The sequence below is a fragment of the Schistocerca piceifrons genome, chromosome X (genome assembly GCF_021461385.2).
Source record: "Schistocerca piceifrons isolate TAMUIC-IGC-003096 chromosome X, iqSchPice1.1, whole genome shotgun sequence".
Lineage (NCBI taxonomy): Eukaryota > Metazoa > Arthropoda > Insecta > Orthoptera > Acrididae > Schistocerca > Schistocerca piceifrons.
The window spans coordinates 289,015,277-289,159,455 of record NC_060149.1 but is presented as its reverse complement, the minus strand read 5'-3'; positions in this window follow the sequence as shown (position 1 = coordinate 289,159,455).

Below are 144,179 nucleotides of genomic sequence, written 5' to 3'. Positions count from 1 at the left end.
GTATCGAAACCCAATATATCGAGGAAATACATCAACATTATCAATATATGAATACCGATAGTATTTGTACAAAACGTAGACAACTGCTTTATATCTCTACTTCTGCAAGCAATTGGTACAAATGGTTCTGAACCCACTTTTCGGTTCCGTCAGTGGTTTGCGTTGTAATGCATACAGCGTAACAGGTAGACTTATAAGAAGGCTACCGTGGACTACCATAAATAAGCGTAGACTACGTTAATATTCCTAGTAGCTTTGGTCAGCTAGCGTCGTACTTGGATTACCTCTATGTTTGGTTTTCATAGCTATTGGGCGTTACTTCACAACGATAGCTTTCTTTACATGTGCGATCATTGTATTACTAGATTCCCCTAAAACCCGGAACTGGTGAAGCGTCTAAAAACTGAGTGGGGATGTATAAAGGGCCAGGTAACCTACGAAACATTTTTGTTCTACATAGTTATCCACCTGTCTCTTACTTAAGAACAAAATAGTTATTCATTTGTCTCTTACTTAAGAACAAACAGTATTTATAGAAATAGTGAAATTGTCAATGTTTAATTCAGGTCATATTCGAAAATTGTTGACTTGTAACGTGAAACAGAAATATGTTGTAGTAAAAATAAGTTCAACAAAAAAGTAAAATAAAACAAAAAACAAAACGAAAATATATCAAACATCGATTCAGTACTTTGTCTAACTAATACAAAACATGTTTCTGTCCGGTAGAATGCAAAATAACAACAATAATTATATACATATATTTTATGTTTGTGCATGTAAACTGTGCTTGCATCAAAAGTAATTGCTTTGGTTACATAAAGGCGTAGAAATTACGCGATCAACTAATTTTGTTTACTTATAAAATGCAATTTATATTCTGTAAGGATATACAGCTGGCGGAACAACGTAATAAAAATCCAACCGCAGGGGGCGGGGAAGAGAAAGAGGAGGGTAAGTGAGTAGGGGTGCGATGTTTGATGGTTGTTTTTTAGGTTTTTCTTGAATAATTAGAAAACCGCAGTCTAACAAAAACGTATCCCAGTGCAAAAGTAGACACACTACATAGAATTTCCTATAACAATAGGTCCTATATTTTTTCGCTAGGACTAATACACCGAGGTGACACAAGTCGTGGGCTAGGGATATGCATATATACAGATGGCGGTAGTATCGCGTACTCTAGGTATAAAAGAACAGTTCATTGGCGGCGCTGCCATTTGTATTCAGGTGATAAAGTTTCCGACCTGATTATGGCAGCACGGCGGGAATTAACACGCTTTGAATACGGAATAGCAGTTGAAGCTAGACGCATGGGACATTCCATTTCGGAAATTGTTATGGAATTCATTGTACCGAGACAAAAAAAAAATGTTCAAATGTGTGTGAAATCTTATGGGACTTAACTGCTAAGGTCATCAGTCCCTAAGCTTACACACTACTTAACCTAAATTATCCTAAGCACAAACACACACACCCATGCCCGAGGGAGGAGTCGAACCTCCGCCGGGACCAGCCCCCCAGACCGCTCGGCTAATCCCGCGCGGCGTACCGAGATCCACAGTGTCCAGAGTATGCCGAGATTACCAAATTTCAGGCATTACCTCTCATCACGGACAACGCAGCGGCCGACGGCTTTCACTTCACGATCGAGACCAGCAGCGTTGGGCTCGTGACCATAACGGTTGGACCCTAAAAGACTGGAAAACCATGGGCTGGTCAAGATGAGTCATAATTTCGGTTGGTAAGAGCTAATGGTAAGGTTCGATTTGGCGCAGACCCCACGACGCCATGGACCCAAGTTGTCTGGTGGTGTCTCCATAATGGGGTAGGCTGTGTTTACATTGGATGGACTGGACCCTCTGGTGCAACTGAACCTATCATTGACTGGAGATGGTTATGTTCGGCTACTTGGAGACCGTCTGCAGCCATTCGTGGACTTCGTGTCCCCAAACAACGATGGAATTTTTGTAGATGACAGTGCGCCATGTCATCGGGCTACAGTTGTACGCGATTGGATTGAAGAATATTCTGAACAGTTCGAGCGAACGATTTGGCCACCCAGATCGCTGACTTGAATCCAATAGAATATTTACGGGAGATAATCGAGGGTCAGTTCGTGTACAAAACCCTGTAGGGGTAGCACGGCTCAGTATTTCTGCGGGGTACTTCCAACGACTTGTTCAGTCCGAGCCATATCGAATTGCTACACTACGCCAGGCAACAGGAGGTTGGACAAGATGTTAGGAAGTTTCCAACAACTTTTACACTTCAGTGTAGTTTGCACGTAGAGGGCGAGAGTATATGAAAGACATGCGCGACGCGTACACGGTGTAACTTAGGTTATTTTTGCAGGCCATTTTAAGGTACTTTCCCGATGTGATAGACCACAAGTGTCCTGCATAAAATTGTTCTTCTCTGCTACCACTAGACAGCTGTGGCACGTTGTAAAAAGATTATCGTTTACACCCTGCACAGGTATAGAGCGTATTGTACTCGTATACTGCGACCTCCTAAAATACACTTTTGGCCATTAAAATTGCTACATCACTAAGATGACGTGCTACAGACGCGAAATTTAACCTACAGGAAGAAGATCCTGTGATATGCAAATGATTAGCTTTTCAGAGCATTCACACAAGGTTGGCGCCGGTGGCGACACCTAGAACGTGCTGACATGAGGAAAATTTCCAACCGATTTCTCATACACAAACAGCAATTGACCGGCGTTGCCTGGTGAAACGTTGTTGTGATGCCCCGTGTACGGAGGAGAAATGCGTACCATCACGTTTCCGACTTCGATAAAGGTCGGATTGTAGTCTATCGCGATTGTGGTTTATCGTGTCGCGACATTGCTGCTCGCGTTGGTCGAGATCCAATAACTGTTAGCAGAATATGGAATCGGTGGGTTCAGGAGTGTAATACGGACGCTGTGCTGGATCTCAACGGCCTCGTATCACTAGCAGTCGAGATGACATCCATCTTATCCGCATGGCTGCAACGGATCGTGCAGCCACGTCTCGATCCCTGAGTCAACACATGGGGACGTTTGCAAGACAACAACCATCTGCACGAACAGTTCGACGACGTTAGCAGCAGCACGGACTATCAGCTCGGAGAGCATGGCTGCGGTTACCCTTGACGCTGCATCACAGACAGGAGGGCCTGCGATGGCGTACTCAACGACGAACCTGGGTGCACGAATGGCAAAACGTCACTTTTTCTGACGAATCCAGGTTCTGTTTACAGCATCATGATGGTCGCATCCGTGTTTGGCGACATCGCGGTGAACGCACATTGGAAGCGTGTATTCGTCATCGCCATACTGGCGTATCACCCGGCGTGATGGTACGGGGTGCCATTGGTTACACGTCTCGGTCACCTCTTGTTCGCATTGACGGCACTTTGAACAGTGGGCGTTACATTTCAGATGTGTTACGACCCGTGGCTCTACCCTTCATTCGATCCCTGCGAATCCCTACATTTCAGCAGGATAATGCACGACCACATGTTGCAGGTCCTGTACTGGCCTTTCTGGATACAGAAAATGTTCGACTGCTGCCCTGGCCAGCACATTCTCCAGATGTCTCACCAATTGAAAACGTCTGGTCAATGGTGGCCGAGCACCGAGCAACTGGCTCTTCACAATACGCCAGTCACTACTCTTGATGAACTGTGGTATCGTGTTGAAGTTGCATGGGCAGCTGTACCTGTACATGCCATGCAAACTCTGTTTGACTGAATGCCCAAGCGTATCAAGGCCGTTATTTCGGCCAGAGGTGGTTGTTCTGGGTACTGATTTCTCAGGATCTATGCACCCAAATTGCGTAAAAATGTAATCACATGTCAGTTCTAGTATAATATATTTTTCCAATGGATACCCGTTTATCATCTGCATTTGTTTTTGGTGTAGCAATTTTAATGGGCAGTAGTGTATTTACTATTCTTGTTGAAACAGGCTGATGTGTACTGTGGTCTGCCGTCGCTGACGGCCGCGGCTGGCGGCCGCGGCTGGCGCAGCAGGCCGGCTGTGTCCCGTTGTGTCGCGGCGCGGCGCGTCTGCACGTAGCGCGGCGGAAGGCGCAGCGCGGGCTGCCAGATCCGCTGGCACACGTGACGCGCCTGCCTTCTCTGCTCGCGCCGGCCTCTGCAGCCATGCGTCCCTTTATTTTTCACACGCAATTCCGTCCGCAAAAACCACGCTCCACACACGATGCAAAGGCAGTCTGTACCACTTTTTATGAAAAACCACTGAAAATCTGTAGGCTCTTCAACAGATACCGATTAAAATGTACCGTTGATCCCCCGGCGCGAGTGCAAACGATGCTGTAAGAGATGGTCTCGGTCCTGGAGTATGCAAGATCCTGTGTCACTGTGAGAAATTGGCCAGAAGTTTCGCACAGTTTAAGACTAATACAAAAAAAAAAAAAAAAAAAACACTCACACACACGAGATTAGCTAGGCCACGCAGGAAGAAATGTGCTGTTCCTGACCAATGTCTGGATACAGGGCACAGCATGAACTTCGGAGACACTATAATCTTCCCTTCCGCCTTCTGTGATTTCGTCATTAAAGAACAGTCGTAGGATTTCAGCTTAGCTAAGCGTGGGACCCATCTTTGGTCGCACTAAGGCACCGTCGACTCCAGAGAAACGGATCCAGTGAGATCCACTGATGAGGGCGTGGAGCCAGGACAACCTGACCGGGTTCCAACTTCACGCCCACGCATCGACACAGCACATCCACCCGGCAGGAGGTTCTGGATGTCAACGTCTCCGCGATGACGTTATAGCCCCGTCTACTAGGGCCCGCGCTTTTCTAGCGAACCAGCATACAAACGTGCGAACCACTACAACTTCCCTCACCTCGGCTACCGAGCTAAAGAGCAAAAAACTGTTCACCAAAACAGGCAACATTCGCGTTACAGTCTGGCAGCTACGAACTGTACGGACAGTCAACCAAAGATAGTGGAATCGTTATAGGGTACCCAGATACCTAATCACCAACAATTTAGATACGTAATTTATTCTACCGAAAAAGAATTAAGTAAAGTACAAAAATACAACCATTAAGGAAAGACCTCCAAATCAACACAGGAGCAAATGAAAAATAAAGTGAAAGTTCCCCACAGACTTTCATACTAGAAGCGCAGACCGTCGTCAACAGAGGAAAAAAAAATTCCCACATTCGCACCTGAAAATAAAGAACAACTACTTCGATGAAATACTGTGCAGTTTCCACGCCACTATACGACGCTTCGCTCGAGAACCTTTTCAGTCAGTTAGTGCGTTGAATAAGCTTCAAAGAGATCACTACGGTCCGCGAGGCTCACCCCGTCGGAGGTTCGAGTCCTCCATCGGGCATGGGTTTGTGTGTCGTCCTTAGCCTAAGATAGTTTAAGTTCGATTAAATAGTGTGTATGTTTAGGGACCGATGACATTAGCAAATTGGTCCCATAAGACCTTACCACAAACAAAGAGGTCACTGTTAAGTGCTTAGCAGATAGTATTTCCCACTCTACTACATAGAGGAGTTGTTTCCGTTCCGTTCAAGTTTCGAGTGCAGGAAAAATTACTACTTTAGGCTATAACACATTACAGACAAAAACCATGCATGCACACAAACATCCAGATACATAAACACCGCCATTTTTCTTTAATTAAAAAGCCATACTGGGATTCAAACGGAGACAGCCCTGTGGTGCGCCGGCCGCGGTGGTCTAGCGGTTCAGGCGCTCAGTCCGGAACCGCGCGACTACTAGGGTCGCAGGTTCGAATCCTGCCTCGGGCATGGATGTGTGTGATGTCCTTAGGTTAGTTAGGTTTAAGTAGTTCTAAGTTCTAGGGGACTGATGACCACAGATGTTAAGTCCCATAGTGCTCAGAGCCATTTGAACCCTGTGGTGCTTCCAAGGGACAGGACAAAACATAGACACACAGGCGACGTTGAATGCTTCTGGGCACTGTAATTACGGTAATCTTGTTTTTGCGGTTCCTAAGTGATAATACGTAGGGGTCTCTATTATTATCCTAAACAATAAAGAGTGTGAGATAATCCGAGTATTAAAAGGAATCGATTAAAATTTGGTTACGCGACAAATTACACAAATTTGAAGGCTGTCATTTCAACTAAGTACCTAGGGATTACAATTACGAGCACCTTCAACTGAGATCATTGCATAGAAATTACTTTGGGGAAGACAAACTAAAGACTGTGTTTCACTGTCAGAACACTTAGAAGACGCAACAGATTTGTTAAAGAGTCCTTAACAGGTAAGACTGACGGAGGATATCCACAAAGTTCAAAGAAGGGCAGTTTGTTTTGTGTTATCACGAAAAGTAGAAGACAAAGTATCACGAATATATTCCGCGAATTTGGGTTGGTATCATTAGAACAAAAGCGTTTCTCGTTGCGGCGAGGTCTTTTCATGAAATTTTAGTTACAAGCTTTCTCCTCTGAAAGTGAAAATATTTTGTGACTTCGACCTGCAAAGGGAAAAATGATCATCGTAATCAAGTGCAAGACATCGGAGCACGCTCGGGAAGATTTAAGTATTCGTTTTTCCCACGTGCTATTCGAGAGTAGAATGGTAGAGAAAGAGTCTCAAAGTGCTTCTATGAGCCCTCTGTCAAGTGCTTAAGTATGAATTTGCAGAGTAGTCATGTAGATGTAGATCCCAGACGCCAACTGCTTTCGTGTCCTTAGAGCCGGCTGTTGATGCACCTTTCAGTAGTTCTTACATACACTTGACCGCATGTCCAATGAATTTTGTGTAATGCCTTAGTTGCCACGGCAGTTTATAGATTTTGTTAAAAAGTGTGCTAGCTGCTGCTGTTTGCTTAACCTAGCAAATATAAAAAAAACCGGACTCAGTTAACACATGCTCGGTAGTTAAACATGAAAAGACAAAAGGAATACCAAAGAAAAATGAACGCCCACTATAATGTAACCAGACAGAATGGTTTCTTCCTCTTTGCATTCATTTGCAATGGAACATTCAGTGCGTCAAGTGCAAATACTGTTCACGTTCTCCTGCGTTTCCCTAGTTTTATGTCTCGATGCTACTTTCATGCAGACATCGTCAGTGAACCCAGATGGTTGACCGGCGGTTGCTCTTTGACGGAAACTGACGGAGCGTCGAGAGGACGCAACCCCCGCAGTCATTCAACAAACTGTATTCACAGGAGTCAACAATTCGCACATAGACTTCCCCCAAACAGCAGCTTAAACGAGACGAGGTGATTTTAACGCACCTCCATCCTACGACGCATGCGTTCCTCCTCCAGCGAGGGGACCATTGTTTTTAATTCGGCACCACGCAGTGGTGTATTCTGTGCACACACAATTCAAAATCACCCACATCACAAAACACAGTCTGTAGGTCAGTAGCCAAATAACACTTTGCACCACTCACTTCCTACTAGGAAACATGTCCATAGCCAGGTTTCCTAAGTAGCACAATCACTGCGAATCCCAGTAGTGTGCGGGGGATAAGTCCTTGTTGCGGAGCAGTTGTCGTAGATGGCGACGTTCGGCGAGCACTGGAGGTGAGCAGCTTGCGACCACAAGTGACGGTGGGCTCGGCTGCAGCGGCCTTTATTAGCAGTGCGTCGCTACCGGACACGCCCACGTACCGAACATGCCCGCTGCAGAAGTGGACATGTGGCCGCGCTGCGCAGCGTTGCGATGTCCACAACTGCACGGACATCTCTGGAGGTTCCGCGTCGACAGCACTATTAGACGACAAATGTAGAGGTTCGTGGGGTTGGGTTGAGTTTTTTGAGGAAGGAGACCAGACAGCGAGGTCATCGGCCTCATCGGATTAGGGAAGGACGGGGAAGGAAGTCGGCCGTGCCCTTCCAAAGGAACCATCCCGGCATTTACCTGGAGCGATTTAGGGAAATCACGGAAAACCTAAATCAGGATGGCCGGACGCGGTATTGAACCGTCGTCCTCCCGAATGCGAGTCCAGTGCGTAACCACTGCGCCACCTCGCTCGGTAGGGGTTCGTGCATACAACATTTAACGGAATGTGTTTTATATCGTGACAAGACAGCTCATTTGCCCTCCATCTGAACAGACAATGAGACGAGTGCAGTAAGTGCTTCAAAATGTTTTGTTGCATCTGAACTTGTACGTATGTTGTTATTTCGAAGCTTGTGTTTGTGTGTGTGCAGGGTGGCTGCTCATTTGTTTCCCTTTTTTTCAGTCAGCAGTCTGCCACAGTACCTGTCGATGTATTATAGTTGCTGTACGGGAGAGGATGGTATACTGAGGAATAAATGCTCTCTGCTGGTCGGTATTTCAGTTTAGTGATCTATTTTATACTCACATAAAGGGATACGCACTAGTGTCCGGCATAAGAATTTTCGGCGTTTTCTACTGTGTCTGTTGTGAGACATGAGGTTGTGTCTTGTGCAGCGTTTGTAAATATTACGACGTATACACATTTAAGTGCAGAATAATGTAGTAGAGCTATTTGGAAGATATAGTTAATTCTTCAGTTGCAGAATTTTGTGATAAGAATTCTTGACATTTTAAAAATTAATTATGAAACCTGTGGACAGATAAGCTACGTTTTGTCAGTTGTGCGCCATGTTGTACCCTGAAACGGAAAAACGTCTTTTACCATGGACTAAGTGATATTTACAAATGAACGTAGTTTCTCTAATATCTCAACAGTTCCGTACTGAAACGGAAATTTTTTTATGCCCCAACAGCTCCTAATCAGACATAAATTAAACTTACAACTAGTTTTTTTATAATAGTTCTACTTACTTTGGTTTTACTTACTGATTACTGATGTGTGGTAAAGTAGTAATGTAACAGATACGCTATTAAATAAAGTACTGACAAGATTTTTTCGTTTGCAACATTTTTCAGTTTCAACAAAATATATGTTCCTAGGTACATGCCGTTATAGTACCTTCGAACTTTTTTTACGTTTGGAGAAGCTTTACTTTTGCACAGTATTTTCCTTAGAATAATAGAACATGTTCTGAGCTCAAACATAATGAGATCTTTCAAACAGAATGACTTCCTCTATGCTAACCAACGTAGATTTCGGAAACATAGAACATGTGAAGCCCGACCAGCGCTCTTCTCATATGACATGGATGAACGAAATAAAATAGGTGCAGTACTTCTTGACTTCCAAAAACCATTTCATCTGGTACCACATCAGCCACTTTTTAACCAAAGCACTATTATACAGGGTCTCGAACAAAATTTTTATCTGGGTTGAGGATTTCTTGGTAGGCACAACACGGCATGTTATCTTGGAAGCGGAAGTAACTTCAGACTTGTCTCAGCGAAGAGTTTTGTTCATGTTATACAGCATGGTGTTCCAAGAGGCGTTTCCAATATTCAGTAATAGGACAGGGACGACCATTCGAAGCAAGAAAGTCTAGTAAACATGGGCTCTAAAATGCATACCTCTAAAGCTATGAGCACTTCTTCATCTTCGGTACTGTACAAGAGATCTCTCCTTCTGCAAGCTCGTTGCCACCCATACTTTGAGAAGAGATAGTCTGGACAAACAAGAAAACATATCTGTTAAAATTGGGCTCCTACGTGCCTGCCTTAAGAGCCATGAGCACTTGTAGAGCAGATGCGCTTTACACAGAGAAGATGAATAAGTGCTCATGGCTCTTAAGGTATGCACTCTAGGCTTTTTTACATGTTTTGGTCTATACTATTTATAATCTCTCAAAATATGGAAAGCAAAGAGCTTGTTGTAGAAGGTACTTGCTTCACAGCATCGAAGTTGAAGTGGTCTCAGCTCTTAAGATATGCATTTTTGGTCCGAATGATCATTCCTTCCATATCCCAGAACATTGATTATTACTTCTGGATCGCGCTGTATATTAATGACCTTCCTGGGAACATTTATACGTAATGACTGGGTGTTGTGTGATGTCCTTAGGTTAGTTAGGTTTCAGTAGTTCTAAGTTCTAGGGGACTGATGACCATAGCTGTTAAGTCCCATAGTGCTCAGAGCCATTTGAACCATTTTGAACAATATTAATAGCAACCTCTCACTTTTTTCAAATGGTTCAAATGGCTCTGAGCACTATGGGAATTAACACCTGAGGTCATCATTCCCCTAGTTACTTAAAGGTTGGTAACTTACTTTAGATTTACAGGAATGCAAAATTATGCACCTCACAAAACGAAAAATCATAGTCCCCTATGACTACAGTACCAACGATTGACTATTGGAATTAGTCAGTTCATAGAAAACCTGGCTATAATAATTCGTAGGAATATGAAATGGAATGATTGCATAGGCTCGGTCGTAGGTAAAGCAGGCGGCAGACTTCGGTTCGTTACTAGGATACTGACAAAACTCAGTCAGCCTACAAAGGAACTTACTTCTAAAACACCCCTGCGATCCATCCTCAATATTGTTACATGTGTGGGAGTCACACCAAGTAGGCCTGACAGTCAGTATAATGAATGGTCATAGGTTCACTTAAGTCATGGGACGCATGATGCAAATGTTTAAAGAACTGATTAGCAGACTCTTGAAGATAGATACAAATTAGCCCGCGAAACTCTACTTACAGTATTTGAAGTATATATGTTAAGTGAAGAATCTGTAGGTAACACGTATAATAGCATGTATCATTTTTCCAATTTTTCCAAAGATGTGATTTTCATATGACGTTGCTTACGCCCTGTGTCTTAGTGATGTAAGAGATATATACGTCAAATTTCAAGAAGACTGAATAATATTTGGCGTTGGACACATTGATCACTTTTATCTAAAACTAGTTGAATTTATAATATTGATGTGCTTTGCACTAATGAGCTTCTCATGTATTTTTTTCTGTCTTGCAGGTAATTGAACTTTAAAGTGAGGAGCAAAAGAGGAATTTGGCTGCTGGAAAGGTTGCTTAGAGGTGAGTTTTTAGGAGCTCGGTTCCTTTCATAGGAATAGCTACTTTTATTTTTTATTTACAATATCAAGGAATTGAAAGAAACAATTTCGGACGCTGCAAAATCTACCAGTGCTAAACTATAGGAAGTGTGGAGGAACGCAAATACCCCTGTTAAGAGGGAGGAGAATATCCGTGCTGGTCATGCAGAAGCTGCACAAAGAATACCAAAATCTTGGTAAAGAGAAACCGCGAAAACTGTGAAAGTATTCGACACCTTTTTGTGAACACCTTGTGTACCTTTTACATCACCGGGACGCAGAGCGTATGCAAAGTCTGCACAAATTATAAATTTCATTTTTTGTCTTACGAAATGAAACACGTTAACGTACAATCTCGAGATATTCTTCATCCCCCACGTACCGCTCCCGCAGGGACCGTGAAGACAAAATTAGACCAAGCACAGCACCCACTGGGGTATTTCAGTAGTCATTCTTTCGGTGCCACTTACACGACTGGATAGGGAAGAAACCTTAAAATGTCGTACCATGCTGAGTACCCTCTTCCATGCATTTCACAGTGGTTTGCTGAGTAATTATTTAGATATTTTGTAATTTGAGGAAAGACAGCAGCACTCAAAAAATGAATGCTATCATTTAGAAATATAATAAGAAAATATACACTGGTGTGCAAAACTTAGCCGGCCGCAGTGGCTTAGCGGTTCTAGGCGCTTTAGTCCGGAACCGCGCTGCTGCTGCGGTCGTAGGTTCGAATCCTGCCTCGGGCATGGATGTGTGTGATGTCCGTAGGTTAGTTAGGTATAAGTAGTTCTAAGTGTAGGGGACTGATGACCTCAGATGTTAAGTCCCGTAGTGCTTAGAGCCATTTGAACCTTTTTTTTTTTTCAAATCTTAAGGACGAAAGTAGTTTTCGCATGGTGGGTCCTTGACAAGCAACACGATGAAACGTGGACCATGTACAGAAAGAACTGCTACTGTATGGCGCAGTAGGTAACTGAAATAAATACACAGTGAAACGAATAGAAATGGTACATTTATTCAGAGACAATAATTACGCGCAAGTCACCGTCGTTCTCGATGGGTCCCTGTAGTCGTACATTACAGGCGGCGGGACATGGTTCGTAACGAGTGTGTGATCACTAAAGACTACAGTGCATGCTCTGCAAAACGTTCCCATACTTTCCACGGTGTTGGCGGTTCTAGGCGCTTCAGTCTGGAACCGCGCAACCGCTACTGTCGCAGGTTCGAATCCTGCCTCGGGAATGGATGCGTGTGATATCCTTAGGTAAGTTAGGTTTAAGTAGATCTAAGTTCTATGGAACTGATGACCTCAGATGTGAAGTCCCATAGTGCTCAGAGCCATTTGAACCATTTGGTAAGGAGTGTTTGTGGTAAGACGTCTCATTCCTCCACGGGCGAAGCTGAGAAGTGCTGGATGGGCGTTGGTGCGTGTGGACGTGCTGAAATACATCTCCACAATGCGTTCCACACGTGCTCTTTGGGATTAAAGTCGGAGGAGTGGGAGAAAGGAATGTGCAGGCCAGTCCTTTCGCCGAAAGTCCTCTAGTCTCTCCTCCATCTGCACGCGCCTTGTCATCCATAAAAGAAGTCTGGGAGGAATGCACCACTGAAAAGACGCACATGGGGAAGCAGTACAGTGTTATAATAACAATGAATCGTGAGTGTACCATGTTCAAAGATTTGGAAGTCAGTCCACCCAGGCAACATTATGCCTCGCCACACCATAACACCTGGGCTACCAAAACAGTCACGTTCGACAATGCCCCGGATGTATTAACTGTTCCCACTTCTCGCCATATGAGGTTACGTCCAGCATTGTCGAACATGATCATTTTTGTAGTCCAGGTGCTAAGGTGTGGGGAGGCATAATGTTTTCTGGGCGTACTGGCCACCGAATCTTTGCATACGGTATACTTACCGGTCAACGTCATTGTGATACTGTACTCCTTCTCCATGTGTGCCTTTTGAGAGGGCATTCGGGTCTGGCTTCACCTTTATGGAAGACAGTTCACCGCCGCAGCGAACAGATCTGGCGCAGGAGCCTGAAACGAGACTTTACTCGGCGAATGGACTAGCCTACCCTTTCCCCCAATTCAATCACATCGAACGTGTGGAATGCGTTGGGAAGACGTGTTACAGCAGGCACACATTCACCTACGACCATCCACCAGTTGCCGACGGCGCTGGTGGAGGAATGGAGTGCACTACCGCAGGAACTACTCAGAAACATTGTGGCCAGTACGGAAGAGCTTTGCATAGCATGCATTGCCGTCAGTGGTGATCACACACACTATTACGAACAATGTTCCGCCTTTTGTATCGTCCGGGGGACCACCATGAATCGCTGTGTATTCAGTATTATTCTTGTCTTTGAACAGAACTGTGATTTCTGTTCGTCTCATTGCGTATTTCTTTTAGTTACCTTCTGTATTGTACTGTACTATAGCACTTATTACTATGTATGGTCCAAGTTTCGTCGAGGTATGATATTTGCCGGTGATATATCACGCAAGGTTGGGAAGGGAGTGAGACAGGGTTGTAGCCTATCACCGATGTTTTCAATCTGTATATTGAGCAAGCAGTAAAGGAAACAAAAGAAAAATTCGGAGTAGGAATTAAAATCCATGGAGAAGAAATAAAAACTTTGAGGTTTGCCAATGACATTGTAATTCTGTCAGAGACAGCAAAGGACCTGGAAGAGCAGCTGAACGGAATGGACAGTGTCTTGAAAGAAGGATATGAGATGAACACCAACAAAAGCAAAACGAGGATAATGGAATTTAGGCAATTAAATCGGGTGATGCTGCGGGAATTAGGTTAGGAAATGAGACGCTTAAAGTAGTAAATGAGTTTTGGTATTTGGGGAGCAAAATAACTGATGATGGTCGAAGTAGAGAAGATATAAAATGTAGACTGGCAATGGCAAGGAAAGCATTTCTGAAGAAGAGAAATTTGTTAACATCGACTATAAATTTAAGTGTCAGGATGTCGTTTCTGAAAGTATTTGTATGGAGTGTAGCCACGTATGGAAGTGAAATGTCGACGATAAATAGTTTAGACAAGACGAGAATAGAAGCTTTCGAATAGAAGCTTAGGTTAGGAAATGAGACGCTTAAAGTAGTAAATGAGTTTTGCTATTTGGGGAGCAAAATAACTGATGATGGTCGAAGTAGAGAAGATATAATATGTAGACTGGCAATGGCAAGGAAAGCATTTCTGAAGAAGAGAAATTTGTTAACATCGACTATAAATTTAAGTGTCAGGATGTCGTTTCTGAAAGTATTTGTATGGAGTGTAGCCACGTATGGAAGTGAAATGTCGACGATAAATAGTTTAGACAAGACGAGAATAGAAGCTTTCGAAATGTGGTGCTATAGAAGAATGCTGAGGAGGTATTGAATAGAATTGGAGAGAAGAAAAATTTGTGGCACAACTTGACTAGAAGAAGGGATCGGTTGGTAGGGCACATTCTGAGGCATCAAGGGATCACCGATTTAGTATTGGAGGGCAGCGTGGAGGGCAGCGAGAGGAAGACCAAGAGGTGAATACACTAAACAGATTCAGAAGGATGTAGGTTGCAGTAGGTACTGGGAGATGAAGAAGCTTGCACAGGATAGAGTAGCATGGAGAGCTGCATCAAACCAGTCTCTGGACTGAAGACCACAACAACAACAACAACAACAATATCACGCAAAGTTACTTTCGTCCTTACGTTTTGCACACGATTGTATTGAGGAGGGGGAGATTAGAGTTTAACTTCCCGTCGACAACGAGGTCATTAGAGACGGAGCACATGCTCAGATTAGGGAAGGATGGAGAAGGAAAGCGGCCGTATCCTTTCGAAGGAACCATCCCGGAATTTACCTTAAGCCATTTAGGAAAATCATAGAAAACCTACATCAAGATGGCCTGACGCGGGTTTCAACCGTCGTCCTCCCAAATGAGAGTCCAGTGTGCTAACAACTGTGCTACCCCGCTCGGTGCACACCATAGTATTACACACCTATTATAGGCTTATAGGCGAAAGTCTGCAAAGTATTCCAAAGGACAGCATTCTCCCCTACTCTTATTTTATTATCTGTGTATCAGAATAATGAGTTTTATTAAATGACTTTAACTGAATTTTTATGCTTTTGTCCGTATCTGTGAGCGGATGTAAGTAGTGCGAACAGGACAGAGTGGGTCACTCTCCATTTGGATATTTGCAAATATGTTGTTTTAAATATTTTAACCAAACCATTTGCAAGTTGTGTGTAAAAAGAAATGGATTACTCTCGTAAGCAGCGGTAGATGAACTGCGAACTTCTATTCTTTGAGGTAAACATGAATTTTTATGCCCCAGAAAATAATTTGGAAACGCAATCCGACCCATAACATTTAATAGAAATAGTCACACACACACACACAAACACACACACAACAAACACACACACACACGCTCTCTCTCTCTCTCTCTCTCTCTCTCTCTCTCTCTCTCTCTCTCTCTCTCTCGCACACACACACACACCTGCCTCGGGCATGGGTGTGTGTGATGTCCTTAGGTTAGTTTGGTTTAAGTAGTTCTAAGTTCTAGGGGACTTATGACCTAAGATGTTGAGTCCCATAGTGCTCAGAGCCATTTGAGCCACACATACCTACCATTTGAACGCTGAACAGTGATTAATGACACAAGAAAGTGATTAAAAACTGACTAAGTGTTTACTTTCTGCTTGTAGTGTCCTGCATTGCTCACGAGGGTGTTTCCCTACCTTCGCAGTAATTAACTTTAAGAACAAAAGAGTAATAGAAGCATCAAAATCAGCACATATATTGCAAACATCGTTTCCATGTAATATGACAGTAGCGTGCGAGACCACTGGGCAGCACGTTTAGCAAGCGGCGATCGTTTCATCAGCACTCGTCGACCTACCTTCCAGCATCTGTGATCCAATGGTATGCAAAGATAAATGACTTACTGCTAATGTTTTGCCACTGCAACTCAAAATACACTCCTGGAAATTGAAATAAGAACACCGTGAATTCATTGTCCCAGGAAGGGGAAACTTTATTGACACATTCCTGGGGTCAGATACATCACATGATCACACTGACAGAACCACAGGCACATAGACACAGGCAACAGAGCATGCACAATGTCGGCACTAGTACAGTGTATATGCACCTTTCTCAGCAATGCAGGCTGCTATTCTCCCATGGAGACGATCGTATAGATGCTAGATGTAGTCCTGTGGAACGGCTTGCCATGCCATTTCCACCTGGCGCCTCAGTTCGACCAGCGTTCGTGCTGGACGTGCAGACCGCGTGAGACGACGCTTCATCCAGTCCCAAACATGCTCAATGGGGGACAGATCCGGAGATCTTGCTGGCCAGGGTAGTTGACTTACACCTTCTAGAGCACGTTGGGTGGCACGGGATACATGCGGACGTGCATTGTCCTGTTGGAACAGCAAGTTCCCTTGCCGGTCTAGGAATGGTAGAACGATGGGTTCGATGACGGTTTGGATGTACCGTGCACTATTCAGTGTCCCCTCGACGATCACCAGTGGTGTACGGCCAGTGTAGGAGATCGCTCCCCACACCATGATGCCGGTTGTTGGCCCTGTGTGCCTCGGTCGTATGCAGTCCTGATTGTGGCGCTCACCTGCACGGCGCCAAACACGCGTACGACCATCATTGGCACCAAGGCAGAAGCGACTCTCATCGCTGAAGACGACACGTCTCCATTCGTCCCTCCATTCACGCCTGTCGCGACACCACTGGAGGCGGGCTGCACGATGTTGGGGCGTGAGCGGAAGACGGCCTAACGGTGTGCGGGACCGTAGCCCAGCTTCATGGAGACGGTTGCAAATGGTCCTCGCCGATACCCCAGGAGCAACAGTGTCCCTAATTTGCTGGGAAGTGGCGGTGCGGTCCCCTACGGCACTGCGTAGGATCCTACGGTCTTGGCGTGCATCCGTGCGTCGCTGCAGTCCGGTCCCAGGTCGACGGGCACGTGCACCTTCCGCCAACCACTGGCGACAACATCGATGTACTGTGGAGACCTCACGCCCCACGTGTTGAGCAATTCGGCGGTACGTCCACCCGGCCTCCCGCATGCCCACTATACGCCCTCGCTCAAAGTCCGTCAACTGCACATACGGTTCACGTCCACGCTGTCGCGGCATGCTACCAGTGTTAAAGACTGCGATGGAGCTCCGTATGCCACGGCAAGCTGGCTGACACTGACGGCGGCGGTGCACAAATGCTGCGCAGCTATCGCCATTCGACGGCCAACACCGCGGTTCCTGGTGTGTCCGCTGTGCCGTGCGTGTGATCATTGCTTGTACAGCCCTCTCGCAGTGTCCGGAGCAAGTATGGTGGGTCTGACACACCGGTGTCAATGTGTTCTTTTTTCCATTTCCAGGAGTGTAGTTCAAATGGCTCTGAGCACTATGGGACTCAACATCTATGGTCATCACTCCCCTAGAACTTAGAACTACTTAAACCTAACTAACCTAAGGACATCACACAACACCCAGTCATCGCGAGGCAGAGAAAATCCCTGACCCCGCCGGGAATCAAACCTGGGAACCCGGGCGCGGGAAGCGAGAACGCTACCGCACGACCACGAGCTGCGGACACACTGCAACTCAGTACATGGCCTCCGATACATCGAAGTATTCACTGTCTTGATTAGAGTCAACACGTTACAACAATATGGCGGCGATGCAACATAGCTCTGTATCATGCAAGTCAGAAACAGTATTAAAAGCTTGTAAGGCTGTTGCAGGGTAGGTTGTCCTGAGAAATAACTGTTGAAAAAAAATTCGATACGTTGCGCCGTTTCCGGGTTAATTAGCAACTGAGGTAACCGATCAGGCCGTCGCACACTCAAATCAAGCGCCCCGCCAGATAACGTTGAGTCAGTTGTTCTCATAGCGTAGATGATACTACAAGAGACTGCTCAATCTTTGGCTCGGGTTCGATCCTTCCTACTGTCCTATGTCCACTTTTTGTGTCGCTCTCTTATTCGGTTTTAGGAAATCAAACGAAGAACATGTTTGGTGACACCGTCTCTGGCGGCCGCTTGAATTTGCGCGCCCATCGGCGGATAGGTTAACTTCGATGCTAATTAACTTGGGAACGGCGCAACGTATTCAATTTTTTTTCTTAACAATTATTTCTTAGCACAACCTACCACTCAACACACTTGCAAACTTTTTAAACTATTTCTGACCACCCCGTGTATTGTTACCAAAAGAAATGAATTGGTTTACAAGCAGCAGATATAAACACAATTTCACAACCAACGATAGAAATATTATGTTCTCAGTACACGACTTTAAACAGAGCAATAATTCTTTCATAATCCAGGAGACGATGATAACTTCGAGTGTACAACAATGAGGACTGAAAATATACGGTTCGTCACTATAATCGGTTTCCATTAAATCAAATCCGAGCAACCTAGGAGTTTCCATTTCGCCACACGGAAGAATACTACTGCACGTCTTAACCCTTAGTAATAGCGAGTAAACTGCGCAGAAATTTGTTAAGCACTCCCGAGATAAACCAACCACTTGGCCTAAGCTTTACCACGCAAAATACTTAAAATTATCTCACCCAGTTCTTTCATCATTGTACAATCGCTATATCAGCACAGACCGCCACCAGACAAAAGCATTATTCCTTTCAAGTCAAGCCGAGAAATGAACTCCTCAAAACACGGCGCCAGGAACCACGTTTACAACCTTTACCTTGAAAACCGTTCTTCGAAACAGCCAAAATGAAATTTCGTGGAATAATAACGCAGATGTCAGTAGCGGTAACCTTGAATATGCAGCACTACAGAGCGAATGTAAAGATAAAGGAGCGATAAAATAGCTGAATTTGCTGTGAGCGTTGCAAAGAAACTGAGTGACAGGAAGCATTAAACTTCATGGATCCAAAGGCTCTTGGCAGGAGCAGGGAACGTTTCGCAGAAAGCTTACTTCTCTCTTCCTCATACGCACTTCTTCTCTCCTTTGTGAGGATTGATGCAATAATTTACGTGACTGAGGTAACAGGTTTCCTGGGTCCCAGTTTTCCTGAACACTCGATTAATAGGCCTACGTACTCACCGTGTACAGTCTTTCTGTCACTGAAACTGTTGCTTGGATGTCGACAACGAATTGATTGTTTAAGGAGCCCGTGTTTAGTATTCAATGCGAGTCAGCAGCCCCTTCAGTTTACGTATTTTAATAACTGCGTTTCTTCTCCCACAAACAATTTAAGGAACTCAAGAGATCTAACAAGTGGACCACATGACAATCGAGTTTTATTAATTTTTTATTTATGGTACGTGAAGTTCAGAGCTCATGTATGAATAGCCCAAAGCAGTTCAATGGTACTCAAAAACTCCCTCGAGAAAATCGACTTTGAAGTTGTCCGAGCGACTTTAATTTACTAAATGTAAGACAATTTTCAACATGTCACGCGGCTCAATTGGTAGCGCTTGAGATCACTAATCGCTACTCCAAGTCTCACTTCGGTCAGAACTTTTTTCTTTAAGCTCGAATACCTATGTTATTTAAATATAAAATACATAAAATATATGCCAGTTAACACATATTTGATACTAAATTTTATGCAAAATGCATATCTTATTATTTCTAATTACATATCGCAAACAAAATTCCACGTTTCATTGCAAACGAAAATACTTAGTAACTGATCCTTTATAAAGGATTGTCAATAAAGACTGCTTGGCTAAAAATTCATTATAAATTAAATTTTCAGGTCAAATATTAAAAAATTATTTATTTGGACAAGGTTCATCGTTTCATACCAAAGATATGGCCTCACAACAGCCACACTAAATATCGACGTAAAAACACGGAAAACAATAATTTACAAGGCATCGAGCACATCATAAAAAAGCTGCATCACAAGACTGTATTAACGGGTACATTTTGGTGGTATTATTTGCACAGTGCAAGTAGGCGGACGCCTGTAGTTTTGAAAAACGTATTTCTACAAAACGGGATCGGTTTTCCCACCTCAAGATGCAAATAAGAGAAATCTTTCCTTTTTTACATATCGTTTCAAAACTGTGATTAAAAAGGCTTTATACAACTTTGTAGTCAACTTTCATGACTTCTATGAAGTGACTGTGATGGTTCAGTATTTTTTGAGGTACTTGTCGACCGATTTTCAACCATAGGTCCAGACGAACCTGTTGACTGTTGTAGACATACGAAGACCAGAGGCAACAGTTTTCCTGATAGGGGGATAGAGAAAAAAAATGGTTCAAATGGCTCTGAGCACTATGAGACTCAACTGATGTGGTCATAAGTCCCCTAGAACTTAGAACTACTTAAACCTAACTAAGGACATCACACACATCCATGCCCGAGGCAGGATTCGAACCTGCGACCGTCGCGGTCGTGCAGGGGATAGAGCACTGTGCAATAACATCACCTTCAATGATTTAGTCGTCAGAGTTTTGGCACCCTAAAAAACAAATAAAAAATAAATGGATAAACAAAAAAACTACACACGAAGATCTCTACCTTAATTAATTATAATCAACAGAAAGACTGTTTTCAGTATCTGTTTAGTCCGTATTACTGACGAGGTCGGAATCAAAGTTCAGTATGGAATCACGAATATAGATTCAAAAATCTACTGCAGCATATAGGATATTGCATACTGTTGTGGTTTGTCTTCCCGTTACAAATTTTGTGATTTTCCTTTGGTGATTTTTGTACATCTGTCTGAATTTCTGAACCTGCCTATTGAAAAAGCTTTAAATCAAAAATTTTCAGATTGGCTTACAACAAATAAAGCTCACAGTGCAAGTTCCGGGTCGTAACTTGGTGGTTCTGTCGAGCTTTCCCAGAGAGATCGTAAGTCCACGAATCGATAATCGTGTATTTGTCAACAACTATTCCACCACTCCTAACGTGTTTTTCCAATTTCATCCATTTGGTTGTACGGTTTTACCTTTTCCTCCTCTGGCTCATCCGTAGAATCTCCACATGCAGATACAAGTCAGTCGAAAACATTTTCTTCATCCTGTTCATTGAACATAATTAACTCTCCATATCTCACAAATCTTTTTCGTGTAAAGTTTGTAATGTACAATACAACTGTGATGCACCACCGGCCATGAATATCAGGAATGAACAACGGCTGAGTAGATGTGTACGGGCGAATAAACGTGCAACTGTTGAGCACCTGGCCGCCCAGACGAACCAAGGGGCTATCAACTACATTATGTGATCAAAAGTATCCGGACACCTGGCTGCAAATGACTTAAAAGCTCATGGCGCCCTCAATCGGTAAGGCTGGAATTCAATATCGTGTTAGCTCACCCTTAGCCTTGATGAAAGCTTCCACTCTCGCAAGCATACGTTCAGTCAGGTCCTGAAAGGTTTCTTGGGGAATGGCAACCCATTCTTCACGGAGTGCTGCACTGAGGAGAGGTATCGATATCTGTCGGTGAGGCCTGGCACGAAGTCGGCGTTCCAAAGCATCCCAAAGGTGTTCTGTACGATTCAGGTCAGGACTTTGTGCAGGCCAGTCCATCACAGGGATGTTATTGTCGTGTAACCATTCCGCCACAGGCTGCGCGTTATGAACAGGTGCTCGATTGTGTTGAAAGATGCAATCACCATCCCCGAATTGTTCTTCAGCAGTGGGAAGCATGAAGGTGCTTAAAATAGAAATGAGGCCTGTGCTGTGATAGTGCCACGCAAAACAAGGGGTGCAAGACCCTTCCACGAAAAACACGACCACACCATAACACTACCGCCTCCGAATTTTACTGTCGGCACTACACACGCTGGCAGATGACGTTCACCGGGCATTCGCCATACCCACACCCTCACATCGGATCACCACATTGTGTACCTTGATTCGTCACTCCACACAACGTTTTTCCACTGTTCTACATCTACATCTACATGACTACTCTGCAATTCACATTTAAGTGCTTGGCAGAGGGTTCATCGAACCACAATCGTACTATCTCTCTACCATTCCACTCCCGAACAGCGCGCGGGAAAAACGAACACCTAAACCTTTCTGTTCGAGCTCTGATTTCTCTTATTTTATATTGAAGATCATTCCTACCTATGTAGCTTGGGCTCAACAAAATATTTTCGCAATCGGAAGAGAAGGTTGGTGACTGAAATTTCGTAAATAGATCTCGCCGCGACGAAAAACGTCTTTGCTTTAATGACTTCCATCCCAACTCGCGTATCATATCTGCCACACTCTCTCCCCTATTACGTGACAATACAAAACGAGCTGCCCTTTTTTGCACCCTTTCGATGTCCTCCGTCAATCCCACATGGTAAGGATCCCACACCGCGCAGCAATATTCTAACAGAGGACGAACGAGTGTGGTGTAAGCTGTCTATTTAGTGGACTTGTTGCATCTTCTAAGTGTCCTGCCAATGAAACGCAACCTTTGGCTCGCCTTCCCCACAATATTATCTATGTGGTCTTTCCAACTGAAGTTGTTCGTGATTTTAACACCTAGATACTTAGTTGAATTGACAGCCTTGAGAATTGTACTATTTACCGAGTAATCGAATTCCAACGGATTTCTTTTGGAACTCATGTGGATCACCGCACACTGTTCGTTATTTAGCGTCAACTGCCACCATATAGCAATCGTCCAATGTTTACGCTCCTTACACCAAGCGAGGCGTCGTTTGGCATTTACCGGCGTGATGTGTGGCTTATGAGCAGCCGTTAGACCATGTCTGCCTATTACACATTACGACCCTCTTGAACTGTCGGCGGTCTCTGTCAGTCAACAGACGAGGTCGGCCAGTACGCTTTTTTGCTGTATGTGTCCCTTCACGTTTCCACTTCACTACCACATCGGAAACAGTGGACCTAGGATTGTTTAGGAATGTTGAAATCTCGCGTACAGACGTATGACTCAAGTGGCACCCAATCACCTGACCATGTTGGAAGTCCGTAAGATCCGCGGAGAGCCCCATTCTGCTCTCTCACGATGTCTAATGACTACTGAGATCGCTGATATGGAGAACCTGGCAGTAGGTGGCAGCACAATGCACCTAATATGAAAAACGTATGTTTTTGGAGGTGTACAGATACTTTTGATCACATAGGGTATGTCTCCTCAATAACTGTTCAGCGAATGTAGCTGAGTATGGAACTCCTGGTTTATGCACCGTTGCTGGCTACGGTTCATCGGCGATGAAGGCTAGAATTTGCACGCCAGTATCGCAACTGGAAGTCCACTGAGTGGCGATAGGTAGACTTTTCACGAAAATCACGGTTTTTGCTCCATCAGACTGAAAGTAAACACCCGCAACAATCGTCGGAAGGGTCCGGGGCGGAGGAGGGAGCGTTATGGTGCATACAGCTCGCAGTGTACGCGACTGGTTCAAAGAGCACCGGTATGAGTTTACCGTATTTCCTTGGCCTCCAAACTCCCCGGATTTAAACCCACTCGAGAATCTGTGGGATAACTTCGGTAGGGTTGTAAGCGCCGCGATTTCTCAACCAAGAAACCTAGCGCAGGGGTCAAGACACTGGAGTCGACATGGCTCCGCATTCCTGTCGGTACCTACCACATCTCAACTGACTCTCTTCAAATGGTTCAAATGGCTCTGAGCACTATGGGACTCAACTGCTGAGGTCATAAGTCCCCTACAACTTAGAACTACTTAAACCTAACTAACCTAAGGACAACACACACATCCATGGCCGGGGCAGGATTCGAACCTGCGACCGTAGCGGTCGCGCGGTTCCAGACTATAGCGCCAGAACCGCTCGGCCACCAGCGGCCGGCAACTCTCTTGCTGTACGTCTCTCAGCTGTCTGCGATAGAGAAGGTTGATCTTCAGGCTTTTGACAAGTGGTCAAATTATTGCGACTAAGCAGTGCATATGTTCAATACGACGAAAGCAAACCATACGCATGCACACGATATTCTGCAAACTGCTCGTCTGTAGATCTACATTTACACAGTACAGTGCGTGCTGGAAGCTACACGGCGTTCGTGCCTGCGATTTCTGTCCTATCTCGTCCGCTTTCAGAGCGAGAGGAAAATGAAAGTTTATTTATTTCTCTATGTGCCCCCGTCTCTCTTATTTTAGTTTTATGATCCCTACGCGAGATAGTCGATGGTGACAGCAGAACTGTTGCACAAACTTCAACGTATACTCATTTTCTAATTTTACCCAATGTGGTTCAAAGTGGTTCAAATGGCTCTGAGCACTATCAGTCCCCTAGAACTTAGAACTACTTAAACCTAACTAACCTAACGACATCACAAACATCGATGCCCGAGGCAGGATTCGAACCTGCGACCGTAGCGATCGCGCGGCTCCAGACTGTAGCGCCTAGAACCGCTCGGCCACTCCGGCCCGCTACCCAATGTGACTTTTTTAGAACAACGTCGTCTTTTCCTGATCTCTACCAAAATTTCCACAGAAGATGCTTTGCAGTAATCGAGAACCTTTCCAAAAAAATCAAAGTCTTCTACTCGCCTTACCTACTACACGTATTCCGTGCTCCAGATGTTCTACACAAATCTTGTAGTCGGCTAATGTTAGAGTCTTTGTCTACCACATACGACGCGCCGCGCGTCGCTCACATCTCCGCGGAGGATGATTCGTTTAAACAGACCGCCGGCGCGCCACCGCAAGTCGCGATCCCTCCTCCAGGGCTCACCGTCTTCCTACGAGTGGTGCTACGTGCGCTACCATAAAACGCCGCCATAGCTTCGACACACTGCATGTAAATGCAGACGCCGTACACCGAGCTCAGCCCCAGATCTCGGACGACTCGCAGTGAGACTAGGACGACGCTGCACGACGCTACTAATCCTGTATCAGCTAGCAATTGAACGTATGTTTTAACATCCAGAAAGAGTTTGAAACAGAGACATTGCTGCAACAGAGAATCTCGTCATAAAAAGATATGTGTTAGGTTCCTTATCCTGTAAATAGTGTGAATATATGTGACATTTTATTCGATTCTTAATGTTTATTGTGTTCATCACCCTCTCGTGGAACTACGGAGACAACAGTTAGGTTATTTCTCTTTCTTATAGGCATCATCTCGCATTTACCCACATTTAAAGTAGATATATTAGGTGTTGCGAAACAACGCAAATCACTTAAGAAAGGCAAGTCTTCCGGTCCAGATGTTAATACCAATCAGGTACCTTTCAAAGTATGCAGACAGAATAGCGCCTTTCTTAGCAATCATATACAACCGCTCACTTGACGAAAGGTCTGTTCCTAAAGACTGGAAAGTATCACAGGTCACATCAATACTCAAGAAAGGAAATAGGAGTAACCCATTGAATTGCAGACCCACATCACCGACCTCAATTTGCAGTAGGATTTTGGAGCATATACTGTACTCGAACATTATGGTTCATCTTGAAGAAAATGACTTATTGATACATAACCTACATGAAGTAATGAGTGCTGTCGACAAGGGATCTCAGATCGATTCCATATTCCTAGATTTCCAGAAGGCTTTTGATCCCGTTCTTCACAAGTGACTATTAATCAAATTGTGTGCATATGGAGTATCGTCTCAGTTGTGTGACTGGATTCGTGATTTCCTCTCAGAGAGGTCACAGTTCGTAGTGATAGACGGTAATTCATCGAGTAGAACAGAAGTGATATCTGGCGTTCCGCAAGGTAGTGTCATAGGCCCTCTGCTATTCTTGATTTACATAATATAGGTGATAATCAGAGCAGCCCACTTAGATTATTTGCAAATGACGCCGTAATTTACCGTCTGGTAAAATCATCAGACGATAAATTCCAACTACAAATTGATCTAGAGAGAATTTTTGTATTGTGCGAAAAGTGGCAATTGGCACTAAACAAAAAAAAGTGCGAGGTCATCCACATGGGTACTAAAATTAATCCGATAAATTTTGGGTGTACGAGAAATCGCACAAATCTAAGTTCTGTCAATTCGACTAAATACCTTGGAATTACTATTACGAGCAACTTAAATTGGAAAGACCACAGAGATAATATTGTGGGGAAGGCGAAACAAAGACTGCGCTTTGTTGGCAAAGCACTTAGAAGATGCGACAAACCCACTAAAGAGAGAGCCTACATTATACTTGTCCGTCTTCTGCTGGAATATTGCTGCGCGGTGTGGTATCCTTACCGGGAAGGATTGACGGAGGATATCGAAAAAGTGCAAAGAAGGGTAGCTCGTTTCGTGTTATCGCACAATAGGGGTGAGAGTGTCACTGATATGATACACGAGTTGGGGTGGCAGTCAATGAAACAAAGGCGGTTTTCTTTGCGGCGAGATCTATTTACGAAATTTAAATCACCAACCTTCTCGTCCGAATGCGAAAATATTTTGTTGACACCCACCTTCGTAGGAAGAAATGATCATCATAATAAAATAAGAGGAATCAGAGCTCGAACGGAAAGATTTAGGTGTTTCTTTTTCCCACGCGCCATTCGAGAGTGGAATGGTAGAGAAGTAGTATGAAAATGGTTCGATAAACCCTCTGCCAGGCACTTAAGTGTAAATTGCAGAGTAACCATGTAGATGTTGAAGAAACCTGCCAGTTTATTTCAGAAAATCTAAATTTTCGTCAAGCCTCTCTCCATTTCCCAACGATCATCCCACAACGATACTTTCCTGTAGACAAGATCATCGTGAGCGAGGCATCTTATATTGCTACTGTTCCTATCTGACGAATCGTTTACGTATACTGTTTACATCAGAGGTCCTTTTGTGCGTCCTTAGGGCGTTCGTGATGTTTCTTAGGCCGGCCGGTGTGGCCGAGCGGTTCTAGTCGCTTCAGTCTGGAACCGCACGACTGCTACAGTCGCAGGTTCGAATCCTGCCTCGGGCATGGATGTGTGTGATGTCCTTAGGTTGGTTAGGTTTAAGTAGTTCCAAGTTCTAGGGGACTGATGACCTCAGATGTTAAGTCCATAGTGCTCAGAGCCATTTGAACCATTTTTTACGTTTCTGTGGAACATTCGCCATCCAGTATAGCGTACTGAGTTCAGTTACTCAAATAGTCTTCTAGCCAATAACTTATTCCCGAAGATACTCCGTATAGTACTATCTTGGTTATTAATCGACGATTTAGTACAGGGACTAACAGTTTTCTGAAACGAAGGAAGACGTAATTTATCTGCTGCTTTGCATCTACAACACATTGTGTATGAGTAGAACATCTGTGCTTTTCAAAAGTGGTCTCTAGTGAATATGTGCTAATTCTTCGAGATTAGTTTCTTTTCTTCCAAGAATATCGTAATACACTATCTGATCAAAAGTATCCGGACAGCACTTTGTAATGCAGAATTGACCACTAGATGTCATGAGAGGTGGATCCGACCATACAAAATGAAGTGGAGAATATTGTGTTTTCAGTACATAAGGGGTCGTTCAGAAGAGCTCAGTGACTTCGATCGTGGACCAGTCATTAGATGTCACCCGAGTAGCAAATCCATCACTGACGTTTACATCCACGTGTAGCTGCCCAAGTCAGCTGTCGGTAATGTGATTGTGAGCGAAGTAACAACAACAGTTGAACCAACACCGGACAGGTCTCATGAACTAACGCACAGGGATCGTCGACCATTGCAGAGGATGGTTGTAATAAATCGCATGAAATCAGTGGGAAGAGTGACTTGTGAGTTCCAAAGCGCTACCAGAAGTCCAGCTAGCACAATGATGGTGCATAGGGAATTAAACGAATGGGGTACAATGGTCGAGGCTACACACTTCTGTAGTTAGAGCTGAGCGACGCGTGAGGTGGTGTAAAGAGAGACTCCACTGGACAGTGGCTGACTGGGAACGTGTGGTTTGGAGTGATGAATCACGGTACACCCTGTGGAAATCGGGTAGAATCTTTGGGTTTAGCGAATGCATCGTGTCTGGTGCCAACTATGAGGTATGCAGGAGATTGTTGTCCGGTATGGGGATGGTTTTTATGGTTAGGATGTGGTCACCTTATTACACTTAAGAAATCGCTGGATGCGGAGGGATATGAACCCATTTCAAGCATTGTGTACAGCGTACAGCAGAGGAACAGTTCGGACACGATTGTTATTTGTATCAGCATGACCACGCACCCTATTATATTTCTCGACTTCCGAATGCGTTCGACTCAGTTCCGCACTGTCGCTTGCTCCAAAAAGTGTGCGCTTACGGTCTATCCCCTGACATATGCGGTTGGATAGAAAGTTTTCTAACAGGCAGAGAGCAGTATGTCGTCCTGAATGGGGTGACTTCAGCAGAAACAAGCGTAACTTCAGGTGTGCCCCAGGGCAACGTAAAGGGTCCACTGCTTTTTACGATTTACATAAACGATCTGGTTGATGGTATTGACAGCCGATGATGCTGTAGTCTACAGGAAAGTAGTATCACACGAAAGTTGTGAACGAATCAATGAGGATTTGCAGAAAATAAATGCGTAGTATAATGACTGACCGTTATCTCGCAATATTAGTAAGTGTAACCTACTGCGTACAACGAGACGAAAATCCCCATTAATGTAAGAGTACAAAATAAATGCCTAGTCTTTGGAAGCGATAACATCCGTCAAGTATCTGGGTGTGACTATTCTAAATGACCTCAAATGGAATGGTCAGATTACACAAGTAACGGGCAAGGTGAACTCTAAATTGCAGTTTATTGGTACAATCCTACAGCGATGCAGTCATTCAACAAAGGAAATGGCTTACAATACGTTAGTTCGTCCAGTCTTAGAATGTTGTTCGTCTGTATGGGTACCCTTACCAGTTGCGTCTGATTCAAGAGATTGAGAAGGTCCAAAGAAGAGCGGCAAGATTCGTGACTGGTACATTTAGCCATCGCGAGAGCGCTACAAATGTCGTAGAAAGTTTGAAGTGGGACACACTTGCAGACAGACGACGCGCTAAACGGAAGGGGCTGCTCACTAAATTCCGAAATCCGATCTTCGCCGAGGATGTAGAGCATATATTATTACCACCAACTTTCAAATCACGTAATGATCACCATTGAAAGATAAGGGAAATTAGAGCTCGTACTGAGGCGTGCAGACAATCGTTTTTCCCTCGAGATCCTCGAGTGGATCAGAGGAGGGGGAATATGACTTTGGCGCAAATTGTGCCCTCCGCCACACACCGCTCGGTGGCTAGCGGAGTATGTATGTAGATGTAGATGTAGATGGATAATAACATTCCTGAAATTGACTATCCTGTCGAGTCCGAAAGTAAACACAATGAAGCACCTTTGGGATGAATTAGAACTTGGACTCCACTGCCGAGCCCAGCATTCAAGGTCACTACCCTCTCTGGTTTCGGCTCTTGAGGAAGAACGGACTGCCGATTCTCCACAGACATTCAGACACCTCATTGGAAGTATCCACAACAGAGTTGAAGTAGTCATAAAGGCGAATGGTGGAAACACACTACATTAATATCCACTAATAGATGTCCAGATATTTTTATGAGGTGGTGTATGAGCTAAGAAAGGATCTAACTCCCGGGATATTTAGTGTAAAATTCAATAGGAGTTATATCAGCACCTGGTGCTTTTTCTCAGCGAGCAGTCTCTACTGCACTTTTATTACTGCTAAAAGTCATATCAGTAGTCCTCATTTGTGAATCTGTACGGTGATCAGCCTTGGGTGTGGTAGTATCCTTTTATGCGCGAATTGCGGTATTTAATATTTCTTCTGATCAGAACTTCATAAGATTATCTGATAGATCTTTCACCAGTTTAAGGTTGTGGAAATTATTTTAAGCTTCACACATAGCGCGACTTATGGTTACACGAACTACCATTAATTATTCACTGTCAGTTTGACTGGAGTATCTCTTGTAGCGAGGTAGTATATAGTTTCTTATTCGCAACGTTCTGCAGATGGTACCGTTAAAACAACGTGGGTCTACGACATATTTTATTAAATTACTCAGTACTTATTAATCTAGACCACGGTTTGCGACGTCTTTTTAGCTTTATCAAATCGTATCTGTGGATGTCTTTAAGTAGTAGCTCATGAATCTTCCTGATTCCATCGAAGCTCGATTCCGCCTTTTCTAATCGGTTTGATCTGGCAGTACTAGTGGTGCTGCATGTGTAAGAATGTATTCGTAATGTCTATATCTGTACTTACCTGAGTCAGGGCGCTAACCTCATGAGATCCACTACCCATAGACACGATGACAATAGAGATTGTAACCAAGAAGCTTTACAAGTTACGATTATTTTTGAAGCCATTTTATAGTAGAGAAATATAAACGCTTGCTTCAGGTTATTTATACCTGCTCTGTAATCCAGAATTTAAAATTAGTCTACAACAAAGCAACAGAATTTCCATCACAGTAGATAATGCGTTTTAAGAATATACTGAATACTATATGCAGAGCTTCGGCGATTTTAGTTCTCTGTGATGGGAAATCTGGAACTGGATGAACTCTGATTCATTAATCATTATTGTTCATAGAGATGTGATTCGATAGTCACACCTTTACGCTGGAGTCAACCAATCGAACTGGGCATAATGCCAAATTCTCGAAATGAAAGCAAACCTTATAACTGCTTAATTTTCTCCTTATCACTATATGTCAGTAAAAACTTCACTAAAATTGGAGATTAAATAACGGAACCGCTGTCATAAAGACTCACTTTCTTGCCGAGGCTCCTATGATTGCATCTTAATACGGTAGTGAGTCAGTATTCCGCTAATATGAGTCCTATAAACAACCCAGAATAGAGGACTGAACCAGTTAGTTTATTTCAACACCTGAAGGTGAGCAAATGCTGATTTGTTAATTGGCCACTGGAGTCCATAACACCTCTGGGGTGTTTCTGCAGCGCCCTGAATATGTAAGCGTCCGTACGGAATTAATCACACACTTTAAATGTCAGTACATTCTCTATTGCTAAGCAGGATATTTTACATCCGTTTTACAGAAGCTAATGATCACAGATGCAAACTGTCTCGTTTTCCACTTCTGCCTACCAAGAAAAGCGCGAACCTTTCATCAATGAAGCTAAGCCGGCCGCGGTGGTCTAGCGGTTCTAGGCGCTCAGTCCGGAACCGCGCGACTGCTACGGTCGCAGGTTCGAATCCTGCCTCGGGCATGGATGTGTGTGATGTCCCTAGGTTAGTTAGGTTTAAGTAGTTCTAAGTTCTAGGGGACTGATGACCACAGCAGCTAAGTCCCATAGTGCTCAGAGCCATTTGAACCATTTTTTGAATGAAACTAACTTCTCCCTCTTATCACCGACTTTAGACAGTTCCCCACATCCTACAATACCTATAAACTCGATACCAACCGTTGCATGATTTCTCCTATTTCTGGAACACAGTGGCATTTAGAAATGCAGATCCCCTCAGCCCAACTCTTCGCCTACACAGTTTCTGCAACCCCCCTGAAGAATCTTCATCCTACACCAACACGAGACCACCAAATCTGTGCTGGCAGCTGTCCATACTGTCGAATAAAACAAACACTCCATTTTTCTCTCCCCATCAGGGTTTTCTCTGCTCTCCTTACCACTGCTAAATCTCGATACAGAGCCCATCGCAATTCCATCATCCCCCCCCCCCCTCCACCAAGCCCCAGTATCCGATATATCAATCGTACCTCTGTATCATGACTTTCAAATATTAACAGCTGATATATACAAAAGCCTTTCCATTTCTTACTCAAACGCCCTTTCGCTCCAAGACTGAAACAACGTGGGTTCTAGTTAGTAATTTGGATGAACTACTCATCATCTTCAACATTGACTTGAATCGTAAAATAACACAATATTATTATTATTATTATTAAGCATTATACTACCAGTTTCTACAATGTCTTAAATTTTTCAAATCCCAACAAGATGTATTCAGGGGAAGCTGTTCCGTCATTCTCTTGATGGTCCTCTTTGGTGGTCTTCTAATGACGTCCCCACCCCATTGCGATCAATTTTTTACTTATGTGTCTGGTACTTTGCATAAATTACAAATTTCATTATAATGTTGCATTCTCCAAACATCATTAACGCTGTTACGGGTCTAGATATTCTCCTTGAGATTTCACTTTCAAATAGCCTTAATTTGCTTTCTTCCTTTTTTTGGAAAGTTCAAGATTAGATCCTTAGGTTAAAATTGATGCAATTAATTATTTTTATACGTCCAGTACAGATTTCCAACAAATGACTTGGTTTTGAAAATGCCCTTAGCAAATTCGAGGATATTAATCTTACGCTTCTGTTGTGGTCCATTTTGTAATAATGTTGCATCAAACAAAACTGGAGATTATGTAAAATTTCAAATTTGTTTATCATCCCCAAACCCACCTATGGAGGATGAAAGGTAAACACACAACGCAAAGGAGAAATGGACCGTAGAGAGCATTGAAAGTGCGCTGCAGATGTGGTGCAAGGAGTGTGTAAGACTTGTTGTGCGAGGTGCAGAGGTTGCGACATGATGCAGCCGCTGGCGCCGCCTTCCCACATTCATCACCAAATACGGAGAAATCGGAGCGGTGTTGCACCGGCGGGCGCCGCTTCCCGGTCTGCTGTAACAACAAAGTGCTTCCACAGGAGCCATATCAACTAAACTGCACAAATGTTCAGTAATTCGCGGAAAGGAGCTTATTCTTCCGTCTTTACATAAAATTCAGCACGTTTCTGTGAGTCCATTAACATCGCCTACGTATTTTGCCCCTTTCAGGTTTGAAATTGTCCACGGAATTCTGCAACATTTCATAGTTTTCATTTCCGCGGTACTACAATAAGGAACATAAAACATCTCCTCTGTTGTTTTCGTGCTTTGTGTATAAGGTGAACCTGTGTCTAATATTTTCTCTCCGTCTGAGCCACGTCACCTTTGAATTGAAACCCGAACTTTCGAAAATGTTTCCCATTTTCTTCGACAAGAGCTGTTTGACTGCTTGGAGCGATGAATGTCTCTTATAAAGTAATTTGTCGAGATTATCGGCGAGATTTGAATTTTTTCTTGGACGGGGTAGTGCCAGGAGAAAATTGTCCCAGGAGATCGGCTAGTTTTCACGGACTTCCATCTCCTTCTTTTCTGCAGCTTTCTGCCTCCTACGTATGTACCTGTGCGTCATCGTCGGAAATGAGGCACCGTGTAGGTTGAAACCCTGAAATTAGGCAAACTTTACTCGGAAGTGGAGTGGTCATGTGATAGCGCAGGTATATTCTAGGCTGTTACCCAATACCGCGGGGAATTGGCGTCAGCTCTATGGATCTGAGCTGCCTTTCAGATTTGTCCTAAGGAAGTGAATGAATTAACAAGATACTGGCGATCGAGCTCTACTCACAGTTCTAAAATGTGAAATGAACGGTATTGGAAACGTGCTTCCATTCCCTTTATTTGAACAAAAACACTAGTTAAGGTTCGATATAGGTTGAGAGTTTGGTGCACAACAAACTTGTGGCTGGTTGCGGTTACGCAAAGAATAAAATCCGCGAAAACTGAGATTCCGTAAATAAAGCCCATGTCCGTGGTACTGCAATAAAAAAAACAGACAGAGTCAAACACTAAAATAGTCCAAGATCACAGCGTATGTTACATGGTTGTAGACCGATACAACCCTGGTTCGATGTCGTGGTGAGGGCAGCTTTATCTCACTGCGGAGACCAAGGGATCACATCACGTGATGTGAAGTGTCAGAAGAGGGAATGTCTCCGTTTCCTGTGCTCGCTGATTGCTGTGCGTTGAAACTGAGCCAGTTTTATTTATTTATTTTTTTTGTTGTTGAGTGCTCTTAAATTCATTCTTCTGATTAAATGAATGGATCACTTTAGTTTGTTGAATGGTTTTGTAATATTTTGAGGAGACCCGTGTCTAACAGGCTATACAGGGCATTTTACTATGTTATACAAGAGTATCGTTGTAATAAGCATAATATGTAATGTCCGGAAACCAATGGTTTCCCTGATACGGCGTATTACGACTGAGGATACGAACACCTTATAACAGAGTCCCTGAGGATACAAACTGAAGATACGCACTTGAGGAGAAACACATCACAACAAGTGTTCCGCATATGAAGGAAGATTTCAACACATCTCCTCATCGATCCCCGTAACGTTCAAAAATCTCAGGCGTATTCCGATTGTATTGACAACCATCCACAATGCGCTACCGGAGTTCATCGACACTATAAACAGGGCTGAAATACACTAAACCTTTCAAAAATCATCGTACAAAAAAAAGGGTCGATGGGTTCTAGTCGGGGGACATGGGACGCCATGGTACTAACAAGCCACGACCGATAACTTTGCTGTCGAAAAGCATTTTTGCCAGTACTTAAATATCCGCAATGACGATAAATTCAAATTATGTTATTTTATCACTTTGTAATTTGCACCTCACTTGCTGTGCTTTCAAATAAACATAGTCTTAGAGATCAACAGTGTTGTAACATTGGCACGACTGCATATGTCCTTACGTCGTGTCGAGAACACGATTGGTTTCCAGACCTACTTTCTTTAGGATTAGTATTTGCTTGTTTCATTATCATCAAACCCTTAGTCTGTACCTATAATAGTGAAACAGTATATATATTTACCTATGTGACGATCCATTCATTTTAATTTGTGGTACGCGCGGCTTCTGTTGTTCAGTCTGGTACGACAGAATACACCTTCCATTGATATATGGGAGTTACTGCACGTTGACGTATTCGGCGCTGCTGTGTAGATCACGGTTTCCTGACAAATGGAAGCACATAATATAACGATGGTCTAATATTGCTTCATAATGTTCACGCACGCAAAATCAAACATTCTCTAATGAAATAAAGCGGTTTTTTTTATTTAAAAATTCCTGATGCAGGATAAAGATTCCCATCTAGATGTTTAGGATGTGGATTACTGACTACTACTTAATTAAATAGTTCCCAGCTTCTGACCGTAGTCTTCTTCGGTAGAGTCCGCTCCTGGTTCGTTCACGTGGTCAACGTAGACCGACGCACGAGGTGCACGCGTCCACACAGACCACGTCAGTCCTCCCGCACTTTATACGTTCATTAAATCAGTCTTTCGCTCACCTGTGCAGTTGCTAATATGATTCAGGAGGCTAATTCACTGTACTTCGCGTCGCGCAAGCTTTCCCTGACGTAAAAAGATTATTTAGTGTCATACTGAATGACTGGCCGTTCTAATTCTAATTGGCATCGAACTTCCGGAAGATAGGAATTTGTTTGTGACATCAGACTACTGTGACCTGCTTCCATCACCAACAACGTGCATTTTACTCCATTGCTAGTGGAACCTTCATATATTCTAAGAATATCACATCTTCTTCAAATTAACTACGGGTTTATTTCGTTTTCTGATACTCGTGACACAGTATTTAGTCACAAAAAATAACCTTAAACACCTCTACTGTGTGTGTCATTTAAAGATCGGCCTAAAAGACAGGACAAGGGACTTTATCCTGGGTGAAGAAACATCTACAGACAGTTAAGGAGTGCCTTGTGCACCGCTGGGGAGTGTAATAGGGCTACTGCAACTCATACGGTACTGAGTAAATGGATATTAAGCTCACTGGACAAAATATTAGCCACCCACTTAAAAGATCGAGCTGATGGCTTTGGATCTGTATAGTGGTGTAGAACTGGTACAAGGCGGTCATCTTACCCTCCACCGATGACGTCAGACATGACAGTGACGTTTTGTGTACGTCAGTCACTTGTATGGAATCAGCTCATCAAAATGGATCGGTGTGAGACGTGACAGAATGACAGCACGGAAGTATCTTATTTGGACGTGCCCGTGATCACACTGTGAATGAAGTGACGCTATTTGTTGGCGTATCAACGTGGAGTGTCCAACGTGTCGACAATCAGTGGTGTAGCGCTCACAGCCATGGAATGACAATATCTTTCAAACCGAACATGAGTTCCAACTGTGAGTGATTCAGATCCATCTCAACCAGTTTCCGAAAGAACATTGCCAAGGGAATAGCGTGTAATGGAAGTTTGGAATCGGGTACCCAGCGACACATACAGGGGGTAGACAAAAAAATGGAAACGCTACAAACGCGACACGTTGCCGTACTTAATACGGTGTAGGAAACCAGTTGGAATTCAAAATAGTTTCCAATCGTGGATAAATGCAAGTCTTTTATGGTTTTCAAGGGAATCTTCCTGCAAAATAATCGCAAGTTCAGGTAACTATGATTTAGGTGTAGAGCAGTCATGCACCCCTCTCTCCAAAAGAGACTACAAAGGCCCAATAATATTGAGACTTAACGGCTGTAGTGCCGATGGGAGATTTGGCAGTTCATCGTCGTGCTCGCAAAACCAGTCCTGGACGATGCGAGGCCGGCCTGTGTGGCCGATCGGTTCTTGGCGCTTCAGTCCGGAACTGCGCGACCGCTACGGTCGCAGGTTCGAATCCTGCCTCTGGCATGGATGTGTGTGATGTCCTTAGGTTGATTAAGTTTAAGTAGTTCTAAGTTCTAGGGGACTGATGACCTCCGATGATAAGTCCCATAGTGCGCAGAGCCATTTGAACCATTTCTTGACGATGCGAGCTGTGTGAACAGGCCCCTGTCGTCTTGGAATACAGCATCACGAATGCTGAACAAACGTGGTATCACTGTATGGACTTGATAAACCAAAACGGTCACAGACTTCTTGGCAGTAAAACGACCTTGAAGAGTATCCGTGGGGCCCATGGAGTACCACTATATGGCTGCCCAAGTCATCAACGAACTCCCGTCTAGTTTCACTCGTGGGACGTAAATTCGGTCATAAGTTGCAAACCACGTGCAACAAGGCTCATCCGAGCAAACGACTTTCTTCCATAGGTCCACTCCTTTCTACTTCCTAATTTTTTATCTTCTTAATACATAATTTATTAATTTTAAGTATCTCTGTTTTTGTTAAAATAAGATGAAATAAAATAAGCTTAATAATCTGTATACGTACAATTTCATTTTGTGAAAACACAACCTTTGTTAGTTACTAGGTCGCAGGTCATTTGTAAATGGTAGCAAATAAAATATCAAAAAATTCTCCGTACTCCACGTATTATGGCTTCAGCACCATGCTTTCCTGTTACGGCCATTTGCATCATTGATGAGTGGGAACGGAATTCCAGCTAGCCCTGCAACTATCGGCTTATACAGCTCCCTTCGTGTTGTTTTGGTGGTGGCAGGGTTCACGAAATCGACATTCAGTTGTGCAGTGACTTTTTCAGCTATCGTCCTACTGTTTTTCGTCACAGTCCTCTTCAGAGACCGTCTTTCACGATCACTCAACACACACTTTCGTCCAGCTTGTAATTCAGTGGATGATGTTTCCTCGATTTCCTGAAAGCGGTGTAAAACTTCGACCGGCGCCTCTTGAATCGGCACACACTTCTGCCAACTTCGTTACCACGGACACCAACAATTTGCCCAAGTTCGAATTCACTTAGCTCCGACATAACGCACTCAGAACTACACAGAACATTGTTCTGACCACGACTTACACTTGCAAAGTACTGAGGACATCGCATAGGTGTCATTCGTTGTGGACGTGCAACCCGCAAGATTGGCTAGCATCTGCATTTATGTTCAAGCACACATTTCTCGTGGTGTTTCCACATTTTTGTCCAACTTCTGCAATGCTGCGCGTCTTAAGTGGGCCAAATACTACAGGAACAGGTCAGAAGCTGACTGGAGACAGTTATTGTGGTCCGAGCAGTCGCGATTTCGCCTCTTTTCAAATGATGGAAGGGATCGAGTGCACCGACGAGCCGATGAAAAAATTAAACCCGTAGTGTATGGGACGTGTATATCGGACGGGAAGTAGTTCTGTGATGTATTGAGAGTGTTTTTCATATTAAGACTTCGAACCACTAATTCGGATTATCATGAACTTGAACCAGTATATTTACTTTGGCATAGCCTGTGATCAAGTATGTACCCTTTCTTCTAAATCATCACGACGAGTATATTGTTGAGAATCCCTTCGCCACGCGGAGTGGACGCGTGGTTAGAGGCGCCATGTCACTAATAGTGCGGCCCCTCCCACCGGAGGTTCGAGTCCTCCCTCGGGCGTGGGTGTGAATGTTGTCCATAGCGTTAAGTTAGTTTAAGTAGTGTATAAGTCTAGGGACCGATAAAATCGGCAGTTTGGTCCCTTAGGAATTCACGCACATTTTAACATTTGAGAATCCCCTCTTCCAAGATCACAACAGCCATATTGACAGGGCTGCATGCAGACATTCCTGATTTTATTAACACTCAGTTACCCTTTAACACGTTCACTGTCTCGCTAAGTCACTCGATCTTGATCCTACAGAAAGTATCTTGGGCTGTTTGGAACAGTGGGTGAAATGTAGCATTCAACACCGCCACTATTTAGTAACGCTATGGGCTTCAGCTGAATATGGCATAGCTGAATAAACTTTCGGACTCTCTTCGTCACAGAATTGAGGCCATTATCAGTGCTGGAAGTGGCGATAATGGCACTAGCATAATGTCTACTTGTTTTTCCAGTGTACTTACTAATTGCGATCTCAGAATTTGCAGAGGCTTTGCAGTTATTTATGAGGAAAAGAAACTATTGCCAGTAAGCAATAAACAATGATACGAAAAAAGCTGCTGATAAAAAATTGATGAGGAGAAGCATATTAGAAGCGACTTAATCTAACGGAATGCACGCAATGCCTCATTTTCTGCCTCTGGTAACCGCAGTTGTAAAAAGAAAAGGCGAAAGTTTGTGGCTGTTTGCTGTGACACGGGTAATGTGTGGCGTAGCAGGACGACAGCTCGGAGCCAGACAATGAGCGGACGACGAGGCGGACGCAAAAACCCGCCGCTGGCCGTAGCCCTACAAGGCAGCGCCCCATCACGTTCTTACTTCCAGTCTCAGGTTAGATGCCTCGCAGCTCGCCTGATCATTTCTAGAACTGCTCCTCATTGCAGAATTATGGGACACGAGACAGAAAATTTCCCCCATGGGCGTCATTATGGATTCAGCGGCCTGAGATCCTCTGAAATCGAGCTCGCTCTGTTCGCCCGTGATGTCCCGAGGTCAGTAGGTAACGGCATCCACGTCGATGCTGTCTTCATTTACTTCCGAACGGAACTGTGCACAGTTGTGAACTGTTACCTGTTGAGCAAAGTATGACGTTACACAGTATTCTACCATGTTTCGACTGGATTCGGGAGTTACTAACAGGTGGATCGCACATCGATCTTAACGTGATGAAGTCTTCAGCTGTAAAAGCAGCTTCGGAAGATCTCTAAGGGAATGATTTAGAGTTCTTACTACTCAATATATACAGATTTGCAATAATTAACACCGAAAACTGAGGCAAGTGAAAGTATACGATAGTAGAAGTGATAAAGTTCCAGTAAACATCGGTCCTCAAATGAGCCGCTTGTGAGATAACTGCGAATGTGTGGGTACGACCCACCACTGATTTCAGTGTGAAGTATTGTGCCAGTGACTACAAATTTATTTAAGCTTCAAAGTTTTCGATTAAGTAGTTACATAACTGGTCTTAAATGACATCAGTCACTTACCTTAGCAAGAAATACACTGCTGTGAAACTGGTGTCTCTCCCGGCCTATAAAAATGTTCAGGTAACTTACAGGAACGCAAGTGGGTGTCGTCTTCGAGGTGCACACCCTGTCGTTTTCAAGGCACGAATACGGTAAGGATGCGTTGGGCAAGGCAATTTATAACATCTACTTGCAGAGCAATTTCGGGAAGATAACACACACACACACACACACACACACACACACACACACACACACACACACACTGTAAACACTAGCGGCGCTACACAACCGAACAGACCGATATCAGAAGTTATCGACAGGGAAAATCACTAACCAACGAGTGAGGTAGCATTAACTCTGTCTCTCTGTTTTTTGACAAGGGAGAGACCAAGATTCCACGTAGAAGCAATTTACTAATTTAATCTGAACTGCTTTCTTAATAACTCTATCCCAATAGCTGGCCGGCCGCGGTGGTCTAGCGGTTCTAGGCGAGCAGTCCGGAACCGCGCGGCTGCTACGGTCGCAGGTTCGAATCCTGCCTCGGGCATGGATGTGTGTGATGTCTTTAGGTTAGTTAGGTTTAAGTAGTTCTAAGTTCTAGGGGACTGATGACCACAGATGTTAAGTCCCATAGTGCTCAGAGCCATTTGAACCATTTTTTGAAACCAATAGCTGGAAGTGGCCGCCAGAATCTCCCTGTTGTTATGTTCCTAGCATTACCGGTGCCAAGGCGTTGTTCTCTGCAATAGCTTATCTATTCAGCTGTTGTAAGCGTATTTGACGCTTATGCTCAATATACTGGTCCTTCATGGTCCTGATGATCTGATCAATATATGACATGCCTCGACTGTAAGGAATACCATAGACACCTTTCTTAAGCAAACCAAGATCATCCTTCACGAATGATCTTAGATGGTCGTCGAAAAATACGTCGAATCATAGTCCCGCAGAATATGGCCAGTCCTGTTGACATACTTTCAGAATCTGAGATGATGTGGGTTCCGTGAACCAAAGTCTAAGTACCCCATCACACTGAGCCGTACGGTGACAACTGTCAGCCTGTAGATACACATCTTCAAAAGACTCCAGACAGATAATGCACTTTTCACTCTCTTCTATTGACCCTTTATTTCCAGTAATATCCAGTTTTCTTCGCCACTTTGTAATTGTATTTCCGTAACCACCCTTTGCGTGTTTATTTTATTTCGGAACACACGTTTTAATTTCAGCTGTTTTTAACTCTCTTTCAAACTTTAATTTTTTTCTTTTAATCTATTCTCTTCGGTGGCGATCCTTTTCTTTTATAACTATTGAAAACGCATCAGCTGCCTCCCTCACGGTCATATTTGTTAGACATTTTCATGCACTCCGCGTTCCATTTTCCACTTACTTTTTCATATATTCCGCCATTTCTGTCTAAAAAGAAGTAAGAAGAAGAAAATATGATTTAAAAATTGAAATTACTTGCGGGCAGTACTGAAAGGCAACCGGGAGACCGGTACTGCATTACAAACACGCAGTAGGATCTAGTCATATCGTACGTACTTTTATAGAAATTATCATGAAATATTTGTTAGGTGTCATTCTTTACATAACATAGATCACCGAGGTACTGCCATGAAATGTATCATTTATCCTAAAAACGAGCACCACACGCCTCAAAATATCTACCGTGCTTAAGAGCTACAGCAACACCATCAACCACTCAGAGCACACAAAGCACCAAACTGAGGAAGAAGATATCGGACTCTAGTGCACACGGTTAGCTTTCTTGTGCTTCCTGTACACTTCTGCGCCGGCCGCGGTGGCCGTGCGGTTCTAAGCGCTTCAGTCCGGAACCGCAGGACTGCTACGGTCGCAGGTTCGAATCCTGCTTCGGGCATGGATGTGTGTAATGTCCTTAGGTAGTTAGGTTTAAGTAGTTCTAAGTTCTAGGGGACTGATGACCTAAGATGTTAAGTCCCATAGTGCTCAGAGCCATTTTTTTGTACACTTCTGCCATTTTGAGGCGGAAAGGGAAATCACAATAGTGGCCGGTACTGTAAGCCGTCCGATATTGCACGACTCTTCCCTACACCTAATATATGCATAACATGATGGAAAACGGCAGCAGTTTGATGCTGTTGTATACAGGTAAGTCGTGACACCATAAAACTGTAGCGAAATGAAGGAAGACTAGTACAGGATCGTCGCTTTGTGCAGGGAGTGACATTTCACCTTAAACAGACGTCGAGTTTTGTGCATACATGTTCTGACAGACTCCTTATTGTTAAGTTACACGATTGAAAAAATCACTGGGGTCAGTAACAAACGTAATATATATGAGAGTATCCCTCCGGAGCGATCTGAAGTGAAACGACCAGATGGCCCTAGTTTTAGGACAAACAGATGCCAGGCAGATTCATTTGAAGAATCTCAAGTAGGAATTAGGTTACAAAACTGTAGTTTGACCGATTACTGGGTAGTGCTCGTCAGCCTGAGACCGTTCCCAGAGAGGATAAATGCGGAAGTTATAAAATATCGAAAGAAGAGTGGCGCGTTTCGCCACGGGTCAGTTTAGGAAGCGCGATAACTTTGCGGAAAAGCGTATCCAACTGCGGCGGCAGGCGCAGCATGAGAGACGTTGTGAACCACGTAAATGTTTTATGTTAAAAATATGAGAACAAACGTTTCAAGAAAAGTTAGGCAACATATTATTTTCTGCCACATACAACTTGCGAAACGATCGCGATGTAAAAATCAGATAAGTTACAGCTCTCGCGGAAGCTTACCGACCGTTAATTTTCTTGCGTGCCATTCTCCATTGGGTCTGGAAAGGGGGAAATTATAGTTATACCGAAGATACCCTCCAGGCCACAATGTAACATGGCTTGCGGAGTATAGATGTACGGTCGATGCGGTTTAGTGCTTCTCATGAAATACTAATTCAACAGATTCGCATAGTGAATGGGCACTATCCGCCAACAATTCCTGTTGATAGAGAGAATCGTGTGATTTATCTCTCTGCTGCACTAAGATTTCCTCCTGCAAAATTCATCCCACGGAAATGTCGTGTCAGCAATGCTCTCACCAGATACTGGGCGCGCAAGATCGATTTTCGCTTCAGCCACCGCTCTTCGCGTTTAATGGGGTGTTAATGAAGTGAAGTGATCTCTGCAGTGCGTCCGTGACGGTTAAAAGTGAATTACGGCTTCTCATACCGCGTCCGCTCTTTAATGCTATGCTGAAAATGAGACGCAATTTCGTAGTACTTACTGCTTCTTGTATACCACAATTTTTTGTGCTGATGCCGTTAAACTAATCCAAAAACTTTGTCAATTCGTATTTTCTGAAATGTTTTCTGAAAATGTAAGAACAAATATAAACGCATTAGTGATACTAATACATCAAGTGTGTCCAAGGCTGCGGAAGAAAATACAAAAACATTTATATACTAACTGTGTAAATATGACTGTAAGTTCAGCGCAAGGGTCTAGGATAACATTTTAATGCAGAATTTAGACAGTACCGTGTTCACGGAAAGAATTGGCAACGAATACAGTGTATCATTTTATAATTATTTAAGTACGTTTAGCATCGTGGTGATAAAGAGGATCCTTTTAGGGAGAAAAAGAACCGAAAATATTTATTCAATTTCTGTCAGAAAAGGATGAATAACAGGTAAAATGCCAATCGACCAAAATTTATTTAATGTCAATGTTTCACTAAGGAATGTGGTCGTTGGAGGTCTGCTTCGCGAATAAGAATAAGCGTCAATCTGCATTCTCTTGTTCGCCTTCTTCCACAGGTGAACAGGTGTTCTTACGAAACGTTGATGGGCATTATCTGCGGTTAAGCCGCTTCACTCACCCTTGTTCTAAGACAGCATAGGGCTTTAGTTTTAAGTTTCGATTTCATACTATCTTCCACTGTCTCGCACAGGCTGACCTTTCACCAAGCGAAGCAGCGCAGTGGTTAGCACACTGGACTCGCATTCTGGAGGCTGACGGTTGAAATCCGCGTCCGACCATCCTTATTTAGGTTTCCCGTGAAATCCTTAAATCGGTTAAGGCAAATGCCGGGATGGTTACTTTGAAAGGGCATGGCCGATTTATTTTCCTAGCCTTGTATAATCCGAGATTGTGCTCCGTCTCTTATCACCTCGATGTCGACGGGACGTTAAACACAAAGTTTCCTTGCTTCAAGACTTCGCTACTATTGTCTCGTCGGTATTAAGGGTTACAAGTTGCCAGCAGTTCCGTAATGAGTTGCGTATTTTCTACAAATTTTATTAAATAAGATTTTTCTAGCGCGTATTTTTTAAACGTGAAATAAAGTTTCTATGCCTAGCCACAAAGCATCATAACGGTATACTGTTTCAAAAAAACGTATATATATCCATGCAAAATGCAGAAACAAATACTGGGTAACATTTCCGAGCCCCAAAATCGATTTGCAACAAACATGTGAAGAAGTCATACCAATTCGTTTTGTGTCTATTTCACCGTAGACAATAGGCACCTACAAAAGATATATTTATATTCGAGTAGATACACCAGTCATCATCAGCCATTAGACTTCCACTGCTTTTCCATACAGTCATGTCATTCCTGCATATTTCCTGATGTCTTCTACCCATCTCCCATTAGGTCTACGCACCGGTATTTTTTTATCGCTTGGATGGATGGAACGAAGGAAGGAAGGAAGGAAGGAGGGAAGAAAAGAGGATTATTGTTCAACTTAACGAAAAAAATGGCTCTGAGCACTATGGGACTTAACATCTGAGGTCATAAGTCCCCTAGAACTTTGAACTACTTAAACCTAACCATCCTAAAGACATCACACACATCCATGCCCGAGGCAGGATTCGAACTTGCGACCGTAGCAGCAGCGCGGTTCCGGACTGCAGCGCCTTGAACCGCTCAGTCACAACGGTCGGCTATATAGAGTTTCACCTGCTACATTCACTATACCGTGTGTCTCTCATTTTCTCTGCTGTTTCAGCAGATATTTACAATTTCTATTTTGCAATGTGTAGCTGGAGTCAGCCCAAGGAAATATTGCTCATGACGCTTTTTATGCGAAGTCTAGTGTCGACGAAAAATGTTGGAATGTTTCCCATTCCCAACAGAATGATTTTTTAGAGGAATTTTATATGGCCATTCGACATATAGGTCCCAAATTGACCTAGTGCGGTAATTGTTTCATCGATATGTATCAACAAGGATAGTAAAACACGAAGAAAAATCAGTACTCCAGTAGCGACTGAGCAGCTCCACTGCGTGGCCGTAGCAGTCAGGGGGAGCCAGAGCGGTGGTGTCGCTAATGGATTGCTGGTTATTCTACGTGTTGCACTGTTGCTGTTAATACATGGATAAACCAAATGTCACACTAGAGTTTGGAACTGCTCTATCGAGTGGACGTATTAAATACCTCTTTAAAAATCGTATTATTTGTAACGAGAAATAAACGGACGCTTTTTGTCGATACTGGACATAGCCTGGAAGACGTGAGGAGCAGTATTTGTTTGGCCTGACCACAGCTACATATTGTAAAACCTGAATTGAAAATATCTGATGAAACATCGCAGAAAAAGAGCCTGACGACCCTTAAGAGGGCACCCTGTGTACATAGAAGACGTTGTTTGACAGTAGAAACGGCAAATTAAATAGTGTGTCAGTACCAGGTCACATTCTCACAAATACTTTGCTCGTCACCTATGTCCATATAATTACACAGAAGACAGAAAACGTCTTCCAGTTTGCAATACATCGCCTAAATTATATATTGTAGAAATGAGGCCTGCCGGTGTGGCCGAGCGGTTCTAGACGCTTCAGTCTAGGCGCTACGGTCGTAGGTTCGAATCTTGCCTCGGACATGGATGTGTGTGACGTCCTTGGGTTAGTTAGGTTTAAGTAGTTCTAAGTTCTAGGGGCTGATGACCTCAGATGTTAAGTCCCATAGTGCTCAGAGCCATTTGAACCACTTTGTAGAAATGACATCATGTAAGCTGCTGTTAAAATTATATTTTATTGTGCGACCGGTTTAGGTCAGGTATCATTATCCAACTCAGATTTTTGTTAACAGCTATAGTTGCACCTATACATAAAAACACAGTAAAAATATAGTATTTATGAATAATGTTTGGTTGTGGTGAAGTAGATGTTTAAGGCGTCATTTCTACAGTTTATAACAGATGTGGCAAGGAACACCGAATGGGAATATGGCAGTTACTGCTGTGTTTTATGCAACATACAAAGAAAAAATTGTTTGTGCCACTCTGATAAATGCGGAAATTGGAACGTCAACAAGCAGACTAAAAAGGAAGCTGCAGCGTCGAAATTGCAGTCGACGCTTTTAACGATGTGCTAATTGAAGATTTAAGTAAGTATTTCGCCAACTGAAGATGGTCCGAAGCCCGATCTACGTGTTGGTATAAACAAAAGTACGTAAAAAAGTGACTGCTTGCTGTATTTCTTAAAACAATAAATCAGTTATGAACCAAAAGGAAACAGAAATGTAGGGCGACCGAGTTTGGCGTTTCGTTGTTTCCCAAAATTACTAAAGGAAGGGAACGGGTAGGTCCTCCAAAAGGATACGGCCGATTTCCGTCCCAAGCGGAGCTCGTGCTCTGTCTCTAATAACCTCGTCGTCGACGGGACGTAAAACCCTAATCTCCCTTTCTTTATCCATTGCTCGCTGGACAGTAAAAGAATGCTTTTCATATTTGGAGTTAATGTTCCACTACCCTGTATCAAAATGGACTATACATACAAATTGTAAACTTTTATTTTCAGACACTTTTAGCTTATTTTTGAAAGCCCCATTCGGGTAGCCGGCCGAAGTGGCCGTGCGGTTAAAGGCGCTGCAGTCTGGAACCGCAAGACCGCTACGGTCGCAGGTTCGAATCCTGCCTCGGGCATGGATGTTTGTGATGTCCTTAGGTTAGTTAGGTTTAACTAGTTCTAAGTTCTAGGGGACTAATGACCTCAGCAGTTGAGTCCCATAGTGCTCAGAGCCATTTGAACCCCATTCGGGTACCAAAAGCATTACAGGTTATTTTTATTCTTCTGTTTGTATCATTGTTTTCAACTACGCTACGTATGCAAGTCGGTTTGTGGGTTGAGTGGTTAGAGTCTGCCTGCCACGCAGAGGTCCCTGGCTGAATTCCCGGTAGCGCCAGGGAATTTTCGAGTGCTGGTATTCCTGGAACGAGGTGCTCTCAGTCCCATGAGGTCAGCTGAGCAGATACTTGAGAGAAAAGTAGCGGCTCCAAGGTCTGAAAAGCCGTCAGAGGCATGGAGAGGGTTGTGCCGTCCCCACGCCCTTCCATGCCGCATCCAAATGACGTCATGGGGCAGCCGATGATAAGGCGATCGGTTGGCATCGCGTGGTCCTCTGGGCATGATCGTGGAGCAACATTTTTATACCTAAATATGCAAACTCTTTGCCTGCCTCGCTTACCTCATTTCGAATTAGTGGTATTTTCTTCTCGATATGTTTGCTTATATGTTATTTTAATCTTTTTCCAATCGATTACCAGACCTACTTTCGTGTTTGATGCATAAAATTTATCCAAGCAGTGTTTATCTGCACTTGAGGCATGTGATGCAATTTCGTCAGATAAACGGAAACGATTAACATACGTTCCATTTACATGTATTCTTTCTTCGTTTCTCCATTCAATGATCAGATAAGTCTCTTAAGCACTGCTGAGTGAAGTTTCGGTGCTGTGGAATCTCTTTGTCTAAATCGTCTTTCACTTTTGAATTTCGCACTATTCTGTTGACCTCTAATAGAAGCTGTTGTATTGACATATTGTATATATTCAAGTTTACTGGTATGTGTTGATTCAGATCCTTGTTTCTCACGGTCTGTGAATAAAGACTGTGTTGAAAACGGATCAAAAAAATTTCAAAATATGTGAATCTCAAAGTGGTAGTTCACATTATTTGCTCCGGTCTAAAAATTTTGTTCATGAGTTGAAAATGTTTCGCTATGCTATGTTCATTTCTAAAGTAGGTTTTTTTCCTTTGCCTGACGAAACTCTAATTTTGTTTCTTCAATTAGGTTGGTCATAATTTTAATTTATGTAACATATACACGAGACATTCACAATAATGTGACCACCACCTATTTCGACGTTAACGGGCTATAACCACTCACAGCTCTTTATTCCTATGAATTAATGAGTGCTGTCGACAAGGGACCTCAGATCGATTCCATATTCCTAGATTTCCAGAAGGCTTTTGATCCCGTTCTTCACAAGCGACTATTAATCAAATTGCGTGCATATGGAGTATCGTCTCAGTTGTGTGATTGGATTCGTGATTTCCTCTCAGAAAGGTCACAGTTCGTAGTGATAGACGGTAATTCATCGAGTAGAACAGAAGTGATATCTGGCGTTCCGCAAGGTAGTGTCATAGGCCCTCTGCTGTTCCTGAATTACATAAATGATCTTGGTGATAATCTGAGCAGCCCCCTTAGACTGATTGCAGGCGACGCTGTAATTTACCGTCTAGTAAAATCATCAGACGATCAATTCCATTTACAAAATGATCTAGAGAGAATTTCTGTATTGTGCGAAAAGTGGCAATTGGCACTAAACAAAGAAAAGTGCGAGGTCATCCACATGGGTACTAAAAGAAATCCGATAAATTTTGGGTATACGATAAATCGCAAAACTCTAAGGGCTGTCAATTCGACTAAATACCTAGGAATTACAATTACGAGCAACTTAAATTGGAAAGACCACAGAGATAATATTGTGGGGAAGGCGAAACAAAGACTGCGCTTTGTTGGCAGAACACTTAGAAGATGCGACAAACCCACTAAAGAGAGAGCCTACATTATACTTGTCCGTCTTCTGCTGGAATATTGCTGCGCGGTGTGGTATCCTTGCCAGGAAGGATTGACGGAGGATATCGAAAAAGTGCAAAGAAGGGTAGCTCGTTTCGTGTTATCGTACAATAGGGGTGAGAGTGTCACTGATATGATACACGAGTTGGGGTGGCAGTCACTGAAACAAAGGCGGTTTTCTTTGCGGCGAGATCTATTTACTTCCGCAACTGGACGTCCTCCGAATGAGGATAGGTGACATTTTCGGATGAATCACGTTTTATGGTCCAACCGTCAATGGCCGTTGGCGTGTATGGCGTGAAACGTCTGAAAGCAAACACCCTGTAACCAGGAGGGAGTGTTATGGCCTGAGGAATGTTTTCGTGGCATACCTGGGCAATCTCGTCATTCTCGAAGACACAGTGGATCAACACAAGAATGGATCTATCTTTGGGGCCTATGTCTACCCTTGCATGCAGTTTGTTTTTCTTCGGCAGGATGGCGTCTACCAACAGCACAATGCAAGGTATCAAACAGCTCGCAGTGTATGTGTGTGGTTCGAAGGCTACCGGGATGAGTTTATCGCACTCCCTTGGCCACCAGAATCCCCAGATTTAAGCCCAGTCGAAAATGTGTGGACTGCTAGTCTGGCTATTCGGGCAGTGGATCCTCTGACGAGAAACCTAACGCAGCTGGTCACGGCGATGGAGTCGACATGGCCTCATGTCCGTGTCGGTACCTTCCAGAACATTACTGACTTTCTTCCTGCACGTCTCGCGCTGAAAGTAGTGGTTATTTAGACTTAAGGCAGATGGTCACATTAATGTGCGTGCATAGTGTATGACGGAGATCGCTTTATAGCCGTCCTTATATCCCGTCCATCTACATTCTTGTGAAGTATGCCAATAACAGCCATTGTAGGAGTTTTGAGAAATTATCTTTTTCCCCAAATTTTCTATAAACAGTTCTGCAACTTCCTTTAGCATTACATTTCCTCTCACATAAATAATTTCTATTGCAGCATTATTTCCCAATTCCTTCTCTTTCTTAATACCTCGAATGAATCTGTACACATCTTGCGGCCTTAGTTCCAGAATCTTTAAATGTTCATTATAAACTCTGTATTTGTTCTCAATTTCTTGAACTACAAAAATATTTTAAAAAATCTAGGGATTCTTGTACTATTTTCGCACTCCTTAACTGATCAACGATGATGTGTACCCAACATCTTCTTCAAGGTCTTCTTGTTTTCAATTTCCATGCCTAATAAATTTCTATTATATTACCTCACATCAGTACGAATACATTTCAAATAGTTTTCTTCAACTGAGTATGCTCTATCGAATTCCTATTAAGGTCTGTTTGAATCTCTCGCTCTCTCTTCAGTATCTGCTCGTTCCCTTTGAGATTTCATTTCCTTCTGCTTTCTTTGTACCTGTATTATATTTTGATGTTTACACAGATACAGGGTGTTTCAAAAATGACCGGTATATTTGAAACGGCAATAAAAACTAAACGAGCAGCGATAGAAATACACCGTTTGTTGCAATATGCTTGGGACAACAGTACATTTTCAGGCAGACAAACTTTCGAAATTACAGTAGTTACAATTTTCAACAACAGATGGCGCTGCGGTCTGGGAAACTCTATAGTACGATATTTTCCACATATCCACCATGCGTAGCAATAATATGGCGTAGTCTCTGAATGAAATTACCCCAAACCTTTGACAACGTGTCTGGCGGAATGGCTTCACATGCAGATGAGATGTACTGCTTCAGCTGTTCAATTGTTTCTGGATTCTGGCGGTACACCTGGTCTTTCAAGTGTCCCCACAGAAAGAAGTCACAGGGGTTCATGTCTGGCGAATAGGGAGGCCAATCCACGCCGCCTCCTGTATGTTTCGGATAGCCCAAAGCAATCACACAATCATCGAAATATTCATTCAGGAAATTAAAGACGTCGGCCGTGCGATGTGGCCGGGCACCATCTTGCATAAACCACGAGGAGTTCGCAGTGTCGTCTAAGACAGTGTGTACCGCCACAAATTCACGAAGAATGACCAGATAGCGTGATGCAGTAATCGTTTCGGATCTGAAAAATGGGCCAATGATTCCTTTGGAAGAAATGGCGGCTCAGACCAGAGGATGCAGGGACGATGGGACTGCAACATGGGGCTTTTCGGTTCCCCATATGCGCCAGTTCTGTTTATTGACGAAGCCGTCCAGGTAAAAATAAGCTTCGTCAATAAACCAAATGCTGCCCACATGCATATCGCCGTCATCAATCCTGTGCACTATATCGTTAGCGAATGTCTCTCGTGCAGCAATGGTAGTGGCGCTGAGGGGTTGCCGCGTTTGAATTTTTTATGGATAGAGGTGTAAACTCTGGCGCATGAGACGATACGTGGACGTTGGCGTCATTTGGACCGCAGCTGCAACACGGCGAACGGAAACCCGAGGCCGCTGTTGGATCACCTGCTGCACTAGCTGCGCGTTGCCCTCTGTGGTTGCCGTACGCGGTCGCCCTACCTTTCCAGCACGTTCATCCGTCACGTTCCCAGTCCGTTGAAATTTTTCAAACAGATCCTTTATTGTATCGCTTTTCGGTCCTTTGGTTACATTAAACCTCCGTTGAAAACTTCGTCATGTTGCAACAACACTGTGTTCTAGGCGGTGGAATTCCAACACCAGAAAAATCCTCTGTTCTAAGGAATAAACCATGTTGTCTACAGCACACTTGCACGTTGTGAACAGCACGCGCTTACAGCAGAAAGACGACGTACAGAATGGCGCACCCACAGACTGCGTTGTCTTCTATATCTTTCACATCACTTGCAGCGCCATCTGTTGTTGAAAATTGTAACTACTGTAATTTCGAAAGTTTGTCCGCCTGAAAATGTACTGTTGTCCCAAGCATATTGCAACAAACGGTGTATTTCTATCGCTACTCGTTTAGTTTTTATTGCCGTTTCAAATATACCGGTCATTTTTGAAACAACCTGTACCTTTGTTAGTTAATTTGAACTTTCGTCTGTATCTGTATAATCTTCACTTTCCAAGATACAGAACTGCGTAATTTTGTCAAGTGTATGTCCCTATTCTTACACAAATTCTCATAACCTACAGTTGTACCTTCTTGCTTGAGGAGTCTTTGTATCTATTTTTTACTCTGCATATTGTAATTCTATGATCAGTTGTAATTCGATAGTGATTTAGGGCCATTGCATCCTACGGCATTTCTTTTTTATTTGATGAAATGTGATCAAGTTCATTCTTACTTCCCTTTATTCCTTGCCAAGTTTATTTTCTAATACCTTCCTTGTGAAAAAAATACGTTAATAGTAAACATTTTGTCCTTTTCAGGAGTTTCTATCAATGTGTAAAAGCATGACCTCTGTCATTTGAGGAATCACATCCAAAGTTATCTTCTGAAGAATCACTACTTAGTTTTTGTTTTACTCTCGCATTAAAATTCCCCGTTACCATCTTGCAGAGAGTCTTGCAGCCATTTGCAGTTTCTACATCTCAGCCTACCCTTGTTCTGCCTCCTTATCAGCATATGAGCACGTGGTGCTCAAATGTGATTCATTTCCATGGAAATTCTGTTGGGTTTTTAAAACCGGTCTTTCTATTCTCTCTGAAATGCCTTCTATAGTCATAATATTATTATAATCCCGTTCCTCACATAAAACCTAAACTTCATTTTCTCCCTTCTCTGTTCCCTGTAACTAACTAAATAAATAAAGGAAGTAAAAACATATGACCTTATTTTAAGTCAGTTTGGCTTTCGTTTTTTCGCCACAAATCTGATTAACGTATTATACATCAGTTGATGTTATTCATCTCGTTCTACAACTCTATTAATCATCTTCTAAGCCTAGAGTTCTTCTACTTTGTTAATTGTAAATAAAATGTAGTAGAAGCAGTGGGATCTGCCGGCCGGTGTGGCCGTGCGGTTTTAAGCGCGTCAGTTTGGAACCGCGTGACCGCTACGGTCGCAGGTTCGAATCCTGCCTCGGTCATGGATGTGTGTGATGTCCTTAGGTTAGTTAGGTTTAAGTAGTTCTAAGTTCTAGGGGACTGATGACCTCAGTAGTTAAGTCCCATAGTGCTCAAAGCCATCTGAACCAGTGGGATCTACATTATTACCTATTGTATACACAAATAAGTTTGTTAATTGTCCTTTCTTTGCTTCGTGTGCATTAAATCTCCCAGTGTGCACTTGAAGTCTCTTCTTTGCACTAGTGGTAAGAAGTAACTTCATCAGCACATATGATTCAACATAGGGACTTTCATGTTATACTATACACAAGCATCCCTTTGTTGTAATGTCTTTTACGTAGTTCAGCATATTCACCTGATTCATTCATCATTTTCATACACAGTACCGTACTGTATTCTTTCCATTACACTGAGCTATTAGAAACTACAACAATTTCTCACTGTGATTGAAAAACTAATTTTTTCTCGATTAACTCCATCCTCACGCAGAGAAATATTCCCTTCTGCTTCAAGTTCTTATTTTTCTTGTGCCTCACATGAACAGATAGGCATTCGATGCTAAAACTGTTTAAGCTATATGTGTCTCAATTATAAAAGGAAAATATTACATTTTCCCCTTGAGTTAGATAGTCTGAGGCTGTGGTAATGTCTCTTTACATCTGCATTTGTCTGTCGAAAGCACTTTCTTCTTCCTTCAGCTTTTTCAAGACTATATAGAATGGTCATAAGCAGTCTGAGAACCTAGTGTAAGGGTGCTTCAGGGGAGGCTGCGCTGAGAAATAATTGTTAAGAAAAAAATTCGATATGTTGCACCGTTTCCGATTCTTTTAACATTAAAATTAGCCAATCAGGTAGTCGCACTCGCAAATTCAAGCATTCTACCACAGATGGTATCGCTAAACGTATCCTTCGCTTGTTTTCCTCAAACAGAGCAATCACAGGTTTTACTCACCCAGCTTAAATTTATCACTTCCGAGAACGGCACTTTTTAACTGGTAACGAGCTTTCCAACAATTGGTAGCTCACGGACCCACAGATGTCTGTGCATTATAGCATTTTATCGCGTGTGAGCGCTTCAGTTTGCGTGCGCAACGACCTGATTGGCTAACATCATTGCTAAATAACTCGGAAACGGCGCAAACTATCGAATTTTTTTCTTAACTGACATTTCCGAGCGCAACCTCCCCTGCAACAGCCTTGCTAGTTTTTCAGACTGTTTCTGACCACCCTGTGTAAGTCATAGATTGATGAGTATGACTTATCTGCATTTGGAATTATCGTCAACAGATTTACTTGTTCTACAGCAATGTTTGAGATTGATTTTTATCTATTCCGTGCTTAGTTTTTCTTCTCTTGTAGCTCCTAGGTACTTCTCAGGAATTAGCGTACTGCTCTAAACTTGTACCTTTTTACCTACTACACAAAATATACGAATAATGACGCTCCTTTCAACGCTTCCCTGCCCTATATTTATATCCTCAATCTTCCCTCCTGTATATTTCAAAGTCTACCGATGTCTTTCAGTGACTTTCATTAATAAACCGTTGCAGCTGTTCTTACGAAAGTTTCCGTCTGTAAAGATGTCAGTGTTGACTGATCTTCTTTCATTCCTTTTTGTTACTATGCTCTGTCCACCTTAACTCCTACCCCTAGTATTTCATCTATTTCCGTTAAATTATGGCGCGGCTCCTCGTGCGTCACTATTTTTTTATCTCTCTTGTTCAATCACCTCCAACACACCTCCACTGAAATAAAAACTCTGAATCCTAGGAAATGAAACGGGTTGTAAATTATTTTCCCAACAAGTCACGGCCTTTTCCTATCAAACAACACTGCTGTCAATCGAATATCAACATTAGAAGAAACATCATGATTGTAGCTACCTCTATGTATAGCTGTCACTGATAACTTCATTGTAGACATGCGTAACAATACGGACACATGTGCGTGAAGATATACTTTTTTGCATTGGAAACATTAAAGACAAATTGCTTCACTATTTAGCTTGTGTAATTTGGAGCCCGTATGAATAACGCCAATTTCGCATAAGTTTTTAGATCTGGGTTTGATTTACAGTTATATTTATGAAAAGCTAATATTGCTTCTGGAAACGACGACTTATGTCCAATAAGGTGACCCACTCACAACAAGAGAGGAAAGATCACGGCATCAAAGAAGTCTTGTTGGCCATACGAGCTTATCGTAAATTTATCAGTGAGTATAAGGTTATCACAATGGACGTGGTTGAGAGAGCACCAAGGTTAGAGGATGTAACAGTCGATCTCACAGAATCGCTAGAGGAAGCACTGGGGAAGTATTTCGTTCGGTGTCCTTCTTGGAATTGAAAGCAGGTGTGAGAGATAGAAACAACGTATTATTTATGATGGTTGTAGAAGTCCGCCAACGTTTCAACTATGGAATTACTACTAAATACATAAAATACAATTTATTAGCTTCAACAATTTAGTCTGATACAGTTTATTTGAAGACTAAGGCCACATTCAGACAGCTTTGTACGACTCGTTTCATGACCTAAACAAAATTATAATGGACCACCTTATGGTAGTCTGGAACATACGTTCGCCTTTTTGTTCTTAACTGGAGTGTAAACATGCATCTCGTACTGCAAGGCATTCAGAAGCTAGTAAATCGTCGGCGCCACACGGATTATAAATCGCAAATATTCTGAAACGACTACAGTGGTAAGCCACTGAACACGCATTCAGTTGGATAGTGGTTCAAAACCCCGTCCGGCCATCCAAATTCACTTTTCTGTAGTTTCCTTAAGTCAGTTATGGCAGGTACTGAGACGGTTCATTTGAAAATACTTATCATATTTCCCTAAACCGACATAACGACCCGGTCCCCGGCAAAACATTAAATCTTTACCTTTGTTCCGTCTCCTGAAATGGAAATCCGTTTACCGAAGCCACTTATTAGATAATTACATAATTAAATACGAGGTTCTTGTTCGTACTTAGGCCGGGAAGAATATGACAGAGTAGAACATCGTTAGCTCACGTTTTCACTGATATTCAAACAGAAGTGGCTGGAAATCTGTGCCACAAATTATTTTACTGAATATCAAATTATACTATCTTCGTTAGGCGGCTATATATATTTGAAATCAAAACTTAGAAATAAGAGATCCTACTGTTGACAAGAAACTGATGTTGTTAGATAGGAGACAGGCACCGTAATCCAACGGACTGTTGTATTCATCTGGAATGGATATGGTCCCTTTCCTAACCACTGCTTCTTTTCAGTTTCTCGGATAGCAACAAGTCACAAACGAATAGAAAAGATAACAGGTCCTTTCAACCATAATAAACGTAAAACAGATGCGGAATGTTGCAGATCTCCATCGACTACGCAAGTTATATAATCTATTTGGATGTTGAACTATATTTTTTAATTAAAACAGTCTTGGTCGCAATTTATTCTTTTATTAACAACACGTTTCGCCTTTCGGGGCACCTTCAAATTATCTATAGGAAAAAGTAAAATAAACCAAAATTAGGGAATTGTCCTAGCTCGCACAATTCTAAATAGGAATAAGAGATGATGCTGACCTTAAAATTTTTCCTTCACGACGTATTAAAAACCATAAAATGGCTCTGTGCTAGACTGAAGCATGCGTCGAATCAGGTGAACCAGCAGAGCCCTACTCAAAAACATTTATTATAATGTCGTGTAATCGCGGTATAGACTGCTAAATAAATAGTCAAATTGAACGAGACATACCTTAATAAAGTCGTACCAGCAGGCCAGAATGGTGCAATGATAGAACCACATCACAAAGAACTGTACACATTTAAACATAATATACAGAAATGCCGCTGGAACTTCTCAGCGGGTCCACCTCATTCGATGCGTGCTTTCTGATATAGAGCTGCTTTATTGTTTTTTATATGTTGTAATAGAAAAATGTTAAGGTCAGTAACAATTATTTATTCACGTTTAGAGTCGTGAAAGATAGGACCATATATTAATTTCTGCATAATTTGTTTTTACTATGGATTATCTGAAGATGCCCCCCAAAGGCGAAAAGCGTTGTTAAAAAAAGAATAAATAGCAGTCAAGATTTTTTTAATCCAAATGTTCTGCAAATGGTTTCTGTGCCAGATGGCCTAATGGAGATGAAGATATTTTACTATAAACTATAATTTTTCGTTACCCTTCATACAGAAAACATTCTGTGTTCGAATGTATTTTTTCCACGCGCAACATCCTGCAAGCTTCAATGGCAGAGGCTTAGACAGCCTTCGTATTTCAAGATTTTCATAAGGTGATCCACTCTGTCGGTTCGTAACGTATATAATACCTTTCTGTACACCTGACTGAACGAGAGTATTTTGCGGAATGATGATAGGACTGCATGAACTGCGTTTTTATACTCACCCAGTTGAGCCTCATCACCAGAAATCTGAGCGACAGACATCTCTAGATTGTTCGCGCAGCATCTTCTCCCTTATAGACGATTGCTGTGGTAGTAGAATTGCAAAGAAAATTTGAGCTATTTTCAGAGAATCGTCACTCACTTCCGTAAAAGATAGAGTATCTTAGATTTACGCAAATACGAGATAGCCCTCGCAGACATACAGGGAAGTTCCTTGAAGCCAACGAAACTGTAGAAGTCTTCCACTCTGCATAGTTTACAGCTTTCAGCTTCCGTTATACATCGCCACTTTCTCCAATTCACTTGATGCGAGGAATTTCTTCCTTGCTTTCAGGTCACCAGTTACTTCGTGGTGACGCTCCACATAGCTTGACAAGTAAAAGAGATTGTCAGCGTTTCCCTTACTAAAAGCCACATAACTTGACAAGTAAAAGAGATTGTCAGCATTTCCTTTACTAAAAAATATTGGATTTATAACATACTGTACGAGTTCTTATATCACTATTCGTTTCTTCAGTGGCGTCAATTTGCATGGAACTGTGACAGGCTCCACCAATGAATGTCGTTCATTTTCAGTGTGGATAATACTTGCCGCTTGTTTATAAGGATGGCACAATAGCAGCAACATAAACCCAATAGCATAATGCGACGTTTAGCATTTTTTTAAATATTCCACAGCTTCCTCTGCTTCCACAGGAGCTGTATTCTTTAACTGTTGATTTTCTTCTGAGTTATCTAGTCGGTAGTTGCCATCACGCTAACATCTTCAGGCAGCCCGTCTCTGATATTTACTAACAGACAGAACAACATCGTGTCCTAGGCTCCACATATGTCATGTATTAGACGTGGCAGGTGGGGAAAGATGTTCACGAAAAATACTGTTCAGAAGAGGTAACATTAATAGGATATTTAGAGACGCATGCAGGACTGGTTAATTTTCCACAATGGGGACAGTAGAGACTAAAGCTGGAGAGTAGGAAAATAGTTACAACACGTAACCTCAAAATATATGTATTTTCAACATGGAAATGTATTTATTTTCAAGAAAAAAATAATCTTCTCTAGCAACTAGAGCAGAATAATTTGGAACATTGTTAAAAACGTGATACGAAAGAAAAATCTGGATATGAAAAGAAATATTTAAATGTAAATAATGAACTCTTCAAAGACAGCCTCAAATTGCTGTCACTTTGAATAACCTTATTATGTTAATAAAAGATCACTTCCATCTGAAAATTTCATTATTAGCTAGCCTAAAGTTATGAAGAAAAGCCTATCAAAAGGATTTTAACAAAACTGTACACCACATCGCCAAGGGACGCTATTGATGTTACCAACTCTCTAAGAAATAAATTTTCCAGTGGTTACAACTGAATCAGTAGTAGAATATTTTCCTCCCTATCGCGATAGTGGCACGATTGTAGATCCGCTATAAACTGTTCTTTAACACCGCTAGTTTAATAAAAAACCGGCCTTTAGGACGAACAAAATATGAAATTTTAATTATTATATAAGTCCGAAGCAAATACCGTTTACAGTGAGCTACCTCTCAATGTCGTTTGTGCTGGTGCTGCTACGAACTTAATGAAACTTGATATTCCTCTCGCACGCCTTTGATTACCTCATTATTTACCATTTCTTCGTCTATTAAATTTATGCGTCAGTTCTTCCTGTATACTATGAGGATAAATGATTCCTAGCTGAGCGCAATCAACGGATGTTTTATGTTGATTTTTCAGCAGGTGTGCGTCAGGAAGCTTGTCCATACCTACACTTGTCGTTCATTTGTCGCTAGCTGACAGCTATGTTCGTGTAATCGTCTCGGCTCACTACAGAAGTGTATTGGTTTTATGTTACCGTAATACCATATTTCATTTTTTCTAACTAATTTATATTAACTTTTATGTCACATGATATCTATTAGACGATTTAATTACAGAATTTTAATAACAGTACCAAGCATCTGGTAAATCTTTTTTCTGTGTAGTAGTCGACAGACTACTGTAAGGGATGTAGTGTCAAGTTTATTTCACGATTGATTTTGACGTTTATGCCATTATCTAGTGTTTCTGCAATATCATTTTATATTAAAACATTAATATTTATCATACAGACTGTGAACGTTCTACAAACAGGCGTAATAGAGGCAAGAAAAACAATGTATAGGAGATGGAACTACGTATAATGATCAATACGAGTGAACATGTTCATGTTAACACATATGGTACATATGTCTGTGAAGGAAGGAAGGGAATACTGGTATCTAATGTCCCATCGACGACGAGTTCGTGAGAGACAGAGCATAAGCTCGGATTGGGGGAGGATAGGAAAGTAAACCATCCTTGTCTGAAAGGAAACTATCTGCGTCTTTTTCGGTAAATAAATCATTCCGAAATTTGTTTACGCTCTGGAAAACCTCAAACTGGATGGCTCTACAAGGACGTGACCCGCTGTCCTTCCGAATACGCATTCACTGTCTTACCACTGTACCACATAGCTCAGTCTACATCAGTGAGTAAGTATACGCAGCCTCAAGTATGAACTAAGTGTTGCCCAGGAGTCTTTATTCTGAACCGATTAGACAATGATAATATGCAAATAAATAATACGGTAATGAGTAACATACAATAGCGTAAAATTATCTCGGGAGCAAGCACATCAAAAGTGGGGGAAAGTTCTAGCTACTGTAGGGTCAATGTACAGGGAAGCATATGCACTACACAAATAGAAATCAATATAAGCTACAAAGAAAAGAAAATCAGTAATCTTTGAATATAGACGAGAAGTAGGAAGACGAGAAAACAGTGTTTCTTTTGAAAGCATCTATCATCTGTGCCTTCAACAGCAGCACTTAGTCTAGAAATTCTTGTAATGGAAATCTGTTTGTTCGTTCTACAGTATCTTGGCGCGCCTTCTAGGTTGATCTTCAGTAATATCTAGACCCTTGTATTTCTTTGCTTCATGTAGTACTTTTACCGACGATTCAGTCTTAACTGCAGCGTGACTCTCTTCTAGAAGGTGTTAGCCAAAGGATGATTTGTTATTTGTGATCGATGTTACACTGATATGCCAAAACATTATGACCATAATTACGTTCGGTGGTTTACAGGCGAAGATCTCGTATCGGATAGCTTCCCAGATATATTCTATCGGTTTCAGACAAGGCGAATTTGGTGGCCAAGACATCAACTTGAGTTTCCTATCTCGATTCTCAAACCACTGTAATCTCACTGTGGCCTTGTGACACTGGCAGTCATCCTGTTGGAAGATGTCATCGCCGTCGGAGAGACATCCATCATGAAGGGAAGCAGGTTATCCCCAGTAATGTTCGGGTAATCCACAAATATCATTGTACCTTCGATTACTACCACAGGTCTTCAGGTTCCAAGGAAGTCTAGGCGAATGACCCCACCCCCATACCATAATTGTAGTGTTGGCAGTAGAGCCAACACCGTGTTACTAGAGGAGGCCGAAGTGCACGCATTTTAGCTCACACAGGCTGGCGTGAAGAGGGAAGGACTATACTGACGTGAGGTCTGGAACATGACAAGGAATTAGAATTCAGAAAGCGGACGTAGCTTGTTTGACACTTAACTTTAATCCATTAATGATGAACGTCGCTCTTGACGGTAGATGATTCAGAATGCATTCAGTAACTCAATATGGTGCCTTGCTAGGTCGTAGCAAATGACGTAGCTGAAGGCTATGCTAAACGGTCGTCTCGGCAAATGAGAGCGTATGTAGACAGTGAACCCTCGCTAGCAAAGTCGGCTGCACAACTGGGGCGAGTGCTAGGGAGTCTCTCTAGACCTGCCGTTTGGCGGCGCTCGGTCTGCAATCACTGATAGTGGCGACACGCGGGTACGACGTATACTACGGACCGCGGCCGATTTAAAGGCTACCACCTAGCAAGTGTGGTGTCTGGCGGTGACACCACAATAATACTACCCCAATGGCCTGCGTAACCGGAAACGACCCTCTACTTGGTGTGACAAGAAGTATGATTCATGCTCCCAGACGACACGCTTCCGTTTGATCCACGATTCAACCTCGATGATATTGTGCCCAGTGCAGTCATAACGGACAATGTGGTTGGGTCAACTTACGAACACGCAGAGATCTTATTTTGCGCAGCCACGTGTTGGACCACTGAACTCAACGGTGTGCTTAAAAACAATTGCGCCTCCACCAGCTTTGTACTTTGTCGTCGGATATGTCACAGATCGTCAGCTACCCTACTTCACAGAGCGGGTAAGCCTCCGACCCCCACGCTCTGTAATGAGGAGTGGATGCCCAACACCTTGGTGGCTACTCGTGGTTTCACCGTCCTAGAAGCACTATACGTTGATGCTCACGATAGTAGTATACTATCAACCGACCAGCTTTGCCGTTTCAGAGATGCTCGTTCCCAGACGTCGGGCCATAATAATCTGTCAACTGTCAAAGCCACTTGTGTCAGTGGAATTCTCCGTTTGCGTCCGCATCGTCGCTTGTGTGTTTTCCCATTCGTCTCTGCGCCGTTTATACAGGATGGTGAGAAATAGTCTGAATGGCATGTAAGGGTGTTGCAAGTTAAGTTGTGCTGAGAAATAATTGTTAAGGAAAAAATTCGAATCGTTGCGCTGTTCCGAGTTAATTAGCATTTAAGTTATCCAGTCAGGGCGTTGCGCACGTAAATTCAAGTGGCCCGCAGATACAATTAGTGACAGTTGTTCTCATAGCGTTGATGACAGCGCACGAGACTGTCAGCCTTTGGCCCGGGTTCGATCTTTTCTACCGTCCCATGTCCAAGTTTTGTATCGCTCTCCTGTTAGGAAACCAAACGAAATACGTGTTTGGTGACACCGTCTCTAGCGGGCCTCTTGCATTTGTACGGGCAACGGCCTCATTGGTTAACATCAATGCTAATTAATTTGGAGACGGCGCAACGTATCGCATTTTTTTCTTAACAGTTATTACTTAGCACAATCTACTCTGCAACACTCTTGCAGGCCATACTTTCCACACCGTGCCACGTGCCCGCAATGCCAGTAGGCGGCATTCAGTCACATGATGGGCAGTGTTCAGAATATTTAGCTGATTAGTATACGTGTTTTTTAAATTTGATCCTAAATGTGCGTCTGTTTGTCTAATATAACATTTCTTTCGTATATTACAATTACACCCTAATCCTACACACGCCAGATTTAAATGACCGCTCATTGTAATTTGTAGTATGGCGAATTGCGAATATTTCATTTTAGTTTTTCTCTTGTTTTGGTTTTCTTAAATGTGCTTGAAAATGTATATATTCCTGTTCCGAGGTAAGTAAGGGATTGTATTAAGATTTCGTCATTTCCCTACTCTTACCTTCCAACGTAATGTCCTTTTCTTCTAATTGTCGGACCATATTTCCTTTGGCTTTCTTTCATCTTTCTGACCATTAAAATCAGCATTTGCTTTGAGTTTCTGGATTTAAAAAATTAACATCGTATGTTTGTCCAGTTGACCACACTGTTTTGAGATAAGGGTGTTAAATATAATATTTGCAACAGACCTACGATGCTGCTGTAATCGAGATGCCGAAGGGTGTGCTAAATAGGTTAAGTCTTAATTTGAAGAAGAAGTCTTGCAAACCATTTTTCGGATGCAAATACGCTTCTCGGGTTTGCCGCCGGATCGTATTGTGTAACTCGCACAGTATTTTATCGATGCAACTGCTCGACATCATCAGGTGGTGGTAGCTGCTGCTGTCACTGATGTAAGGCGCGACGCGCGATGATGCCGCTTTTTGGATGAGTGACACATTGTTAGTGTATGTATATTTCATCAACGGGTTTTACATTTACCATCATTAATCATTAATCCGTGTCCGTCTCGTCTCTGCATGCTCCCTTTACCAAATTCCCTCAATAGCTGTATTACATTTAAATTTCTGCTCCTGAATAGTGATTTCGCGATAATGATTCCTCAACAACTCCGTCTATCACATGATATGCGCGGAATTTGAAGAAGACGCCGATTTGAAAGATAGCACCTGCTTGACATAGGTTGATTTACAATTTTGGTGCGATGGTGATTGCGATCTATGTAGACAGAAGAAACAATTAATAGTTAAAGAATGCTGCCCAGATGTAGACAGTAGCATATACAAATACAATTTGTTTAAGTAAAAATCCCTATTATACGAGGGCGTGCTAGTAAGTAATGCTTCCAATTTCTTATGTGAAAACTCTTAAAACTTTTTAAATGTAACAAACGTTATTGACATTCTACATCTTTATACTTCATGTCTACGTATTTGAAGCATTCAGAGCTCCAAGTTGTAGTGTGTAACATGGTGGTGTGGAACATAACTACGTCGGTGCGTGACAAACAGCGTGCTGTAATATAGTTTAGAATACGAGGAGTTCGACCACACATGGAGCACCCTCCCCTTTAACATAACAATGCCAGACCGCACATCGCCATCAATTGGACGTCTTTGGTTCCCTGTCATCGACCATCTTCCACACAGTCCAGACTTATCCCTATCCGATTTTATTTGTTTCCAAAACTTAAAGCGACTTCGAAGAGTTCATTTTGATAGCGATGAAGTGGTGCAAGCAGAGGTCAGGTTGTGGCTCCACCAACAAAGTCAGACATTCTACAGTGGCCGCATCAACAAACTGGTCTTTCGTTCGGAGAATTGTGACTATGTTGAGAAAAAAAAATATGTAGACCTGTCGAGTAAAGATGTAGAATCTTAATAACGTCTGTTTCATTTAAAAAGTTTTAAGAGTTTTCCTATAAAAATTCAGAGTAATTAACTTTCAGCACACCCTCGTAACATACCACTACTTTTAATCAGACGAAAAAATGTAATATAATTCACCCTAGCCCCAGACAGATTCCTAAGCCCATGTTGATAGTCTTGCGAATTTGTATTGTGAATTTCTGAAAGCGGTTAGTGTCGCTGTCTCTATATCTACGAATCCCGTGTTCGATTCCCCGCCAGAGAGGATATTTTCTTCGTTCGGGGACTAGGTGTTTGTGTTGTTCTCATCATTTCATCTCATTTTCATCACAAAGACGCGCGAGACGCCGAAGTGGCGCCAAATAAAGGACTTGCAACAGGCGGCCGAACAACCCCAGATGTGTGCTCCTGGCCAATAATGCCATACGATAATTTCATTTCATTTTAATATCTATAAAATATTTGTAAGATTTGAAACGAAAATCGTGGGGTGGATACAATACATAAGTGATACATAAGTAGTTCAGCTCCTTACTATTATCTGTTGCATGCGCTCCAAGTTTTTCGATTTTATCTTACAGTTATTTTAATAACTAATCTTCAACATGGTACATGGTGTTGGGAATCTGTATAGGGTTAGGAGAAATAATTTTATACATTTTAGTACGTTTGAAAAGCGTGGTATATTAAAAATTGATTTTTATTTAAATAATTATTGCACTTTTTAGTTCTATTTAAAAACGTGCTATATTAAAAACAGATTTTTATTGAAATAATTATTTTCTGCCTTTTAGTCTTAAATGCACGAAATTTTTCAATAGACTGCAAACATTTTGACGAGATTGCAACAGAGACATATGGTAACATTCACGTTTTTTCAGCTTCTCTTTATCCGAGACAGTCAGTATATTTATTTCTCCTACGTATATCTCGCGAAAAGACCGTCATGATAAAAATTCGAAAGATTCGAACTCATACGGAGACCTACCATCAAACGTTCATCCCGCGAACCATTACCGACAGAAGCGTCCTTGTTGTAGCTGCAGTGTACGGCCAAGCATTGTTATGAAGGAGGACACTGCCTGATGACAACGTCCTTTCACGCTTGTTCTGAATTGCCCTTCGTAGACAATTTTATAGAATCGCATGATCCACTCACTGAAAAAGATTATCGGTTGTCACTCGCTTCCTCTCCTGACAGTCTGCAACATGAGCAGCAGTACGTCCTGCTTCAAAGTTCCTGACTTCGCAGTCAGTCATGACAGTTACGTTATGTGGGCTGCATAGAAATCAGGCGGAAGCCCTCAGCATGAGGAAATCTAATAACAGCACACGCTGTTGTTTGAGACATCTTCACGTGCTCACTGTGCGCCACAACTGAAACGTGGGTCGGTGACGCGGTCGATGGGCATAGAACAGACACTGAGCAACACATGTGATCAAAACTTCATCGGATTTTTCTCTGTGCTTTTAATTTATTGAAAAAAATAGCCCTTACATATGCTCAGTACAAAATCATGCCCCCCGCAACTTTTCTCTGGAGTGGAGACCATTGAAGAAGACCAAAAGACTGATTTGATGCAGCCAGCTATTTACTTCATTCAGCATAAATGCATCATCCTGCACCACCTACGATCTGGCTAATACTTATATCTCTCCTGCCGCTGCAGTTCACCCCCTCTACTATCCCTTCAAATTCTGTTTTCTGGAACGAATAATGTTGTCATATATACCCAGCCATTCTATCGCTTCGTTTCATTATCATCTGTATTAGAAGTTTTTCATTGCTGACTCATTGCAAGACCTTTCATTTTTTTCTCGATCCAGGAAGAGGAGATTGCTGTTTAACGTCCCGTCGACAACAGTGTCATTAGAGACGGAGCACATGCGCCGGTTAGGGAAGGATAGAGAAGGAAATCCGCAGTGTCGTTTCGAAGGAACCATCCCGGCATTTGCCTTAAGCTATTTAGGGAAATAACGGAAAACAGAAATCAGAATGACTGGACGTGGGTTTGAACCATCGTCTTCCCGAATGCGAGTCCAGTGTGCTAACAACCGCGCTATCCCTCTCGATTTCTCGATCCATCCATCTCACCTTGAACAGTCCCCTGTTACGTCACATTTCAAAAGCTGTTGCTCATTTCATTTCTGTCTTCGTTATTGCCATATTTGGCAGCTTTACAGAGCTGTGCTCCAAAAACAGCTTATCGTTTACCTCTTCCCTAGTCTCAAAGTTTATATTTTTGAATGTGAGTAGCTGTTTACCTCCAGAAATCCTTCCTATTATGTCTTTTTTCCGACCACTTTTTTATCTGTTTTACTTGTGAGATAATAAAATTCGTTCACCTCTACAAGTGTTCCTTTATCAAGTTAAAATTTTGCCCATAGAGCATGCCCACCTCTACGCATTTCCTTTTTATTTACGCGCATATTACACCCTTCAGCTACCACATACCTGTATTTCATTTCATAGAATGCATGACTCCGTCCATGTTCACTTTCAACGACTATTACTACATCATTAACAAACCATATAATGCTTATTTTCTGACCGTGTCAAACAACTCCCACGTCGATATAGTCTTGTAGTTCCCTAATTGTCTCTCAAATACAGAAATTAAGTGTCAACTTACGACACGCTCCGGCTTCACATGATCAGCAAGCACTAAGTATCTATGGACGGACGTTTTCTGTAACGGAGCTGTAAGAAATTATATACATTTGCCTTTTTCGAGAATCAATCTATCTGCTCCACCTAAAGAACGTGGATTGATGTAGTTGATGTCATACCGAAGAAAACAATTTACTCCGTTCCTCACTATCAACAGTGTTCTCCAGATCTACGAAAGCAGGGACCGGACGACGCGTACAATAGTAAGATACGAGACTGCGCGACCAGTCGCTGGCTAGGTGCGGAGGCGCGCCGACAATGACGTCAGGGCATTAGCATACAGATGGCCCTCGACGGTGACGTCACACGTCACGCCGCCACGCCGCTTCGGCGCCCTTCCCCACTCCGTGCGTGCTTTCGCTTTCGCTCTGGAGGACTCGGCCTTTGCCTTACGCAACCGCCGTCGCTGTTTTGAACGGCGCGACGCGGAATCGCACCTGCTTTCGCCGGCGCTGGCCCCTTTTGTTGGTTTAGCTCTCAAGGAGCCACAGACGGCGTCGCTCACATGCCGGCGCTCGGCGACGTGGTCCCGCTGCCAGCTGCGCGCCGAGGCGCAGAAACTCGAAATGTGGCGACTTAATGACGCTGCCTTACGTAAGCGCTCGCCTGTCACCTCCCTCAGTGCGCGTGGCATGTTCGGCGTGACTGTTCCGCGATAATGAGGGAAACAGAACCACAGGTAGGCGTATCGAACGCAGCTGGCCTCAGCCGCTTCTTACAAAGTAGCCCTTACGGCAGATCATTAACGTGGCTTGATGGCTCTGCGTGTGTGGGCCAGCCTACAAGTCTGGTTTGAGCGTGCGATCCACAAACGGCCCTACTATACAGGGTGTAACAAAAAGATAGGCGAGATTTTAGGGGAGTATTCCTCACTAGTAGCAGAAGTAAATATATTATTTGGGTGTTGGTCTAGTAACGATATATTTCCTAGTTAGAATTCATTTTCTACATATCTCCGCAATAAATTAATCACAGAAATAGAATATAGTGACACACCACATGAAACTCTTTTTACATGAAATACTCAAAGCGCCCTCGGTTAGGACCGTTACATGCAACATCCCACCGTCACGTGAAATTTCTTGGGAAGTCAGTATTCGGACCCGGGTAAAAGACTGCTGGAAATAGTGACCTAAAGGCCGTCAAACAATGAGAAACAGCAGTGCCTGTATTATCAAGAAATGGTCGCGCGGTTCCAGACTGAAGCGCCTAGAACTACTCGGCCACACCGGCCGGCTGTTATTAAGAAGGACGATGCAATTTTCCTTCGAACGTGCACGCATGCACCATTCTATTTGTGTACCAATACCGAGACCTCGACTCTCAATAAATATATCCTCCTTGGACGTGAATAAACGCACGCAACGTACGAGTGCAATCTGTGACACATGGACGACAACATACGGAAGTTTGGGTCTGGCAGTGACTCGTGCTCCGTTGTCAGAAGCTGTTACGGCGACCGCTCGCGTAAAAAGGGAAATCCGGGTTCTAGCTCCATTTCGGCACGATTTTTCACTGTCGTCATTCCAGTATACATCCGAAGTTGGTTCATATTCGTAAATGCGAATACATTACTTGTAGTCAAACAACGGCCTTCGGTCATAGGGCACGCAATACTCAGATCAAGGTTGAGGCGACTAGCAGCATAGTCTTCTGAGGGTTAGAACTATTCGCATATCTCGCCAATCTCTACAGGAAATGCCAGCCTAGTGTAGATCGATTTTGGAGTCTTCCATCTATAATTAACTCTCAATTACTTCTGGACCCCCAACTTGTGCACGAAGTTTGATTGAATAGGAAACCAACTGCTTCTACTAATTTTTATTTTGGGACAGAACAATTTTAGAACTTGAAAATTCTGTGATAATGTAAAGTTGTGGCAAGAGGTGTTAAATAAGATGAATGAAATATAGTAAGGTTATGTGACATGTGGTAGAAAAACGAAGACGAAATGGAATAAAAATAAGGTTATAATTTTTATTACAAACTAACAAACCAAGGAAGAATTCGTGGGTTTGCTTCATTCTATACAAGTACAGTAAAGTAATATCATGTATATAGAAGTATTCTCAAACAGAATAGTTATATTTAATTAATAAAAAGGTCGTTCCAATCAATTAATCAAACAGTTGAGGAGCCCATGGAGAAATTAAGAACAGTAATAGTTGCATTAAAAATCAACAAAATATATAGCATGGAATTCATTCAAATCTATGTATCAACTTGCTCACATTTTGATAGAGAGGAAGATTTTTTTTTACGAAAAGTTACAAACCTGTTGTAATTACTGTGTAATGATTAAGATACTGTACCATACAGTCTAAATTTAGCAAATGAAAACAAATACATATATACCCACAATCGCATCCTACAACTCGAGTATTTTTTCTACCTGAAATATTAGCTTTTAACGTGCCGTCGGGTCGAGAAAATTACAGACGGACGACAAGGTCGAGTGGGGCAATATTTGTTAAAAGGAACTATCGCAGCTTTCGCCTTAAACGATTTAGGAAAGCCACGGAAAACCGAAATCTGGAAGACAGGGCAATGAAGTAAAGTACCGTCCTCACGAATGCGCCAGCCCACTCTGTAAACGGCGCACAGGATGAAATTACGTTACAGAGATTTTTGGATTGCTAATATGCAAGGAATCTCGCTGTGAAATGCGAGAGTGTGATTGTTTTTCCAGCCTGTTTACACGATATCTCGTACCTGGATGTTCAGCGGTAAGCAAATCTGTGGATAATTTAGTTTCCCTGTGTCTTGATGTAGGTATTTACTGTATTGTTTGATGCGAATAGCGGAATAGTTTTTAAACCGGAGGTTTCAACTTGCTTTTGGAAAAAAATCTTTTGGTGTGTGATAAATGCTTCGACATCAAAGAGATAATCAACCCATCTTGCCTCTTCACTGTGGGAATGCTTTATACTCTCTATAATTGGCAGGTTTAAACTGCGCGGACACGTTAACAGAAGACGAAGTTTTACGAGCCACGACCTACAAAACATTAGTGTGAGGGTAGTGTACAATAACTTGACATAAATTTCACAATAAGTGTTTAGCAGTAACGCAAATGGCACTCGTAATGGCACACTCCGTTGGACTTATTCCAAAATGACTGGCATGCGATAAATATTGGCCATCAGCCATTCATATGGATAAAAACACAACAGATTCTTTTCGAAGAACCTATCACGTGTTCGCAACAAGAGGATATATACAACCCATGTGCTGCAATAAGTGCGGAACAGAAATGTGGGATCACTCTTGCGCAAAAGAGGAGCAGCAATTCTTGAAAATCGTTTCAGGGAACTGCAGATGAAGATGGCAGGGTCCCATGAAAAATACTTTGGACACTACATGCCACTACTAGCTCACTGCCACTGCTTTCCCCTCAGTTGGCAACGAACTGCAATATATCGATGTACCCGGCTGAAAATACCACACCGACATTACTTCTACTCGTAATTAAAGGACCGAAAGGAGCGTTTGGTTCAATAAAACAGTAGCTGACTAATTAAATGTATGGCTTGTTATTTCCATTAGCACCAACATGCTAAATCGCCTCTGCTTCAGTGCAGTGCACGTATTCACAGTAATCTTCCTATGTTATTTACAACATACGTAATTAGTTAGTGACTGGTGAAGCCAGCTATATAAGTTGTCATAATTAACAGTGAAAACTAACACGGGTGAAAGTATAAGATTAAAGAAGCGAAAATGTTCCAGAAAAACATGGCGTCCGTAAGCGAACGGATTTCGCGATAATTGCGAATTGCGAGCCGCGACCACCTTCAGTATGAAACATTGTTCCAGTTAGTTCAAATATATGAGGGTCGATGAAAAAGTTTCCGTTAAAATCCCTCACTAACCCGCTGCCTACACATTGGTGCTTATATACCCTCATCGGAGACGCACTGGCTTGCGTATATGCTGCAGCAACGCCCTCAAACGGAAAATTTTTCATTGTTTCTTATATTCGAAATGTAAACTTTTTGAATACGTCCCGACTCATTTGGCTGCTTAGATTTCACTCATGGCCTATGTTAAGGGAATTAGGCACATGCATGATGGGGCACCGATCATTTTGTTGCTGAGGTTGACCTCCAACATCACCTGACGTCTGTCATCTGGACCAGTCTGTCTGGGACTATCCCGTTGATAACTGCAAACTCTTTTAAAGACTAATGATAAGACCCGACGTATTTTAAAGGATTCGTAACTCATTGTAGAGACGAGTGCAGCATTGCACCAAAGGCATAACTAAACGTGGAATACCTCATTTTACCTCATACGAGAGTGCAGTAAACTGTAACGTCAAATGTGCTAAATAGTATTGTATTTCTTGCTAAAGTATGCCATGGGTTAAATTTGGGCCCAATTAGATGCAAACAGTCGAAAATTTTACATCTCAAACACATACATCTACGTCTACATCCATACTCCGCAAGCCACCTGACGGCGTGTGGAGGAGGGTACCTTTAGTACCTCTATCGGTTCTCCCTTCTATTCCAGTCTCGTATTGTTCGTGGAAAGAAAGATTGTCGGTATGCCTCTTTGTGGGCTCTAATCTCTCTGATTTCATCCTCATGGTCTCTTCGCGAGAAATACGTAGGAGGGAGCAATATACTGCTTGACTCCTTGGTGAAGGTATGTTCTCGAAACTTCAACAAAAGCCCATACCGAGATACTGAGCGTCTCTCTTGCAGAGTCTTCCACTGGAGTTCATCTATCTTCTCCGTAACGCTTTCGCGATTACTAAATGATCCTGTAAGGAAGCGTGCTGCTCTCCGTTGGATCTTGTCTATCTCTTCTATCAACCCTATCTGGTACGGATCCCACACTGGTGAGCAGTAATCAAGTAGTGGACGATCAAGTGTACTGTAACATACTTCCTTTGTTTTCGGTCTGCATTTCCTTAGGATTCTTCCAATGAATCTCAGTCTGGCATCTACTTTACCGACGATTAATTTTATATGGTCATTCCCTTTTCAATCACTCCTAATGCCTACTCCCATATAATTTATCGAATTAACTGCTTCCAGTTGCTGACCTGCTGTATTGTAGCTAAATGATAAAGGATCTTTCTTCCTATGTATTCACAGCACATTACACTTGTCTACACTGAGATTCAATTGCCATTCCCTGCACCATGCTTCAATTCTTGCAGGTCCTCCTGCATTTCAGTACAATTTTCCATTGTTACAACCTCTTTATATACTACAGCATCATCAGCAAAAAGCCTCAGTGAACTTCCGATTTTATCCGCAAGGTCATTTATATAAATTGTGAATAGCAACTGTCCTACGACACTCCCCTGCGGCACACCTGAAATCACTCTTACTTCGGAAGACTTTTCTCCATTGAGAATTACTGGCTGCGTTCTGTTATCTAGGAAATCTTCAATCCAATCACACAATTGGTCTGATAGTCCATATACTCTTACTTTGTTCATTAAACGACTGTGGGGAACTGTATCAAACGCCTTGCGGAAGTCAAGAAACACGGCATCTACCTGGGAACCCGTGTCTATGGCCCTCTGCGTCTCGTGGACGAATAGCGCGAGCTGGGTTTCACACGATCGTCTTTTTCGAAACCCATGCTGATTCCTACAGAGTAGATTTCTAGTCTCCAGAAAAGTCATTATACTCAGACATATTACGTGGTCCAAAATTCTACAGCTGATCGACGTTAGAGATATAGGTCTATTGTTATGCACATCTGATCGACGTCCCTTCTTGAAAACGGGGATGACCTCTGCCCTTTTCCAATCTTTTGGAATGCTACGCTCTTCTAGAGACCCACGGTACACCGCTACAAGAAGGGGGGCAAGTTCCTTCGCGTACTCTGTGTAAAATCGAACTGGTATCCCATCAGGCCCAGCGGCCTTTCCTCTTTTGAGCGATTTTAATTGTTTTTCTATCCCTCTGTCATCTATTTCGATATCTACCATTTTGTCATCTATTTCGATATCTACCATTTTGTCATCTGTGTAACAATCTAGAGAAGGAACTACAGTGCAGTCTTCCTCTGTGAAACATAAGTACCCCCAAGTGCATTATTTCATACGTAAGTCAGTGGCGGCTTGTAACCATACATAATTATCTCACAAACGGCTCCCTTGCGAAGACCTGTTTGCAGGAAAGCTTTTGCTGCTATTATTGTTTACTTTCATCCGTGTTAGTTTTCAGTGTTAAATACACTGACGGAAAAAATCGCAACACCAAAAAATAATTAATGTAGAGTAATGAAATTTCTGGATTACATTTGTGTAGGTAACATATTTAAGTGATTAACATTGAAGGACCACAGGTTAGTGCAAACGCGAGATAAGCCATTGCAAACATGAAATGCTGGTACATTAATAACCTGTGTAGTCGCCAGAAGGTTGAATGCAAGCATGCGAACGTGCATACATTGTTTCGTGCAGGTGCCTCATGCCAGTTTATGGAATGGAGTCCATGCCTGTTGCACCCACTACAGGGACGGTTAATGCTGTTTGTGGACGACGCTGGAGTTGGCGTCCGAGGATGTTCCACATGTGCTCGACTGGAGACAGGTCTGGTGATCCAGTAGGCTAAGATAACACGTCGACACTCTGTAGAGCATCTTAGGTTGCAACAGCAGTATGTGGGTGAGCGTTATTCTGTGTTGGAAAGCGCCGGCCGTAGTGGCCGAGCGGTTCTAGGCGCTACAGTCTGGAACCGCGCGACCGCTACGGTCGCAGGTTCGAATCCTGCCTCGGGCATGGATGTGTGTGATGTCCTTAGGTTAGTTAGGTTTAAGTAGTTCTAAGTTCTAGAGGACTGATGACCTCAGAAGTTAAGTCCCATAGTGCTCAGAGCCATTTGAACCATTTGTTGGAAAGCACCCGTCGGAATGCTCTTTATGAATGGCAGCATAACAGATCGAATTACCAGACTAACTTACAGTTTTGCAGCCAGGGTGCGTGGGACAACCACTAGAGTGCTCCTGCTGCCATACTAAATCGCACCCCAGACCACAACTCCAGGTGAAGGTCCAGTGTGTCTAGTACGCAGACAGGATGGTTGCAGGCCCTCATCTGGCCTCCTTCTAATCAACACACGGCCATCCCTCCCACCGAGGCACTACCAGCTTTCCTCAGAAAACACAACAGGTCTCCACCCTGCCCTAAAATGAGCTCTAGCTTGACACCACTGAAGTCACAAATGGCAGTGGTTTGTGGTCAGTGGAATGCCCGCTACAGGGCGTCTGGCTCGGAGCTGTCCTTGAAGTAACCGATTTGTAACAGTTTGTTATGTCACTGTAGAGCCAACTGCTGTCGAAAATGCTGCTGTAGATGCAGTATGATGCGCCAGAGCCATATGCCGAACACCATGGTCTTCCCTCTTGATAGTGCCACCTGGCCGTCAGGGGCCCGGTGTGCCTGCGACCGTATATTTTCGTGATCACAGCTCCTAGCACCCATATACATTGTCTACAGACCTGCCAAGTCCTTCTGTGATATCACAAAAGGAATATCCATCTTCTCGTAGTCCTATTAAGTGACCTTGTTTAAACTCAGTGAGGTTTTGATAATGGCGTCTTTGTCGCCTTAAAGGCATTCTTGACTAACATCAACTCATCACGTCCAGTCTAGAAGGTAACTAACACGAACGACCGTTACAGCGTGCATTTATAACAAACCTGATTTGCATCGTCACAGTGGCACTATTACCCCACGAAATTTGAATAGACGTCGTCTTTCAGATGTAAAAACACGCCTACCACCTCGTTTACTTCGCACAACTCCTTCTTGGTGTTGCGATTTTTTTTCCTTCATTATACTATACATCCAGTGTACATGGTGTAACAAAAGGATACTGGAAAACTTCGACAGATGGTAGCGTGTGTCTTGTGGAACAAATTGAATCCAACGCCATTACACAGCGTCGAAGTTATAGGGACAAACGCTTGCCGCTGAGTTACCGCTTCGGAAGCAAACGTCGGTTTTATACTCTGAGGAACAGTAAGCATAACTTCTCGCAATGGGCCTGGCAGCATTTAGGATTTAAAGTCGCGTCGAACTCATCAATTTCTGACACAACACTGCCCGCAGTCTTGCCAGTGAACAAACTTAGGATGGTTGATGAATGGGCGGTCTGGCAGCTAGCGTTGCCCTATAAAGTCGGCGCTCTGTAGCGATATTGAATGAGTTACCCGTAAATGTTCTTCCATTTTCAGTTTGTACCTCAATACTGTCTCTACAGTCCCTCCAAATGTTCTGGTATCAATTTCAATTTTAATAATTAACAGCCTCAGTTGCACTGTTTGCCTAGAATTTACCTGGGGTTCAGTCAGGATAACCCAACCTTCTTCAGAATAACAGTAACTACCGTCTTTCCATAGTGGACATCGTCAAGCTAAAACTACAAATCCATAAATTATCGTCAGACTATAAAACTTATTTAGAACTGCCTCGGCTCCCCTTCGCGACCGCTACAAGTGCTGAACTTGAACTCTGAGTTCCGGGATAATAGTTTTGAAAGCTCACTAGCTATTTCCTTACCCCTCCCTTCACGGATCCGAACTTTTGTTCTGTCCCTAGAGACGTAGTTGTCTACGGGACGCAAACCTCCAATCTTCCTCCCACCCTCCCATATCAGTCGTGCAAAACCGACGGGACCCATCTAAATTAGAAGTATAATAAAAAATTGAATATAAAACTGGGGAAGCGAAGGGCAAACTTCAACACTTGGAAGACAGAAATTCAGATCGGAAAACGGTCGCGAGCCTAATTAAGCAATGAGTGGATGGTAGCAGAGTAACAACGTAAAGCTGTTATTTAACTGGCACGTAAAAATAATTGCATTGTAAGATAAACCCAAAACCGCAAAAAATTCGTTTTATAGTATTTCCAACACGATCAAATGATTACGAAAGACGCAGGCAAAATACTACTCCTTCAGCTGATGTATACGACAAGGCACTAGGAGGCACTACAGATTGTACACAACGAAACAGTTAACATGACAATAAAATACACAGTACATTACATGGAATAAAATAATAATCATAAAATCAAGAGATTTATAATGTGAGTACTACACGGGTATGCTAAACTTGTGGATGATAGTAACTTTAGCATAATGTGTCACTGCCAAACAACAAAGATGGGTGGAGCTTGGACTAAATTTAGAATGAATCGCTACAGTATAGTAAAGAAGGTAACTGAAAGAAGTACGTAATGAGACGACCAGAAACGACACAGTTATTCAAAGAAAATAATTACATTGAACTCGCGGCGATATGTGTATGGTGCGAAACGTGACAATAGACCCTGAATAAAGAAAAGTGTGAAGTTATTCAGATGAGTACTAAAAGAAATCCGCTAAATTTCGATTACGCGATATGCCACACAAATCTGAGGGCTTTAAATTAAACTAAATACTTAGGGATTACAATTACAAATAACCTAAATTGGAACGATCACATAGATAATATTGTGGGTAGAGCAAACGAAAGACTGCGATTCATTGGCAGAACACTTAGAAGGTGCAACAGGTCTACCAAAGAGGCTGCTTACACTACGCTTGTCCGCCATATTCTGGGGTATTGCTGTGCGGTGTGGGATCCGCATCAGGTGGGACTGACGGATGACATCGAAAAAGTACAAAGAAGGGCAGCTCGTTTTGTATTATCGCGAAATAGGGGAGATAGTGTCAAAGACATGATACGTGAGTTGGAGTGGCAATCATTAAAACAAAGGCGTTTTTCGTTGCGACAGGATCTTCTCATGAAATTTCAGTCACCAGTTTTCTCCGATTGCGAAAACATTCTGTTGGCACCCACCTACATAGGGAGAAATGATCATCACGATAAAATAAATCAGGGCTCGCACAGAAAAATTTAAGAGCTCGTTTTTCCCGCGGGCCGTTCGAGAGTGGAACGGTAGAGAGACAGTATGAAGGTCGTTCATTGAACCTTCTGCCAGGCACTTTACTGTGAATAGCAGAGTAATAACGTAGATATAGCTGTAGATGATAGTCTCCTGTACATTACAAAAGGCGGGACATGGTTTGTAATAAAATGCCTGAATTCCACGGGCGCTAGTGCATGCTATTCAACGTGCTTCCATTCTGGTCACAAGGATGATAACGAGTTCTAGTGGTAGACTGTTCTATTCCTCCACTAACGCGGTTGACAACAGATGGTTGGTCATTGGTGCATGAGGGCGGGCTGCAGTACGTCTCCCCAACGCATTCCACACGTGATCGATGGGATTTAAGTTGGGGGAACGGGCGGGCCAGACCATTCGGCGAGCATTCTCTCGTTCCAGAAGCTCCTCCACCTCCACAGTTCAATGCGGTCGCGCGTTGTCATCCATAAAAATGAGGTCAGGGCCCAATCTGTCTATGAAAACACATGGCGAAGGAATACAGTGTCATAAAACGTTGATCCGTGAGTGTACCGTGTCCAAAAATTTGGAGGCCAGTACTCCTATGCAACGTTATTCCTCCCCACACCGTAACATCTAGACCACCAAAACGATCATGTTCTGCTACATTCCTAGGTGCGTTACTTGTTCACACCTCTCGTCATATGAGGGTACGTCCACCATTGTCGAACATGATCGCATTTTTGATGCATGTGGTATAGTGCTGGGAGGCATAATGTTGCATGTGCGTACTGACCTCCAACTTTTTTTTTGGAAATTTGTGGTAAGTTCTTATGGGACCAAACTGCTGAAGCCATCGGTCCCTAGGCATACAAACTACTTAAGCTAACGAAAACTAACTTACGCTAAGGAAAAAACATACACGCATAAACACACACACACACACACACACACACACACACACACACACACACACACACACACGTGCGCTCGCGCGCGCATTCGCGAGGGATGACTCGAACCTCCGACGGGGGGAGCCGGAGCCGCGTGAACCGTGACAAGGTGCCTTGACCGCGCGGTTATCCCGCGCGGCGACCTCCAAGTCTTCGAACAGAATAAGCTTACAGGTCGACATTATTGTAACACTGAACACCATGAGCATGTTTTCAATGGTGCGCCTTTCTTAGCATTCATATACAACCGCTCACTTGACGAAAGGTCTATTCCTAAAGACTGGAAAATAGCACAGCGCACACCAATATTCAAGAAAGGAAATAGGAGTAACCCCCTGAATTACAGACTCATATCACTGACCTAAATTTGCAGTAGGATTTTGGAGCATATACGGTAGGCTACTCGAACATTATGAATTATCTTGAAGAAAATGACTTATTGATAGAAAACCAACACGGATTCAGAAAATATCGTTCTTGTGCAACACAGCTCCTCTTTATTCCCATGAAGTAATGAGTGCTGTCGAAAAGGGATTTCAGATCGATTCCATATTCTTAGATTTCCAGAAGGCTTTTGATACCGTTCCTCACAAGCGACTATTAATCAAATTGCGTGCATATGGAGTATCGTCTCAGTTGTGTGACTGGATTCGTGATTTCCTCTCAGAGAGGTCACAGTTCGTAGTGATAGATGGTAAATCATCGAGTAGAACAGAAGTGATATCTGGCGTTCCGCAAGGTGGTGTCAAAGGCCCTCTGCTGTTACTGATTTATATAAATGATCTAGGTGATAATCTGAGCAGCCCCCTTAGATTATTTGCAAATGACGCTGTAATTTACCGTCTGGTAAAATCATCAGACAATTAATTCCAAATACAAAATGCTCTCGACAGAATTTCTGTATGGTGCGAAAAGTGGCATTTGGCACTAAGCAAAGAAAAGTGCGAGGTCATCCACATGGGTACTAAAAGAAATCCGATAAATTTTGGGTATACGATAAATCGCACACATCTGAGGAATATCAATTCGATCAAATACCTTGGAATTACAATTACGAGCAACTTAAACTGGAAAGACCACATAGATAATATTGTTGGGAAGAAGAAACAAAGACTGCGCTTTGTTGGCAGAACACTTAGAAGATGTTACAAACCCTCTAAAGAGACAGCTTACATTACACTTGTCCGCCCTCTGCTGGAATATTGCTGCGCAGTATGGGATCCTTCCCAGGTAGGATTGACGGAGGACATCGACAAAGTGCAAAGAATGGCAGCTCGTTTCGTTATATCGCGCAATAGGGGTTAGAGTATCAGTGATATGATACGCGAGTTGGGGTGGCAGTCACTGAAACATAGGCGGTTTTCTTTGCGGCGAGATCTATTTACGAAATTTCAATCACCAACTTTCTCTTCCGAATGCATAAATATTTTGTTGACACCCACCTACGTAGGGAGAAATGATCATCATAATAAAATAAGAGAAATCAGAGCTCGAACGGAAAGATTTAGGTGTTCCTTTTTCCCACGCGCCATTCGAGAGTGGAATGGTAGAGAAGTAGTATGAAAATGGTTCGATGAACCCTCTGCCAGACACTTAACCAGAGTAACCATGTAGATGTAGATTCGACCCTGGATTCTTTGGATGGCAATGTGCGAGCGCATCGAAGAGCGCAAGTGCAGGAGCTCATGGAACGAGAGGATATTCGGCATATGGACAGGCCTGCCTGTTACTTCGACTTAAGTCCAATTGAGTACGAATGGGGTGCGCTGGGGAGACATATTGCAGCACGTCCACATGCACCAACGACCATCTGGCAGTTGTCAACTACGCTGGTGGAGGAATGGGAACGTTCCACCACAAGAACTCCTTACCAACCTTGTGGCCAGCGTGGGAGCACGTCGCAGAGCTTGCATTACTGTCTGTGGTGATCACATACCCAATTAAGAACCATGTCCAGCCTTTTATAATATGCTGGGTACCATCATTAACCACGGTGACTTAGACCTAATTATGGTATTTGAATAAATGTGTCATTTCTATTCAAATGGCTCTGAGCACTATAGGACTTAACATCTGAGGTCACCAGTCCCCTAGAAATAAGAACTAATTTAAACCCAACTAACCTAAGGACATCACACACATCCATGCCCGAGGTAGGATTCGAACCTGCGACCGTAGCGGACGCGCGGTTCCAGACTGAAGCGCCTAGAACCACTCGGCCACAGCGGCCGGCCTGTCATTTCTATTCCCCAGTAGCGTATTGCTTTCAGTTACCTTATACTGCATCAGTCTTTTCGATGTATGGGCCAGGTTTCATCGGGCTAAGTTACTTGGCAGTGACATATGCAAAAGTTACTTTCGTCGTTAAGTTTTGCACACCGTTGTCGTTGTGTGCCGCCTGCCATTTTTCACTTGGATACTGATGTACCGCTGGAACGGATGTAGTTGTAGACTAGGAAATAGTAGTGTCTGTGTTATTAAGAAGTGCGATGCACGTTTCCCTCGGACAGGCATGCATGCCCGCAGGACCGTAGCCTCTTACTTCTTAATAACACAGACACTGCTATTTCGTATTAATTCGACAATACCACAACCTCCAATTTCAATAAATATGACCTTCCTGGACGGAAAATACATAGCATACAAGTCCATGTTCTGACACATGGACTGACATATGCCGGCCGCGGTGGTCGAGCGGTTCTAGGCGCTACAGTCTGGAACCGCGTGACCGCTACGGTCGCAGATTCGAATCCTGCCTCGGGCATGGATGTCTGTGATGTCCTTAGGTTAGTTAGGCTTAGTAATTCTAAGTTCTAGGGGACTGATGACCCATAGTGCTCAGAGCCATTTGAACCATTTGACTGACATATGAAAGTTTGGGGTTGACCGTGATTCGTGCACGGATAGCCGAAGCGGTTAAGACGACCGCTCAGGTAAGCGGGAAATCCGGGTTCGAGCGCGTCAGGCAGAAATTTAGATTGTCATCATTCCAATATACAGCCAATGGTGGTCCATATTCGCAGTGGCCAATACGTTTCCAGTAGTTGAATACTGTTTTGGTACGGAATTTTGCAGTTCTTCTGAAAATGAAATCAGAGTTCACAAATTATTTTTGCATGTACACTTATCAAAAGCTTTACTGTATTATAGAAAATAACTACGTTAACTCGTTTAACTTTACGCTTCAGCACTTTTATGTTGCAAATTTACCCGTTCTTTAACAGGAATTTATATTAAAACACAGATTGAACACACGCAAGAATTACTTCAAAACGTATTCCGAAGTTTGTTCAATGCAGTCTTCAATATACAATGGTTCATTAATGTCTTTAACTGGAACAGTTAACAGTTGTTCAACGTAGTTTTCAGCATATAATGGATATTTAATCTCTGCAAGTTAAACAGTTAACAGGACATTAGATCTTGTCATTTATTACAAAGGTCAGCGAATGGTGTGTGGAGACCTTGGCTTACAAAAGGAACTAATTTATTTTTGGATACTCATCTACTTCTGCTGACGAGATGAGTCAGACGCAGGCGAGATATCGGCAGCGGTCGATGGTCTGCATGCTTGGCGGAGACTGCGAAAATTTTTCTTTGAAGTAATGCGGCTCACGATACTCCGCGACAACGCCGCAAACCGCTAGTGCGATAACGCGTCTTCTCTGTCGACTTCTACAATCGATTTTACATTTATTTAACATCTTTTCCAGTACAGCTACAAAAGTGAATACTAATTCCAGAATGAGATTTTCACTCTGCAGCGGAGTGTGCGCTGATATGAAACTTTCTGGCAGATTAAAATTGTGTGCCCGACCGAGACTCGAACTCGGGACCTTTGCCTTTCGTGGGCAAGTGCTCTACCAACTGAGCTACCCAAGCACGACTCACCCCCGGTACTCACAGCTTTACTTCTGCCAGTACCTCGTCTCCTACCTTCCAAACTTTTTTGACTACTAATTGTTTAAAGAGTTTCATCTTATTGTGAAGAGGCAAGAGAAAGATCAATCTTGCAAACAATCTGGGAACAAAAACCTCCTGACGCCCCTCGTTTCGAAGAAAACCAAACTATAATTTGAAACTTAAAAAACCACAAGGCATTTGGAGAAGATGGAATACTAGGAGAAATTTAGATCGAATATAATGAGAAATGTGGAAATTAGCTGGTACAAGTTTAAAAACAATGCACTACGTAACCTAATTCTACACTTATCGTCGCCGCGCGGGGTTAGCCGAGCGGTCTAGGGCGCTGCAGTCAAGGACTGTGCGGCTGGTCCCGTCGGAGTTTCGAGTCCTCCCACGGGCATGGGTGTGTGTGTGTTTGTCCTTAGGATAATTTAGGTTAAGTAGTGTGTAAGCTTAGGGACTGATGACCTTAGCAGTTACGTCCCATAAGATTTCACACACATATGATCACACACACACTTATCGTCATCAAAAGAGCTGCGTCCGGAAGGCTAAGGTTGGTATGCAGCTTCATGGTACCACACATACAAAATTATTGCACTTTCAACTTTGAAGAATCAACAATTACTAAACTACACAGACACAAATCATATACGTTAGTATGGGTTCAGGCACCCATGGTTGTGAATACAAGTGTCCAGACGTCGCGGTATGGCGTTGTTCAGGTCTGGGATGTGGTCCTGAGCTCGCAGTTTCCGCACATTAGTAAGTGGAGGTGGAATCTTGATGATACGCTCCATAGCACCCGAACTATTCCCGATCAGGGAGAGATGGAACGATGCGACTGGCCGCGGCAGAGTATCCACAGCTGCAAGGCTTGCTCGGGAGATGGCAGTGATATGAGGACGACGGTTGTCCTGTTGAAATTGGGCATGAGTGTGGGCATATACGAATGGCAGAGCTATAGGCTGCCGACCCTCTCTGCTTAGCGTGCGGCTGTTACGGAGCGCCAGTCGGTGTGGTCGAGCGGTTATAGGCGCTTCAGTCTGGAATCGCGCGACCGCAACGGTCGCAGGTTCGAATCCATCCTCGGGCATGGATGTGTGTGATGTCCTCAGGTTAGTTAGGTTTAAGTAGTTCTAAGTTCTAGGGGACTGATGACCTCAGATGTTAAGTCCCATAGTGCTCAGAGCCATTTGAACCATTTTTGTTACGGAGCCCCTTAGAACACTAACAGTGAACGGGAACCATGGGATATCGCTCCCCACACCATCATATCAGGCTGGTGGGTCATGTGACGGAGACCACGCTCTCCACTACGCCTCTAGACACGGATCTGGTGTTCGTCGCCTGCAAGTAATGAAGCAGGAGTCATCACTAAAGATGACCGGTTGCCAGTCTACAGGGCCCTTTGCGCATCGTTCTTCACAAAAAGCGACTCACGGGCGACGCTGTAGGGAGTGGAACGGAAGGCGGCGTAATGATTGGCGCGCGGTGAGCCGCACGTCATGCAACCACCTACCAATGGTACTAGCAGTTAGGAGATGTGGCATAGGCGTCAGGACAGCCCACTCTACCGTTCCCGTTGGATATGTTCGCTCGTGGCAGACAAGCCGTCTGCCCTCCCTGCTTGTGGTGCGTGTCGGACGTCCAGATTCTAGTTGGGCATGCGTTCTCTCCTGTGTCCATTGTCACCAACAACGGGCAATGGTCGTACGACCAGTGTGGCGCGAAGTTTGGCGATCACCTATCCTCCCGCAGCCCGGTGATGCGGCATCTTTCGAATTCATATAGCTGGGCAACCTGCTATCGAACTTGTCGCCTGGCCATAGTGCACGTTCAGGCGATGCTCTAATAATGCTACCAGTTGGTGTACTTCCCGGAACTACCGTTGGGGCCCTCTCATATCAACCGATAGGCAAGACGTCAAGCCCCCACCCACGCTCCGACGGCCGACCGTACAAAAGGCATAGCTGATAGTGTGCAACCCAGTTTACAGTGGATTCGTCGGGTCCTTCTGTGTGCAGCTCTTTTTATGACTATCGGAGTGCAAATTTGGGGAGCAGAAGAAGATAAATCCGTAGTAATCCATTCTCTTCACAAGAACCGAGACAAATCAGATGTAAATAGTTTTAATGGAATCTTCCCCCTCCCAATAACCGTCAAAATTCAGCCAAATGCTCAGAGTCATAGACCTTAAGGAAAATTCAATTAACAAAATTGGAAGCTTAAGAAATGAAATTGTGGCGGCGAGTACTACGAATACGTGGAGGACGTGGTGACAAATAAAGAGATTTTGTAAAGAGTGAAAGAAAGACGCCCCGAGGAAAGGATAAAGAAAAAAAACATATATTTGTTGGTCATTTTCTGCACTACTCGAGCTAGTACACCAACATTATTTAGGCGAAAGTTAAAGGAAGCAGAACAAGGGAAAAAAACCCAAATTAGTTTATGAATGTCATAAAAGAAGAACGAGCATACTTTGAAATCAATAAAGTGGTATTTCAGAGGAAGCATCTGAAAGGTTATCGTGCTGCCCATCGGCCTTACTAGTAAAAATGAAGAAGAAAAAGAAGGAAGGAAGAAGTTGATATTATTCGTCTCAAACGTTGATCAGTCACAGAAAGTGCTAGCCGTCGTTTCTGGAATCAGTCTTTCATCCCCCACACCCCCTAGCCAATTCACAGAACTACCAGATATTTCTTGGCAGTCTAATTCAGGTTATCTCAGGTGACCCTTACTAATGTTTGAGAAGCTTTATTATACTGTTACACGTCGAAGAATGATTAGTGAAATGGAAACTAAAATAGAAGACAATGGTATGGAAGTACAGCTATTAAAGGTAAACATACCTTTCAAAGACTTAACCGATTTGGGTTCTGTGCGTTGCTCCCATCGTATAATGCACGTTTGTTACCCAATATTATGCATCCCACCACGTGCTGCTGTTATTCTTTTATTTAGCAATCCACCAGTCTCATCTCGAAATTCGGGCCTCAAAACAGGCAATGCAAGAGAAACAACTTAGTTCAAACAGCACGGACCGGAGCAGTTGTTACCACTCTGTAATCTCGTTCAGGAGGGCGACGGTTCAAATCCGCGTGCGGGCATTGAGGTGCAAGTCTTCGTGATTTCTTTAAATCTCTCCAGGCTATGCCGGGATGGCTCCTTTGAAAGGACACGGTCGATTTCCTTTCGCATCTTTCAAACATTCCGAGGTTGTGCTCCGTCTCTAATGACCTCGATATCGACAAGATGTTAAAACATAATCCTCCTTCCTCCTTCCTGATCAGGACATGAAAAACTTATAAGCCATCGAACGCACAAAATATCGTGACATAGGGAAATACACCTAGAGGAAATCAAAACAAATTCATGTATCTATTCTACAATGTGTAGAAAGGCGACAATGCGGGACTAGATTGGCTTCCGTTCTCGTGAGAGACAATAATTTTAATGAAGGAGAACCCGCAATGAGAAACCACACAACCCCCACACGCCGGGGAGTCGAGATGTTAGCGTCGCACGATTTCCCAGACGGTGAAATGTTAATGTGTATTCTCGCGGGAAAATACATGGTTTTAGCTATAATATAAACAGCGTACTTAGAGAAATAAACAGATTTAATCTAATTGCAAAAAAAGGCCAGTGCCATGAAAAAAGATACGGGCAATTTTCTTAGCAATCTTATACAGCTCTTATGAGGAGAAGACAGGTTTTGTTTAAATCCACGAACCATCAGGAAAGCAATTACAACTGGAAAAAGAGAAGATACCAGTTTTCTCCTGACATACCCCAAATGCGCAAAGAAGAGACCAACTAATTTCTCGTAATAGTAGTGAAATCGTAAATACTGCATAGAAAAAAAACTTCGATTGCTATGCAGTTTTGTATGTGTACAGAGAGCACAAGCCTCAACTGGAGACTGATGGGAAAGTAAATCGGTCGTATTCTTTTCACGAAAACCACCCCCGCGTTTGCTTTTAGCGACTTGGAGGAATCACAGAAACTAGAAATGAAGAGTCGAACAGGGATTTGATCCCGTCCTCACGAATGCGATTCCGGAACCTTAACTACTGCGTCACCTTACTCTGTAAAAAGAGAAAAAGCTCTGAAAGAGTAGCAGACAAATAAAGCAGCTGGCGTGTGAAAGGTACAGAAAGCAGCGACTTATCAATCTTATCTCTTCATTAATATCTTAAGCATACTAATGGCATCTGAAACTACTGCATCCATAACAGCGCGGGTTCATCGTTGTCTTATTTACACTAAGAGAGAGCTGAGACAGTTCCTTTGACCAAACATCGCCGGCCACGGTGGCCGTGCGGTTCTAGGCGCTACAGTCCGGAACCGCGGGACTGCTACGGTCGCAGGTTCGAATCCTGCCTCGGGCATGGATGTGTGTGGTGTCCTTAGGTTAGTTAGGTTTAAGTAGTTCTAAGTTCTAGGGGACTGATGACCTAAGATATTAAGTCCATAGTGCCCAGAGCCATTTGAACCATTTTTTGACCAAACATCTGTAGTTGTTTCCTCCAGACGCTGTGAAAATGAAAGTAACTGTACATCTTTGATGACCTCACCAACGGCTGTTTTTTACATAGCGGATTAATGCACATGTAACTATAAGGCACCTGATGATAGCAGCTGCCGAAACAAGTCATGTTGAAAAATATTAGTAAAAAATGACTAAAGCAGAAAAATTATTTCATGTAATTATAAGAAAGTCGCTGACCTCAAGAAATTCCATACAATTTTAATTAGATTGTATGTGCTGCATTTTTTTATGGTAGTGGTTTGTATACGGCGCTCAGTAGGCGTTGTATATACACTCCTGGAAATTGAAATAAGAACACCGTGAATTCATTGTCCCAGGAAGGGGAAACTTTATTGACACATTCCTGGGGTCAGATACATCACATGATCACACTGACAGAACCACAGGCACATAGACACAGGCAACAGAGCATGCACAATGTCGGCACTAGTACAGTGTATATCCACCTTTCGCAGCAATGCAGGCTGCTATTCTCCCATGGAGACGATCGTAGAGATGCTGGATGTAGTCCTGTGGAACGGCTTGCCATGCCATTTCCACCTGGCGCCTCAGTTGGACCAGCGTTCGTGCTGGACGTGCAGACCGCGTGAGACGACGCTTCATCCAGTCCCAAACATGCTCAATGGGGGACAGATCCGGAGATCTTGCTGGCCAGGGCAGTTGACTTACACCTTCTAGAGCACGTTGGGTGGCACGGGATACATGCGGACGTGCATTGTCCTGTTGGAGCAGCAAGTTCCCTTGCCGGTCTAGGAATGGTAGAACGATGGGTTCGATGACGGTTTGGATGTACCGTGCACTATTCAGTGTCCCCTCGACGATCACCAGTGGTGTACGGCCAGTGTAGGAGATCGCTCCCCACACCATGATGCCGGGTGTTGGCCCTGTGTGCCTCGGTCGTATGCAGTCCTGATTGTGGCGCTCACCTGCACGGCGCCAAACACGCATACGACCATCATTGGCACCAAGGCAGAAGCGACTCTCATCGCTGAAGACGACACGTCTCCATTCGTCCCTCCATTCACGCCTGTCGCGACACCACTGGAGGCGGGCTGCACGATGTTGGGGCGTGAGCGGATGACGGCCTAACGGTGTGCGGGACCGTAGCCCAGCTTCATGGAGACGGTTGCGAAAGGTCCTCGCCGATACCCCAGGAGCAACAGTGTCCCTAATTTGCTGGGAAGTGGCGGTGCGGTCCCCTACGGCACTGCGTAGGATCCTACGGTCTTGGCGTGCATCCGTGCGTCGCTGCGGTCCGGTCCCAGGTCGACGGGCACGTGCACCTTCCGCCGACCACTGGCGAGAACATCGATGTACTGTGGAGACCTCACGCCCCACGTGTTGAGCAATTCGGCGGTACGTGCACCCGGCCTCCCGCATGCCCACTATTCGCCCTCGCTCAAAGTCCGTCAACTGCACATACGGTTCACGTCCACGCTGTCGCGGCATGCTACCAGTGTTAAAGACTGCGATGGAGCTCCGTATGCCACGGCAAACTGGCTGACACTGACGGCGGCGGTGCACAAATGCTGCGCAGCTAGCGCCATTCGACGGCCAACACCGCGGTTCCTGGTGTGTCCGCTGTGCCGTGCGTGTGATCATTGCTTGTACAGCCCTCTCGCAGTGTCCGGAGCAAGTATGGTGGGTCTGACACACCGGTGTCAATGTGTTCTTTTTTCCATTTCCAGGAGTGTAGATGTGTATTCTGCCAGAGCTCCAAGTTATTCTCTGTCGTGTTAACTTACTATTCTATGCCTACTTCCTAGCATGGCTCATTCACAGGCGGTAGCCGTATAGAATCAAGTCATTGTAAACACACGTGCGTAGAGGAAAGTGCCCTGAACTGGACTCCGCTCCGCCTACTCTTGCTTCTTGGCTCTGCATTCTCCCGAACTCCAGTGGGACCAAGTGTAAATATTAGTTACGACTTCTATTGCTCTGTAGCGGAGCACACCTGCCGATCGCTTCACTTGTAGCACATCAGTGCGCCATTACATGTTTTGACACTGAAATAGTTTTTATATTTTGCTGCAGTTTTCGTTACTTCTTCTAGATATTGACGGGTGCGCCTTACAACCTATATGTGCTCTTCCTCTCTTATCCGTCCTCGGAAGGTCCATCGGTATCGTCCGACCGCCTTGTCATCCTCAACCGATAGGATGAGGATATGGAGGAAAATGTGATCAGCACACCGCTCTCCCAGCCGTTGCCAGTTTTCGTGACCGGATATGTGTTCTTAGCAGTAAGATTTAAGGTTATTGTTTCTCATTAAAGCGTTTCACATACATGTTTGGTAAGAAATTTAATGTGTTAACGAAATGTAGGCTGTACAGGACAATGAGGAAGGTTGATGAAAGAAAGTCCCTCTAAGATGACTAAAGCTATTGATGAATTTCAGAAGAAGAAGGTGAGTTGGAAGAGGGCCAGTAAGCAGTTTAATATTCCAAAACTAATACTTCTGAGGTTGTCCAGCATGAAGTGCAACACATCTGAGGAAGCAGAAAAAAGAAAAATGGGCAGAACTACAATGTAGGGTAAAGATCTTGAAGATGAGCGGCTTTACGATTATCTTCCTACGGAAGCTTCGTTTTTTCCGCTTACTTGCAATGACTTGTGAAAAATGACCGTACACTTGCCAGTCAGAAATAACAATAAGAAAACATTCGAAGAAGAAATTGCTGGGAAAAGTGGGTTAGTCTTTTTCTTAAACACTACAAAACCAAAATTGTTAGAAAGAAAGCATACAGGAACATACTATAGCAGGGCTTTTGGGTTCTGAAGAAAAGGGCAGAGAAATTCTGTGGCCCTCTGGAACACGTTATTTTATACCTATTTTGAAACTAGAATATGTTTTATCATGTTTAATACCGTTTTCTAATTTTGTTGAGTGTCATTTTGATTATCTTTACGGGGGTCTGATTTTCACAGCCACTTATCAAACTTGTTAAGTGTAAAGTTTTTGAAAATAATGGTTTTTCTACTAACTTTTGATTATATTTTATAGGAGCGAAATGTAAATGGTACATAAAATAAAATTTCATGCTTTCAAAACACAATTTTTACTGTTTTCTATCTTTTCAAAATCGGAAACAAAATGGGGGCCTAATTTTGGATACTCTCTTCTACAAATATTCACTTTTATTTAAGGAGACTTTAGCGTTATTTATGAACTACGACTGTTCAGCTTTTCCATATTTACAAACTTACTGTGCAGTTGCCATATTGTTGACCTGTTTATATATCAGAGACATAGTCCTTGGTTACAATTTATTTATGTTTAATGAAAGCCGACTTTTATTGAATGAAAGATTTGGGAATGTCTTTTGTTTTGAATCACCCACGGACTGCGAAGTATCTTGCCAAAGTTATCGATATAGTTGTTATTTCTTCTTTAGGGCTTGAACTCGTAGAATACTTAAAGGATGAATGTGGATACGTGCACCATCTGATCAGAAGTATCCGGACACCCCTGTGTAACACGGAATTGACCGCTAGATGTCATTAGAGGAGGACCCGACTATGTAAAAGGAGGCGAGGTGTACTGTGTTATCGGAAGAGAACCAGTAACAGTAGAATGGATCGGTCAGGAGAGGTCAGTGACTTTGAATGTGGACTAATTAATGGATGTCACGTGAGAAACGTGACGTTTCAACCCGTCTAAGGCTGCCCATGTCGACTCTTGGTGATGTGGTTACGCGAAAGAACAACCACTGACCTCATCTACTGACGGACAGGGACCGTCGAGTAGTGCGGAGAGTAGTTGCAAAATATCGCATGAAAGCAACGAAAGGAATCACTCGTGAGTTCCCAAAGTGCTACCAAAATCTAGCTAGTAAAATAAATGTTCCCAGGTGTACATTGATAGAGCAGCTGCGCATAAGCTACACATTTCTGAAGTCAGTGCTAAGCGACGCTTGAAGTGCTACAAACAGCGACGTCACTGGATAGTGGATGACAGGAAACGAGTGATTCGGAATGATGAATCACGCTATACCTTATGATAATCCGATAGAAAGGTTTGGGTTTGTTGAATACCTGGAGAACAATACCTGCCATCATATACAGTGCCAGTAGTTAAGTAGAGAGGAGGCGGCGTTACGGTATGATGGTGTTTTTCATGGTTATGGTGTGGTCCCCTCACTGCACTTAGTCCGCAGCTCGTGGACTAGTGGCTAGCGTTGCTGCCTCTGGATCACAGGGTCCCGGCTTCGATTCCCGACCGGGTTGGGGATTTTCTGTGCCCAGGGACTAGATGTTTGTGTTGTCCTCATTATTTCATCATCATCATCATAATCATCATTCGTGACAGTGGCTAGATTGGACTGTGAAAACAATTGGACTGTGGAAAAATTGGGTCCGGCCGATGTGGACGAGCGGTTCTAGGCGCTTCAGTCCGGAGCCGCGCGCCTGCTACGGTCGCAGGTTGGAATCCTGCTTCGGGCATGGATGTGTGTGATGTCCTTAGGTTGGTTAGCTTTAAGTAGTTCTAAGTCTAGGGGACATCAGATGTTAAGTCCCATAGTGCTTAGAGCCATTTGATAAATTGGAACTTTGTACGGGCGCTGATGACCGTGCAGTTGAGCGCCCCACAAACCAATCATCATCATCATCATCATTGCAATTGAGTCAACGCAAAATGCGGAATGATATGAACAAACTGTACATTATTACGTACTGCGTACAGTAGAGGAGCATTTCGGAGATGGTTATCTACATGAAAATGTAGACTGTCATATAACAGTGAAAATGCACTCGTAAGCCCAGAGTGCCTACCCCAACTAAATGGAACACATGCGGGATGAGTTGGAACATCGACCTTTTTCCAGACTCACTCCTCCCGACCAGCATCCAGCATCACTACCTTCTCTGGTTTCGGCTTTTGAGGAAGAATAGGCTGTCGTTTCTCCAAGGACATTCAGACATCATTGAAAGAGTCCTAACAGAGCTGATGCCGTCCTAAAGGTGAAGGGCGGACACATCCCATATTAATGAACACCAACAGGCATTCAGATACATTTGGTCAACCAGTGTAGTAGGCCGTTAGGCTTGAACTGCATTTGCGTAACTTATTTGGTACAAACCTTAAGAGGAGATAAATTTGTTAATGTAGTCTGGCAACATTACTAACTACGTCTGTAGCCCATGGATGCGTTATCGGAGAGGATCCTTTCCTTTAATAGTGCTTCTGTTGGAGAGATAATCGTAGAAACTCACCGGGTGCAAGATGTAGCTACTATAATGAAGAATATCAACTGCAGGTTGTCTACATCAAATATCTTGAATCTCTCAATGACATCTTTAGACAGCTGTCCAGGTCTGTTTCATTTGATTGGCTCTGAGCATTATGGGACTTAACATCTGAGGTCATCAGTCCCCTAGAACTTAGAACTACTTAAACCTAACCAACGTAAGGACATCATACACATCCATGCCCGAGGCAGGATTCGAACCTGCGACCGTAGCAGTCGCGCGTTTCCGGACTGAAGCGCCTAGAACCGCTTGGCCACCGCGGCCGGCGATTGTTGGTCTAAGATAAAATTTTAGGTTGAAGTATTTCCTTCACGTTTCTAGCCTTAGCACTCACATTTTATGGAAATATGCCTGCATAAGTTTTCATACTGATTTCATTACGATATTTCGCAAGTTTTTTTTTGTTTTACTGTTTGTTCATTATGTTTGTTTACAGAGGATGGAAATGGACCAGTGTTTTATCTTCCATAATGAGGCTTTCAGAGAAACTATAAGGCCGTGCCAAAGGATAACACTAGACTTAGTTCCTTTAAGCCTTAGTTTCCATCTTGTTGACCTTCTGGATAATGGAGCATTTCGTGCATCATCTAGTGTGCTTAACTATGACGTGTGATTAAAATGGTTTCATTTTCATTCATTGGCACTGAGAGATTTTCCATCAATATACTTTAACAACTGAGTTGTTTCCTGACATCTCAGTCTGAAATATCTTACATACGCGACCACCGTTCGTCGTTGAATTACACTATTTGTGGCCTCCCTATATCTTTCACACTCTTGATACTTTGATAAACTATGGCAATTTTTTAAACAATTTATTAACTTAAGTAAGTTACACAACACCAGTAAAAAGCAGTTTCACAACAAAAGAGCAGTTTGTTGTTAGATTGGATCAGTTTTCACATCTACTTTCTGATGTCACTTACATGACATTCAAGCCATTCTTCCTAGGATTAACGACGTATAGTTTAATGTCATCTTCTTAATTTTATTACACATTTAGGTTTTTCATTTGATTGGTGAAATACTTTCTACATTTGATGCTTGAAAGAGCTACATGACGCCGCACATGATGATTATCGTTATCATTCATATCCAGTCCGCAGCTCGTGGTCTAGTCTTTAGCGTCGCTGCCTATAGATCGCTGCATCCTGAGTTAGATTCTCGGACGGGATGAGACTTTCTTCTCTCGTGAACTAGGTGTTTATGTTCTCGTTATCATTTCATCTCATCTTCAGCACAAAGATGCGCAAGTCGCCAGAGTGGCGTTAAGGCCGGTATTACACTATCAAATTTCTTTGTCAAAGATTTGATCAAAGATGTGATCAAATATTCCGTCAAATATATTTTACAAAGATCTTTGACGTAGCGCTAGAAGGGGTATTACACTGTCATCGTATTTTTCGTCAAAGTTGAAGATGTCTGACAACAACAGCTTGTTATTAACCGCAGCAGTTGCATGTACCACAATTGCACTGTGTGCATATGCGGAAGAGAAGCAGGGGAAAAAAATGAAACAAACCTTGGTGAAGCCGTGGGTCTTAAACGACGACACGATAAAAGCATTCAACAAAACTTGTTACGTGAGCTTATAGTGGAAGACGTCAAGTCGTACATCAATTACTTAAGAGTGGATGAGCATACGTTTCTGTATGTGCTCAATGAAGTGTATCCTCATATCACAAAGCACAATATTTACTTAAGAACTGCTACATCTGCAGAAGGCAGGCTCACTGTAACACTCCGATTCCTTGCTACAGGAGAGGTTTAGGTTAGGTTAGGTCAGGTCAGGTCTCCAACCTTCAAATGGCTGGCTCTGAGCACTATGGGACTCAACTGCTGAGGTCATTAGTCCCCTAGAACTTAGAACTAGTTAAACCTAACTAACCTAAGGACATCACAAACATCCATGCCCGAGGCAGGATTCGAACCTGCGACCGTAGCGGTCTTGCGGTTCCAGACTGCAGCGCCTTTAACCGCACAGCCACTTCGGCCGGCTCCAACCTTCGTAATCTATATTTGTATTCAGCGCGCCTCACGTTGTAAAGCGCCTCATCAGCTTCATACATCTCTATTAATTTTGTAGTTATCGGCACACACCAATTGTATTTACCCGCAAAGTCTATAAAAACACTACAGACGACAGAATGCAGCGATGCTAGCGCTCCGTGAGGTAACATGTCACATTGCAGTGAACAGAGAGAGGACAAGCGACTTCTTTGATCAAATCCTCAGCTAGGCCCTAGATTTGATCAAATATTGGACGACATTTGACAAAATTCCATATTACACCATCAAATATCTTTGACAAAGATATTGGACAAAGATATTTGACAAAGAAATTTGATAGTGTAATACCAGCCTAAACGTATCGATATGCATCAGGCGGCGGAACAGCCGTAGACGGAGTCTCCTGAACAGTAATGTAATACGATCATTTCATTTCGTGTACATCTAGATTTACATGTTACTAGAGGAACAAGAAATGACATGGGTTAAGTAATACTCAACTTATCCATACACCAATATACAAGATCACACTCCTAATGTGTACCCTAGATACAGCTAAAATAGCATTATACAGTTACATGATTAGTTACTGTAAATTAATAAGAAATTAGACTATTATGTCGACTCACCGATGGAGGTGAAAAGCAGTTAAGAGGCCACAGGTTTCTTCAACTCCTTTGCAGGAGCTAATATTGTGCGGTACAAGCAACTATTTTCGAGATCAGTCTCCAGCTTTCTACATTTTTACGGCCGGTAAATAGCTGACCCTGAGCAGCGGGACAGCTGTAATTGCTGGCCCGGATGACGAGAGCGGCAGGGTCAGCGCAAATGTGCGCTCGCGGCCGGCTCCGTTCCCACAGGCTTTGGCTGTGGCTGGTTTGTTTATGTGCGGGACAATTCCCTGCTCCATAACGACGGGCACTTCTCTTACTTGTACGCGCTAAATCTTATATTCGGTTTCACAGGTATCTTTTACAGTTATATTTACTAGAAAGAAGTTGTATGAGAAATCTTCCTCTGGTAATTGCTGGCTCGCGTTAACGCTCCGGGATATAGGTCATCGATTAACAAACTAACCTGCCTGAAGATGATTGCTTTAGTGGGTAGAAATCTGTCACAAACTGGAAAAAAGCCGATCTACACAGCTAATTCAAGATAAAATAATAAGAGAATCAGTAGTTTTTATTTTCTATAATTAGAGATTTAGCAGCTGGCGTCCCCAATTCCTTCAGCACTGTAGAAGCAGCAAAGTTATCAGGTGACTGATGGTTGTTTCTCTTTATTTGCGTTAACACTTTATGTCATCAAAACGCCCCACTACTGATCCGTGGTATTTGGCTTGTATTTTTAATCTCCTTTGTAATTAGTTTGCTGTGTTTGCGCATGTATTTATTGTTTAAGTCGAAGACTGAAGGGGAGAGTAAGGAAAGAAAAGGCAAGAAACTCATGATGTTACCTCCATCAGGACTTTTATGTGGAGTCAGCGGCGCCGACTGAAAAAATGTTCAAATGTGTGTGAATTCCTGAGGGACCAAACTGCTTAGGTCATCGGTCCGTAGACTTACACACTTCTTAAATTAACGTGAACTAACTTTTGCTAAGAACAACACACACACTACCCGAGGAAGGACTCGAACCTCCGGCGGGAGCCGCCGCGCAATCTGTGACATGGCACCTCCAACCGCGCGGCCACTCCGCGGGGCTGAAAATGTGTGCTGGACTGGGATTCGAAACCGGGATCTCCTGCTTACTAGACAATTGGATTAACCACTGCGCCTCCGAACACAGTGTTGATTGCAATGGCGCGAACTATCTCGGTACGTCCCTCAGTCGACCCATATTCCCATCTAGCGCTACCTGTCCTCAGTCCCTGTCCATGTTTTCCATTCTCGCAACTTTTAGATTCCCGCGGGAGGTCAAACATGATTGCGCATTTGCACAAAAGGTTGTGGATTCATTGCTCATCGAGGCGAATCGATTATATGAGTGGGTGGTATCTGCCACCTGTTATTATTAGCCTGAAAATCCTGACCAATTTCATTACCGACATTGTCGCTTGGTACATTGGCTTGTATTCTGATGTACTTATACTCTTAAAAGGGGGAACGTCACCTATCAGTAAGGTTGATACAACATTTTGATTGTTTTATTGTATGTGCACTGTTGATATGCAGCTAGGATTCTCGTGCTTGTGTCTTGTCAGCCCCCTTGAGCTGTGGTGTACCCGTCTGACACCGGGGTACTGGAAGTTGCCTACCGGAGAGTTTTACAACTAGTCATCTTCTTCTGGTGGTTGTGCAGCACGCACGGTCGAGTTTTTATGGTAATAACCTATAGCGAGACCGTGACCGCAAGCGAAATGGAATGCACTCAACAAGATTCATTATCTGCGGGTATGCAGTTCTTCCCGAGCCATTGTGGCCGGGGGGAAATGCTCGGCACTTCCGTGGGTAGTTCTACCTCACGGAACTCGCGTAGTCTCGGTTGGAACACTTCAGGTTCAAGAGCTGGACGCTGGTGAGTCTGGTATTCATCTACAATCATAAGCTGTGGGTACTCTTCACTTGGCCGCTATGGTGTCACAGGGACCAGGAATTTTGTTCCTGCAGCGTAATGCCTGCTCAGATACGCGAAATTTCACCAAGCTATTCCCCAGATTATCATGGGATAAAATATGTTTTTATTTATTTCGTTTACTAAGAAGTGCGTTTGAACTTATTTAGCAGTTTTATTTCTTCTTTTCTTTCCTGTATCTCTCCATTCGTCCAGTGTGTTTCTTTTACGTTCTTCTGTCCATATTGAATTTTGTCGGGTTTATGAATAAATAAATAAATAAATAAATAGCCATAAGCTCTCGGCATTCTTTAATGCGTCACGATGGTACCACAGGGGGCACGGTTTTTTCATCCGGCTGTGTAATACCTGTCCAGATGTACGGGACTTCTCTGTCCATTCCCTAGCTACTCGAGGCATTAAATATATATATATATATATATATATATATATATATATATATATATATATATATATATATATATATATATATATTCGTTGTACACGACTGAGAAGCGCATTTGAATTTTACACACTTTTCTTCTTTTTCTCCCAGTGTCTCTTCATTCGTTCACTGTGTTCCTTTTACATTCTTCTGTCTGCCTGAACTTTGACGAGTAGGTTTCACAGAACATTTATCTTTGTGAATTATAATCCTAAATTTTTGTTCTATGTTGCATGATTTTTTCAAGAATACCTATTTGTTTCATGTCTTAATTAACGTCTGTTAGCCAGTTATTATTAAGCTTTAGAAGCTATGAAGGCTCTTCGCTGCAGAAAGTACAACACTGAGTTACTTTACTCTGTCTTCACGAATAATTCCTCTGTTTTGATTCTTTCTAGTTATTTTTAATATTGTCGAGTTGTCTTTTACGTGGGCGCTCAAGAGGTCGTCTCCCAATGGGAAGCTGTTCTAGAACTCTCTTGATGGTCGTGTTTGTTGACCCTCTAATGAATTTCCCTATCCATTGCAAACTTTTGGCTTTTGTTTTTAACATCTCATCCGTTTTTGAATAAATTATAAACTTCATCATTATGTAATAGCCAATCATTAATATCAGTTTCTCGAATGGGTACAATTCTTGTTCTCACTAATTTGCATTCAAATATCCTCATATTGCTTTCTTATTTTTTGTGCAAGTTACGGTTTGCGGTACGTACTACGTATCTAATTATAATTAATGATTTCTAGATGCGCAAACTGGCTTTCCTAAAAAGTATCTTGCTTTCGAAAACTGTCACAAGGCCACTTTAACACCTGTGATTTAATTTCGGCTTTTGTTGAGTTGTCAGAGATTAGTAGGGCTCATAGATAATAAAATTCACTGATTTTTGTCAAAGTTGTTATTAATTTGCCGTGTGTTATTACTTGTTGAATGGCGAGTTAAGGCTGAGTATTTTCGTTTGTCTGTTTTCATCTGAAGATCCGTCTCTTCTGTAGGCTTTCTTAATTTTGTTGCAAGAGCTTTTAATTCATTTTCGCAGTCAGTTAACTGAATAATATTGTCAGCATATGTAAGGCCGTTAGTATTGCTCTTCGATTGTCCTCAGTTTTCTAATAATTTTACTTTTCAGTTATTTCACACATAGTACTCAGGCGTAAAAGATTATTAGTGCCACATATTCGTTGAGGCATTAAGGAGTAGCACACCTTCAAGACCAAGATATCCGCCCATCGAGTTTCGTGCTGATACTATGTGTCCTATGCAGTTAATGATAGTAACGAAACACGACCTTATACACAGATCATGTTTATTAACATAAAGGTACAGGACGGGATTAAATGCAGCAAATAACTGACTGTAAATCAGACTTTTCTGCACCTCGATGGTAATGACTGGTTATCATCCAGATTACTCATGTCGCAGGCTGGTCCTGGAGAAAGAACTATCCACTGAAATACACAAATAACTGCATCAACCATTTTATTTGTTTCTACTACACATTTGAGTGTATTACTCCTGAATCATACGAAAAGTTTATTTAACATTAACCTAAAACAGTTTAAGACACAAAGGAATTACAGACATAGGCTGCGAGCGGACGCTGATTTTAATCAATAGCGAAAGTTGAAAATTTGTGCCGGACATGTCCGAAAGAAAATATGTAGTGAGGTGGCCAATTATCTCTTCAGTACATATGCACACCGAGCTCAAATTCTTACGGGAACCGTCGAAATGCCGCGAGTAATGAGGATAATGGGCAAGGGGCACTGGGCACTATTAGTAGTGTGTGGATAAGCTGAAAATTTGGTTGGGACGGGAAGCGTGCTAGGGTAGTCCGTACAGTTGCGATGACTAGTGTTTCTGGAAGGAGCAGTGGTTACCGCATCTGTCTAGTAAGCAGGAGACCTGCGTTCGAATTCCTGTCTGGCGCAGATTTTCAACTTTCCCCATTAATTTAACTTAATGCTCGCTTACAGCCAACGCCCGTAACTCCTTTGTGTCTTAATTCATAAAGGCTGCTGGATCCAAAATCTGTGTGTTCTTCCGGACATGACCAAAAGAACAGACACCACGTATATATACGAGGGTGAGTCAAATGAAAACCTTAAATATTTTTTAAATATTATTTATTGTGCAGAAGTGGTACAAAGCTGTGTCACTTTTCAACATAACCTCCCCCACGCTCAATGCAAGTCCTCCAGCGCTTACAAAGTGCATAAATTCCTTTAGAAAAGAATTCTTTTGGTAGTCCGCGCAACCACTCATGCACCACGTGGCGTACCCCTTCATCAGAACGGAACTTCTTTCCTCCGATTGCGTCTTTGAGTGGTTGAAACATATGGAAATCCCTTAGGGCAAGGTCTGGCGAGTATGGTGGATGAGGGAGACACTCAAAACTCAGGTCTGTGATTGTTTCAACTGTTGTACGGGAAGTGTGGGGCCTTGCATTGACATATTGCAAAAGGACCCCTGCTGACAGCAATCCACGTCGCTTTGATATGATTGCAGGCCGCAGATGATTTCTTAGGAGATCTGTGTATGATGCACTGGTGACAGTGATCCATCTAGGCATGTAATGCTCCAAAATGACGCCTTTTTCGCCCCAAAAGAGAATCAGCATAACCTTCCCTGCTGATGGTTCTGTTCGAAACTTCTTTGGTTTTCGTGATGAGGAATGGCTCCACTCCTTGCTCGCTCTCTTCGTTTCCGGTTGGTGGAAGTAAACCCAGGTTTCGTCCCCAGTAACGATTCTTGCAAGGAAGCCATCACCTTCTCGTTCAAAGCACCGAAGTAGTTCTTCACAACCATCAACACGTCGTTCTCTCATTTCAGGAGTCAGCTGCCGTGGCACCCATCTTGCAGACACTTTGTGAAACTGGAGCACATCATGCACAATGTGGGGTGTTGACCCATGACTAATCTGTAAACATGCTGCAATGTCATCATTCAGTCTCACTCGGCGGTTTTCCTTCACTGTGGCTTCAATTGCTGCAATGTTCTGTGGAGTCACAACTCGTTTTGCCTGACCTGGATGAGGAGCATCTTCCACTGAAGTCACATCATTTTCGAACTTCGTACTCCATTCGTAGACTTGCTGCTGTGACAAACATGCATCACCGTACTGAACCTTCATTCGTCGATGAATTTCAGTAGGTTTCACTACGCAAAAACCGAATAACAGAACGCTGTTCTTCCCTGGTACAAGTCGCAAGTGGGGCGGCCATCTTTGTACTGGTACTGCGACGGTATGTGTGCATCTGCACTATGCTGCCATCTACAGGCCATTCTGCACGCTGTTTGTAGCACGCTTACCAACTTACAGGATAACGACGCGAAATTTCGATTTGTTAGTTCAAATTTAAGGTTTTCATTTGACTCACCCTCGTACTAAAACAAATTATTTGTATTTACGTTTTTCTGGGTGACCTGAAGAACTGTCTGGCAACAGAAGTGTAAGACGAAGTCCTGTTAGTCCACGAATCCGAAAATTCATAGCTAGTTATGTGGGTCGTTTCATTGCATAGCTAACTAGCAATGTTGGGTGTCCCAGAAGTGCTGCAACAAACTTCGATGTGTTGTAGAGGGTGTCTTGAGGAACAAATCGTGTCCGGACGCGTCATCCAACGACGCTATCCAGCATCGAAGTTATAGGCTCCTGCTCCTGCTGTTAGCCCACCCCTTCGGTAGCACACGTGACTTTCTACTCTGCGATCCGTAGGCGAAACTTCTCGCAATGTTGTGTGTTTGTCAGTGATCGCTACTGATTGCCTCGATCGCCAGTGGAATAGATAGAGCTAGCTGCTACGAAGACGGGCCTTGTCTCCTATGAATGCAATTCACTGTTGCCTTAGTGGATGACGGTTGCATACATGGGTTTACATCTGCAGTTTATATATCTGTTGTGTACAGAATAACACTGGAGATTATATAGGGTTCCTTGAGGAAAAATGAAGTGAGTATGGAAACCCATATTCGAAGCGGTCATCCACTGAAGTAACAAACAATCACATTCATAGGAGACAAGGCCTTTCTGTGTAGCATTTATCTCCGTCTTCTCCACTGGCGATCGTGACAATCAGTCGCGATAACTGAATAACAAACAATATTTCGAGACGTTCAGTCTACAGTCCGTCAGCATACAAAATCACGTTTACTGTCGAAGGGGTGGCCTAGTGGCAGGTGCTGGCGCTTGTAACTTCGAAATTCTGTAGCGTCGTTGGATGACGTTTCGGGACACGGGCTTTTATCCTCGATCTGTTCCTCAAGACACCCTCTACAATCCATCGAAGATTGTCGCAACATTTCTGAGACACTCTGTATAAATACCTTTCACTGAATACGGTTTGTCGTTGAATGAAGTTTTGGGACACAGGTTCCTATCTTCGATTCGTTCTTCAAGACACCCTCTACAACCCAATGAAGCTTGTCGCAGTATTTCTGGGACACACTGTGTAAGTTCCTTTCACTGATAACGGTCTCCTTCTCCTAATCCTGTTTACGTTCAAACATTTCACTTTTCATGAACGGACGTACGCACAGATTGCGTACTCAGAGGTAACACAGATCAGAAATGCACAAAACATATTACGTATATTATGCAGATATCACCAAAAGTTACTAATTAAAGATATCAATTATTGTGTATGGAAGGTGCGAGCTGGTGGAACCACTAGACTCATTTGTCTATTATAACGAGATACACCCAGGGATAGATTCGTGGATCTGCGCGACCGTTACGGTCGCAGGTTCGTATCCTGCCTCGGGCATGGATGTGTGTGATGTCCTTAGGTTAGTTAGGTTTAAGTAGTTCTAAGTTCTTGGGGACTGATGACCTTGGAAGTTAAGTCCCATAGTGCTCAGAGCCATTTGAACCATTTGATAGGTTCGTTGTATTTTGGTGGAAACGAAATATCACATGGAAAGATCACATTCCTTATAGGCTCCGAGACTCCTTGCTTAGATGTGATACTGAGACTCTGTTCCGCGCTTCCCTTCTGGTCGTTCTGATGAAGACCAGAGCCAGTTCTCATATTCTAATAGTGATTTAATTTTTCATGGATTATTCTTAAATTTTGTGTACTCTTAAATTTCCTGTACTGATAGACGCGGAATCTGAAACAATAATATAAAGTTCATTCATTTTTCTTTTGGGCTGGAGTAGCTTGACAGTGAAAAATGGTTTTGATACATGTATATCCCATACGAGGAGCGCAAAAGAATAACATTTACACATTTGGGTTATCTCGGTACACTCGTTAGCATATTTTAATTAATTCAGTATTTAAAAATGACCTCCATGTGTATCAGCGTCGCTCTGACTGAATACACTATGAACATGAAACTCCTAGGTCACTTCAATGAAATTACATTTTCTGCTGAACTGCTCTTCGTAGAGTTCACTGCGAAAATCACTATGATCCTTTATGCTTTCCTTCGCTCCTTGACGTTTCAGTTACCGCATAATTTGTCCAACCGGCTATTACAGACAGTGACAGCCTGACAGGAGCATGACAACGAAAATGATGTGCAGAGAGGGAGAGGAGAGAGAGAGAGAGAGAGAGAGAGAGAGAGAGAGAGAGAGAGAGAGAGACCACATAATGGATATTATAAATAATTTGCTCTTCCTGAATTATTCTCGTTGATTTGCAAAGTTACAACAATCTTCTCTTGATTTTTTTTCGATCCAGAAACAAAACACTTTGTCATCATCTAGGTCGTAATAAATAAGGGTTTGACTTTATCGTCACATCTTGAGAGATATCATTACCACAATTTGAAAAAATGTGGTGACGAAAATCGGTCATGAGCTCATTTCACAGACGCTCATGGCATCTGTATGTTGCGATTTATGGAATCGACAGCAAAAGTAAGTGTGAGTGAGCAGATAGATAGTTGAACCCAGAAGTTGTTTATTTTTTCGCTCGTCAACCTTCTTTTGGTGTGAAAAAAGTCTCAATTCCCTTTTCTTTGCGAGTATTCAACATAACTACAGCAGCCCACATCATCGCCCATTTGCCTTATATTCTCACCCCCTTAGCGTTTTACCATTCCTGCTGCCCACTACAGCTAGCGTTCTCCTTTTCTCTGATTGCTGCTCCCGAGTAGTCCTCGCCTGGGCACCCGAATGGTGGATTATTTTACCTCCGGATATTTTAGCCAACACGAAGCCATTGTGATATTTTTAGGAGAGAAGTACATATACCAGGCCAACACAATACAGCGGTTTCCAGTTTCCTTACAAATCATAGCACCGCAGCCGTTAAAGTGGTCCTTACCACTCTCACCGTTAGTACCGGAGATGCCGTACCAGTCTTCTAAATTTTCGCCAACTATGACTACTGGAAGAACTGCTGCCTTCATTTAGGACGAAGCTTCTCCATATACCAATCCCAGAAGAGATGACTGCTGCTTCTGCCATGTGAGCTGTAATGACTTTTCTCGCAATTTGTTGCATCCCTTATCTTAAATCTGGCAACAGGCCCTGAAACATTCCTTCGTCTCGTCCTCAGAGGCGCAGTGGCGCTGCTGCCGAGACCGGAATGCGCGCAGTCCTCCGCCGTCCTCAAACGGGACGTGTTTCTCGTCGTGAAACATGCCAAACGTGATTTCTACCGTACGTTATGCCTGCTCAGAAACGAGCTGGTACATCACACGGAACATGCTCCTCATCGTGAGTTACGACCGTATCCATCTCCAGCGGCATTTGTCGGCTATGGCTTTCAAAGGTAAACGTGTTACGCATTTTTAAAAATTTGTTCCCTGGAGTCATTAACTCCCGCCTAACGCATTTTACTTTTTTAAATATCCGTGAAAGCTTGCCGGCATAGCAGTAATTATTGTAGTAATTGTTACATTTTTGTGAAAATGCTCATTTGGCTGCATTTTAGCCACGTTGTTCTGTCTCTTATTTATACTATACTGAATTAGAAAACAGTCAGCCAGTGACATTGACAGAAATCTTGCAATTCATTGCTTCATGTTCACAAGTGCGAAGAAACTCCCTACTGAACGGAGAGCGCTCTTATTTAAATATAACATAGAATATTTCGAATCATAGTTCTATTCAGTTAATAAGAAAGACCCAGAAACTTCCAGAAACCATGAAGGTGAATAGAAAATATTTACAGCAACGGTTTTGCTCACTGTCAATGATTCTATCCCCTAAGACTACAACTGACAGATGTTATTGCAATCTGTTTCTTTTCTTGTCATTTTCTAAAGGCTTTAACCGTTTTAAAAAATGGTTCAAATGGCTCTGAGCACTATGGGACTTAACATCTGTGGTCATCAGTCCCCTAGAACTTAGAACTACTTAAACCTAACTAACCTAAGGACATCACACACATCCATGCCCGAGGCAGGATTCGAACCTGCGACCGTAGCAGTCGCGCGGTTCCGGACTGAGCGCCTAGAACCGCGAGACCACCGCGGCCGGCTAACCGTTTTAAACCATTATCTGGTATTTAATTATGTCAAATCGTAACAGGTATTGATAAATCTTGAATGCACCGGAAAACTGAAACGGTATATTTTCTTAACACGTGAGTTGTAATAAAGGATGGCCAAAATATTTCACACACCTTAACAGAGGCATCCGAGCTTACATTATCTGCCTACAGCTGTGGATTATTTAAGTTGGACTGCCTATCTGAAAGTGCATGAAATGTGTTCCGGGCTCGTTTTATTTTGCTCACCCAAAATAAAAACTATTAAATACAGGTTTCAGCTACATATAGCGTGATCCTCCATGGCGTCTCCTAGCTTCTGCACGCTTGCATCTCTCTAGCGACCGTACCCTCTACGCTGCATAGATCTGACGTGTGATTGCGCCTTTCACATTTGGGAATGCTCCGCAAACGTGAAATCCCACATTGTGAGGTTCAGCTCCACATCCATGTTTACTTTCACGTTTTGTATGAAGATCACTTCAACAATGTGCGGTGCGTGGGACAAATTACGCAACGTATCGCTCCGTTGGTTAACTAGGAAACCTCAATCGACGGAAAAAATGTTCAGATGTGTGTGAAATCTTATGGGACTTAACTGCTAAGGTCATCAGTCCCTAAGCTTACACACTACTTAACCTAAACTATCCTAAGGACAAACACACACACACACACACACACACACACACACACACACATGCCCGAGGAAGGAATCGAACCTCCGCCGGGACCAGCCGCACAGTCCGTGACTGCAGCGCCTGAGACCGTTCGGCTAATCCCGCGCGGTTCAATCGACGGACAGGGATCAAAAAATGATTCAAATGGCTCTGAGCACTACGGGACTTAACTTCTGAGGTCATCAGTTCCCTAGAACTTAGAACTACTTAAACCTAACTAACCTAAGGACGTTACACACATCCATGCCCGAGGCAGGATTGAACCTGCGACCGTAGCGGTCGCGCGGTTCCAGACTGTAGTGCCTAGAACCGCTTGGGCACTCCGGCCGGCACAGGGATCTGTTTCCTGCACTGCTGTTATACTTGCGAAATAGTTTCAGTAAGGGTCACCATCCTCACTACCATTCATGAGAAACTGTAAAATTGGCACTAGATCACAACCAATGATAAATCCCCTGTAGCTCTGTAACTACAATCAGTAAGATAGAGAGATCCGACAACTGGGCTGGCAAATCCGCTCCGCTAACAGTCAGTACATCATGTCGAACTGGTTCTTTGTGGATTCCATTTATAAGCTCCAAAAAAGACAAAACAGGGTAACAATTCAATTTCAGTAGGTCAAAAGTGATACAGAAGCACAACACATTAAGTTTTCTTGGAAACAAATGCAGTTATAGTCATCAATTATATCTCGCCAAGTGTGTCGCTTTATCAGACAGAATCTTTAGCGAACTGGTACGAGGTGCCATTCTGTGGATCCCTTGCATACTCAGTAAGCCGCAGCACTCGCCAAAGGAAAATGAAAAGTGACTGATTAAAATTTCGCGTCCGCGCACAGGGACGTAGCTTCGAACTGTTCTAAGCTTTCCGAACTGAGAGACTAACTTTAACGAGCGCTGCGGATCACTAACTGCCCAGTTCATAAGTCATATGACTTGCTTCTTAGACCAAAGAGGGCTACAGGTCGGCTCCTCGACTTTGCAATCTGCAAGCAATTCCCGAATTTTTTAACATTCAAGGTCTTTCAGTCAATAAGATCTCAGGAATAGAACACTGACATTCTCGGTGATCATTACATTCTCCCGCTAATAGAACTCCTGTATAACGTACTACTTCCTACCAGGACGTTTCACAAGTTTACTTTCAAATGTGAAATCGGAGGATGGAGCTGTGTGAAGAGAACTTTGGCCTATGCTATGACTAATCGTAGAACTGTTGCGTGTATGAGAACCAGCTCTCTGCAGGGAAATGTGGATACGCAAAACCGAAAGACTAGAAATGCATCCTTGCACGGCGGCGTGCCCTCAAAGCCGAGAGTCTCGGAGAGGATGCAGAAGACGTCAGGCTGCTGGACGCCTTATCACCAGCGGCGGCATCAGACGGCGGCCTTTGATCATTGTCTTTAGCCACGAGCGGCGAGTGCCGAGTGCCGCAATCTTTTTGCTCGCCTCCGCTTCTCTCGGTGGGTGGTAGTGGTAGCGGTAGCGGTAGCACATGGAAATCTGATGTCTGTGTTCGTGTCCACAGCCCCTCGCACCAGTGTCGCAACTTCTGAAGTGCGAGCAAGTTGCGCGTCTGACTCACAGCAGTGTGCATACCCGAAAACGCGTATTTGAGACCGAGAAATCCACTCAGGTGTTCTCTGTTCGTTTTTAAGCTCTAAAACGTACATTTTGTGGAAATTTATCAAAAATTGGAAAATACTTCGAATCCGACGATTTCTGTCTCGCATACCTTCACGGGCGTTTGCTGTTCCACACAACTGGACGCGAAATAGGTATGTGTCGCCAAACACTGTTGCATCTTTCCATTTAGAAGATTTCGATCTTGAAACAATTTTTGTGTTGTTGCTGCATAAACATAGAGGCCAGTGTGGGCAAATGTGCTGAAGTATAGCAATTTCAATTCCGTTAGTCATTCGATAACTTCTGCTTTTGAACTTTCCCCGTGTTATTCATCTTTTGCCAGGTTAATGAGCAAACCTTGAGAAACCTAAAAGCGCTTGTAATTCCACAATTACAAATGATACTCTGAGAGAAGTCTTAACACTAGAAAGTTGTACCGAAACGCAGGTGATCAGCTCTTCGAGCAGGGTCTGACTCTGACCTTCAACGTAGTCAAATGTAGCGAATTGTGCGTAAACGGGCAGAAATACCCGTAATTTTTTGATCTGACGATTTCCCTAAAAACCTATGGAAATAGTCACACCTACAAAATATCTTAAGAGTATGGGTGCGGATTTAAAGTGGAACGATCGTCCGGTCGTTGTGGCCGAGTGGTTCTAGGCGCTTCAGTCTGGAACCGCGCGACCGCTACGGTCGCAGTTTCGAATCCTGCCTCGGGCCTGGATGTGTGTGATGTCCTTAGGTTAGTTAGGTTTAAGTAGTTCTAAGTTCTAAGGGACTGATGACCTCGGATGTTAAGTCCCATAGTGCTCTGAGCCATCTGAACTATTTTTGAACGGTCACTTAAAACTAACCATAGGAAAGGCAGGTAACGGACTGAAGTTCATAGGCAGAATCTTGAGGAATTGTTCGACCGATAATTGACTATTGCCTCTCAGAGTGGGATCGTTACCGAGCGGGATCATAGAGGAAATGGAAAATATACAAAGAAGAGGAGCGCTTTTCGCCACTGGTTCGTTTAGTGTGCTCGCGGAAGAGTCACGGAGATACTGCAACTGAAACTCGGGCTCGTTTACTACCTATTTTTCACATGGCTCATTTGTAAAGGGGGTTGGTAGTAAACGGTTGCATTTGCGCCCCTATTATTGAGTCTCATATTGGCTGGCTTTTTGAAGAGCAGTGAATTGAACTATACACGTTCAGATTGAAACTTATTTATTCAAAAGAAACACTTTAACGTTGTGGCCATGCATTTTTAAGTTCACAGATAATAATCGGTGCAATTCGTACACTGTTTGTCTCACACCCACACACTTTCACTTTGTTCCTTCGCATACCCTGGCGTCCATGCTTGCACTCGCGGCACTTTGCCGCTCCCAACTCGCCACCACAACGGCCAACGACAAAAGACCCCGATTTCCCCGCTCACATCCACAATCCTGAGTCGGGTCACATGACACCACAGTAGTCAAAATAATTGCTAAACATGGCCACAATTCGTTTACAGTATTTTATAATATTTAAATACTTAAATCTAAATACATTATATAATTTTACAAATTATCACCACACTTATATAATTCGTTGCAATTAAAAGAAAACCAAAACACTATCCAACGGAACTACAACGTCCATCAAAACACAAACAAATATTTTCCGGTCTATTTTTGCCCAGCATATTATCTCTGCTGCCGTGCTTTAAATTTTAAATTACTTGAAAGAGTTCCATATTATCCCCTGTTACCTTACATACCCCCACTTCATGGAGACATTACCTTAGTAACGGCAACATGAAGTAGCACCAAATGGAGTGAACCCATATTACTTTATATATTAAACATTTTAATTATAACTATAATGGCACCGAAACATGTAGAACAGTGTTATAGTGGTGAGTTAATCAATGTAAGTACTGTCATTAGAAAACATACATAAATAATCCAACAATGTATCCAACTCAAATATACAATTAGACAGTATCCTATTGAGTCTGATTGGGCAGGCAAAATAAATGCCCATGTTAGTCTATATGTAGGTCGCACACTCACTGCACATTAACACTTCCACTTTTTACACAGTTGTTTCTGTAAGTTGCACGAAGTAGTTGTAACCAGATCCTTGTGTTCACAGGTTTATGCATTGGAATACAGTCTTTCCAAACTTGTCAGCCAGCAGCACTGTGCTTCCTCTCATTAGCCAAGCCATCCTATCAAAATTTAATCAAATCCTCATAAATCTTGCCTAGACATGCAGACCCACATTTCCCAGGAATCAGGCTATCCAAATCCTCCCTGGAACATCCTGTTTTCACTGATCAGTTCTTATTGAGGTTTGTACAAATGACAAACATGCACATAAATCAAACACAAACATGGCATAGTTAAATATATTCTATTTCACCCTTCAAATGTTCCCAGATCAGGACCTCCGACACTTCTACCCCCACGCACCAAGAGAATTTATTCCCAGATGCAGATATTTTTTTTTTTAAGCATCCATACAGCAGTATCACTGTACATAAATACACTCAATTTTTTTTTAAATTCCTATATAAATTTTCACATAATATTTGGCAATATCTTGAAACCCATTCTTTTATGACATTTCCATGGCTACCTAGATTCAATCATAAATGGCAAACAAACTCACCAAGGTTTTAAACTTTTACTAGCATCCACTTAGCCATTAGTGTTCTTTCCCTCACTTTCCTCATGAACATCTTACAATAAGCAAGTTAATTATTTCCCATATGCCTCTACAATTTGCATATTTAGTGATTGCCCTACATGACTGTCCCAGCAACAATCCTACCCCCACACACCAGTATCAACTCCAGGTGCCACAGATACATTAGAAATTTTAATAAAATCTCAACAATTTTTTTTTAACAAACTATTTGCAGATTTCCTCCCTCCTATATCCTCCACAAAATTACGAAATTCTTCCACTGAATCTGTTGCACTGTGAATCAAATCCCATTGCAAATGCGCTGGTAACCTCTTTAGTGTAGATATTTCTGTTAATACGCCCAGTGACCTATCCAGATGATTTAATTTATTCAGTTCTCTAACACAGAACTCTCTCATACTTTCCTTTCCACTCTTGTAACTAGATCCATTCAAAAAATCGTTTTGCAATCTTAATTGTTTTGCTTGGCCCCAGTATTTGTTCAAGAACAGGTTTTCGAAGGTTTTAAAATCACAAAATTTATCATCATTTTGGTTTGCCCTTGTTTGAGCTCCCCGTTCCAACTGCCTCTTAACGTATTTCATTTTTGCCTGCTCACTCATCCCTGTCACAAAGTTATCCTTACACACAGCTAGAAAGTTAACTGCATGGTATTTATTCTCCCCATTAAAAGGTTTTGACTGAAATCCATGCCCCAGAGAATATCCCAACAATAAATTTCCATTCCCTGCTGCCACAGTATTAACTGTTTCCCTCAAGACATTTATTTCCCCTTCTAATTCCTTCTTATTGTCAGTAATTCCCTTATGGCAATCCAGCACTCCTATCTTAATGGATTCAATGTCTGCCTCTGTTTGTCTTTGAAATAATGTGCATTTCTGTTCCTGTACCTGAATCTGCCCCACAAGATTACTTTGCACCGTGTCCACCTTGGCTACTAGGCCTCTTTCAACCGCATCAACTCTCTCAATAATTCCCTCAACAATTTTAACTGTGTTTTCATCTTTATCTGTAATTTGAGTGAATTTGAGATCTAGCTGATCAAATTTTTCACTCACTGTCTTTATTTTATCACTAAGCCTTAATTCCATATCCCCTATTTTCGAATCCATTTCTCCAACTATTGCAGTTTTTATATTCCCTATTTTCGAGTCTATTTCTCCTAATTTACTAGTAAGTTTTACAAGAAATGTGCTGAGGTCACTTCCTGGTATCCAGCCTATTTCTTTTGGCATGCTAGGGCTACTACAGGTACTCCTAACATCCACTGATTCGCCTTCACTTTGAGATTCACGCGTCTCATCGGCCATGGCTAATGAAAGGACACAGTTTTGCAATGTAGCTGCTGGCTGTACTTATCTTTTAAATCCTCGTGTGACGCGACGTCTGTAGTGAGCTCCGCAGCACAGCTATGCAATGAATCTTAATCGGCGGCGTGGACACACAGCAAACTCAATCAGGAGCGAGAACACGTTGCGTAGGCCCCTGGCAGCATGTAGTCGTGTTGGTCGGTGGCACGGACGACGGCGTTGATCGTCGGCAGCACGTGGATACAGCTTCGACTGCTTTACCCGTAGCAACACATGGACGTGGCACGGACGACGGTTTCTTCTCGCGGCAGCACGTATCGCGGCACGGACGACTGTTTTACCGGCGGCAACACGTGGATACGGCAAGCACGGCTGTTTTACCCGCGGCAACACGTGGTCGACTCATCAGACTGTGTAACTGACTGCTTCACAATCGTGGTGGCCTTATATCGGCGTAACCACGGGGCAGCGCGTATCTTGTCCAGCACAAACAGTCCGGTACTGCTAATGCACCGATTTAGCTCAGAGCCCCCACACTGACTGTTCAAAAGCCTAACATCAGACGGGCATTCGATTCCGAAATACTATGGAATATGGAAGAAAGTCCTATCCCGGACGAGCCCCCAATTGCAACTGAACTCGAGCTCGTTTACTACCTATTTTTCACATGGCTCATCTGTAAAGGGGGTTGGTAGTAAACGGTTGCATTTGCGCCCCTATTATTGAGTCTCATATTGGCTGGTTTTTTGAAGAGCAGTGAATTGAACTATACACGTTCAGATTGAAACTTATTTATTCAAAAGAAACACTTTAACGTTGTGGCCATGCATTTTTAAGTTCACAGATAATAATCGGTGCAATTCGTACACTGTTTGTCTCACACCCACACACTTTCACTTTGTTCCTTCGCATAACCTGGCGTCCATGCTTGCACTCGCGGCACTTTGCCGCTCCCAACTCGCCACCACAACGGCCAACGACAAAAGACCCCGATTTCCCCGCTCACATCCACAATCCTGAGTCGGGTCACATGACACCACAGTAGTCAAAATAATTGCTAAACATGGCCACAATTCGTTTACAGTATTTTATAATATTTAAATACTTAAATCTAAATACATTATATAATTTTACAAATTATCACCACACTTATATAATTCGTTGCAATTAAAAGAAAACCAAAACACTATCCAACGGAACTACAACGTCCATCAAAACACAAACAAATATTTTCCGGTCTATTTTTGCCCAGCATATTATCTCTGCTGCCGTGCTTTAAATTTTAAATTACTTGAAAGAGTTCCATATTATCCCCTGTTACCTTACAACACTCATCGAAATTCAGCAGTAGGCAAAATAAACACCGTGCAGAGCGATGTTGTTAACTGTTAAAATTTCGATTGCGTAGGCTTCCATATGAATAAAGCAACGTGCTATTTCTGCGAAAGGACCTTAAGGTAAAATTAGAGACGCAAAAAATAGAGACATTCGCTCTCACTCAGATCCTTAGTAACAGCCTGCCTTCTTGTACACCGTTCGCGACTGTAATCGGAAAGAAATAGAAGAAATATGAATGGAAGAAACAAATATGTGGAAGGGAGAATATTTCGTCGACCACGAGATCAATAGACACAAGAGCACTCACCGCCACACACCGCAAAGCACATGTAGCTGTATAGCTGCTACTAGGAAAACCTTACAGAACAGGTATTAGTGTAGATGTCACATTTGCAGAATGGACTTCATAGTCGAGGTCGTTACTGCACGCTATTGCCGCGCCGCTAGGCCCAAAAATAGTTTGTCACAATACGGAAGCTATATGGAATCTTCATGATCAGTAGAGGGAACGGAGATTTTACAGTACGGTTCTCAATCGTCAGTTTGTCGGGAACCCTTTTGGCTTAAATCACAAACATCCCTGCCGTGACTTATGAAGAGGGCGGGCGTTGGAGGATAGGACGTAATGCTTGCGGCGTCCGTAGCATTTGATGAGCCACACTTCCTCCTTTGGTCGTGCCAGTTGGCGAGCATGTAAGGTTACAGGGACCAGTCTTGACTGGGTGGGAGTTCATTCGCTTTGTGTTGCCCCTCTAAAGCCTTAAGCTATACGATATTTGCCGCAGTCAAGCTATTCTTCAGGGCTCTGAATCAACCTGTGTTTGCATGTATATCTCAGTTCCACAAGCTACCTTGTGGTGCGGTGTAGAGATACTTCAGGTACAACTATCGTCTCTAACCTTGAGCGTTTTTGATCCTCCGATGATGCTCGAAGGCCAAATAGTTGGTAGCCTTTTGAATGAGCCAGAATTTCAACAGTTTTAGCGTCGTAGTGGCTATACGAGATATACTGGGTGATCAAAAAGTCAGTATAAATTTGAAAACTGAATAAATCACGGAACAATGTAGATAGAGAGGTACAAATTGACACACATACTTGGAATGACATGGGGTTTTATCATAAACAAAAAATACAAACGTTCAAAAACTGTCCGACAGATGGCGCTTCATCTGATCAGAATAGCAATAATTAGCATAACAAAGTAAGTCAAAGCAAAGATGATGTTCTTTACAGGAAATGCTCAATATGTCCACCATCATTCCTCAACAATAGCTGTAGTCGAGGAATAATGTTGTGAACAGCACTGTAAAGCATGTCCGGAGTTATGGTGAGGCATTGGCGTCGGATATTGTTTTTCAGTATCCCTAGAGATGTCGGTCGATCACGATACATTTGCGACTTCAGGTAACCCCAAAGCCAATAATCGCACGGACTGAGGTCTGGGGACCTGGGAGGCCAAGCATGACGAAAGTGACGGCTGAGCACGCGATCATCACCAAACGACGTGTGCAAGAGATCTTTCACGCGTCTAGCAATACTTTGTTCTTTTTTTCGGTTCTAATAAAACCCCATGTTATTCCCAGCATGTGTGTCAATTTTTACCTCTCTATCTACATTATTCCGTGGTTTATTAAGTTTTCAAATTTATACTGACTTTTTGACCACCCGGTACATTGGGAAAATAATTTGTTTCTTGGTTCGTTCTGGAACGTGGGTTCTTAGAGTTTTGGTTTAATATTTTTTATCTTATCAGTTAGTCCAACACTATAAGGGTCCATGACCGACTGAAAATACTGAAGAACTGGTCGAATTAGGATTTTTAAGATACCTCTATCGTGTGTAAAATTACGCTTCCTCAGGACTTTTCCGATAAATCGTTAATCTGCCATTAGCTTTCCAACCGGCTAGATTTATGTAGTCACTCCACCTTAAACCAGTACAAATATAATATCTTAGATATTTCTGTGTTGTGGTTGATTCCAGTGACTAATGGCCGATCGAGTAATCAGAAAGTGTCGGAGCCTTTTGCCTATTTATGAACATTACATTCACTTATGTTGAGGACCACCTTTCAAATTTTGCGTCAGGCATAGATAAATCCACTCGTCTGTCTGCATTTCATAACAAGTCTTTAACGATATCACTTCCCTGTAAACACCTGCGTCGCCTACAACCAGCGTAATAGGACTGCAAACTTTATCCGCCAGGTTATTGATATTCATCGTGAACAGTAGAGGCCCTGTCGCTCTACCTTGAGGCACATCAGACCGTCTTTATTTCTGACTATTCCTTTCCATTAGATCGACACACTGAGCTATTTTCGCCAGGAAACGGGATGTGTGTTTTAGTGTCCTTTAATTTACTGAAAATAAATGCTAGGATGGTTCCTTGGAAAGAACACCGCCGATTTCTTTTCCCACTCACGCTCAATCCGGAGTTGTACTACCAGCTTAATGAACTCGTCGTCGACGAACCTCTTTTCGTTCCTTACCTGCTATTTACATTTCTATCACGTGCTACGACTAGGATTCGTACGATCTAGTTTTGTATGCATAAATCGATTTCAGACGAAAAGAAAGGAATTGGAGAGGTGTGCAACTAGTGAAATTTGATCAGTGCCATAGAATTCGGTACTGGCCCACTGGCCCGTGCCCGTACCTGTTAGTGTTATCGATTGGTGAGGCCTGACGTGCCACAGCTGTTCCTACACGGATTTGTTATTCGGTCCGGAAGGCTCGTCACGATGCTGTTAAGCGGCGCTCTTAAGCCAAGTATAACAAGGCCCCAGTTATAGCCCCTCATCTCGCAGTTGCAGTCATGGCCACCTTGTTTGCTGGTGGAGGTACGTGGACCTTTCGTGTGATGAGTTACCTGACTTACGTTTCATTTCACTACAGACAATTTATTATGTTTCACCTGATATCGTAATGTGACACTGAGGACACATACTGCAAACAATAACAAAGCTGCATAAGTGAAGTTGTAGCAAAAAGCAAACTGTAAGGCGTTACACACATTTGTACCATACAGAGCTATGTAGGCTGGTAATGCTTTTTGGTCTACAAGGCACTGTATTTCTGTACCTGGTACTATCTCAGAACAGTTTTTGTTTTGTGTGCATGTTGTGAAATGAGACGTAGGGCAGATGGCTGGCTGTTTCCAGTAGAAGAAATACTCATACAAACCACTGATCCTCCGGAATGTTGTTGGGTTGGTGTTGCGTATCAAGTACGTATGACTCCAGAGTCTGATAGCAAAATAGCACTTTTAGCCGAATTTTGAACGTAGAATATTATGAAAAATTTCTATTATTCGTAGTACAATTGAATCTGATGTTGGGAGACAGCTTTACTATCGGTTAAACTGGTTAATAGCCTACTCCACCTACAAACTGAAAGTTTAACTATTACAGTTCTCGCATATTCAAGCTCAGATTGAAATTTTTATCTCAATATAATACGTAGACATTTTTATAGGGACCAATAACACAAAATTTTCTTTCAAACAAATGTATAATTGATTGCAAATATCGCTTACATCACTCGTACTGAGTCCAGAATTCTTAAGTTGAAGTAAAATTTATTTTCACTTCATCTAGAATAAAAAAATATTTTCTATTCGAAGGTGCCAAGAAAACATTTCATTTTACCCGTTTTAGCCGCGATCTAGCTACTCTGTTCCCATCCCAAAGCTACATGACTTTCCTTCGCAAATTAACAAATCAGAAGCTATCAACTTAGGTGAGAAAGGGCCTTGTTGCTGGCTGTACTTTACTGCAGTACCAATAAAAGGCGGTTTCTTTCTGAACATGCGTCACTTCTGAACGACAGGTAAAAGGCAACTTCCAGTTTCATTAAACAATAAAGGAACAGCTCTTTTTCCCTTTCCAATGATGCTAGACGTTAATGGATATGCATATAAAGTTCTTTCATAGTGGTAACCAGATTCATTTTTCCTAGCATATAAAATTACTCTTTGGAACTCGCAGCCCAGCGTAACTGCTGCGGATTCCCCCAGGTGTCACACCTCTATCAAGTCGGTAGATACAATTTTACTTTCGAATTCGTTGAACGCTTCACGTTACCACCTGTCAAAACACTGAATAAACACCTTTTGCAGCACAGACCGCTGCGGGACGTGCAGGAAGAGAGTCAGTAAGGTTCTGAAATGTCCATAGGGATGTGGAGCCATGCTGACTCCAGCACCGTGGTCAGCTGCGCAAGGTTTCTTGGTTGAGCATCCATGGCGTGAACAGCCCGATCGAGTTGATCCCACAGATTCTCGATTGGGTTTAAATTCGGGGAGTTTGGTGGCTAGTGGAGTACGGTAAACTCATACTGGTGCTCTTACAACATCGCATATACGCTGCGGGCTGTGTGACACGTTGCATCGCCCTGCTAGTAGAAGCCGTAGTGCTGAGGGAAGACACACTGTATGTAAGGGTGGACATGGTTTCCAAGGATAGATAGATACTTTTGTTTATCCTTTGCACCTTCCAGAATAACAGGAATACTCAGGAAATTTCACGAAAACGTTCTCCACACCATAACGCTTCCTCCTCCGGTCTCGACCCTTCCAACCATTCTTGCAGTGTGTCTACCACCTCTCCGATGGACCACAAAACGTGATTCATCTGGAAAGAGCACTTACCGCAAATCAGTGGACGTCCAGCTGAGGTACTGAAGTGCAAAGTCCAGGCTTCGTCGCCGATGAACAACGGTCAGCATGGGTGCATATACCTGGCGCCTGCTGCAGAGGCCCATACGCAGCAACGTTCGCTGAACGATCGTTGAGCAGACACTGTTGGTAGACGCTGAGCGGTCAGTTGCTCAACAGCTGCACTTCTGTTCACCCGTACACATCTCCGCAGCCGTCGTTCATCCGTGCCATGTATGGCCCGTGATGCACCACAGTTGCCTCGGGGCTGGATTTGGTAAGCGTCATTTTGTCATGCACGATATACTTTAACCACGAAGATATGCGAAATGCCCTTTAGGACGTCAGATAAATCGCTTCGTTCTCACTTTACGACAATGACTGCGCTGTGCCATGTCCACACCCACCCCTTCCCCGACCCGCTTCATATACCCTCCACTGCTGGTGGTGTCACTAGGCGTCTGTGACTCGTTAACGCACGTGAACATCACACGAAGACAGTCGCCACATTAATGTGACTGGACCATGTGTTTACAACAGCATTCAATGATGCTGCAACTGATTCCCTGTTCTACACTGAGTCACAATGATCTGAGTACTTCTCGACACGGCTGGTAGTGACTATGGGGGCTTTGGCGTCACGGTACGTCATGGAACCTCTATGTCCACATGTGTTACCTCTCACACGACAATATCATGGGACCATTTTTCAAGAGGAAAATGTTCGTTCACTCATGGCATGTGTCTCTATAAACGTGACGTTGAGGTACTCCCGCGACTAACAAAGCTGTCCCCGACGGAGCATGTGTCTTAGCAACTCGGACGTCAATTCCTCCCTGTGCCAATGTATTGGATGTCAATGACTAGTTAGAACATTTATGGGCCAGCTTGCCTCAGGAGTGGGTTAAACAGCTTGATGACATCCTTCCCAAGCGAATCAGTGCATGCAACCACGTCTAATGTTATGGAACGTTATGCTGGTAAGTGGGCTCAAATGGTTCAAATGGCTCTAAGCATTATGGGACTTAACATCTGAGCTCATCAGTCCTCTAGACTTAGAACTACTTAAACCTAACTAACCTAAGGACATAAGACACATCCATGCTCGAGGCAGGATTCGAACCTGTGACCGTAGCAGCAGTGCAGTTCTGGACTGAAGCGCCTAGAACCGCTCGGCCACAGCGGCCGGCAAGTGGTCTCATACAGCAAAGATTTTTGTAAATTTAATTTGACTTTGTAATCACTGAAATAACATCACAAATTCTCTCGACCCGCGAAGTTCCATTTCGTTTTCTCCTCTCCATCTGCATGTTTCGTTTTTTTGTCAGGCATTGTAAATTGTAAACATCAGTCAAGCTTCATGCATTCTCACTTCGATGTTCACTAAGGCTGGCGCAAATTAAACACTGAAGTTCCCTTGCAACATATAGAAAATAAAAGGGGAAGTCTGAGGGCGTAAGCACAAGAAACACGTCGTGCAAGAAAATAAAAATGAGTGACACACTATTGTTTTAATTTATATATTACGCAAGTTGTAACCTTGTGTACGCATCGACCTTGTTTAAAATATTGCACAAAGTAGTCAGTCTGACAACAGTAACACTGTATTATCGTTATTCTTGTAATCTAAATGTCTGCTCTCCTAGCGCGCTTGTTGTTCCTTCCCGTTAGTTTACGTTCTTTGTCCCTAGACATCCTCCTGTGTTATGTCCTTTCTCTCGCCCTTCTCACCTCACAGTCACCAGGTTTCTTTTCCTAGACATTTTCCTGGGCTTCTGGGCTACGACTGTCTGTTGTAATGTCCTTGCCGTTAAATATAAAAGCATGACAATGGTCTGGGTTGGGTTGGGTTGTTTTGGGGGAAGAGACCAAACAGCGAGGTCATCGGCCTCATCGGATTAGGGAAGGACGGGGAAGGAAGTCGGCCATGCCCTTACATGGGAACCATCCCGGCATTTGCCTGGAGTGATTTTAGGGAAATCACGGGAAACCTACATCAGGATGGCCGGACGCGGGATTGAACCGTCGTCCTCCCGAATGCGAGTCCAGTGTGCTAACCACTGCGCCACCTCGCTTGGTAATAACGGTCTGAATACCGTACTTATTTTCAAAGGTAATCCTAACTGAAGTAGTAAGTGCTCGATGTCTTCTGGTACGTGGAGCCTTCGCCAGGTTAGTAAATAGTGTAGTATTATATCGAGTTTCTTTGACAGGAGTAAAATTGCCTACTTCAGTATAAGGGAAGGCGCACAGAGCGTAGGAAAAGCGGATATAAGTAATCTTCAACATTGATTGACAGCCGTGCTGGATTGGCCGAGCGGTCTAAGGCGCTGCAGTCATGGACTGTGCGGCTGGTCCTGGCGGAGGTTCGAGTCCTTAGGATAATTTAGGTTAATTAGTGTGTGAGCTTAGGGACTGATGACCTTAGCAGTTAAATCCCATAAGATTTCACACACATTTGAACATTTTGATTGACACTTCACAGCTAACACGGTTAGAATGCTGGAAGTTCTTTATAAAAGCGTATCACCGTGAAAAGCATGAAAAGCATAGTAGACATACTGAAATCTGATTCGTTCATTAACAGTCCTCGCATGTGAGCAACATGTATTCTTATGAATGTGTGTTGACTAATGAAAATTTGTGTCGGACCAGTACTAGAACCCCGGTCTCCTTATTGTAATGTGCAGTAGCCTTAACGAGTAGGATAACGAAACAAGTCTTCCGTACTGACACACATTTTCATTATCACTGATGTTTCCACCTTTTACTTTCGCACACAAGAACCAGAGGCTCTACCACAGTGTGTATACGAACAGCATCACCGAGGGAACGGAGTTGGTGAAGTTAATTTAATGCCACTGGTCTATAGCCCTATGATAGGGTAAACCCTGGTTCACCACGAAATCCGTTCTCCGCATTGTTCTGTTCTTACATGTCCTGTGAGAAACCTCTGATAATAACTGGAGGAACATCAGTCACAATAAACGTTTACCTCGCATTTGGTAGCATGTTCTGATAGGTTAACGGTCAAGTCAATTGCTCATGATAAGCATAAGACCATGGTTCGAGTTCTGACCTGGTAAAACATTTCATTTGTGACGGTATATTCTAAAGACCTTTCTCCATTAGTTCTTGCCGCCACTTCTGTCTGTGAGGCATTCGAATGACGTATTTAATTTTTCAGACATATTGCGAGGAAGTATTACGTCGACAACTTTCCTTCCGTCGTTTTGCAATAGATGGCAGTAGCGGCAAGCGGTGGTGCAGATGGTAGGTCCTAAGGGGCATGCAATAAACTTAAGCATTTGTAAACATAACACCATAAAAATATTAGTAGATTTGTGATACATTATAAAGTTATTCTCAATTGAAGATGTCATCTTAAGAGCCCAGCTGTCGTCATTTGTGGAAGGCTTTAATTTTCTGCTTTAAATGAACATGCTTTAACATCTGCAGCTGGGACATCAAGACATATGGCGGGGCACCTACTAATGAAAGAACATGTAGCCAACGGTTCATCGCTTCAAGAATGGTGATTTTGTAGTCGAATTCTGGCATGGCGGTGGAAAAGATACAGTTTTCGAAGCTACTGAAACCGACGGAAACTATCACAGGAGATCGTTATCGAAAGCAATTGATGCGTTAGAGCCGAGCCCTGAAAGACAAATGGCTACAATACAGCGATAGACATGAATAGGTGATTTTGTAGCACGAGAATAGCCGACTTCATGTCGCAGAACCCGTCACAGCATACTTGGAAACGTTGAAATTGGACGTCCTACCTCGCCCGCCGTTTCCCCCTTGACTATTGCCTTTTTCGATCAGTGGTACGCGACCTGACTGGACAGCACGCCCGGTCATATGAACATGTGCAAAATTGGATCGTTTCATGTATCTACTCAAAAGACGCCCAGTTCTTCCGCTGCGGGATTTCTCTGCTGCCCGAAAGATGGGAGAAGTAAGTGCCAGCGATGACCAATACCTTGAATCGTAAGCTGTTTGTAAGTTTTGCACAATAAAAACCTTGAAGTTTTAGACCTAATAAAATGTTAAAGTTTTGTTAGGAAGCTCTTGAATTCGAAGAATGAATTAGGAAAGGTCGGTGTTGGCCTATTGTGTTGCGGCGTGCTGAGCTGGCAAAGAAAATTACTGGCGCAGATGGAGGAAAAGCCGTCACGGCGAGCAGCCACGCGTGGCGTCATCCTGTGGCTGCTCCACGAACCTCTCATAGACGGAAACGCCTGCTTCTCACACAAACACTCAAAAGCGTCACCAAGACCGGTCTCAGTACCTGTGTGTTCCCATATCCCTTACTATCGAAATTTTCATCAATTTGCCGTGTTCTGTTAACGGGACTTGAGTCAGAGCATGTACTACGTTTTGTCAAAATTTCAGAATAAGAACAATAATGTCTTTTCCTAACGATCCACTGAGCTATTCATCTAGTGCACATGAGAATGGCTTATCAAAATGGAAAGATTGTTTGCCGGACATAGATTCGAAGTACGTTCCTTGCATTGTTTTAGTTCACGTTACTACCCATCACGTTAGCGTCTGAACGCGAATTATAAATGTCGGTCATTCACCCAAATTCGTGCTTTTCGTAGTTTCTCCATGACTTCACAAGCCTCTTCAACCGAGGTCAACAATGGGGTGCTGTGCTCCCAGGGAGCTTGTGAGAATTCCAATGGTGGGCGAAATTACCACAATTTGTATTTAAATACGAAGACAGTTTTGGTAGTGACGGAGGAAGAAGGCACAACTGTATACCGTTTTCTTCGTGTAGGATATCATAGCCGTGCATTTCAATGGTTCCACCTCGGCTCTTTTTCACACGTTTTAAACTTATTTAATTGCGCACGCTTGGCCACTTTCGGCCTTGAAGGCCATTCTCAAGTGCTATAGATCCCAACATTTCGTAATAGATGAACATAGCGGCCGGCCGTGGTGGTCTCGCGGCTCTAGGCGCGCAGTCCGGAACCGCGCGACTGCTACGGTCGCAGGTTCGAATCCTGCCTCGGGCATGGATGTGTGTGATGTCCTTAGGTTAATTACGTTTAAGTAGTTCTAAGTTCTAGGGGACTGATGACCACAGCTGTTAAGTCCCATAGTGCTCAGAGCCATTTGAACATTTTTTGAACATAGCGCTGTAAAATACTGCATCTTTGCTCGGTTTGTGTCCCAAAAAAAAAAAAAAAAAAAAAAAAAAAAAAATCAAATTGCTCTGAGCACTATGGGACTTAACATCTGAGGTCATCAGTCCCCTAGAACTTAGAACTACTTAAACCTAACTAACCTAAGGACATCACACACATCCATGCCCGAGGAAGGATTCGAACGTGCGACCGTAGCAGTCGCCCTGTTCAAGACTGAAGGTTTGTGCCCCACGCGGACAGAATTGACGGTTGGCTTCTAACGACGAAAGTGAGCACATATAGTGTCCAAGAATGCTACAGTGCACAACGATGACTATTAATGTATTCAGTAAACATTCTGTTTTATATTTTAAAGTTGAACGTACATGTGCTCGCTTTATGAATTGCCATGTCCGCTGCTACGTAATCGGAAATATTATGACGTTTTGGTACCTACAGCATTCGAGAATGACTTGTAAGGCCGAAACTGGTCAGTTGTGCGAAGTTAAATAAAGTAAATACGTATAAAAATCAGCCGGGGTGGAATCATTACAATGTCCTTCAGTAAAATGTAAACATCTACACAGGCCATCTCACATTACTGATAACCCGTCCGTTGGTTGAGGATGCTAACCTCGGTGATACACCTGGTGCTTCCTAAAGGTTTTGGCTTTTTATCAGGACAGAGTTGCGTACTCTTACTTTTCTTATCAACAAGACGAACAGAACACTATTCTCGACACATACTTTAAAAACACTTTCAGATGGAGTATGAAATAAGAACAAAGGTCTCTCATCGATTTAGGTAGTCAGTTGAACATCATTCACATTCAGACAGTCAAGAGACTTCGAGCTACTGTTCCTCCTGAGAAGTGTTCTAAACTGCAGAAAGTGTTATGAGTGGTAAATAATGTATTCGTTACGATGGAAAGGTGGGTGTCTTAGGAAAACTGTTCTTTACAGTCATCAAGCGCCAAAGGACGTCGTTGCGTGTGAAAAATGTGCGCACATTACACTTCTGGTCTAGACAGCGATACTTCGCCGGGTAAGTACGCTGTCCTATTATATCTTGTTATACAAAAGAACGGCTTCATCCAAGGTAGTATTTCAAGTGTGACGATGTTGCTGTGGTTATTGATAGTAAAATGGTTCAAATGGCTCTGAGCACTATGGGACTCAACTGCTGTGGTCATAAGTCCCCTAGAACTTAGAACTACTTAAACCTAACTAACCTAAGGACATCACACACATCCATGCCCGAGGCAGGATTCGAACCTGCGACCGTAGTGGTCGTGCGGTTCCAGACTGTAGCGCCTTTAACCGCTCGGCCACTCCGGCCGGCCTATAGATAGTACTGCGCCCACAGTAAAGTCCAAATGGTTCAAATGGCTCTAAGCACTATGGGACTTAACATCTGAGGTCATCAGCTCCCTAAACTTAGAACTACTTAAACCTAACTAACCTAAGGACATCACACAAATCCATACCCGAGGTAGGATTCGAACCTGCTACCGTAGCAGCAGCGCGATTCCGAACTGAAGCGCCTAGAACCGCTCGGTCACAGAAGCCGGCCCACAGTAAAGAACTCCGATCAGTGATCTGTAGGGTGATTTTTTACACCGTGTACAAACTCTAGGAACTGATCGATGAGAGGATACGGAACAAACAAGGTTTAATGAACTTAGGTCCGGAAACGCATGGTTTCCATGCTAGAGAACATTTATTCAATCATACTTTGTTACAGAGACTGCGGTCTAATACGCGCTGTACCATGCAGCCACAGTTACAGTATTCCTCCTAGAGGGTGGTACTGTCATCCATACGTCAGGCCTTAGCGCCTTCTCCTGCCATAGTAACTTGTAAAGTTGTGTCCGATTCACTTTTCTTGATGACTCACGTTGTAGGGGATGTGATAGAACGTTCTACACAACGGTTCCGTATTCTAATCGAGTGCTTGCCGACATGTTGTTTACTTAACGCCGCAACTGGCGACGGGCAGCAAGGTTGTATCAGGAGACCTACCCCCGCCGACACAAACCACAGCATTCAACGTTTACAAAAGTGTATCGCCGTTTGTCTGAGACAGGGTCGTTTCAGGAAGCAGGAAATCATGAAGGACGTACCGAAATGTTCGGACACCAGATTTGGGGGAAAATGTGACTAACACTGTGGAAGGCGACCGCCGTGTCAGTACCAGGTAAGCCAGACGACCGTGTGGAACGTCCTCCATGACAATTGTTACTAGCTTTATCACTTACAGCGTGTACAGGGCTCACTAGCGACAGACTTTCCACTTGGGGGGCAGTTTTGTCACTAGTTTCTTCACCAGGCAACCACGATTACGGGATTTGTGTTATTCATCCTATTAAAAGATGGGACCACCTTTACGCGGAGTGGTATCTTCAGCTTTCATAACAGTCATCTGTGGGATGGTATACAGAACCTCTATGGTATGGTGACAGCGAATCATCAGCGTCGGTGTAGACGGAATGTGTGGGCCGGGATAACTGGCGACCGTGTTTTGGGACCAGTCTTCCTTCCACGTCACCTAACAGGCCGGAACCATCAGCGTTTCTTGCTGGTGATTTTGCCTCCCCTGCTGGAAGAAGTGCCATTGGTGATTCGAAAGGTTATGTGGGTGCTACATGATGGTGCTCCAGCCCACTTCGCCGTTAACGTCCGGACACCCGTCAATTGTCGTCATTCGGTGTACGACATAAGAACTCTGGGCAGGGCAATACCCCTCCCATGGCATCGGTATACGATACCATGTTCCTCGGTACTATGACATCCTAATCCATTCCACCAATTGGCGGTATCTTACGGACCGATATACAGGCTCTAAGAAGTTGACCCCAGAAGTCTATTCATAATAAAGTGATCCCAAGCGTCTACTTACTTTCCACCATAAGGTCTGGATCGTCGTATGGACGATGGGACTTTGATTTACAGTGTGTCATAAAAAAAAAAAAAATCAGCTAGAGGTGACGCTTACGAAATTCAAGATGAGAACAGAAACAAAATCGAGTTAGAAATATCTTTGTATCTTTTTAACTGTTCTTGTAATTTTTTCGTGTCCAGGATTTAACTTGGCTACCACATCTGAAGGAGCTGAAAACTTGGTCCCCAAAAGCGCTTAATGCTTTATTGCAGAGCCAAATAGGACACGTGGACCATGCCATCTACATCTGCATATACACTCCGCAAGCCACTGCATAGTACATGGCGGAGAGTACGTCGTAACAGTATAACGGTTTTTTTCTCTTGTTCCAATCATGCACTGAGCGAAGGAAAAATGACTGTATACATGCCTGTGCTTCCACTAATCGCTCTTAGCTTATTCTCATGATTCTTACAAGAGATGTAGTATGGTGGCAGGAGAATGGTCGATCAGTCTTCTTCGATCACAGGTTCTCTAAATTTATGGAGAGGGGTTTGCGAGGACTACGTCGTCTTTCTTCTAGGGGTTCTCATTTAAATTTCCCGAGTACCTCTGTTACACTTTCGTATGGAGTATATCGTTTCGTTAACGAAGCTGCCAGTGCGTCTCTGAATTCATTCGATGTCTGTTGTGATGCCTACTTGATAAGAAATCGAAAGATTTTAACAGTGCTCAAGCGCCATGAACTCATTTTCCATTACAGATGCACTGACTTCCCAGAACCCTTCCGACAAATCCAAATTTCTCATTTATCTTCTCTCATATACGTGGTGTAACGGATATAAGTGCAGATACTTTTCTATGTGGTACCTTAATATGTACACACATGAGTGAGTCGGGTGTTTTTTCTTTGCGTCGAACTGTCTTCCCACAAAAAGTCACAAAGTCTACGACCTGATATTTTCTGCACGGTCGTAACTGCATCATTAAGTAGACAATGTCTGCCAGTATAGACTAACCGTTTTGCGCCCACTTGCTCACACTTCAGCACCTGACCCACTGCCCAAGGGAAAATGAGCGTTAGTACCTTGCTCTTGCCACATGTACCTGGAGGTACTACCCAACCTAAAACATTATGACTTGTAATAGCTATAATTATTAGTCTGCAGATGATCACTTGGTATTTGGCATCAGTTCCGACGCGCGTGATTAGCCGAGCAGTCTAGGGCGCTGCAGTCATGGACTGTGCGGCTGGTCCCGGCGGAGGTTCGAGTCCTCCCTCGGGTATGGGTGTGTGTGTTTGTCCTTAGGATAATTTGGGTTAAGTAGTGTGTAAGCTTAGTGACTGATGACCTTAGCAGTTAAGTCCCATGAGATTTCATACATTTTTGGACCAGTTCCATTTTCTGCCACTGCGCCGAGGTCGGAGAGCTACGTCTTCATATTAGGCGGCATCTCCTCAAGGTGAGACAAACATGCAAGAAGTATTCCGCATTCGAAGCGGTTGTACATCACACGCTGTTCATCAGTGCATGGAATGCTGTTTTAATAGTCCGCGCTTAGTACGACCTTCAGGATCGCAAAAAGGTATCTTTCATAGCTGAGAAAAAGGATAATAGTGTCGCAAGCCAGGGATGTAGTAGATCGCCACCTTCGCTTCTCAAGAGCCCCAGAATTATTTCGGATCTAGTGAAAGTCAGGAAAGAAAAAGCTTCAGATATGATTTTTTGTTTTATAACATAGCAATTGAGTGCCACAATTTAACTGCTCATCACTGGGAAACTCTGTTGATTGCTCATTGTTTTGCTTGAGAATATCTTCAAGACCTGCGTACCAGATGCCTTCATAGTCTACAATGCTAAGTTGTACGCGATCTTGAGAGCATGAAAGCCGATTATTAGGACAGTGGGAAGAATCTTCTAATAAGTTCGTACTCATTCATTCAGTCAGCTGAAAAAATGGTTTAGAACTTACAGAACCATCTTGTTGAGTTAAATTAACATGAAAGAAAAGGCTGATTTCTGGTGTGCATTAGGAACATGGCAATGAGGAGAGTTGTGCAAGTTGGCTTCCCACCGGAAAACGCCTGTAGGGGCTAACACAGCTGAGTATTATACTGTGTACCTACGGAATGCAGTTTCGTTGTCGCAGCAGAAGGCGCTGTAGTAATGGGAGGATAAGTTTTTAAGCGTGCCCCAGTGACACACTACGAATTTTTGTGTTTCGTGTGTTTAATAAGTTGTCTTTTGTATCGGATTGATTGCGCTTGTCGGTTTGAGGAGTTGCTCAGCAATACAAATACTGTGATCCCTTGGTTTAAACCAGTCTTCCTCCCATGTGCTCCTTTTGTTCATCTTTCACCGTACTATACTGTATACTAAATAAGAGGGGGAAGTTTTAAGGCTTTATCGTTTTTAAATTCCTCGTTGCCTGCGTTTGTCCTGTATGGACGCTGATGACAGAGATCTGGAGCGCCCTAAATCCTTCAGTCATCGGCATGAATAGGAATTTACGTCATTTTCTACGTCACGTTTCCCAAAAGACCCTGCCAGGGCGGCACGTATGCCTGATTCTTCCGAGAACAACTAAACAGGTTCCGTCAGCGCCAGTGAACTGCACGTTGCGAAATTCTGCCACATGTTTTCTATACTATAGGTTACGCGCAATCGTCATCATATTTCACCCTGTTCTTCGAATTTTCAGAGAAAATCAAACACCAGAAATACTTTTATCTAAATCCCTTAGCACCACCTGACTTCATTCGAATACACTCCTTGTTTCGCCTTATAGCTTCCTTTTAAGACTCTATGAATTCCGCTCAACTGATCTTTCAAGTCCCATAGCGTCTCTGATAGCTTTACAATGTCATCGAAAAACATTAGAGTTATTTCTTAAAGTTGGAGAGAAAAAAAAAATAGATTGCCTATGGCACTGCGATTTTGTAAGCGATGGCGAAGGTCTTGGAAGTTCAGTTCACCGGAATGAATAGCGTCTTCGAAAAAGATTGTAAGTTGAACGTAATTTTTTTAAAAAAATGAGCAATCGAGGGTAGTCGAAATAAATCAGGTGATGCTGACAAAATTAGGTTAGGAAATGAGACGCTGAAAACAGTAGACGAGTTTTGCCATTTGGGCAGAAAAAAACTGATGACGGTGTAAATAATATGGATGCTTCCCTCAACAAGGAAATTTTGCATGAAGAGGATAATGTCGAATGTAAATTGAAATGTTAGTAAGACTTTTCTTAAAGCGTTTTTTGAAGTGTAGAATCATATAAATGTGAGATGTGGATGATAAACAGTACAGACAAGACGAGAATAGAAGCTTTTGCAATGTGATTCTGCAGAAGAGTGTTGAAGCTTAGATGAGTAGATGGAGTAACTAATGAATGGTTACTGAAACATAGTTAAAAAGAAATTTGTGGCACAACATTACTAAAACAAGGGATAGATCGATAGGAAATATCCTAAGTCATCAAAGAAAATTTGATTTGGTAACTGACGAAAGTGCGCAAGGTAACATTTTTAGAGGGAGACCAAGGCTTGAATACAATAAGCAGTTTCAAATGGATGTATGTTGCAGTAGTCATGAAGAGACGGAGAAATTTGCACATATTAGGCTAGGCTGGAAAGCTTTATCAAACCAATAGTCATCTTCACATCTATTTACAGAACAACATTTAAATGATAGAGTTTATTACAGGAAAGAGGCTTGGCTAGGTTGTCTATCAAGGTAGGGAGAACGAGAGTTGAGGAACCCTTTGACGATGGAAGTTAACTCAAACTTTTAATAGTATTATACACTGATCAGCCAGAACATTATGACCACTGACCAAGTATCGATATAAATCCGTCCAGGACCGATGAGGAATGACTGCTAGTCAGAGACACGCACGGTGCATGCAGTATCAATGAGAGTGATATCGGTGAGTAGGTTGGGGAAGGCGCGCAATCTATTTGAGTTTGACCGAGGGCAGATTGTGATAGCCCGGAAGCTCAGCACGAGCACTTGGGAAACTGCACGACTTGTCGGATGTTAGAGGAGTGGTGTGATGAGTGCCTTCACCACGTGGTCAAACCACTTCCGGACGTCGTGAGTTTGAGCGACCACTCCTTATTACAGATGTCGGACGTCGTAGGTTGGGCAGACTGGTAAAATAGAACAGGTGGTGATCTGTGGCGGAACTTTCATCAGACATTAATACTGAGCAGAGTACAAGTGTGTCTGAACACACAGTGCACTGAACACTCCTAACGATGGGCGCTGCATCCGACGACCCACGCATGTGCCGATGTTACTGCCACGACATAGAAAACTACAACTTAAATGGGCATATTACCATCGGCATTGGACCTTGGCGCAGTGGCAGAGCGTTGCGTGGTCAGATGAATTCTGATACCTCCTTCATCATGCCGATGGGAGGGCTCGAATCCGTCGTCTTCCAGCGGAACAGCTCCTTGACATCAGTATGCTCTGGCGGACATTCACATGGGCATCCATGGGTCCAATGGAGCTCGTGCAAGCCACCATGACGGGCAATGTGTATCGTGCACTGGTTGTACACCACGTACACCCCTTAATGACGTACATGTTTCCCGACGGCAGTAGCATTTTTCAACAAGGTAATGCGCTATGTCACAAGCTAGGTTTGTAATGGAGTGGTTCGAGGAGCACTGTGCCTAGTTCCAAGTGAAGTATTGGTCCCCCAACTCGTCATATCTGAATCCTATCGAAAACATCTGGGATGTCACTGAACGTGGCGTCAGAGCTCATCGTCCCCCTCCCCGGAATTTAGGAGAAATAGGTGACTTGTGTGTGCAGATGTGGTGCCAACTCTCTCCAGCGCCTTACCCTGGCCTCATTGCTTCCATGCCACGACGCGTCGCCCCTGTTATCCGCGACAGAGGTGGATATCCGGCTGTTAGGAGGTGGTCATGACGTTCTGGCTGATCGGTGTATGTTTCAGTAGAACACGAGTGGTCAACAGGGGATTTGATAATACACTGACGAGAGCAGATAACTTTAAGTACATAAGGAGTAGAAAGTTAGACGGTTGTAGTTGAAGTACTCCTCCCCCTTCCTGACTCCTTCCCATCCTGCTTTTGCGTGATTTCACTAAATCGCTGAAGATAAATACGAATTGGATTTCTCCGAAAGATCCATCGCTGATTTTTCTGTTTCATTCCCGTCCAATCCGAAATAGTGCTCCGTCTCTTGGAACCTCGTCGAGGAAGAGTCACTAAACGCTTGCCTTCATTTTTTCTTTTCGTTCATAATATAATGTATCCCCAACATCATGAGAACTGAGAGAACATTTGTTCTGTTCGTGGCCCTTCTGTAAGAACGATTCTTCTCCTTTCGTCTGAGGTGATACGGAAAAACAATGAATTATAGTTTCCCAGCGTAGTTTTCTTTTTATCACAGTATTCAGTTTTTGATGATCGACTCATACTCGTTCAAAGTGGTTCAAATGGCTCTAAGCACTATGGAACATAACATCTGAGGTCATCAGTCCCGTGGACTTAAAACTACTTAAACCTAACTAAGATACGGACATCACACACATCCATGCCCGAGGCAGGATTCGAACCTGCGACTGTAGCAGCAGCAGCGGTTCCGGACGGAAGCGCCTAGAACCGCTCGGCCACAGCGGCCGGCTCATACTCGTCAACGCATTACCAAGCCTGTTTTTGGCCACAGATAGCATTTCTAGTTTCCACTCAGAAATAAACATTTGTCATTACTTAGCTTATTTTCAAGAAACTCTCTTTCCTGAGTGGCGTCGGTGGCACGTTACACGTGAAAATCAGTCAAATACCCTATTCGAAATTTACGAACACAAAAGTAACTCTGACTGTGGGTAATTTCAGTAGCCTACCGAGCTGGTGAAATTCTAAATCATGTTCGCCAAAATAAATGAAATTGTCATCACAGTCGCAACCAACGAGGGCTACGTGTAAACGCAAGCAGAAACGATAGTCACGGCGAGCTCCACCTACTGAGACCGCTTTCCGCCGTAGGCGGTATTCGCCATGGACCTCTCTGCTTATGCCGGCCGTTGTGGCCGAGCGGTTCTAGGCACTACAGTCTGGAACCGCGCGAGCGCTACGGTGCAGGTTCGAATCCTGCCTCCGGCATGGATGTTTGTGATGTCCTCATGTTAGTTAGAATTAAGTAGTTCTAAGTTCTAGGGGACTGCTGATCTCAGAAGTTAAGTCCCATAGTGCTCAGAGCCATTTGAACCATTTTTGAACCTCTCTGCTTATGTACAACTGCTTGTGACAATGCCGCCGCTATCTCAACTAGCGCTGATCTTCCCTTGATGAGACGCAAATCTCTTCATAATACAAGTCTTCATAGTCAATACATTCTATTTAATAGCAATCATTCTATTGCTAATAAATTACTTTTTACACGTTACGTTACCCATTGTACAGATATGTGATGCTATACTGCGCAAAATTCCCTCAGCATAGCCGCTACCCACGGAATAGCGCTGTGCGCCACAACGGCAAACGTGAGTTCAAAAATGGTTCAAATGACTCTGAGCACTATGGGACTTAACATCTATGGTCATCAGTCCCCTAGAACTTAGAACTACTTAAACCTAACCAACCTAAGGACATCACACAACACCCAGTCATCAAACGTTAAGTAATTATAACTTGACAGATATTGCGTTTCATATGGATGTTAGTTCTATTCTTTGTGGATAATTTACCCACACTGCACCTTCACACCTGCAAAATTTCAGTGAACAGACGACGAATTAAAATTAGACTTGACTCCTCCTTATCTAGATCACACAAGACCGATTGCTTGTCGTCTTGCATAACGATGGGAGAAGCATCTGGTTGCAGCTTTCTTGAAGGAACCATTCTGGCGTTCGACATTCGTTTGCGGAAAACCTAAAGCTGGGTGGCCAGGCAGGGATTTGATTTCAAGTCCTCTTGAATGTAAGTGCAACGTCCTTACCTCTGCGACAACAGCGACGAATATGCCTGTCAGCAATTCTGTGAAGTGCTTCCCGATTGAGACCTATTAGTGTTTCACGGGACTCGCCTCTGAGCGTCCGAAGTATTCGTGAGATTTGTTAGGAAGCTCTTACAGATCTCGGCGTTGGAAGGACGACTCCGACCTCGTGGGGAGGCCGCACGATGGGAAACAGATGTGAATGTCGCTGTCTCAGCTGCAGCGAGACGGGGAAGCGGATGGCCATGGCCGACCTCCCCGGCGCTCCAACTTTTCGGCTGCTGGCATGCCGGCCACACACAAAACTTCCCAGCATTTCAGCTCTGAACGAAGTGGACGCAATCAATTTATAGAGAGCTCCCACTGCGATGATCATAGCTGTTATGGAGATGATAACAGAGTAGAAATACTGATAATTCCTTGCTGCTCTAATGTTGCACTGACTAGCCTCTTTCTCCGCAGTAACTGACCGAATATAGACTTAAAAATAAGAAATAGTGATATGAGCACCGCAGTATAAAACAAAAAGAAAAAAAACAACTAAGACTAATCAAAACCTAAAAAGCACTGGGGCCTGTGGTATTCCAAACAGATTTCACTCTGAATATGCAGAGGGTCTTTCTTCGATCATATTTATCAACACTCTCTTGCGTAGCAAATAGTTACATGTGAGTGGGGAGCCGGCCGGTGTGGCCGTGCGGTTCTAGGCGCTTCAGTCTGGAACCGCGTGACCGCTACGGTCGCAGGTTCGAATCCTGCCTCGGGCATGGATGTGTGTGATGTCCTTAGGTTAGTTAGGTTTAAGTAGTTCTAAGTTCTAGGGGACTGATGACCACAGAGGTTAAGTCCCATAGTGCTCAGAGCCATTTGAACCATGTGACTGGGAAATAACGCTATTTATCTTTGTTTACAGAAAGGATAAGAGATGGAGGCACAGAATTACAGACCAATATCGCTGATGATTGTCTGTTACAGAATCTTAGAGTATACTTTAACACGAACATTATGAGGTTATGAACGAAGTTTCTCTAGAATATTAGCACAGATTCAAGAAAAAACAGACGTGAGAAACACAGCTTGCTTTGTTCCTGAATGACACGTTGCAAACAGTAGATACAGGTGAACAAGAATAAGGGGGCGACCAAAATGTTCCCGTTTGGGTGGGTTGCTGCAGTGTATACGAGGTGTGGCTAGAAAAAAACCGGATTAGTACTGGTGAAACAATAAAACGAATGCAATAAGGCTGAAAGTCGCGTGGCCTGTCACGTGACTCTCGCTCCGCCTACTGCTCGAGTTTCATCTGCCTCCTGCACTCAGTCTGCCAGTGACGTCTGTTTTAAGTAGTTGACGTTTTGTCTGTGCGTCGGAAAATGTTGAGTGTACAGAAAGAACAGCGTGTTAACATCAAATTTTGTTTCAAACTAGGAAAATCTGCAAGTGAAACGTTTGTAATGTTATAACAAGTGTACGGCGATGATTGTTTATCGCGAACACAAGTGTTTGAGTGGTTTAAACGATTTAAAGATGGCCGCGAAGACACCAGTGATGACACTCGCACTGGCAGACCATTGTCAGCAAAAACTGATGCAAACGTTGAAAAAATCGGTAAACTTGTTCGACAAGATCACCGTTTAACAATCAGAGCAGTGTCTGAGTTAACAGGAGTTGACAAGGAACAAGTTTACCGGTAAACTTGTTCGACAAGATCACCGTTTAACAATCAGAGCAGTGTCTGAGTTAACAGGAGTTGACAAGGAACAAGTTTACCGATTTTTTCAATGTTTACATCAGTTTTTGCTGACAATGGTCTGCCAGTGCGAGTGTCATCACTGGTGTCTTCGCGGCCATCTTTAAATCGTTTAAACCACTCAAACACTTGTGTTCGAGATAAAAAATCATCGCCGTACACTTGTTGTAACATTACAAACGTTTCACTTGCAGATTTTCCTAGTTTGAAACAAAATTTGATGTTAACACGTTGTTCTTTCTGTACACTCAACATTTTCCGACGCACAGACAAAACGTCAACTACTTAAAACAGACGCCACGGGCAGACTGAGTGCAGGAGGCAGATGAAACTCGAGCAGTAGGCGGAGCGAGAGTCACGTGACAGGCCACGCGACTTTCAGCCTTATTGCATTCGTTTTATTGTTTCACCAGTACTAGTCCGGTTTTTTTCTAGCCACACCTCGTATACAACGTAGCGCGACTCCTATGCGAATGTATAACCGCCAAAATGTAGGCACGGAATTAGTGTGTGATTCCTGTCTTCCCGACGTGCGTGGGGTAAATGCGTAAAGGTGAACTGTAGCGCCTATTACCAAATACATACAAACAACAACAACATGCTGTTTATTCGTTTCTTGGTTGCGGAAGGAGAAACACCGGTAGGCATCCATCGGAGACTGAGGAATGCGTATTGCGCGGCATGTCTGTCGAAAACCATCGTTCTGGAATGATACGCCAAGTTCCGTGGTGGTCGCGGGCGACAAATGACACCATCATCATCATCATCATCATCATCATCATTTAAGACTGATTATGCCTTTCAGCGTTCAGTCTGGAGCATAGCCCCCTTATAAAATTCCTCCATGATCCCCTATTCAGTGCTAACATTGCTGCCTCTTCTGATGTTAAACCTATTACTTCAAAATCATTGCCGGCCAGAGTGGCCGTGCGGTTCTAGGCGCTACAGTCTGGAACCGAGCGACCGCTACGTTCGCAGGTTCGAATCCTGCCTCGGGCATGGATGTGTGTGATGTCCTTAGGTTGGTTAGGTTTAATTAGTTCTAAGTTCTAGGCGACTGATGACCTCAGAAGTAAAGTCGCATAGTGCTCAGAGCCATTTGAACCATCAAAATCATTCTTAACCGAATCCAGGTACCTTCTCCTTGGTCTGCCCCGACTCCTCCTACCCTCTACTGCTGAACCCATGAGTCTCTTGGGTAACCTTGCTTCTCCCATGCGTGTAACATGACCCCACCATCTAAGCCTGTTCGCCCTGACTGCTACATCTATAGAGTTCATTCCCAGTTTTTCTTTGATTTCCTCATTGTGGACACCCTCCTGCCATTGTTCCCATCTACTAGTACCTGCAATCACCCTAGCTACTTTCGTATCCGTAACCTCAACCTGGTTGATAAGGTAACCTGAATCCACCCAGCTTTTGCTCCCATGCAACAAAGTTGGTCGAAAGATTGGACGGTGCACAGATAACTTAGTCTTGGTACTGACTTCCTTCTTGCAGAAGAGAGTAGATAGTAGCTGAGCGCTCACTGCATTAGCTTTGCTACACCTCGCTTCCAGTTCTTTCACTATGTTGCCATCCTGTGAGAATATGCATCCTAAGTACTTGAAACCGTCCACCTGTTCTAACTTTGTTCCTCCTATTTGGCACTCAAACCGTTTGTATTTCTTTCCCACTGACATTACTTTCGTTTTGGAGATGCTAATCTTCATACCATAGTCCTTACATTTCTGATCTAGCTCTGAAATATTACTTTGCAAACTTTCAATCGAATCTGCCATCACAACTAAGTCATCCGCATATGCAAGACTGCTTATTTTGCGTTCACATATCCTAATCTCACCCAGCCAGTCTATTGTTTTCAACATATTATCCATAAATAATATGAACAACAGTGGAGACAGGTTGCAGCCTTGTCTTACCCCTGAAACTACTCTGAACCGTGAACTCAATTTACCGTCAACTCTAACTGCTGCCTGACTATCCATGTAAAGACCTTTAATTGCTTGCAAAAGTTTGCCTCCTATCCCATAATCTCGTAGAACAGACAATAACTTCCTCCTAGGAACCCGGTCATATGCCTTTTCTAGATCTATAAAGCATAGATACAATTCCCTGTTCCACTCATAACACTTCTCCATTATTTGCCATAAGCTAAAGATCTGGTCCTGACAACCTCTGAGAGGCCTAAACCCACACTGATTTTCATCCAGTTGGTCCTCAACTAATACTCGCACTTTTCTTTCAACAATACCTGAGAAGATTTTACCCACAACGCTAATTAAAGAGATACCTCTGTAGTTGTTACAATCTTTTCTGTTTCCATGTTTAAAGATTGGTGTGATTACTGCTTTTGTCCAGTCTGATGGAACCTGTCCCGACTCTCAGGCCATTTCAATTATCCTGTGTAGCCATTTAAAACCTGACATTCCACTGTATTTTATGAGTTCCGACTTGATTTCATCCACCCCAGCTGCTTTATTGCACTGCAACTATTGACCATTTTCTCCACTTCCTCAAATGTGATCCTATTTCCATCATCATTCCTATCCCATTCTACCTCGAAATCTGAAACATTACTGATCGTATTTTCACCTACATTGAGCAACTCTTCAAAATATTCCCTCCATCTGCCCAAGGCATCCACAGGATTCACCAGCAGTTTTCCTGACCTGTCCAAAATACTTGTCATTTCCTTCTTACCTCCCTTTCGAAGACTGCTAATTACACTCCAGAATGGTTTTCCATCAGCTTGACCCATAGTCTCCAACCTGTTTCCAAAGTCTTCCCAAGATTTCTTCTTGGATGCTGCAATTATCTGTTTGGCTTTGTTTCTTTCATCAACGTAACTTTCTCCGTCTACCTGAGTTCTAGTATGTAGCCATTTTTGATACGCCTTCTTTTTCCTTTTACAGGCTGCCTTGACTGTGTCATTCCACCAAGCTGTTTGCTTCATCCTACTTTTACACACTACTGTTCCAAGACATTCTTTAGCCACTTCTAGTACTGTGTCCCTGTACCTTGTCCATTCCTTTTCCAATGACTGTAATTGACTACATTCAACTAACTGGTACCTTTCTGAGATCGCTGTTATGTACTTGTGCCTGATTTCCTTATCCTGAAGTTTCTCCACTCTTATCCTCCTACATATGGATCTGACCTCCTGCACTTACGGCCTCACAATCCCAATTTCACTGCAGATTAAATAATGATCAGTGTCATCAAAGAATCCCCCTGAATACACGTGTGTCCCTCACAGCCTTCCTGAATTTCTGATCTGTTATTATATAGTCAATGACAGATCTGGTTCCCCTGCCTTCCCAAGTATACCGGTGAATGTTCTTATGCTTAAAAAAGGAGTTTGTGATTACTAAGCCCATACTGGCACAGAAATCCAAGAGTTTTTTCCCGTTCCTGCTGGCCTCCATATCCTCTCCAAATTTACCCATAACCTTTTCATACCCTTCTGTTCGATTTCCAATCCTGGCGTTAAAAGGATTGGAAATCGAACAGAAGGGTATGAAAAGGTTATGGGTAAATTTGGAGAGGATATGACACCCCATAAGTCAAATATCGTAACCCATAAGTTATGCCAAAAGTATCCGCCATATAGTCCTGATTCCTCCCCATACGATTATCGCGCTTTGGGTCCCTTAAAAACGGCCTTGACGGGTCGTCGATTTCTGTCAGACGAGGATGTGCAACAGGCAGTTATGGACTTCTTCATGTAGCAGGACAAAGTGTTTCACCAAACGGGTGGGTATCTTCTACATGGTGCGTCTGTCAGATGATTGTCTCAATGCTCGCGGCGATTTTGTCTGATTGGCGTTCCGATTCTGGACTGTACGGCTTTCGAACGAAAACTTTTTGATCGCTCTTTATATACTCCGTTTTCCTAGATTTACGGAAGGTATTCGATACCGTACCACAACGCTCACTAATAATCAAGATAGATCATACGGAGTATGAACGATTGGTTCGATAGACATTTCACTAGCAGAACTCAGCACGTTATAATGAACAGCAATAACCCGAAGAAACACTACCGGATTAAGCCCTAAGGCTGCTCTGACTGTTGCCTATAAGGCAGTGCGAGGACCGATCTATGATCGTGTGACATGTGATCCACATGTAGCCAATCCCTTCAGCTGTTATAGCCAGTAGATGAATCCGGACGATGCGTCTGCTTCTTTATTCGAGCAGCTCCTAATTTGGTCTCACGAGGCTGAATGGATACAATTTTAGAGTTCCCTACCTTAAAAAAGTCCAAGGGAGTACCGGGAATCGAACTCTGGCCCTAGCAAAATGGAGGCGGTGACGGTAATCATACAATTATATGCCGGCCGGAGTGGCCGTGTGGTTGTAGGCGCTACAGTCTGGAACCGAGCGACCGCTACGGTCGCAGGTTCGAATCCTGCCTCGGGCACGGATGTGTGTGATGTCCTTAGGTTAGTTAGGTTTAATTAGTTCTAAGTTCTAGGCGACTGATGACCTCAGAAGTAAAGTCGCATAGTGCTCAGAGCCATTTGAGCCATACAATTATATCAGTGCGTCGTGTCTGTTCTTTCCGACATGTCTGAAAAAAACAGACACTATACATTCATACAATTGATCCACCTCGATGGGCAATGAATCCTTCACTTTCAGTATGGATGCACAATTACGTTCGACCTCCTGTGGGAATCTCAGAGTAGCGAAGATGGAGGATATAGATGGGGATTGGCGATGCTAGGTTGGAATGTGGATCGAGCAGTCTGTGCAGTTGCGATAAACGCTGTGTCCGGGTGGCGCAGTGGTTACTGCAACTCACAAGTAAGCAGGAGATCCCAGGTTCGAATCCTGGTCCGGCACACATTTTCACGCGTCGCCGCTGATTCCGCGTGAAGCCCCGATACTGCTGACACCAATATTTCCTTCCCTTTTCTTTCTTTACCACCACATCCACCTTCAGTTTACACAATATCTGACCATTCAGTGACAGAGATGGTCTACTGGACAAAAAATGATTAACAAAAATGAAGGTAACATCTGGCATGTTCGATGGAAGATTAATGGGACCGCTAATGTTTTCACTACACATAAACGATTTCCCCTATAAGGTTAGCGGCAGTAACAGATAGTTCGTTCAATATGTTATTGGCCACAGTTAAGTATCATCGCTGTACGATTGTTCGCAAATTCAGGAAGAATTGGACAACATTTCCATTTGGTGTAGTGTGTGACAGCTTTATATAAATGTGGACAGATGGAAGATAGTTCTCACAGCGAATATAAAGAAGCCGGTTACTACACGATTACAAGGTTAATGGCGAACGTATGGAACGCGTTACATCGTTTAATTATTTAGGATAATACTGAGAAGCGATATGAAATGGATGAACACTTAAAATATGTAATTGGTAATGCGAATGTAAGACATATATTTGTTGGAATAAATTTGGGAAATTTGCAAGTGCATCTCTAAAAGAAATTGTATTTAAGATCAGTGTGCGATCAGTTCCGGCGTACTGCCCCTGTGTTTGGAGTCCTTATCACGCAAGCATGAAAGTATAAACATTTCTGATGATCTAGTAGCATCTTTTTTTTATCTTAATCTGACAGATAATTACTGACTTCAAAAATTCTTATCAGTTTCACTACACATTGTGTCTTAATTTTTGTTACAGGTACGTCACATTTTCAGAAGACCAAAATCAATAGGAGGTGGATTCTAAAAGTAAGTTATAGTTTATTATTCCCAGCAGGGTTCGTTCATTGATTAAGGTGATAGAGTAGACTATGACGCAGTTGCACCGTACTATTTTTGGCAATATGACATAGTTCTTTTTAAAAAATGTGTCTCAATATTTCACAGTTTTTCGACTGGGTGGTTGCTGAACCTGTTCTTAGCACAGTTCCACTAAATAATCACTGGTTTTTACCTGCTGTAACTTTTGTTAGATAGTTTATATTGATGGAGTCCGCTTTACATTGAACGTGAAGAAATCAGCATTTTGATTTTATTCATGTGTTAGTTTCAATCCTAGAAATGCTGTTTGCTGTGCATGGCAACACGAGTGCATTTTCTTTTCTTTTAAGTTTGTTTGCAGTAACGTGGTTCAAATGGTTCAAATGGCTCTGAGCACGATGGGACTTAACTTCTGAGGTCATCAGTCCCCTAGAACTTAGAACTACTTAAACCTAACTAACTTAAGGATATCACACACATCCATGCCCGAGGCAGGATTCGAACCTACGACCGTAGCGGTCGCACGGCTCCAGACTGTAGCGCCTAGAACCGCTCGGCCACTCCGGTCGGCTTATGCAGTAACGTGCTCAGCTCAATACGTATCTGTACTTCAGCACAGATTCTGTCGCTGGCTACTCGTAGTTAAATGGCTCTGAGCACTATGCGACTTAACTTCTGAGGTCATCAGTCGCCTAGAACTTAGAACTAATTAAACCTAACTAACCTAAGGACATCACACACATCCATGCCCGAGGCAGGATTCGAACCTGCGACCGTAGCGGTTGCCCGGTTCCAGACTGTAGAGCCTAGAACCGCACGGCCACTCCGGCCGGCTACTCGTAGGTAATTCCACTGTTATTATATAGTTGTTATTGCTAACAAGTTCAACGAGATATTGCTCCAGTGTAATTACTTCTTTTGCACAGTTAATGTATCAGAATGTATTAACATTTGTGAGAGCACATTTATATTTTATTTACATTACGATTGATTAAATTTTAAAAGTCGCGTGAAACAAAAAATTGCAGCACGTATGTTAAAGCTGTACCTTTATTTTTCATCTGATGATAGCTTACGAAATTAGTGAATAAATTGGTAAAGTTTGTACTGAAAAACCCTAACGAACTACCGAAGACTGTTATACTAATTTGGAGAGTAGTGGGATTGAAAGAACGGACTTCTCAAGTGGAGTTTATAGCGAACGAGTAATTTTTTGTATATTGTAATATTGTTTATAGTAAGGTAGGAGTTTTAAGATAAGTCTGTCGGCTCCAACTTGCTACGTATCAAAGTTATTTACGAAAAATTCGGATAACTAAAAAAAATCCACAATGGCAGTTCATTGCGTGAAGTCCCTTTTTGGCTGGCTAGAGTTTAGAGATGAATCATTGAACACCAGATTATGCACCAGTTTCCTAGTTGAATTCCCATATCGTTGGTGAAAGCCTTACGAAGTGAGGTGTCCGCTAGATGGGAACTCGTAAGCCTGTTAGTATACTTGATGCTTCTCGGGAATGCACCACGTTAGTTATCTCCCTTGTTCAGTTTTAATTATTAATACCATTACACTTGACAGTCGTTCACCGCTCTTACGTATCCGTAACAATCACATTAATATCATTCTCAGCACTTTGTGAATATAAGACGCCAATATCCTGCATCGATGTGGAACCGCAATTCTTGCTCAGCATTATATTTGATTAGACAATATCGGACGAGATAAGACTTTAAAATGCTAATAATTCACATGTAAGTTAACCTGAACATTTTTATTGTGGGCAGTAAATGTAAACATGTATTTGGTTACAAAAATGAATCTTTCACTCTGCAGAAGGATGTACGCTCTTTTGATACTTGCTAATTGGTTAAAGCTGTGTGTCATATCGGGACTCGACGCCGAAACATTGCCTTATCGTCTGAGCTAACAAGGTAAGTTTCCAGGAAAGAGTTCCGATTTGGCACACACTTCTAATCTGCCAGGAAGTTTCAAAACAGCGTACGCTCCATAACAGAGTGAAAGATTGCTTGTAGAAACAATCCTCTAGGCTGTGGCTAAGCTATTTTCTCCAATATATTCGTTGTTCCAGGAGTGCTACTGGTGAATAATATGTTAGATAACTTCTGTGTAGTTTGAGAGGTAGGATTGGCTTAGTGGCCGAAGTACTGCTTTGAGAGCGGGTGGTGAGTCCTGCTTGGATAGCTCAGTCGTTAACAACATTGCCCGGGAAATGTAAGATTCGAGTCCCAGTGCTACACACATTGGTTTTTTCGCGTCCTTCCAGTGCGAGGACAGCGCTCTCAAATGACCAATGAATATTAGCCCGGGCTTTCACTTATTCTACCTGAAAATCTTTTTCTTCAGTTTTAATCGCTTTAGCTCTTAAAAGTGAACTTTAAGCGTAACATATGCAGAAATTAAAATAGAATCAGCAAGCTTTGTTTCAAATTATTTGTTTACTGTTCACAAATACAACTTTGCACTAGTCACAGTGGGGTCCCACAGTGGTTGTTTCGGCTTTCGGACATGCTTTCAGATGGTTCAAATGGCTCTAAGCACTATGTGACTTACTATCTGAGGTCGTCAGTCCCCTAGACTTAGAACTAGTTAAACCTAACTAACCTAAGGACATCACAAACATCCATGCCCGAGGCAGGATTCGAACCTGCGACCGTAGCAGCCGCGTAGTTCCGGACTGAAGCGCCTAGAACCGTTCGGCCACAGCGACTGGCCGGACATGCTTTGAGTTAGTTGCTTTTCGTAAGTAGCTGGAAACTGCTCTGACTGCTGGCGAAAGATTGGAAGCTACTGCGAATGCACATGTGTTCAACATTTTACTGAGAGAAACATAACACAGATATCAAAGCTACCTCAAGTACTATCGCCCCCTTGCATACTGTCTCCTCCTCGACAGCCGGTCAGTGTGGCCGAGCGGTTCTAGGCGCTTCAGTCTGGAACCGCGCGACCGCTACGGTCGCAGGTTCGAATCCTGCCTCGGGCATGGATGTGTATGATGTCCTTAGGTTAGTTAGGTTTAAGTAGTTCTAAGTTCTAGGGGACTAATGACCTCAGATGTTAAGTCCCATAGTGCTAAGAGCCAATTTGAACCTCAACAAATACTAGACCTATCACCATTAATCTACTTAATTGTGGTTCTTTCATATTTGCTATGTTGTTGGCGTAGAGTGTCCGTGAGCTAACAAAGTTTGACTGTAAATGTTTATATGAAAACTATATTGCTCTTATCGTCCTTGAGAATGCTTTTGGCCGTGTGAGCCGTGATAGTCTGTGGAAGATTGTGTCTGAATGTTGATATCGCTATCACCTATAAGTAGTGGAAATTCTTAACAAAAGTACACACATTGTAATAAAGACAGGAGGGAATCGATTAGAAGAAATAATTATTATCCAAGGTGTAAGACAGGGGTGTGGACTATCACCTACCCTTTTTAATATTACAATGACTTCATTCTTCGTATATGGAAATGTAAAGTAAATGAAGGAATGAAGATAACGAATGAAGAATACCTGAATGTGCTTCTGTTCGCAGATGATATCGTTATTATTCAAAAGAATAAAGATGACCCCATAGATCAGTATACTAGCCGAATAAAATATGCAATAAATAAAACTTTAAAATTTCTAAGAATAAAACGAAAATGATGACGTTCCGAGGAAAATATCCAGTCATATCAAACATTGATTTGGATAGTTCAGTTTTAGAAAAGTCTGTCAAACCTCTTATCAAGGCTGTGCTATGTGTCTTGAATTTGGTTCTGTAACTTAAAATAAAATACACAAAGTCCAAGCTCTCTGTGATACCATTAGCAGAATATTGGGCCATAAAGTACTAAGAGAGACCATCATTAAATTTTATAAAGTGATGGAGATTCCTTTGTTCTCCGGTGGAAGCGAAAGCTAGATTACTTGCATCAGAGACAAGGTTTCTAAGGGAGACGAAGGATTGAACAACAAGGGGAGACATGATAAGAAATGAAGCTATTAGAAGAGAATTAAATATTTTCAGTATGAAAATATCGAAAAATATCGTGAGGACTGGAGATATCATCTCATAAGAATGCCAAGTCGCAGAATTCCCCAGAAATTCCTGAACTGGAAGCCGAATGGCAAAAGAGATGTTGGCCTCGAAAAAGACGGTCCTTCAAAGGAAAATGATGATGATGATGATGATGATGATGATGATGATGGCGACGACGACGAATGTTTATGTGTCAATTGTCACATCAGTTTTGTTTATTGGCTAAATCAGTTTGACTCCATTAATCATTTTTAATACTTTTCTAATTAGTTGTGAGTGGCGTGTCAGTGATAGGTATAGTGGCCCTGTAAAGGGGAGGTAGGAAGGAGAGATAACTCAGGGTGCCCCGCTCATCCCCCCTAACCAACAAGCCTAATGTGCTGTCTCCCACTCAAACATAAGTGAAACGTCAATAAAGTATCCGTAGGAAGCCATCGTCGGCAGTTCGAATGTACAGTTAATAATGGTCCCTTTTCCAAAATGGCGGCAAGGGGTAAGAAAGACCGTCTTGTACACTTGGATTATATGCCTGGGGGCCTCATTCAGCATTGCTACCATTGACGGACAGGGTGCAACCAGCGGCAGAGTGTGGCTCACGTTGGAACGAATGAGGTCTGTCGTCTGGGTTACGAGGTCATACTTAGATGATTCCAACGACTGGCAGACAAACTTGAGAACATAATTCCTTGCTCACAGAATTTCAACGATGCTTGCGTTCTGCTGCACTAACCCCAAAACTTGTCGTCCCTGGCTCTGAGCTGAGTGCAAGGTTTGAACCAGATACATAAATGGTTCTGCATCAAGTTAGGCTGCAACGTTCTTTAGAAGTGTAGGTGCCCGAAAATGGCTCAAGGGTGTGCTAACCACCATATGTTGCTACCCAGTTAGCTGACTGTGTGGAGCGCACACAAGAGGGGTGAGTGCTCATCCAGTATAGGTAATGACGATCTACCGAAGAATTCACAACAAAGTGTCAGAGCTTCATGCACTTTTAAGAATCTGGAAAGTTCACCAAATATTAGGTACAGAAGTCGTGCTCAAATCTGAGCCTGGCAGCAGTGAGATTTTTGCGTTAAACGTGTTTATCACAAGGCGAGGCTAATGGGAAATCGAAGACTTGTATTTGTAGCAGTTGACAAGAAACTCAAATCAACCAAGATACAAACTGAAGCTACATGCAAGATCGTTTGAGCAAGTCTCAGTCTCAAAGACAGGTATAGACGTATAATTGAGTCCTTCCAGCAACCACCAGACTCAACCCTCAATGTATCCGAAAACTATAAAGAAAACCTCAACTATCTATTATACGGTATATATTTTCCAATCATACAATTATCGTTGGAGGAGACGTTGATAACTCAAAAATCGATCGAGAGAGTTACAGTTTTGGAAGTGATAGGCGTAACAAGATATCCTGTGAAACTGTGCTAAATTATTTCTCTGAGATTTACTCAATAAGATAAGTAGGAAGTCGACTCATGATGGAAATGTTTTTTATTTAATGGGAACAAATTGATCCGACATCTTTGAGCATATCCTCATAGAAACTGATATCAGTGACCCTGGGGCTAGCTGTAGCAACGATGATCACCAAAGAAGAAAGGGCAGCTAAAAAAAATACCTAAATTTGTATGTTCCGTAAATTAGATAAAGACACAGTAGTGTTATGTGTCAAGGAGGAAAACAAAGCTCTTTGCTCTGAGCAGGAGCATGTAGAATAATTGTGACTCAAGTTGCGAAGAACAATTGGCCAGAAACTGTATGATGTACAATCTTTGTAAGGAAACTCAGTGAAAAGAGCGATTACTGCACATCATGTTAACGCTAAGCGGAGGGCTGTAGAAAGGGAAATTCTAAATGGAAGGCCTTTGCGTATCAAAAGGGACAAGTTTGAAGCCTTCAAAGACTACTGTTATAGTATCTTATCGAAATGCCTGTTACAAACCGCCAAAAAGTCTGGTCACATGTAAAGGCTGTTAGTGGGACCAAAGTGTCGAAAAACTATTGGATGACACCGTCGCCGGCCGGGATGGCCGAGCGGTTCTAGGCGCTACAGTGTGGAACCGCGCGACCGCTACGGTCGCAGGTTCGACTCCGGCCTCGGGCGTGGACGTGTGTGATGTCCTTACGTTAGTTAGGTTTAAGTAGTTCTAAGTTCTAGGGGACTGATGACCTCAGATTTTAAGTCCCATAGTGCTCAGAGCCATTTGAACCATTTTTATGACACGGGCACTGAAATTAACGTTAGAAAAGTAAAAGCAAAAATGCTTAATTCCGCTTCCAAACATTCCTTTACAAAGTAAGAACCAGGAACACTTCCCAGTTTAATTGTCGCGCCACCGTAAAGACGAACAATGTAGAGATTAGTATCAGTAGCGTTGAGCAGCCGTTGAAATAGCGATAATAGAAC